Source organism: Sorex araneus, chromosome 6, assembly GCF_027595985.1.
Source record: "Sorex araneus isolate mSorAra2 chromosome 6, mSorAra2.pri, whole genome shotgun sequence".
NCBI classification, from domain to species: Eukaryota; Metazoa; Chordata; class Mammalia; order Eulipotyphla; family Soricidae; genus Sorex; species Sorex araneus.
In genome coordinates this window covers 87101610-87245788 of record NC_073307.1, presented here as the reverse complement: position 1 = coordinate 87245788, position 144179 = coordinate 87101610, and the positions used below count along the sequence as shown (strand labels likewise).

General features: G+C 47.4%; 1 protein-coding gene across 1 annotated transcript; it reads right to left on the bottom strand.

Annotated features, from left to right (window-relative positions):
- Positions 1–29459: 29459 nt before the first annotated feature.
- NTF3 (neurotrophin 3) lies at positions 29460–105660 on the bottom strand. The gene is made up of 2 exons (XM_055142822.1): positions 105547–105660; positions 29460–30557 (listed from the first exon to the last, which is right to left on the bottom strand). Exons 1-2 carry the CDS (start codon positions 105562–105564, stop codon positions 29655–29657), a joined length of 921 nt encoding a protein of 306 aa, XP_054998797.1. The 5' UTR covers positions 105565–105660; the 3' UTR covers positions 29460–29654.
- Between the last annotated feature and the right edge of the window lie 38519 nt (positions 105661–144179).

The following is a 144179-nucleotide window of genomic DNA, read 5'->3' as shown; positions in this document are numbered from 1 at the left end:
AGTGTTCTCAGGTAGTAAAACAGGGTTCACATCCAATTCTTTCTGACACCAGAGTTCTGTCTGCTCCTCTGTGCAATGTGGTCTTCAGAGATCAAATCAAGGACTTGCTAACAGTGAGAGGTTTCAGAGAGGCAGAAAAACCTCAGAGTTTTTCAGAGAGGCAGAAAAACCTCAAAGACCTCAGAGTTTTCTCCTCGTGACTGGGAAGTATAGTCCCTACCAGGATGAGGTTGCCCTGGGCTAGCCCTCTTGCAAACTCCAGAGTGGCTGTGCCCACCTTCCCTTGGGGACTCCCCAAGCCATGGTGTACAGTCACGATATAGATGAAGCTGCTATGCAGGATGGATTTATCTACTCCAAGTCATCCTCTGGTTGAATGACTCCCAGCAGCTGTCAGCCTCAAGTCTCTAGGTGTCTGCCCCTCGGCCTGTGCCAATTGCGGAGATTTAAGGGCGATGACATGGAGCACACACAGACAACTGTCTATTTTCACTTGAGCAGAAGGCTTTAGGACAGTGGTGGTGTTCTAAATCCCCAGACACCCATATGTACAGCACCTGCTCCTAGTCAGAAGAAAGCCCCAACCTGAAGCAGATGAAGAGAACATAGCAAGGACCTGGGATTGGGGAGGGCGGGGGTCATCTCTGGGACAAAGTCAAGGCTACAAAGTGCAAGTGTCCCTCAAAAATGAGGGGGGCACACAGTGACTTTTTTCTGGTCACCATTCTTGGATGGAATCTGCCTCTGTGAGTTGACCCGGTTTGTCAAGACAGCAAAGCTGAAGGTGACTTAGCTTTTCTGGGCCTCAGTTTCCTCACCAGTAAAATGGAAATAATTATAGTCCTTCCTACGTTGGAAGAGGAGTTGGCTTGATGTGAAGAAGGAAAAAAGTCATTTAATTTAGTTACTTCATTAACTGTGCATTTGTTTTTTTTTTTTTTTGGGGGGGGGACGCACCAGCTGTACCCATGCTTATTCCTAGCTCTACACTCAGGGATCATGCCTGGTATTGCTGAGGGAATCATTTGTGGTGCTGGGACTGAGCTCGTCTATCTGCATGCAAGGCAAGTGCCTTACCTATTGTGTTATCACTCCGGCTCCAATTTATTTATTTTATTTGGGATCTGGGGCCCCTCTTGACTATGCTCAGGGATTGCTTGTAGCTCTCTGCTCAGGGATCACTCCTGGTTGTGCTTGGGGACGTGGGGGGACCATATATGGTACTGGGGACCAAATCTAGTCAGTCAAAAGCAAGGAAAGCACCTTACCAGCTGTTCCATCTTCCTGATCCTAATCCCTTTAAAAAGCAGAGAAGGAAGGGGATTTAAGTCACGTTACTGATTTCCAGAGTCATATTTGAATTGTGTTTATTTGCACAAAGTGTCGCATTTAGATATCGTAGGGGAGTGCTGTGACACGCAGATGTTCACTCTACACATGCTTGTGAAAGGTCCAGAACATCCAAGTGCTGTTCAAAGAGCTCAATAGACATGGTAGCGTCCAGTCTGAAGAGACCTCTGCTCTGAGGCAGCTCAGGCTGAGCAATAAGTGGACGGGTTCACCAGATATGGCTAAATGCATACAGGTAGTGAAGAAGAGGATGAAAGGATCAAGAGTGAAGGATGTACTCATCTTAGAGGAATCTAAAACAACAGAATGGGAGACTAACACCCAACAATAGTATCAATAAGTACCAGGAGATTTGCTCCATGACTTGGAAGCCGGCCTCATACGCTGGGGGAAAAGGCAGCTCAGATAGAGAAGGGAACACCAACTAAAGTGTGGTGGAAGATCCGCTCGGGATGGGAGAGGCGGGTTGAAAGCAGACTATAGATTGAACACGACAGCCACCCAATTCCTCCATTGCAAACTGCAACACCCAAAAGGAGAGAGAGAACAAAAGGGAATGCCCTGTCAGAGGGGCGGGGTGGGGTTGGGGGGACAGAATGGGGGGGTCGGAGGGATCCTGGGACCATCGTGGAGAATGGGCACTGGTGGAGGGATGGGTACTCAAGTATTGTATGACTGTAACACAAGCACAAAACTCTGTAACTGTACCCTCACGGTGACTCATTAATTAAAAGAAAAAAGAACTCTCTTTTAATAATCAAACCTCAAAAATATGCTTGTTTTTAGTAAATTTGATTAGTTACCCAAGAATTATAAACATATGATAAGGGGTTTCAAATAATTTAATTTTTAAATCAATTGAAAATAAAGCATGATTTTATTGAGGTCTTTAAGTTGTAATCAGTCCCATTGTATCAGAAGCTTTGGACAAGATCTATCCAGTGCCTATCTAAATAAATTAACCTTCAAGTAAAAAAAAAAGAGTGAAGGATTTTGTGGAGGAGATCAGGGCTAGTGCTGTGGTGATGATTTTAGCTCTGATAGTAAAAAAAAAATCTTTCAGAAGAAGGAGGATTTGTGGAGAGCTCAACTATTATGTAGAGTATTATTTATATAATACTGCAGAAGCAGGTTCAGAGCAGATGCATAGAGAGTTTTACAGGCAGAGAAAACAGGAAGGGCAAAGGCCCAGAAGGAGAGAGGCTTGGAAAATCTGACGCTAAAGCAATAGCTCTCAAGTGACCAGAGAAGTTGGAGCTTGCGGGTGTGAGAGGCACAGGGAGCAGTCAGGTTCAGGTCCTGGGATCTCATAGGTTCTGATATGAAGTTTGGATTTTCTTGCAAGTGTGATGAGTGACTTGAGTGTGATTAGAGAATTTGAAACACTGAGATGAGCAGGATCTGTCTCCCGTCTGAACACTTCCTTCTGCCTGCTGCCATTGGGGGGAAAAAATTGTATGGGGGAAGGATGGTGGAAGTAGATGTGCTGGAAGACTTTTTTGCGAATATCCAAATGAGAGGTGTACGTGGCTACTGTAAAGGTTAGTAGTGAGTGGAGGGGATGCGGTGGGGAGAATTGTTTGGATTCTGTACATACCTACCACAAGGATGCAGATATGGATTTAAAATATGAATCGATTTTAGGGGTTGAAGAGATAGTACAGCAGGTAGGGTGTTAGTCTTGCATTCGACCAAGTGAGGTTTGTTCCTCAGCATCCGATATGGACTCCTGAGCTTGCCGGGAGTGACTCCTGAGCACAGAGCCACAGCCAGGAGTAAGCCCTGAGTGCTACCGGCTGTGGCCCCCAAACAAAAATAAACAAACAAAAAATTTTATAGGTAAATATGGACAGTTTTGTTTTTAACGAATGCCCCTATAAATTAGAGCTGAATGATAGGTCCATGGAAATTCATCTGAGATGAGGGGAGATGGGTTTGGGAGAGGACTGGCAATACAGCGTTAGCCTTGGACTATGAATTGCATTTGCAAAGGGAAAATTAAAGTAAATCTAGATTGATAAAAGCTTGTGAGGCCCTGAAGTGGGAAATCACACCCTCAAGCCATCCCCAGTGCCATCTTGCCGCACACAGCAGTAAAGAGTCTCGGTGGGCACCACAATACCGGAGAGTTCCCCAGCCCCATGCCGGGCCGATATCACCAGGGCACCCCAGATGGAGCAGGTGCAGTCTCCCTGCCTTCTCCAGATGGAAACCGGGTGACCATGAGCTTCTACAAGCATGGCTCCGGTATGTGGGTATTAGGACTAATTCCCCGAAGCTCAATGGAAAATAAATGATCTAGCGTTTTACCCTGGGAGGCAGGTTTGAATGGTGGTGGGGATATCCGAGCAAATATAATACCCAAAACTAGAGAGAGAGAGAGAGAGAGAGAGAGAGAGAGAGAGAGAGAGAGAGAGTGTATCTGAGAAATTGTCTGCCATAGAGGTAGGGTAAGGACTGGGATGGAAGTGGGGGGGAGGTATAATGGGAATATTGGTGTGGAAAGTTTGCACTGGTGGAGGGATGGGTGATTGTTCGTTGTATGGCTGAACATCAAACATGAAAGCTTTGTAACTGTATCTCACAGTGGCTCAATTAAAAATTTAAAAGAACACTTATGAGGAATCAAAAATAACTGCGGTGATCTTTCTAGAGGCTGACAGTTCATTAATCTGCTTTATTGTTAGTTTTAGAAGTGATAACTAACTCTGTACCTCAACCTTGGCGTTCGCTCGCAATGGTTTCCACACCTTGGAATCACGAATTGGAAAGCTCCTTGAAGTTCTGAGCTCTGCCTTATTGATCTTTGTCGAGCTTAGCCGAGCTCCTACCTGCATGAGACTACTAACACACATTAATTGGATAGGGGAGAGAAATGGAGCACTTACATAAGAAAACAAGGTCAGTCTTCAGGAAAAGGTGGGTGTGGGTGTATGGGGGCTCCTGCTTTCAATTCCTGTGTCAGTGACCTCTTGGAGTCCTTTCCTGGAGCACCTGCCCAGACCTACACCTCTCTCCCAGAGGTCATTTTCAGACATAACTGATCACTCTTGCCTCCAATTCCCACTTCACCTAAGCACTCAGGCCCTGAGATCGAGGTGGGCTGTTTACCCACAAGCTGTGTCTAATCAGTGTAACTTTCCAAACTCCCCTGTCAGAAGCAGCCTCAGCATCAGCCTTATGCCCCTCAGTTCTTAAGACACCCTGAAAAATGAAATAACATCCTGTAGGCGGTTTTTCCATCTGCTTTAATATCTAGGATTAAACTTGCAGGAAGGAAGCTGTATTGTCAAGAAGTAGATTAAGGACTGGAGCAATACTACAGGAGTCGTAAACACCAGTTCCACCTCTGGCACCCGATGTGGTCCCCAAGCACCTCCCGGAGTGTTACCTAAGCACAGAGCCAGGAGTAGTCGCTGAGCGTCATTGGGCATGGCCCCCAAACCAAACCAAACCCCAAAAAAGATTAGTCGGTGTGAGACAGAAATGGCCGACTACATGCACATATGCTAAGGGGCACATAATCAGGAAGAACTGGGGTGCTATGGGGGTTAACCAGGATACACCATCAATTGGTTATTGCTGTGAAACAAATGAATCTAAATCATTTTTTACTATCGTTCCCAGTCTGTGGGTCAGATATGCATCTCTGCTGATAGAAGCCAGATAGGCTGATATTTTTGGGATGGTTTTAGAGGTCATCATTGGACACATTCACGTGTCTGGTTCTTAGTTGTCTGTGGGCTATTCTTGAGAGGGCTTGGCTGGACTGTTGGCATGGTTCTCTAAAAGGCTAGCCTAAAGCAACTGCCATACTAGTTTCAAGAACCCAATAAGAATAAATAAGGTGCCAAGGATGTGATTTAGTTGTATAAATTGAATGAGAAAAATGAGGAGGAGGAGGAGGAAGAGGAAAAAGAAAGAAGAAGAAAGAATAAGAGGAAGAAGAAGAAGATGATGATGATGAAGAAGAAGAAGAAGGAGGAGGAGGAGGAGGAGAGGAGGAGGAGGAAGAGGAGGAGGAGGAAGAAGAGGAGGAGGAGATGAAGAAGAAGAAAAGAAGAAGAAGAAGAAGAAGAAGAAGAAGAAGAAGAAGAAGAAGAAGAAGAAGAAGAAGAAGAAGAAGAAGAAGAAGAAGAAGAAGAAGAAGAAGAAGAAGAAGAAGAAGAAGAAGAAGAAGAAGAAGAAGAAGAAGAAGAAGAAGAAGAAGAAGAAGAAGAAGAAGAAGAAGAAGAAGAAGAGAGAGGAGGAGGAGCAGGAGGAGGGGAAGACAGGGAAGAGGGGAGGGGGAATGGGGAGGAGGAGAAATCAAGAAGTCAATCTTTACTGCTGAGGACAAAATACCTGAGCACACTGTAACCAAGAGGACAAAAGTGAAGAAGTCATACAGTGACATAGCAATAGGAGAGAAATAGGCAGGGAGCGATTAGAATAAAAGAGAACAGCCCCAGAGAAAAGTTCATGAGAAGGCACCAAGGATGAACCCAGGCAGGGTATGAACCCAAGATAATTTTTTTCAAACAAGCACTGTAGCACTGTCGCTGTAGCATTGTCATCCCATTGCTCATTGATTTGCTCGAGCAGGCACCAGTAACGTCTCCATTGTGAGACTTGTTGCTATTGTTTTTGGCATATCAAATATGCCACGGGGAGCTTAATTCTTTCAAATATTCTGCTGCTCCCAAGCCTACTTATCTTGCTATATTTTATGACAGAAACCCAGCACACAGTGCTCGGCCATCCCTCTAATAAAAAATAATACAAAGAAAGGTTTTCCTCCTTTCTTAAGCACCGGAGTTAAGAAGATACCATACTCCAGCTTCCCGACCTTTCCTTCCTTTTCTCAAATAAAGTTTTTACTAAATTAGGCCATCTCGTCTGCCGTCATCCTCTTTGTTCAATCTTGACTGCTGAAGACAAAATACCTGAGCACCCTCTAACAGGGGTAGGAGGAGAAGGAGAAGAAAGAGGAAGAAAGTGGAGGATAAGGCAGAGGAGAGAAAGAAGGATGAAGAAGATGCAGGTGAAAAGGAGGCAATAGTACGAGATCTCTTGAATCTTGTGTTCTTTTGGATAGAAAGCAGCTTCAGAACCAAGTGAAACGGAAGGAGTGTTGTGTGGGGGCGGGGGACGGGTGGGGAGGGCGGGCTAGATTCCACTTCCTGAGGAGAGGAAGGTAAACTCACATTCTGAGAACTTGAAAGGGGGATAGATGGAGAACTGGCACCATTTTTTCAGGGGGCAACCCTGCTTCTCTTCTCTAGTCAAATAGGGTTCTGATGTTGCAACCTGAGTATGGAAACAACAGCTCAGGGGATAGGGAAGCAGAGGGGTGCCTGGACCCCTAGGAAGCGGCCTTCTCCATCCTGTAGTGCCCAGGATGCTGGGTGCTGAGATTCTCTGTTTGTGGATATTTAACTGAGTGCCAACATCAGAAGCTCACCTTAGAGCTCAGCCAGCAGTAAGCGACTCTTCCTTCTCCAAGCCACTGAGGCCCAGAGAAAGGAAGTGAGTTCATCAAGATCATCCAATGACAGTTGGCTGCAGGAGATCCTAATCTGAAGGGCTGGACATGTTTTCTCTCCGATTCTTCAACTCTAAAATGGCAACTCTTCATGAAGCTGCAGGAAAGCATGTTAGAAATGCAAAGCGGGGATTTCAGGACTGGAAAGAGTTGGGCTGTGATTGACATGAGGGATTAAAATGGGCTTCAGAGACGGTGGGAACCTTTGCCATCTCAGTGTCTCCAGGCTGCCTGGCAGGTACCTAATAAAATCTGACCTCAAGAAGTATTTTAACGAGCAGATAATACCAGAAGGGGAAAAAAAGCATGTTTTTCCTATTTTATTTCAGGTCCCTTTTCTTAACCATCCGGCTCACTGTTTTTTTTTAAATTAATTTATTTTTTAATTAGTGAATCACTGCGAGGGTACAGTTACAGATTTATACATTTTCATGCTTGGGTTTCCCTCATACAATGTTCAAGAACCCATTCCTTTACCAGTGCCCATTCTCCACCACAAATAAACCCAGCATCCCTCCCACCCCCCAATCCGATCTCCCCCCACCCCACCCTGCCTCTGTGGCATCATATTCCCTTTTGTTCTCTCTCTCCAATTGGGTGTTGTGGTTTGCAATGAGGGTATTGAGTGGCCATCGTGTTAAGTCTCTAGTCTACTTTCAGCATGCATCACCCCTCCCCCGCGTGGCCTCCAACCACATTTTACTTGGTGTTCCCTTCTCTCTCTGAGCTGCCTTTTCCCCAGAATGTGAGGCCAGCTTCCAAGCCATGGAGTCAACCTCCTGGTACTTATTTCTACTATTTTGGGGTGTTAGTCTCCTACTCTGTTATTTTATATTCCACAGATGAGTGCAATCTTTCTATGTCTGTCTCTCTCTTTCTTACTCATTTCACTTAGCATGATACTTTCCATGTTGATCCACTTATACGCAAAGTCCATGACTTCATTTTTTCTAACAGCTGCATAGTCTTCCATTGCATAGATGTACCAAAGTTTCTTTAACCAGTCATCTGTTCTAGGGCACTCCAACCACCCAGCTCACTGTCATGTCGTCTTTCTCTTCATCAAAGAAAATGCACAGGACAGTTCTTAACTCTAGGCATTATAATGAGATATGCTAATTGCATGTCTACTAAGGTGCTGGAACCCTTAGCAATGACCATCATTATGTGGCAAAGGAAGAATGCAGCCCCAGCTCTCAGGCGCTGGTCTTGTAAGCAGAAACTGTCACCCATTAAGCATGGACAGTAGATGGGGAGGCCAGCCAAGGTAGGATTGAAGCTGGTCTGATGAATAACGTTACCTTGGGTGTAGAGATTGCTTCTGGGGGTAGGAGTCCCTTTAAGAAGGGGAATCTAAAAGACAACAAGGGGGCTGGAGCGATAGCACAGCGGGTAGGGCGTCTGCTTTGCACGCGGCCAACCCCGGTTCGATTCCCAGCGTCCCATATGGTCCCCTGAGCACCACCAGGGGTGATTCCTGAGTGCAGAGCCAGGAGTAACCTCTGTGCATTGCTGGGTGTGACCCAAAAAGCAAAATAAATAAATAAATAAATAAATAAATAAATAAATAAATAAATAATAAAAAATAAATAAATAAAAGACAACAAGAGGAAGACCAAGTGGAAGTGGCCAGAGGAGAGAGCCACCTGGGTGTAGGCAGACCCTCGAGCACCATTCCTTGAGCAAATCCAGAGGTGAATTCTTATCTGCTGGCTGACCTGTTACCTCCAACAAGGAACAGGTTCTAATCTCCAATGAGGGAATTTTTCAAAGTGTCCTCCCTGGACCTGGAGAGATAGCACTGCGGGGAATGCGGTTGCCTTGTATGTGGCCTACCTGGGTTCGATTCCCAGCATCCCATAGGGTCCCCTGAGCACCGCCAGGAGTCATTCCTGAGTGCATGAGCCAGGAGTAACCCCTGTGCATCGCCAGGTGTGACCCCCCACCAAACCAAAAAAGAAAAAAAAGTGTATTCCCCACCCCCACCCCTTTAAAATTTGACTGACAGAACCAACTCAGAACCCATTGGCGCTGTTAAAGGGGGTATAAATACACTTGGGTCCTGGTGATTTGGACGAGCATTTGTGGAGCCAGCGCCCTGGGGTGTGAGGAAAGAAGGATTTGAGCCCTGGAACCGCATCCAATTTCCCTCCCCCCCCCTAAACGCCAGGAACAAGATCTCAGCTACTCCCCAAACCCAGCCCTCTCCCCACTTTCCCGCACCGTCCCTGCTGCCTGGAATTCTCTGGCAGAACAGCTGGACCCGGGGCTCAGTTTTCAATGAAACAATAAAATTCTCCTGCGTGTCCCTAAAAGGATGGCATTTATGGCTGGGCTGGGTCAGCTTCCCTGCACAGAAACCCCCTCCCCGATTCCCAGGCTCACAGCCCAGACGCCCACATGTCACCCAGCCTGTTGGTAAAGCTCTGGGAACACCCCCCCCCCCCACCCTCGCCCGCCTCTGGGAGCTTCCCGGGAACTGACTCAGAGCACATTGGTGGAGAAAAGGGACACACATGGGTACCCACAAAAGACCTTCACCAAGGAAGAACTAGGTGTGCCTGGACCAGCCCAGGGATGCTGGGCACCATCCGCGCTGTCCCACGCTCCAGGTTGCCCTGGGGAGACACAACAGGAAAATCTCTCTCTGAGAGGAAAGAGGGTGAAAGATGTGGCCACATGCTGTCAACACCTCCACCCCCTGCCTCGGCCCCAGACTTACCCAAATTTCCCTTCTGCTTGGCACGCATGTTTGGACATTGTGCACCCAGCCTGCCTTCCCAGAGGAGCCAGACTGGCACTTTCACGCCCGGAGGACAACCCGCTTCCCTGTGGGAGCACTGCGTGCCAGCCTCCTGCATCCCGTCCGTGGATGGTCTCCTGCATAGGGTGTGCAGATCTTGGGCTTATTTCATTGACATTTATGCTTCTTGCTTTATAAAGACAAAGATTTGGGCAACAGAAGTGGGTATCAGAAACAAAGAGAGGTGTGTCCTGGGGCACTCGAGGGAAAAGCATAGAAGTCATGATAGGAAATGACCAAATCAATGTGATGGCCTATGTTCCTTAGGACACCAGATGCTGCCCCGCCCATCTCTATCCTGAATGCTCTTTCCGTGGTCGTGAACCTCTTTACTGAATCACCTCCCGTCTGAGTCATTGCTCATAGCTCAGCAGAATATGCGGATCCAGCTCTGTTCACTTGCGTTCACTGCATTCCACATCCCATCTGAATTCTGGGTGCTCTTTACTTTGTTCTGCTTTCCCTCTCTGCCGTTCTACCCCCCTTCTCGAGTCCTGACCCCCAGGAAGCACTTATGACCAGCCTTCCTTACACTGTCCTGGTCTTTTTAATTGGCCTTTTTCATTGTCTTTCCAATACTAGGCTATTAGAGAAGTATCCCAAGGCATGGGAACCTAGCCTGGTGGTAGAGCATGTGTCAGGTGTTTGCCTTGCATGCAGCGGACCCAGGTTCGATTCCTCTGTTCCTCTTGGAGAACTGGCAAGCTACTGAGAGTCCTTGCAAGCTCCCCATGGTGTATTTGATATGCCAAAAACAGTAACAACAAGTCTCACAATGGAGACATTACTGGTGCCCGCTCAAGCAAATCGATGGACAACAGGGTGACAGTGGGACAGTGCTACAGTGTGAGAATCTGGGTTTTATCTCCAACACTGAGAAAAGAAAAAAAGAACCAAAACCGAAAATCAATTGTAACCTAAATGCCTAAGCTACCTAGAAACCCATTTTGTTTTCTGAATGTTGCTATTTCATTATTATTAACAAATGTATGTGTGAAGGAAATAACTTAGAAAATATATTTAAGCTCTGGGTAGTCTGTTGTGTGGAATAACTGTGTGGAAAAAAATGATGAGGTATAATTATACTTTGCACTTCCTTTCAGATCCATGGGAAACTATATCTCTATACTTCTATGTAAACTATGATTATGCTTTGGAATATTGAATTTTGGTGCACAATTTCAGAAACAGATGATTTATGAGAGTATGGGAGTTTTAAACAAGCTAAATTCAGAGTTAGAGCAAATACAAACTATAGGCCCCCAATACCAGCCTGACATTTTCACTGAGGTAACTTGATTTATATTACAATACTGTTAACTTTTGCGAATGCATCAATACCACACCTGTCACCATGGTCTCCTATTGTCCCCCTCTCTACATCAACAGGTAAATTCAGTTTTGTAGACCAACTCTCAAACCCTGTTGCCTTTGGCAATTTTTTGCTCCCTTACTATCTTTTTTCCCCTTCCTCCCTTTCTTCTTCCCTTCCTACCTTTTTATTCCCTTCCTCCCTTTTTCCTTCCTCTCTTTCTTTCTCCCTTTACACCTCTCTCTTCCTTTCTCCCTTTACTCCTCTCTCTCCCTCCCTCCCTCCCTTTCGTCCTTCCTTCCCTTCGTTCCTCCATCCCTCCCTCTTTCCTTCCTTCCTTCCTTCCTTCCTTCCTTCCTTCCTTCCTTCCTTCCTTCCTTCCTTCCTTCCTTCCTTCCTTCCTTCCTTCCTTCTTTCCTTTGTAAAACCATACTATTAAGGTTTTTTTCACTCAGAAAATTCTTATTTATTTACATTTAATTTTCAAGTGTCTGAGCTCTTTTATTTCCGTTGGTAATTAATTTCCACTTTCAAAGCATCATAGTATGAGAGGATAGTTGATATGATTTATATCTTCTTGATTTTATATAGATATCTTTTGCAACCCAGTATTTGGTCTATCTTGAAGAATGTCCTCTGAAAAACAATGTATCATTGATCTTTGGGGGGGCGGGGTGAAGAGCCCTATGTATGTCTGCTAGGCCCATCTCCTCTGTTTCTTCCTTTAAAGCCAATATTTCTGTGTTGAGTTTTTGCCTAATTGGTTTATACAGGAGAGTTAAAATCTCCTACTATGATTGTGTTGTTGCTGCCAGTATCCATCTTGATGTCTACTAGTAGTTTTTAAATATTTTGTTGGTCCATTATTAGGTGCATATATCTTTAGAAGTGTGAATTCTTAGTGTACTGATCCCTTGATCCTTAAGAAATGCTAATTCTTGTAATTTTTATTTCACTTGAAGTCTATGTTGTCTGATATAAATATGGCCACCCCAGCCTTTTTAAGGACATTGTTTGCCTGTAGGATGGTTTTCCAACCATTGACTTTGAGCCACAGCCCATACTCTTAGCCACAAGAGCCACAAAGGATACAGTCAGCTGGGGGTCAAGGGGGACCCCTCATCCTCACCCACCTCGAATAACTATCTTATACGGGGGCTATTTGGATATTCTAAAAAAAATGGGTAATACAGAACAAATCTTTTCAGACTGTACTGCTGAAAAAACAAACTGAAAAACCTTATATGCCAAACCAGAGCAAATCTCATTTGGGTCGACCAGATGACTCAAGTAGATAAGGCCCTTGAAGCCAATTCATTTGAGGTTCAGAAAATCGTTTCAATTTTCTCTACACACAAATATGGAACATGGGCATCATTTTATTTTAACCTCACAAAATCTTGAGAACTCTGGGACAGAAGAACAGCACTGTTGGTGGGGACAGGAAGTGGGCAGAGCAGAAAAAAATGAGTATGTTAGGTTTTCTGGGTCCCTGACTAAGGCTGGTTGACCAGAAGGTGAATTAAGCCTGGATGAAAAATAATTTATTATAGGGAGGATCCATTTTCAAAAGACACAATGGGTAGACCCTTAGAGTTCTATTGAGTCCAATTAACGAAGAATGAGTTTGACCAGAGAGACAATGCAGCAGGTAGGGCCCTTGCTCTGCATGCAGCAGACCTGGGTTTGATCCCCAGGGTCCCATATGGTCCCCCAAGCACTACCAGTAGTGATTCCTGAGTAAAAATTCAGGAGCAACCCATGAACATCGCTAGGTGTGTCCCCAAAACAAATAAACAAAAAAAGAATGAATTTTTTGTTCACATTGTAAAAATATTTTATAGCTTTTACTGATGTAAACTGCTCCCATTGACGGAGATAGCTTAATGGCACCAGGGGATATTAACGACGGACAGGTTAATGAGTGTTGGCAATTCAAAGAGCACTTAATATTAATCATTGCATTGAAAAGAAAGGGGGAGGAAGACATCCTGCTATTTTAAAGCCGATGCATAAAAGTACCTCAAAAAGTTTTCCCCCAATTTGTTAACACATCTGAAAACATACAAATCAATACCAAGTATCAATAAACCTAAATAAACTTTTCTGAAATATTTGGTCAATCATATAGCAAAGAAGCAAAAAATCTTTCCTATTCTCTAAAGGAAGGGAATGTAGAAAATTGTTGTCAAATTTGAGGAATGTGCAGATAAGATATATGGGAAATAATAAAAAAAAGAGTGTGATATGCCAGCCAGTGAATGGAACTGTCAGCATTAGGTTATAGTTCCATAATTTCTGATTTTTTACAGTTAGCTTTTAACACTTCTACATTGCCATGATTTATTTTCTTATTTTTTTAGATTAAAATGGGTTTTTTAAAGTGAAAATCACGATGTATTTGCTTATTTAGTTACAGTAAATTAAAAAGGAGACATTCTGCCTGAGCATATTTTAAAAAATAATGGAATATTCTACTTTAATTGCTGAGCCTTAAAAGTTTTGAGGTTTTATGCTTTTACATAAATATTTATAAGACAGATTAAATAATTTCTTGCCTTACTCCGTAGAACAGGAAATACAAAAAAAATGCTTATTCATTCAGTAAATATATATTAAATTCTGTCTTATTTATATCAACTGCACCGGACCAGCCTGCGTTCTTATAGTCCCCAACTCTGATCCCATCCTGAGGGATCGTAGCCACACTTACCCAAGATGTAAAGAGTAGCACACGACGCCAGTCTGGAACATGGCCTGTGGACTCCGGTGATGTTAGGGTGGACTCCAAGACCCACTGTGAGGGACCTGACCTCAGATTCAAGTCATACTGACCTGAGCCGGTTTGATATGGGACAGAAGGAAGCATGGGCAAAAAGAGGTAGAAAAATGGGATTGCTGAAAATGGGATTGCTCCAGAACTGAGACCCAGGATGGGCGCTGAAAGTTCAACAGAGATGATCCTTCCACCGGTCCTGAGAACCAGCCTGGGAGGATGAGAGGGATGGGTGAGATCCAGATGTCAGGTGAGCACTGACAGGTCCCTACCACACACACCTTCTCTAATTCCTGCCCAGGACGTCTCTCCTTTGACATGACTTTGTGCCTGTCCATTCTCCAAAACCAAGCTCCTCCTGGGAGCTACAGAGGGCGTCCACCTGCTGGCCACATCTATTCCTTCTCTTTCAGCTCTACATGGACCACAACAGGAATCCGTGGAAAGAAAGCTGGTGCTTGGGACCTTCAGGACAGATGAAACATCTGCATCCCTTGTGAGCCATCTCACCGCGCTCCTTGGCTCCCGAGGACTCAGGCTTCCCTTTCTCTGCAGAACTGTGTCTTTGTGGCCTCACCACTTTTTCTCTCTTAAAGTTCTCACACTACAAATCAGCTTGCTGGTGTGAAGCAAGCGCCCTGTGCTGTGATGGCAAGCTGTCGTGAAAGCTGTTGATCACAGTGTAGTCCAGCTACGTGTGTCTTTCTTTCCAGGAGGGGGGCTGTGATTTGCTTCCCAAGTTGGGAAGCGAGTGTGGAGAGAGAAGGGTGCTGAAGACCCCCAGCTGGAGTCTCGTGGCGAGGAGTTTAGGATTCACATCTATAACTTTTTTTTTCTTCAGGCCACACCTACCAGATCTCTGGGCTTACTCTTGGCTCTGTGCTAAATGTTGCTCTGTGTTAAACATTGAACCGTCATTCTTGGCAATGCTCAGGGAAACATATGTGGTGTCAGGGATTGAACCCAGGTTGGCTATGTGCATGGCAAGTGCCCTTCCAGCTATTGGCCTAACACTTATAGCTCTTGAAGGGCATACTGAGTGGTTCGTTTTTTTTTTACTGTCTATCCTGCATCTTTTATTCCTTTTACCCTCCTGATGGAGCCAATCACATCCCAAAGGAGAGCAATTCACGGGGTCTTGCCCAGGCTCTGGCACGGAGAGGCCCTCTGGGAGTCTGGCATGGTGAAGTTTGAGTCCAAGTCGCAGGAAAGTCAGATACAACAAGGAAAACTTTATCCATCAGGAATCTTCTATGTACCTGGAACCCTGGGAATTTTGGCAAAGACACTGAAAAGTTTCCAGATTTGGCCTAAAACTTAGAAGTCGCAATTCCTGGAAGAACTGACTTGGTTTATGACTTTGCTTATAAACAAAGTCATGGTTTATAACATGAGGAATTTGAACAAGAAAAAGGGACCCGGTTCTAGAACCAAGAGTGACCATGACTAGAATGTGGGCGTGGCCGCGGTAGGGGAAGCTGGCCAACCGGACTGCCTCCGGGAGGGAGCTAGTGTTGCTGAGAGTTTCCTGGATGCCAAGCGTGGACCAAATATTGTGTCTCTTCCTTCCATCCTGTGGGCATCCTTATGAGGTAGGACAGGGGATTCAGTCAGGTTTCAGTCAGTGAGGTGCATTAGGTAAGCAATGGCTGCTCCCGTTAGAAAGGACTGCTGTTTTTCACTCTTCCCTGGGAGTACCCAGAAATCCCTTATTCTCTACACTTGAAGGAGGCCCATCACAGGTCCCCAGGACCCTGATCCAGGCTCCAGTTCTCAGCTGACCTGTGCTGTTTGGCTTAAGCCTTCATACAACCACCCACACCCACCCTCCTCACCACCAGCAGACAGTAAACTAGAGACCGAATGGAATTTAGGAACCTAAGCCCCCTTGGCATGTCTGTCAGGATGGGAGTTCAAGACTCTTGTCTCCTGAATTTGGGTCACTACAACCCTAACCAGGAGCAGTACTTGTCCATATTGGTGATGTTGCACCATGGGGCAGGGGATGCTGAAACAATCCAGGAAACAGTTTTGTCCAGTGCAATCAGGAGTGAGTCCCTTTGGTTTGCTCAAGAACATCGATGTCCAAGGAGAAGGAGGTTGCTGAGCGATTTTGCATGTTGGGGCGGGGGGAGTAGGTCAAATTAGTTTGGGACCCTCTGCAAGTGTGATGGGTGTAAAGGAAACAGACGGAAGATTACAGGTGGAACTCTCAGGATGTCTGCAGTCCCCAGAAGAAGCAGAGGTGCCTTTCTGCTTGACTTGAATGGGGCATCGAAAGCCCTCTCTAACCACTGAGCCCTCTGCTTTTGGTCGGAAAGTTGCCTGTGTAAGTGGTGTGGGATAGGAGCGGGGATCTGGACTGAAAAAAGTCTGGCTCTTTTGTCAGCTCTGCCCCACCTGTTGGTTACAAGATTTTGGCTGAGTTGGCTAAAGTATCTTGGTCTACCAGTCTTCAGAGGTTGGGATGGAAGAGGTTCCAGCAGCTTTTTGGAGCTTCCCAGGGACAACCCCGCTGGCCCACATCTCACCCCATCACCCCTTCCAGCTAGATGGGGTCAATTCCCAGGATCCTTTACAATCGAACTAGGATGTTTGGTTTGTTTATTTTTGGCCACATCCAGAAGTGCTCAGGGCTTACTTCTGGCCCTGCACTCAGGAGTTACTCCTGGTGGGCTCAGGGGACCCTAAGGGGCTGGAGATTGAATCTGGAGCAGCTGCGTTCAAGGCAAGTGCCTTACCTGCTGTATTATGGCGTTGGCCCCAGGACATTGTTTAATGCTCAATTCACATAAAGGGCTATGTATTACATGTAACTCGGCCATAAAATTTCACTGTGACAAAGGCCCCAAAGTAATTTTCCTTGAAGCATGCCTGAGATTAAAAAACAAAACAAAACAAAACAGTTCTCTTGGGGTTCTGGAGCCAGAAATGAAGCTCTGGGTTGGACAAATTTCTACCTTTTGTTTTGTTTTGTTTATTTGGATTTTTTAAAAATTTATTCTTTTATTGAATCACCATGTGGAAAGTTACAAAGCTTTCAGGTTTAAGTCCCAGTTATACAATGCTCGAACACCCATCCCTTCACCAGTGCACATATTCCACCATCAAGGATCACAGTATACCTCACCCCAACCCCCCACCTCCCCAGCCCCTCACCCCGCCTGTGTAGCTGATAAAGCACAGGGATCCAGAGAAATGGCTGGCCCCTGCCCAAGCTCCATCCCAGGCCTTTTGGCATCTAGAGAGGATGTAAGGGGAGGCCCTCCCTGGCAACAGAGTGAAGCTACTCTGGAACCAGGCAACGGGGCTGAGTTTCTCAGCAAGGAAGCAGGTGTGGCAGGGCCAGGGGACCTTCCTGGGAGAAGCAAAGAGTCTACAATTCTCTCATCTTCTGCAGAAAAAGGGGTGCTTGAGGTTTTTGTGATCACAAGCTTACTTGGAGCTGAGGAATGGGAAGATGCTTGAAGAGAACCTCTTTGTATTCCCATTGCCAAAGCTTAGCTTTTGATGTTAGGATAAAGATTCTCCACGTGAGTTAGGACCGTCTGCTTCATAGAGCAAATTAAAGTGTGTTTGACCTTCCTTAGACAGGACTTGGGTCTAAGAGCAGCCAGAACTTCAATCATAAAAATAAGAACTTGGAATATTCCCATCACCTTGCCTCTTACTGCCCCCTTCTCGATCTCTGTCCTTTTGCTGTTTTATAATTAACCTAATTGCTGAAGCAATAGCACAGCGGTAGGGTGTTCACCTTGCACGTGGGAGACCCGGGTTCGATTCCTCTGGCCCTCTCGGAGAGCCTGGCAAGCTACCGAGAGTATCTCGCCCCCACAGCAGAGCCTGGCAAGCTCCCCGTGGTGTATTCGATATGCCAAAAACAGAAAAAAACAAGTCTCACAATGGAGACGTTACTGGTGCCCGCTCGAGCAAATCGATGAGCAATGGGATGACAGTGATGACAGTTAACCACTACCTGAAGTTAATTTATACTCATACTTTCTATCTTTCTCTCTCTCTTTTTCTAAAAGGGGGCAGGATTTGAGACCACATCCAATGGTGCTCAGAATTCATTCTTGATTCTATACTCAAGGACCCCTATGTGGTGCTCAGGATCAAACTAGCATTTGCCATATGTAAGGCAAATGCCTTCATCCCTGTGCTATCTTTCTGGCCCTATCACATATATTCTAGTTTCTAAATTTCTTTTCTCATCACACCCTCTGGATGGTAGCACTGTAGTACTGTCAACCCATTGTTTATCGATTTTGCTCGAGTGGACACCAGTAATGTCTCCATTGTGAAACTTGTTGTTACTGTTTTTGGCATATTGCATATACCAGGGCTAGCTTGCCAGGCTATGCTCTGGCGAGATACTCTCAGTAGCTTGCCGGGCTCTCCGAGATGGGTGGAAGAATCAAACCCGGGTCAGCTGCATGCAAAGCAAATGCCCTACCCACTGCGCTATCACTCCAGGTAAGTTTCATTAAGGTATGAGCCTCAGAGATTGGCTCGTACTAGGAGGAGAATAGCTCTAGGTCAAGAGGGATTCTCTGCGAAAGTTGGCTGAATAAATGTCTGCTTGAATGAAGAAGTGACTATTCCATCAACGATGCAGTTTTTCATATAAGAAATATCAGAAGTCTGAACTTGACACTGGTTCATGACCATGTCCTTTGTATTTGAAAGTTGTTGCTTCTGATATGAGATCTTGTCCCACACTTCACTGGAGAATAAAAGTCTCAGATCTTTGGACTAAAAAGGACATCATGATTGTTGTTGAGCTTTTGGCCTCCATGACGTAGTCTCTTATTTCATACCAAATGTCTAACTAATGAAAGAGCAATAGAACCTTGCACAGAGATCCATTCTCCCTGAGGCCGATCAACTCCCTCTTCCCATGGTGTGGTCCCAACTGATTAAGGGGAGTCATTCATTCAGTTGTACAAGTGTTGATTCATGATCTACTGGCAGTTTAGTGGCCAGCCTTTAGCACAGGGCTCTGATTAAAAGCAGCATCAATGCCTATAGAGAGTATTGACAAATGAGATGGCATATCAAATGAGTAATTACGCAAATAACTATACAGCTGTAATTTCACTTGTGGTCTATGACATGAAATGTAACGCTCACTGCTTTGCAAGTATAAAATGGTGGTGAAGGTGTCAGGAAAGGTTGTCCCCAAGGAAAAGGAATTCGTATGTGAAGCTCAGATCTGAGATCAGAGCCAGACAAAGGATGCTAGAACAAGCATGGGGCCGTTTCCTTGGTTGACCATGAAGCATGCAAGGAAACAAACTAACAACTGACAAAGGTCCTAGCCTAGAAAACACGACCACAATCTGCCCTTTCTAACCAGAATCTTTTGAAGTTTTTTTTGTCTATTTGTTTGTTTATTTATTTGGGCACTACACCTGGTGATGCTTAGGGCTTACTCCTGGCTCTGTACTAAATAATTGCTCTGGTGTTGCTTGAGGAACATTATGGGATCAAACCTGGGTTGGCTGCATACAAAGCAAGCACCCTACCTGCTATACTATTGCTCTAACCCCGGGATCTTTAGTTTTCAGCTTTGAGAAGTCTGATTTATTTCCTTTAAAATGTAAGTCAAGGGACCAGAAAGATAGTCTAGAGGCTAAGGGATGTTTACCTGACATTTGGTAGACTCTAGTTCTCTCCCAAGCACATATATTGTTCTCCAAACATCGTCAGGCGTCACTCCAGAGGATGGAGCCAGGACTAGTTCCTGTACCACCAGAGGTGACCCAACCCTCTCCCCTCTCCCCCCAATAAATGAAATGTAAACAAAACGTCTCTGATCCCCCCATTCACCGAAGGGTGCACCTCCCTGGATGACACTAGTGTGAAGATGCAGATGCACCAAATTTCAGATTCTCCCTTTTCTTCTCCTCAGTCAGCATTGAGCACTATTCTGGGTAGTCTTTTAGGATGAGACCAAGGAAGCCTTCTGAGTTCCCTTGAGGCAATTCTGCATTCTGATTGGTTGATGAGTTCTAAACTCCTTTTGACTTCCATTGAGCTCTGACTAGATGTACATATCTCTGGAAAGGCTTTTCCGGCCTGGGATATTTGCAGTAGGTAAATCAGAGCTGGTTTTCTACAATTAATTCTTTAGTTGGTATCTCTGCTTTGATCTATGGCCACCAAACACATGGCATTCTTTTTTTTTTTTTTTTTTTGCTTTTTTGGGTCACACCCGGCGATGCACAGGAGTACTCCTGGCTCTGCACTCAGGAATTACCCCTGGCCGTGCTCAGGGGACCATATGGGATGCTGGGAATCGAACCTGGGTCGGCTGCATGCAAAGCAAGTGCTCTACCCGCTGTGCTATTGCTCCAGCCCCAACACATGTCATTCTTGCCTTCACACCCACTCATCTTGCCATCTTCTTGAGTTTGACTTAGACTTAATAGGCCTCGGGAACATCACAGTCAGCTTTCTCAGTGTCTTCCTCTGTCACCTTTCTCCACATTTCATTGGTTACCATCTGTTTTGAGGATATCTCAAAACATCATATGATCCCATGTGATGTTTCTCGCGACTTTCCTGGCCTTCTTACTCCATATTCTTCCATGTGCTGTCTGCTCTACCCAATGAAGACCTGTCTCCAGTTCGCCCACCGCCAGCAAAGTCATCTTTTAAAATAAATAATTGATGGGGCCAGAGCGATAGCACAGCGGGTAGGGCATTTGCCTTGCACGCAGCCGACCTGGGTTCGATTCCCAGCATCCCATATGGTCCCCCAAGCACTGCCAGGAGTAATTCCTGAGAGCAAAACCAGGAGTAACTCCTGAGCATCGCTGGGTGTGACCCAAAAAGCAAATAATAATAATAATAATAAAATAAAAATAAATAAATAGTTGGGAGAAAGGAAATACCTGTGACTCCTCACTATTCCATCATCTAGTGACTTTCCAACTGTGGACTAGCACCCTTAAGGAATTTGTTAGACCTCACGAGCCAGAGGCCCTAGGGATGTGTTCCAGCAATCTACTTAATCCACCCCTCGGAGTGATCCTGAAACTAAAAGCCGAGGCACCAAAGTCATCAAATTTAAATGTCAAGATTGTTTCCCATGTGACCTTGAACTATTTGGTTCCCACTTCTCTCTCCAGTTTCCTACCATAACAATATTCTTATTCCAACAACCCTTTCCACTTTTTCTTTATCTGTATCAGATCCCCCTTCAACATTCTGCACTTAGATTGTCTGTTTTTTGTTGTTGTTATTGTTTGCTTGTTTTTCTTTTGACTTTTTGGGTCTCATCTGGAAATGCTCAGGGGTGACTCCTGCTCTGAACTCAGGAATTACTCCAGGCGGTGCTCGGGGTATGGGATGCCAGGGACTGAACCCGGGTCAGCTGTGTACAAGGCAAATTCTCTCCTCACTGGACTATGGCCCCTGCTCCTGCACTTGGATAGTCTTGTCTTCTGCCTGGAATATTCTTCCTGGCATTCACCCACCCCTGCCCTGCAAAACTCTTATTCGTCCTTTAGAACCAGAGGAAGTAATCCCTGATGACAGTTCTAAGCTGCATGTAGTTGGTCATGGTCTAGGTTGCTACAGCTCTCTTGCTGACCATCTAGTTATATCCAGTTTAGCTGATGATTTGCCCTCAACATTAGGGGGTTTCTATCTGTCAACTAGAACTTTTAGATATTTTATTAATATTTAAAAATTTTTATTAAAGCACTATGGTTTACAAAGTTATTCATAGTTTTAGACATACAATATTCCAGCACTGGTCACACAACCAGTGTCAGTGTCATCTTCCTTCCACCAATATTCCCAAGTTTCCTTCCTTACAGCCTCATCCCCAGCCTGTCATCTTGATAGACACCAGTTTGGTTGTTAAGGTTTGGGTCTCATGATTTCAGTCCTGTTGACTCTGCGGTTTGGATATTTAGCTCTGACATTCTTTAGTACCACTGATGTATCTGAATCCCTTTGCTTCCGGATCCCCCACTGCTTTTCATCTGTATCTTCACCTCTCCCCTGCCCTTTATATCTTTCCTTCTCCTCCCTGTACTCTGGAACCCAGAGTTAACTCAGCATTGCCTCCTTGAACCATTTCATTCCCTCATCCAGTTATTCTAAACACCACATATAAGTGATTTCATCCTGTGTTTATCCTTCTTCTGGCTTACTTCATTTAACATTCTTCCAATTCCACCCATGTTGCAGTGAATTGCATGGTTTCATCATTCCTTACAGCTATGTAATACTTCAGCTATGTGTATATAAAACTACATCTTCACGAACCGCCTGTCTGTCGCTGGACACCTAGGTTGATTCCAAATCTTTGCTACTGTGTGGTAAGTAGAACTTTTGAAATAGAGCACACTTCTTGTGAAGAGTTACTGGGAAAAGACGCAAAAATTATCAACACTGCTCTGAACTGTTATACTTTCTAATTCCATTTTTGCTACTGTTACTTTTACTTCAGAAAGGATGTCTTCTCTCATACTGAGTCTAGTTGAGCAGGGTCCCTGACATCTGGAAGGTTTTCCACAATATTTTTTAGCGATGAAAGGAATAGAAATAGATTCGTGCCTGATAAGGAAAGATTAAAAGTTCTGACAAATTCTGAGAAGTTATGACATTTCCAGCTTCTATCTCTTTGCAGATGTCCCAACACGTTATGATAGCAGCGCTGACTTTGGAAGTTAGCTACATCCACCTTGGCCCAGAAACAGTGAGAGTTAAATTGTTGGCAGGGGGAAGGAAGTTTGAGGTAGGGGACGCAATCCTCTTACCCAGCCTACTGAAAACTGCTCAGGTCTTCCCGAGTTGGGAACCCTTCCATCTTTTCTTGTGTGTCTCTGGCCCTCACGCTCTCCTGCATCTTGTTTCCATCCCATGATCAGAACCCTCTGAAGCACACTGCATCTTCTCTGTGACGGTTCAAAGAGCACAAAGCTTCCGAACCACAGGCCTTCAGGAATGCACAACGAGCACCTTCCCTTACCTGCAATACTGTACAACCTTCCACAAGTGACTTACCATCTCCCAATCAGTGTCTTCAGCTGCACCAAAGAGTTACAACTGGGTAGAGACGGTGTCTCCCAGGGACAAAACACTGTGGATGTAAGAACCATTATTTTACTATTAAAATACATTTCTTGGCCTAATCTTAATTTTCATTCCCTCGCCTCAGCACCAGCTTTCCACACTTCATACCAAACGAGAGGGCTCTCTGCTCCAACACCTTCTCTTTCTGCTGATGGAATTGGTCTGGTCCCTTTTCTGTCTGTAAATCCTCAACCCCGAGCAGCTTGTTTTCTGGTTCTAAGAATATTCATTTCCCATATGCTTCCCAGCTGGCTACCCGAGTAGGTCTCTTAAAGGTTAAATTCATATTCCAGAGCGTTATTTGTTAAGCATTACCTTTCCTGGGGAAAAAAAAGCAATATATCAATGACTAGGATATCAAAGCATCTATACACACGCACATGCCCACATGTGCATGTATGAACACATGCATGAACTCCCCCCTCCTCCCTTCCACCTCAGTGCATCTCCATTGTGAAAGGCCTTCTGACTCCTTAGGCTGTGTTTCATCACTTCCCAATAAACTTAGGATTTCTTGTTGCCGGGATGCCTGTCATTTAACGGGTGATGTCACTCCTGAGCTCTGCGACAATTCAGCTTAGTCAGCTGCATCCGTGGTAGCCAGCCTTTTGAAAAGGCTTTTCTAATCTCTGGAACATCTTCTTGCTACTCCCCATGCTGGGCCCCACCCAGGGACACCCTTACTTTCTCTCCCCCCGACCCACTTTTCCATGCATGATAACCAAATACAGGTCAAGGATGGAAGGAACTAGACCAAAAGTCTTTTGATTCCTTTTGACCTGCTTTATGGTCCTACTCTTCCAAGGGGACCCAAGTTGGTCCACTTGAATGAAAATGTCCATGAATTGTAATCAACACAGAACACTTGCTGGGCTCACCTTTGAAAAAGTTTTCTAGGCCAAGGTCATTTGGTCGTTTGAGAAAGTGATGGAAAGAGCTGGGGGTATCCTTAAGATGGGTGGGCTTTGAGGAAGATTCCAACTGAGATAATCCATATGCCGTGGCAGTGGCTCCTAGGCTTGAAGCTAGGTTTTCTGCTGCCTTCAGGGCACTTCATTGAGACCAAGTCAAGCTGGAGCTCAGAAGGACAATGTCAGGCCTGGTGTGGCCTTTCACCCACCCTCAGAGCTTGACACCTGGGGGAATGCATCTTTCTGGTGTAGCTGGACAAACCTTTAAGTACCCAGGAATAGACTGCGAAGATTTCATTTCACATGGACAAAGGGGATAAAATGAATGCAAGTGGTTTTGTGGTTTCTGCACACCTCACTGAAGAGTTTTTATCTAATGAAGTTAAGTGTGTGCACACACACACACTCGAACATCACACAATACACACACAGACACATATGGGAAAAGGAAGGAGAGAGAAAGAAAGGGTGAGAGAGAAGAGAGGGAGAAGAGAAGGGGAGACAGTGAAAGAAAAGAAGAAGAGGGAGACAGAAAGAGATAGGAATAGAGAAAGAGAGGGTACAAGAGCAAGGCTGTATCACAGATTTGCAAAGGAACAACACCCTGGTGGTCTCTTAGATAGCCACATGGGTTTCGCAGCAGTTATGTTTGAAGGGTTAGAAATACTTTCTTGGGGAATCAGCAGAGGAGGATTAAAGATCCATCAGAAAGAGCTGGACCGGGTATTTGGTGAGCAGGCCTTGCAGATGGGAACTAGGAAAACCCCACCTCCTACCGAGATGATTGATCCACTTTAATTGGGACCCATTCTCCTCTTTGGAGCTTGGAATTTCCACAGCTATTCCAGAATGAGGGCTTCTGCAAATCCCCCTAAAGCTAATTATCATCATATCATTGTCACCATCATCATCATCATCATCATTATAATCACCACACCCAAGGAGGCTTCTCTGTGCCAGGAACTGGCTGGTTTAATTACATTCTAAGACAGCCTGTGAAGGAGACACAGCCCTCCTTTGACAGTCAAGGAAACGCTCAGAAAGGTTAAGGTCAAAGAATTGATGTCTTCACTCTTCACTGCCTGTGCATATGCCTCAGAGAATTAAGAGACGGAGACCTTAAAAAATGCCAGTAGAGTTTCTCACAGTAGCATCCATTGAGGAAAAGAGGCTCCTTAATCCTGGGCACTGCCTTTCCCAGTGATCCTGAAAGTTCCCAGTAATGATCCAGGATTATCTTTTTATGGTCCCCAAAGCTGGGTCAAAATCTGGTTTCTCCTATCCAGTCAAAGTTTTGACCTGCAACATAAACTTCGTTGAATAAAACTCCAACAAGAAACAAAGGAATTTTCTAGAAGGTCAATACCAGCCCTCCAAGGCTCTCCTGTTTACATTTTGCTTCTCACTAAATGTGTGCTTTGGATGAAACAGGCCCCCTAGAAGCTTCAGGAAGGTTTGTGCCTTGGGCACATCATCCTGATTCATTGACTCAACCATCATTCAGATACCTTCATTGGACAATACTTTCTGAAACAGAGCCTGGTTGCTCTCCATGGCCGGTCCCCCAGCCTGGGAGAGGTAGAGACAGCAGAAGGACTGAAGCCCAGAATTCGGGCAGAGCAGTTTACATCTCATGCCCACGGTCATGTTTTCCTGCAGCTGGCCTGACCCCAACAGCACACTTCTCTCATTTTCTGAAAGCATGTCAACTTTCACTCAAGGCTGGGTCCACACCTGACCCAGCTGTCTAGGGACTGGACCGTCCCAGGACTAGAGAATGGGGTCTCCCAAATTTATCTCCCTCAGTATCCAGATCTTCCAGACAGGCCCTCCATCCTTTGGAATAGAAGATTCAGAAGGGAAACCTAAAAATGACTGGGTGTAAAATACTAAACACGCCTGTGCACTCGTGGGCTCTCCGAGCGGCTCTGTCTCACTGCCCATGTTCAATGCTCTGGAACCACTGTGTGTAGCTGTTGGTCAAGGGCAGGTGATGGAAGGAAGAAGGCCAAACTGGTTGCTTGATCAGTTTATTTCATTCTCTCTCTCTGCTTCTCTCCCAGTTCTGGATCTCTCTCTGGATCTCCCCCCGGATCCAGCCCCACAACCCATTCTTACAGCCTAGTTAAATCCTCCCAGCATGAGGGGGTTGGGGCATACACATAGGTGTGGTCACAGTCAATAGGGGTAAGGTTCCTTTCCCTCAGGGGATGCTTCTCCTAGGACTGATTCTATTTCAGCAGGAGGATCCACCAAAGGGCGGAGTCCCATGAGTGTTTCAAGCATTCATAATATTAATCATTTTGTATGGACACAATAAGAAATGCATTAAAGCTTATAGAATTGCTCTCCTGGGGCCATCTCGATCTCAGACTACAGTGCTCAGGTCATATTAGTCTTTCCTATCCCTAGCAGGGTCCTAGTATCATCATTACTTTTGGATCATGACAGCATTTGTCCATGATCAAGCTCTTAACTTATAGCTAAGAATTAGGCACTTTGGCCAGGCCCATCTCGATGCCAGGATAGCACATAACTCACTGCTTGCCCTGGATCCGTCCCGTCCCTCACTGAGACCCTACTTTTGGGGTGCTAGGAACTGAGGGCAACTGAGGCTTAAGTGGAGAAAGCAGATGCCCGGGGATGAATAATATTCTAAGCCAATTAAGTCCCAAGTTACAAAAGCATAATATTGTCTTCTTGTGTCTATACAAAAAGGACATTGCTTTAAAGTAAATTATTCAAAAGGCAGAAGGAGAGGACAAAAGCAATGTTAACTTCTAAGTTCAGTGTCCTAGGAAGGTCTGACCTTACAAATTAGCAGAGTCAGATTAGGGGGAAAAGCTGATTAACTGTTTTGGGGAAGAGAGCATAGAGAAGTAGTTACAGCTAAACAAAGAGATGGGAGTGACTCAGGAACACCTTGATGGGTGTGACTGGGGTAAGCCTAAACTCTGGTATAAACTGAGATAAGCTCCTTTTGGCAAGAGGGGAAAGGACAAAGCAATGTCATCCTACAACTGGGTAAGGTCGAGTCCTGAGAATTCCCCCACCCCAATTAGCCTATCAGTCTGATTATTGTGCTCTGGTTGATGGCTCCCAGAAGTGATACCACCAAAGGCTTCCAGGCAGAAGGCTTGCTTTACATATATATATATATCGCTTTTTGGGTCACACCTGGCATTGCACAGGGGTTTCTCACGGCTCGTGCACTCAGGAATTACTCCTGGCAGGACTGGGGGACCATACGGAATACTGGGAATCAAATCCGGTCAGCCTCGTGCAAGGCAAATGCCCTACCCACTGTGCTATCGCTCCACTGTCACTGTCACCACTGTCACTGCCATCCCATTGCTCATTGATTTGCTCGAGCGGGCACCAGTAATGTCTCCACAGTGAGACTTTCTGTTACTGTTTCTGTCATATCGAATACTCCACGGGTAACTTGCCAGGCTCTGCTGTGCAGGCAAGATAGTCTCAGTAGCTTGCCGGGCTCTCCGAGAGGGGCAGAGGAATCGAACCCTACCTGCTGTGCTATCTCTCCAGCCCCTAGATTTTTTTTTAGGTCATAACATTGATTCTGAAATGCAAGGCTGCCCTGCACATAAGGAAAGGGAGGAGGTCCTGAGAGAAGCCAGACTGTCCTCATTCAGAGAGGGATTTGTCTTCACCCTTCATCGTGGCTACTCGCAGACCATGGTAGGAAGGCAGCTAAGAGTTACCCAGAGGAATGACAAGGAGCAGTGGGTTGTCTGTGTTTGCAAGTGTTCAGCGTGGAGCGGGCACGGGGCCACATAAATTCCTCCTTTGCTGCCCTCTCAGCACTGTTGAGTGTGGTTCTGAACTGAAGTGGCTGCCATTTGAGGAGCTTGTTTCTAGGGGTTCACGTGATAAACAGTAAGTGTTGGAGAGCACTTGACTGCTACAGAGAGACCACACACAGGCCCTGAAGACAGGGCAAGCCAGGGAAGGTCCAGGACAGGGTTTGGGGGTACATGGGCAGCTTCGTAGGTTCCTGGTGCTTCAGACCAGAGACAGACAATTCCAGTCCTTAAGTTCCAACCCTATGATGAAGCGGGCTGAATGTAGACTAGAGACTGAACACAATGGCCACTCAGCACCTTTATTGCAAACCACAACACCTAATTAGAGAGAGAGAACAAAGGGGAATACCCTGCCACAGTGGCGGGGGTGGGGGTGGGGGAGATGGGATTGGGGGGTGGGAGGGATGTTGGGTTTATTTGTGGTGGAGAATGGGCACTGGTGAAGGGATGGGTTTTCGAACTTTCTATGAGGGAAACATGAGCACAAAAATGTATAAATCTGTAACTGTACCCTCACTGTGACCCACTAATAAATAAATTAAAAATAAATAAATAAATAAATAAAATTTTAAAAAAAGTTCCAGCCCTATGCGAGTACACTGCTTCCTGGTGGGCAAAGTAAATCAACAGCCCCCACTGAGGTCGCCTTCTCATGACCTCCTTGGGCCTGTTTCTGCAGGACAGATGTGTGCGTGTGCGTGTGTGTGTGTGTGTGTGTGTGTGTGTGTGTGTGTGTTGCGGGGTGGGGGGAATGGGGGCTCTGGGAAAATTTGCCTCCAACTAGCCTTTCTCTCAAAGTGACACCCAACTAAGAACCAGGGAGGGGCACAACAGTCAAGGAAGGTGAGGAAAGGTATGGGTAAGGAACCCTCATTCCTGAATGCCTTATGCTGTTAGAAATTCTACAGAGGATGTTAGGTTGAGACCGACGCCCCCCCCCCACCAAAAAAAAAAGAAAGATCAGGCGACAGTCAAGCAAGCCCACGCGACTTCCTGACTCTCAGAAGCCTACAGTCTGAGAACCGACCAAACCTCAGCTCAAGTCTCCCGGCAAGGAGCCGAAATCTGAACCTGGGTCTGACTCCAAAGTGTGGCCACTCTAATTCCTTAGGCAGCCCTGAGTCCTAGGGGGGACCACCCAGTGTGGGGAAGAAGGCATGCCCCAGGAGATTTTCTATGGGTAAATTCCTTCCCCGTATTGAATTATTCACCATTCATTTCAGTCTGATTCTGGGTGGACCATACAATAATCCTGTTACAAGCAGTTAAAAAGGTTTCCTACAGCCTAAAAGGATGAAAACCATTCACCAAAGACCCAAACAAAAACCAAAGCCAAAAAACAAAAATAAAACCCCCAAACCCACAAAGATAATCCAACCCTTCAACCAGCCCAACCAATCCCCCCCGCCCCACCCCACCAAACCAACAAATGTGCTGAAAAGAAACTTCCAACAGTCAAATTGCCAGGTTTGTTGTTATTGTTCCAAGACTGAGGGTAGCACAGGAGACGGTCGTAATTCTAATCGGTACATGGGGCAGCAGAGATAGATGGGAGCGATGCTTGAAGGTGGACTTGTCCGTCTCTACACAGCTCCAAACTACCTAGTGTTTGGGGTCAATGGAAGTAAACGGAGTTCTTTTAATGAATGAATCAGGCATGGGGCAAACCAGCAGTGGAAGCATCGCCGTGTCTATAACACAACTCTGGTATCATCTGACTCGGACGCCATCGACTCCCAACGGGCAAGTCTCAGCTTTGCCAATTCTGCAACGCAAACCAACGAACACACAAACAAACCCCCCTCCCCCCGGTGTGCGTCCACTGCGTGTTGTACAATCAGTTCAACAGATGGCAGAGGCCTGAGGGACGGCAAGCACACGGATTTTATTGAGGGGAAAAAAAGCTTATATACTGTGGGGGGTGGGGTGGGGATTGCTGAAGTTTAATAAATAAAGGTCAACTTATAATATATAAAAACAATATAAACATTTGTATGCTACATGCATATCATATAATTTAAAGTAATAATTTATATACGGGGGGAAACGAGAGAGGCGGGTTCATGTTCTGCCCACTTTCCGCGACAAGGCACACACACAGGACGTGTCAATCCGTATCCACCGCCAGCCCACCAGTTTGTTGTTCTCCGACGTCAGTGCGCGCACGTACGTCTGCGACGTCTTGCACTGCGAGTTCCAGTGTTTGTCGTCGATGCCCCGGCAGCCGTTTTTCACGGGCCTGGCCTCTTTGCAGCGCGTCTCGTAAAAGTATTGTTTCACGGGGGAGTTGCCGGTTTTGATCTCCCCCAGCACCGTGACCTGGTGTCCCCGGATATCGATCGCCGATGACTTATCGGTCACCCAGAGGCTCTCGCTGTCGCACACGGAGTACTCCCCGCGGTGGCTCTTGTGCTCCGCGTAGCGCTTCCTCCGGGAGGAGGAGGATGAAGATGATGCTGATGCTGATGATGACGAGGATGAGGATGAGGATGAGGAGGATGAAGAGGAGGAGGAGGAGGACGAGGACGAGGACGTCCGGTTGGCCCCCGCAGGGTTGCCCACGTAATCCTCCATGAGGTACAGGGGAGGGGGCTCCAGGGGGGTGCTGTCGCTCAGCAGCACGCGGGGCGAGTTGTAGCGTCTCTGTTGCCGTAGCAACTCGGTGTCCATGGCCACCACGGGCTGGAACTCGGCCTTGGCGGGCTCCCCCTGCTCCGTCTCTCGTGGCCTCCGCGCCGGGGCCTCGGCCTTGGCCAGGGGGCTCTGGTAGCCTTCCTGGACGCCCACCATCTGCTTGGAGAGCTTGTTCTTCAAGATATCGGCCTGGATCAGCTTGATGATGAGGGAGCTGAGCGAGTCTTCCGGCAGACTCCTTGGATCCATGTTGTTACCTTGGATGCCCCGGAGATAAGCGAGGAATATCACATAAAACAAGATGGACATCACCTTGTTCACCTGTAAGAGCTGCAAAGGAAACACAGGTGTGAGTGGGGTGGGTCAGCGGCAACCGAGTGAGTCCATGTCCTTGGGGAACTGGAGGGGGACATGATTCTACTGCCTTCATAGGAGTCTACAAATCGAGAGAAGTCACCCAACTGTTTTCCTATGTATCCCCCTGGGGTGCCCGGTTCTACCAGTCAGACCCCCTCGTCTCCTGCCGTGGGCCCCCTTGACACCTGTGGCCGCCTTGAAATAAAGCAGGGGTTCACAGAAAAGGTGCCATGTTGAGAAACGGTGCTCCACAGCCCGACTCCTGAATCTATAGACCTGGATGGATCAAAATCCGGCCTGGGTAAAAAGCTTCTGACCAGAACATTAACGGGACATCAACTGCATCTTGAATCGGAGGCGTGTCTGTAACACGCACCCAGGTTGCGTGTCTTGAGCAAAACGAGTGGGTGGCTCATGGAAACGTTTAAGAAGCCCTGCCAGACTTCCTCTGCTAAACTGCCAAGTGCCTTCCTCTCAACCATCATCCTTCTAGCATTATGGCTGGAAAAAAAAAAGAAAAAAGCTGTGCATGCGTGTGTGTGTGTGTGTGTGTGTGTTGTTGTTGTTGTTGTTGTTGTTGAGGGACAGGAGAAAACTACTCAGCTTCTTTACTTGTGCTGCACTTGGCTGTGCCCGGTGGGGGGGCTGTCAGTGCTGGGTATAAAACGCGGGGTCTCATGTGCCACACCAGGTGCTCTGCCACTCAAGCCCCATCCGTACTTTAAAGTAAACCCATAAGCCAGACAGTATTCGAGGCAAACAGCAGTATGGAAAGGCGGGGTACCTTCCCAGACCCACTGCAGCATGGGCCTGACTGATACCAAGAGTTTCCTTAAAAAAAAAAAAAAAAGATTGAATCACGGTGAGACAGACCCTTACAGAGCTGTTCATGATTAGGTTTCGGTCATACAGTGTTTCAACACCCCGTCCTCCACCAGTGCACGGTTCCCAGCACCAGTGTCCCCAGGTTCCCTCCATCACCCCCCCACCCCCCCACCCCTCTATAGCAGGCGTTTTTATTCTGTCTGTCTGTCTGTCTGTCTGTCTGTCTCTCCTCTCCCCCTTTTGGGCATCCAAGTTTCCGTTAGCCTCCTAGTATTGGTGGGCCAGGTCCTGTCTCCTCTTTCAAAGTCCCCTGAGCAGACCCTGCTGCACTTGCACAAACACTCTGAACCTCCCAACCGACTTCCTCTCATGAGCAGCCATGGACTCAAAAAACAGCCCTGCACGGGACTGGAGCGATAGCACAGCGGGGAGGGCGTTTGCCTTGCATGCGGCCCACCCGGGTTCGATTCCCAGCATCCCATAGGGTCCCCTGAACACCGCCAGGAGTCATTCCTGAGTGCATGAGCCAGGAGTAACCCCTGTGCATCACCGGATATGACCCCAAAATGAAAAACAACAACAACAACAACAACAACAAAAATCATCCCTTCATCCCTGCCACACCTTCTCACCCCCACCCCTTCCCACTGCAGCCAGTAGTGAGAAGCCAGGGGTGGGAGGGTGGGAGAGGGGTCCCCAAAGATGGGCCCCTCCCTGACCGGCCAGCTGTGGGGAGTCAGTCTCCTACCTTTGTCAATGCGCATGGAAGGCTCCCCACTCTGAGAGAGGGCTTGAGTTCAGGGCGCTGGGACAAGTTCTCCAGTGGACATGTCCACGAGTCCCCCAGGGACTCTCTCCTCAAGATGGCGGCCCTGCCGCGCATGCATGCAGAGAAAGGAGTGGCCGTGGCCACCCGCTCAGAGGAATGGGCTGGCCTGGCCCCTAAGCAGCGAGACCGCTTTGTAGAATAATTTTCTCTCTCTCTCTCTCTCCTCTCTCTCAGGTTTCCATTACAAAATGGCTCTCTCAGGGGTTCTATTTCTAATTCAGTTATCTCTGGGTTTCGATGGCATGTTAACCCATCAACGCTCTCGTGCGGTTGCCATGGGAGAGCCTCGACATGGGGTTTGGGTTGAGTCCTTGTGGGATTAGACGGCTGATCTCGAGACACCTGTATGGCCAGTCCCCCGCTCACTCAGCAGAGCCCAGATTTTCCGAGGGCGGGTCCCTCCATCCTCTCCAGCTGGGGAGGGGTGGTGGAGGGGTGATCCCCACTGCTCGATGAGGCTGGCAGCGCCCGCCCTGTGGTTCCTGTCCTTTAATTACCTTTGCTGCTGCCTGGCGGGGTTCCCCAGGGGTAGGTCGCTTCCTCTTTAAAGCTCTGTCGAAGCGTGGAAAATAAAAGCCCTTCCCTTGGTTCACCTTAGATATTTTCAGAAAGACTTCGCTGACTCCAGGGGGAACGTAGACGGGAAATAAACAAAGGGAACACAAGAAATAGCAGAGCAGGCGAGCTGATGAGGAGCCTGGGTCCGAGGTGGCCCAGGCGAATGCACTTCCGGGCCCCACCAATGCTACCTATCAAATCTTGTTTCCTTGCGTCACCCACACCCTCTTCCCCCCCCGTGCAAAAGAAACATCACTGGTCCTTTGCTCCAATTTCCGTTTCCTGGCTCTTTTGCTGATAAGGGGACCCCACCTTTTCCCCATGGCAGCCACTCCCTGGACTCCTTCAAGGTCAGAGCCGAGAAGGGGTTGCAAACTTTCACATGCTCACTCCACAGGTTGCCCCAGGGATCCAGCTATGCTGGGAAAAGCAGGTTCCCATAGGAGAGCTAACTCCCCTCCCACCCTTCTTCTGCTGACATTCCTTTCACCTTGCAAGTCCAGTGAAATGCAACTTGAATGACACACCATGGCTATCCAAAGCCACAACGAAGGGGCTTGAAAGCAGAACTGGCAAAAGTCAAAGAAGGACAGGGCAGTGGGCAAAACTCCATGGCAGTGTAAGCGTGTTGGAAGCTCCAGCTTTCCTCACCAAATATATCTTCCAAGATAAAATGCTTAAGGAATTCAAGAGGGCAACCCCAGAGAAGTAAACCCTCAGTGTGGGGGGCCCCTCCTGAGCATGGCACCTGTGGGGTCACCCTGGTGGCGTGCCCACTGAACCTGTCCTGGCACTGAAGCTGCCCCAAGTTGGTGGGCAGGTGGGCAGGGCAAAGAGTCAGAGGGCAGAGGGCAGGATCAATGACTTCATCTGCCACCTGGCAGGGAGAGCCTGGGCAGGTTGGGAAATGGATGCCCTCAACCCCAGATAGCCTGGCCAGCCCAACCAAGGAGCAGGGGCTACCGCGGGACAGTAAAGTGACTGTGGGGCCATCAGAGAGGGTGACCAGTCCCTGAGTTTTCCGAGAGTTGCCAGAGGGGTAGAGAGAGATACTGTAGGGGTTAGTGGGCACGTCTCGTGTGTGTCACAGCCCGATTTGATCCCTGGCACTGCATGGTTCTGCTGGGTGTAGATGGCACCGCTAAGCCCAAGCAGTACTACATACCCGGGCACTCATGTTGAACTTGCTGGCTAGGTTGACTGACCATCCCCAAGAGTGGCCCAGGGAACCCCCTCAGCATGCTTGGAAGACCGTCCATTTTGCAAAATAAATAGATAAAGAAGGAGAGGCTGGAGCAATAGCACAGCGGGTAGGTGTTTGCCTTGCACGCGGCCAACCCGGGTTTGATTCCCAGCATCCCATAGGGTCCCCCGAGCACTGCCAGGACTAATTCCTTCATGCAGAGCCAGGAGTAACCCCTGTGCATCGTAACCAGGTGAGACCCAAGTGAGTCTCACCTGGAGTAACCAGGTGAGACCCAAAAAGGAAAAAAAAAAAAGAAAAGAAAGAGTTACCAAGGTCCATGATGATGATTAGATACTCTTATTACTGTTTACAAATTCTCCACAGACCGGTTGCTACCACCCCACCTGTACATACAGAAACTCAGCACAAAGAGATCTAGTCTGGGAAGGTACCTGGACAAACGACTCTCACATGTCATTCATGGATCGACCCTGTTTTTGTGCATCATCAAGTCCCAAAACATTGCCATGGCCCTTTAGAACAGTGTTGGGCACAAACTGTTACTGGATTATTTGCAAAGCTGCATGAAAACCCAGCAGTTTCACTGCGGACCTGACTTGGATAATCTGCTTTACAGCATTTTCGCAAAGAGCCAGCCCAGGCTAGTGGACACACAGCTGTTCAAAGCCGAGAGAGCCACTGATAGTCTCTTCATTCTTTCGAGGAGGAAACGGAGCCTAGAGTCCAGGTTCTTAGACAGCCGAGGGTTACACTGCAGACTTCAGAGTGAGAGACACTTGGCTGTAAAGCACAAGAAGAGGGCTTAGAGGACAGGGGGAGAGTGTGAGGGGTGAATGACAGGACCCATCTGAATGCTCTGAGTCTCACACCTGTCCACATAATCATAATTGAAAACGCTACCTGAACATGAATCATCTGTGACTGTGTAGAGGCTTCAGGCCAGCCCTCAAGGCATATATACAAAGGACCAGGGGATGGAGACCAGCCTCACATGCTGGGGAAAGGGCAGCTCAGACAGAGAAGGGAATACCAAGCAAAAATGTGGTGGGAGGACCCGTTCGGGAATGGGAGAGGCGTGCACGGAGCAGACTATAGACCTAACACATTGGCCACCCAAGACCTCCATTACTAACCACAATGCCCAAAGGGAGAGAGGGAACAGAGGGGAATGCTCTGCCAATAAGGCGGGGTGGGGAGGGGAATAGGGTGGGAGGGGGTGGGAGGGATGATGGGGTCAACAGTGGAGAACGGGCACTGGTGGAGGGGTAGATACTCAAGCTGTATATGACTGAAACACAAGCACGAGAATATATAAACCTGTATCTGTACCCCACGGTGATTCATTAATAAAAAAACAAAACAAACAAAAAAACCCAAAGTACCAGGGGACCAAGAAGACACTGGGGCGGGGGTTGTAAAGGGAACACCCTGGCTGGGCATATCAGTGAACCCATCTTGAGGCAGTGAGTTCCAGGCTCTTCTCTGATACTAAACCACGAATCCCCCACTTTTTGCAGAGGCAGTGAGTTAAGGTTGTTGGACTGCCTCTTCCTTGCCCATCTCTTCCATGCATGCCTACTGGGCGCCTAGCACAGGACTGAGCTTCTGTGTTGAATGACTGAACAAGAGCACCCACTCCTATCAATCCCTCTCCAAGACACTCTTCCCAGTCTGAGATGCAGTCTGGGCTTCTGCCAAGGCTGGTTTGGAAGCCAATCAACTCTGCCTTCTTTTCCCAAAGAAAATACAGGACCTGGCTCCAAAGCAGACCTCGGTCCCCAGGCTCTTCTTGGCTCTAATTGGAAAAAGACCTGTTAAAGACCTCCGTAAAACCCCCTTCCGACACTCTCCCCAGTGCCCGCTTGGGCAGCTCCAAGTTTTCCAAGATTCTGACCAACTTGCATTTGCTCTTTTCCTCACTTCAAAATGCTTTCCCACATATGGTGTTTTCTCAGTCCCTGGAGCAACATTCCTACAAGGTTTCACCATCCCTCAAAATACTAAAAAGAGAGCAATTTCTGAGTCCTCCTCTTTGGCTCTGTTTACAATCCACAGAGAGGGTTTCTGGGTATCCAAGCTGCAGCTGAAATGGATAAGGAAGCGTAGTGGAGGGGAAAACAGAAGTCAAGCCCCATGGCCACCTCAGCCTGCAGGGACAGGAGCTGAATCTGTCCAGTTTCGCTGGTTCCTCAGGCACAATCGCCCACCCTAGCTTGCACCTCAAGATCCCACTCCATGCACTTGCATGCATGCAGCGAACCTTTAGCCTGGTCAGCCACGTTAGGGTAGGTACCACCAAGAAGACACCTCCTTCACAAAAACAGGGGATGCTTCTCATCGTGCTGACATCGTCACCGAGGCAAGCTCTTGTCTTTCCCATTTCAAGTGCAGAAACAGGCATGAAGCATAGTTAGCCAAGAGCAGAGCCAGGAGTCACCCCGCCTGGCTCTGAATTTGATGCCCTTCATTAGTCCACTGTGCTGTGCTCTGTGTGTGTGTGTGTGTGTGTGTGTGTGTGTGTGTGTGTGTGTGTGTGTCTGCTCTCAAACATTCCAGAGAGTTTATTTCCAGCGGCAGCTCAAGTTCCAGCCTGGAGCCGGCACAGCTGCCCCCAGCAGGCTAAGCACCGCCCCAAGAAGCTTGGGCTCTAAGCTGTCTGTCCAGGGGCCTTGCTGTCCTCCTTTCTGTTTTGTCCCCGCAGAGTCTGAATGAAAACGTTCCTCAGGAAAGCAGTGAGCAGAATTCTGTTGACTCCTGGTCCCTCCTGGGTCTGATGCCTGCCAAGGTCAGCCCTGCGGCAGGTCACCTGTTCCTGTAGAGCCTGGTGTGGCCATAGACACAGCACTGACCAAGGCTTCTTCCACCCTGGGTTTGGCGTGGGTGCTGGAAAGCAGGGGTTACTGAGAAGGCAGCTTGGGCAAGAGCCCCTTAAGCCCAAGACAGATGTTCCCCTGTAGAAGTACCTTTCATCGTACCCAATTCTTTAATATTATTATTAGTTTTAAATGTTGAGTCACACTCAGCAGCTCTGAACTCAGGGATCACTCCTGGCAGGGCTTAGGGACCATCTAGGGCTGCCAGGGATTGAACCCAGGTCGGCTGCCTGCAAAGTAAGCAACCATAGTTCTGTGTCCTGCAGGTGCCAAGCTCTGAGTATGCAAATTCAGGAGCGTTCATGTTCGCCATAGCATATAGAGGAATAAAAGCTCTGACTGGGGTCACCGAGGACACTGTCCAGCTGTGTCCAGAAGGGCTGGATCCTTTGGAGAATTTCTGCAGCTTTGACAAGGTCTCTGACTAATTTGAAGGGCCGCAAAGACTACATCCTGCCAGATAACCCCGCTATCTTGTTCAGGGAGAGGCGGCAAAAGAAGAAGAAAAAGGAGGAGGAGGAGGGGGAAGAGGAAGGAGAGGAGGAGGTGGAGGAGGAGAAGGAAGAAAAAGTGGAGGAAGAAGAAGAAGAAGAAGAAGAAGAAGAAGAAGAAGAAGAAGAAGAAGAAGAAGAAGAAGAAGAAGAAGAAGAAGAAGAATTAGAAGAAGAAGAAGAAGAAGAAGAAGAAGAAGAAGAAGAAGAAGAAGAAGAAGAAGAAGAAGAGGAAGAGGAAGAATTAGAAGAAGAAGAAAAAGAAGGAAGAAAGAAGAAGGAAGAAAGAAGAAAGAAGAAAGAAGAAAGAAGACTGTGAAAGGAGAATGACAAAAAAAATCAAGAAAATGTGCTGGAAATGTCATTTAAAAAAATTTTTTTGGGTCACACCCAGCAATACTCATAGGTTACTCCCGGCTCTGCACTCAGGAGTTACTCCTGGCAGTGCTCGGGGGACCCTATGGGATGCTGGGAATTGAATTGGGTCGGCCACGTGCAAGGCAAATGCCCTACCTGCTGTACTATTGCTCCAGACCCCTGGAAATGTCATTCTAAGGCCATCTTAAAAGACTGGGGAAACTTGCTTCCCAGATCTTAAGTGCGGAATGAATTCAAATCTCTGGGTTCTCAGCCCAGGTCACTGCTCCCGGGAGGGATTTCAGCCTTCCTGTCAAGTACGGAAGCCTGGAGAGATCCTGGCAACATCTCTGCCGACAATCACTCTGGTTTTGATCCATTTCTTAAGGGTCTGGACGCAAAGGTAGGTAGGGAAAAGGGGCAGATCACAGATGCCACGCCCAAAGGCAGATGCGACAAACACCTGTGAGGACAGACCAATTTGGTCCCTGCATCCTTGGGGATTGGCGACCGGAAATAGCATGATGTGGTAGAAACTGGAAACAGGCAGGTGAACTCACTGGGGGCAGCGTGAATCCAAACCTTCCTCGGGAGGGGAAGGCTTGTCCAAGGAGGAAGGCGTGGAGAGACTTGAACTTGCCATGTGGAGTCCATGAGAAATGAGCTCGTCAGAAGGAGGCCTGGGGAGGTGCCACAGCACGGAGCTACCCTCCAGCACTATGCTCCTTTTCTGAAATGTATCCCCTTTACCCTGAGCATGCCTCTTGAGAGGGGGCATCTCTTACAATGTCAACTGAGGATACACAAGGCACACCCAAGAGAGGGCAAGGAATGGGTCAGGATCTGATGGGTGTGTCCTCCACCCCCAAAGAAACCACCTGTGGTTCACACATGAAAGGGTCTCCCCCTCTCCATGCTGTGTGGTGAGCATTCGAGTGATACCCTGTGACCCCTGGGTGGGTGTGTATGGACACTGAGTCAAAGCAGGCCTCCTCCTGCTGAATTCCTGTTATTCAAATAACCTAACTCAGGGTTCTAAAAACGGAATGTCACAGCCCACGTTTGGTCCAGGATTTGAACTAGGACAAGGTCTTCAATTTGGGGAACATTCTATTTGCCTTGTAGAAAGGTGTGTAATCAATAATGAAGGTGTTTTCTGCATGGAATCAGAGAGAAGAGAGAGAGAGAGAGAGGAAGAGACAGACACAGAGAGACAGAGGAGATAGAGGAGAGAGGAGAGACACAGAGGAGAGACAAACAGAGACAGAGACAAAGAAAGAGGGGAGAGAGGATAGAGAGGAGAGAAAGAGAAGTGGGGAGAGAAGAGAGGAGGGAGAGAGAGATGAGAGAGGGGAGGAGAGAGAAGAGGGGAGAGAGGAGAAAGAGGGAGAGAGGGAGGGAGGGAGGGAGAGATAGAGAGAGAGAGGAGAGAGAGAGACAGAAGAAAATCTGGGAGGTTGACACCCCACCTCCACTTCCGGGAAAAGCATTTCTGAACTAGCCAGGCCAGGAAATGAGCAGTAGAAAGACTTGGATGGGCAAGAGTCCTTCTCTTCTGCAGAAAGAAAACTCGATGCCTGGAGCTCCGAGCTGGGAGCGTGCAGCACACAGCTGTTGGGAAAGGAATTTGACGTTGTTCAAAGCCTACCGTCCTCTGGCCTCCAGGCAGCGAGAGAGAGACTGCATGGCACATGTCAAAACAAATGTGCACTAGCAGCCTCGGCAGGAAGGTAGCAGGGTTACTCCCCGGCCCCGGGAACCTTCTGTCTGGGTCCTGTCTTGACAGCGAGATCTTAAAGGAGCTTGGTATGCCGACACAAGCCACAGGAAACTCCAGTTCCTTTCATCTTGGGCAGACTACAAACTTATTTCATGGCCATCTCGTGTGGACAAGGAAGGATCTGCAAAGAACATGGGAGCCCGTCCAACTCCTAGTTCTTAGGGTACTTATCTCATGCAGGTGCTTTCCCTGGGTCTGGGTATCGTACTCAACCACTCCATAAAGTTGGATGGACGCCCTCCTGTGCATGCATGCTTGCGCACACACATGTCCCTCCAGGTGAGTTACAGTTACAGTGGGTTATCATCAGGCTATCTGCAGTGGTTACTCTCAGGCTATGAGCATGCATTCCATTTGCATCTTCTGAGACTTCTGCTTGGGTTTCATTTCTGCACACGAAGTAACTCCACTACCCAGTGGGAACCACACACCAGGGTGGCTTGCTTCAGTGACACAGAAAATTGGGATTATAGCTGGGGTGAGCCTCTGTTGTTGGTGTTGTTGTTGTTTTAATAGTTTAGATAGTGAGGCTAGAGTCGTGTTTTATGTTTATGGTATTGTAAAAAGCAACTGGGGTTACACTCTTAAATTTTGTGCATGTCTGTGTAGTATGTGTGTGTGTGTGTGTGGCTATTTGGGAGGCCACCCCTAGCAGTTCTCAGGGCTTACTCCTGGGTCTAGGATCACTCCTGGCATGGCTCAGGGAGGCCATATGTGGTGCCAAGGACTGAACCTGGGTCGGCCAAGTGCAAGGCAAGCACCTTAAACCCTGTGCGCTCTCTTCAGCCCAGGCTGAGGTTATTAAATGCTTAAGCAGCTGAGAACAATGGAATGGCCCGATCCAATGACTTTTGCATTAGATTTATGCCTCATATTTGAGCGGGGCCCACGAGTCAGATATCAGTATTATTTGCAAGGTGTTATACAGCTACACATTAATGTTCTTACCAGGGTGGAGCTGTGGAGGAACTGATCTATAATACTTCACGATCACGATCACAATCACAAAATCCTGTTGATCGTCGATTTCTTGAGCGGTCTCAGTAACCTCTACATTCGTCCTATCTCTGAGATTTTAGAAGCCTCTCTCTTCTCGGCCTTCCCAACGATGCCGCACTGGAGGCTCATTCAGGGTCAGGGGAACAAGATCCAGCTTGTTACTGGCTTTGGCATATGGATACACCATGGGAAGCTTGCAAGGCTGTCCCATGTGGGCAGGAAACTCTCAGTAGCTTGCTAGTTTCTCCCAGAGGGAAAGGTAGGCCATAAGGTATCACACGGCCTATAAGTATTATGGCCTATAATACTTATAAGGAAAAATTATGTTCACAATGATGATAACATTGAGGAGAAGGAGAAGGAGGAAGTCAAGAATGAGTCAGGGGGCAGAGAGAGCAGTTAGGGGGGTAAGGCTTGCATGAGGCTAATGCCAATTCAATGTCCAGTGACCAGGAGTCACTCCTGAGAACAGAGCTAGGAATAGTTTCTGTACACCAGTGAGTCTGACAGCCCCTAGCCCCCACCCCCTGCTTTTCCATTCTCCCCAAAGAAAATAATATAAATTAATAATAATAATAATAGTAAAAAAATCTCAAATGGCAGAAGAAGGAAAGAAATCCCCTTCCTCTTGAGAGTTAGTAACTAATCAGGTAATAGTACAGTGGGCAGGGTGTTTGCCTTGCACGCAGCTGACCCGGGTTCAATTCCTGGTTTCCCATATGGCCCCCTGAGCCCGCCAGAGTGATAAGAGACAGAAGTAAGCCCTGAGCATCGCTGTGTGTGGCCACCCCCCTACTCCAAAAAAAAAAAAAAAAAACCAGAAGCGAAAAACAAACCTACAGAAATCCCAAAGCACAACCAACTTCCTTTCATACTCCGGGCACCTTGTCCAAACCGACACCACAACTGGGTTGGCAATGCCTAGGCCTTTCTCTCCACATCCGCCAAAACACCACGATCAGGACCAACCCAAACCAGACTGGTCTGGCTGGCCCCAAGAAGACTCGGCCACAGAACACGGGTTTGGAGATCCTTCTCCCGCCTGGCCGTCAGGGCTGTGTCAAATATAGCTTTCAGCTCCCCTAGGGCCTCCCCTGGGTCCCCCACCCCCCACTCCCCACACAGGAGAAAGTCACAGATGGACTCTCGGTGACCATCTCTGGTCAGACCTCCTGGCCAACCAGCTTCTGTTTCTGATGAGCTAGGGTGCATCCCTCTTCCATTCTGCGGAGGCTCACCTGGAACCCCCCCCTGCCCCACCCCCGGAGCAGGAGACCGAGGTGGGGAGCCATCTGGCTAGAACTTCCCCAGGGTCTGTTTGGGTCCACTTGTGTGGCCCCGCGGGGAGGTGCCACGGGAGGAAAATCCATCTCCCGCCAGGGTAGGAGTATGTGGAGGCTCTTGCTAAACATCGCGACTCCAATCCCCAACAGTCCCCGAGCTCTCTCAGGGCAGCTGGGCCAGCCGAAAGCCCAGCCCGGAGCCTGTCCTCTGAAAGCAATTTTGGCACCAGTTGCCCCCTGAACCCAAAGCCGCCTTTAATCACGGGCGCATCGTCGCCCTAATCGCCGCTAATCACCGCCCGCACGACTGCCTGAGCCGCGCCATATGCTGCGGACTTTGAGGGGCACTCTCTGTGGATTACCGCCGTGCATCCTCGCAGATACTGTGATTAACCCCACTTCGCAGCTGAGGAAACTGAGGCTCAGAGGGATTAAGTCATTTTGTTGGAGATCAGGGAACAAGAGAGACAGAGCCCGGGAGGAAGCCAACCCTTCCCGGCTCATTCCCGAGGGGTGCCCACGTGCCATCTCTCCACCTGCTCCCAGGAAATGGGGCATGTCCCCCCCTCATTCCTGCAGAGAAGAGAGAAGATTCATACAGGCAGCCCCGCCTGCAGGCACGAGTGAGCACTTGAGAACAAAACATCATCTCATTGAGCATCACTTTAAAATTGCATAATGAATTTCACTTAACAGGCATTCCATCCTTATTTGACAGTTAAAAGAATTAATATTCCTATGCACCTATTTAAATCAATGAGGATTTGCTATGTTGCTTATATAAGTCGGTGGGGCCCCATTCGTCTAAGAAACGCCCTCTTTCCATTTTAGAGGACTGCATCATGCACCCATCGGAGCTAATTTTACTACATAAATTTCAAACATTATGTTCGATTAAACTTGTATTAGGTCATTTTAAATGTATTATATAAACAAATTTGATAAATTTGGTTTCTTCTTACTAAAATGAAAAGGCATTAAGTTAAAAGCATGGAACATTAGAATTTATCAAATAAATGTGTTTATGGGGCTGGAGTGATAGCATAGCAGGTAGGGTATTTGCCTTGCACGCGGCCCACCCGGTTTCGATTCCCAATATCCCTATAGCTCCCTGAGCACTGCCAGGAGTAATTCCTGAGTGCATGAGCCAGGAGTGACCCTTGTGCAATGAACAAAAAAAAATGTGTTTATTATATCACCTATCTAAGTCTTTGTGCATTTTGTCATTTTTTAGTATAAGTACAGGAGACCAGCTCTCAGCTGGGAAATATCTGCTTTCCTTTTTGGAGGTTCATCCATAGGAACTAACATTATAGATTTGATTTATTACATCATTATTTATAAATTTACTATGTTTACAATAAAATTATAAAAATATAACTATATTTACTATAAATTATAACTAAATTTACTATATTTACTATAACTGTATTTACTATATTCGCTGACATCTTCATCTAATTTTAAAAATAAACATCCTTTATACATTTTATTGTGCTTGAATTGAATAAGCTGTTATTTTATTCATGTTAATTTTGATACATCACACTAATTATACCAATATATTGCCAACTCAATAAGTAATAGTTAATATATTACAAGTTAATTATAATATACTACAATATCAATATATTGATATATTGTTAATATTATATATTATTAATGGACAACATATTAGTATAATATATTATTAATATTAATATATTATTGCAGTGAGGACGGCCCAGAGAGGGAAGTCTGTCTCTGTGGTGGACTGCACTGTCTCATGCTTTGGCACTAACTGAACAACCTCCTTTATGAAAGTTTGCATTTCCCCAACTGTTATCATACCTTTTGTTTTCCTTAGATGAGGATCGAGGAAAGCATGAACTATTTTTTTGTCTGTTTAGTGGGGTTCAGAGCTTACTTCTGGCCCTGAGCTCAGGAATTACTCCTGGCAGAGTTCAAGGGAACAATAGGCTGTGCCAGGATTCAAATCCCGGTCGGCTGCATGTAAGGCAAGTGCCTTACCCACTGTTCTACCTTTCGGGCCCCAGACTGGAGGATTCTTTTAGGAACTCTCTGGATTTTCCAAGGAGAGTCAGGTGTCGGGGTTTCTGAGACCATCGTCTATCTGGGGGTCAACGAGAAACAGAAGAGCATGGACCCCCCAGACGTAGTTCCTGCTGACTCGTGAGTCACCCCCTGCTAGTGTGGAGGCACTGTTCTGGCAGAATCACTGCTCTCTTGGAGTTTCCCCGTCCCAGTGCTCTTCACAGCTGTGCCCCGCTACTGTCACTGTCCTCTCCAGTCCCACTCACTCAAAGCTCTGCCCTCCAACCAAATGCCAATCCTGGCCGTCGTGGCAAGAATGCTGTTGGTTCTGGAGCTTTCCCTGTGCCTCGACACGGAGACTGCAGGGGAGCGAGGGAATGCGAGAGACGGAGAGGCAAGGATGTGGAGAAACACAACACACTTTTCTGTACGGGGACTGAGCGTACCAAGGGCCCGGGCCTGTGACCTTGGAGAGAGACCATTAGAGGTGGGAGAGAAGACCCTCCAGAGTCACACGGGCCCCAGAAGAGCCAGAGTCACACTTAGGCTGTTGGTGGACACCACTGCTGGCCCCTGGCGCGTGCACCTCTACACTCCCTAGTACTGGCAGGACCCCAGCGCCCACAGGGATCCCCTCTAACCAGGGGGAGAAGATCTGTCCTCCAGATACAGGTCACCTGGTGGGGCAGTACGAGCTCTGGGCACTCGACCCTGAAGAAACTTCCGGTCAGGACACAGAGGACAGGACAGGTAGAGGGGCCAGGTGACCGAGTCCCAAAGCTGTCAAGGTGGGAAGGGGAGGGGTTTTCAACCAACAGGCCAGCAACACGCGTGTGCCTATGTGTCCATATGTATGTCTGTGTATCCATGTGCCCACATCAGTGTGTGTCTTTGTCTCTGTGTGCGAACGTATACCTGTGAGTTCATGTGTGTTAGTGTCAGTGAGTGGTGTGTCTGTCTGTGCTCAGGCCTGCGTGTCAGTGTGTGGTGTGACGATATGCCCTGACGCATGTATGATGTGTGCACAAGTCTGGCTGTGTGTGTGTGGTATGTCTGTGTGAGCGTGGCTGTGGTATATCCGTGCCCTTAGGTACATCTGGGTCACGGTGGGTGTGTGTCTGTGTGAGTTCATGTGTGTGCTTGGTTTTCGTGAGTGTGATTGTGTATCCTAGTGTCCATGCGGTGTTTGGGCACGTGATGTATATGAATACGTGTTTTGTGTGTGCATCTGGGTGTGTATGTGTGCTGAAATGGGAGAGTGTGTGTGCGTGCACGTGTGTGTATGTGCGTGTGTGTGTGTGTGTGTGTGTGTGTGTGTGCATGTGGTTACTTGGGGATTCTGGAAGGGGAAACTCCCGGTGGCTCACGGGGCCAGAGACCAGGGAAGTGCCTCTGGCTTCCCTGTTGCTCCCTGAATAAGCCTGTTACTTTGCTCCTTTTGGGGCATCACTGCACTCACCTAGAAAGCGGGGAAACAAGATTAAGTCATTCCACCACCGCTCCCATGCGTGCGCCTGCCTCCCCTCGTACCCCCTGGAACAGAGACGAGTGATGGCCGTGGGAGTCCCACTTTCCCGCCCCCTCTCCTCACGTCTCCAGCGCCCTTCCCGGGTGCCTGGGCAGAAGGGGAAGCGGGTATGGCCGGGCAGAGGAGCAGCGGGGGAGACAGCAAGAGAAATGCTGGGTCCAGTTTGCGTTTCTCATTATTCCTCCAGCCCTTCTCAAATTCCTTTTGTTTAGAAGCCTCCCTGAGTTTCTGGAGGCCTCCCCTCCCCCACCCCCTCCCGAAAGAGCTAGAGGAGCCCCTCCAGCCCGTAACCCTTCCCAATAACACATTCCATATGTCGGTCACTCAGCATAAAACGTCTGCACTCGCTTTGTGGGTCACCTCCGCTGCCTCCCCCACCCACAGCCTTCCCGGCACCTTGGGGACCTCCGTCCAAGAGCCCCAGCTTTGCAGCAGGTTCCTGTACCCTGCGCTTTCTCTCCCAGGTCCCTTCCCGTGGGGGGCGGCTTCCCACTCCATCGCTGCCTGCCCAGTGACCCCCGTGTGTGCTCGCCTTGCTCCAGCCGGCCCGCCGCCGCCCTCCCCGACAGCTGCAGGGACCCTCCATCCAGCAGTGGGGCTAATCGAGCCGTGCTCTGACTGAGCTGGCCGCGTTAGTCGCTTTGAGCACGCCTTTGCAGAAGGCAAAGCAGAATTTTATTGTCTTCCTTCCCCTCCCCAGCGCCCCCTCCCACCCGTGGCTACCCTGTGTGGTAAAGGCTGCAAAGATTTTTTTTTCCAACAGGACCCCCAATGCTTCTTGTGCTGATGGGAATAGAACCATTGCCCCTCCTCTCCTCACCCCTCACCCAAGTACCCCAAATCTCTCAGATGCATCTTTTTAGGAGATCTGGCTTCTCGCTGCCAGAAATGCTAGGGAGAGCTTCTAGCAAGTTCTGGGAGGGGATTCCCAAAGATGGGGGATAGTGGGCTTCTGCAGCTCATTGGAGAAGAAAGGGCTAAAGATGACCTGCAATGGGTCAAGGCTAGCCTGAGAACTGGTGTTTTTTTTCTTTTTTTTTTTTTTTGGCTTTTTGGGTCACACCCGGCGATGCTCAGGGGTTATTCCTGGCTCTGCACTCAGGAATTACTCCTGGCAGTGTTCTGAGGACCATATGGGATGCTGGGAATCGAACCCGGGTCGGCCGCATGCAAGGTAAACGCCCTCCCCGCTGTGCTATTGCTCCAGCCCCGAGAAATGTTTTATTTATTTATTTAATTTTTCTGGAAAGCATTGGTTGATCTCAATGCATCCTTTTCTCAAGATGCCCCTGAAGAGCAAGTAGAGGCCACCTGGGAACAGGTGGCCAGGCAGCCCCTGGACACAGCAAAGGCAAGCAGGAGCAGCAAGGGCCTGAGTGTCAACTCTATGGGTTCAGCACTCTCCACAAACAGACACAGCATCCAGGACAGGAAATATACCTGGGACACAGGGGAGCCATCCATTCTCACCCTCAACTAGAGGGTGGAAGCATGGGACCCTTACATAAGCCACAGGCAACAACTGAAAACAGACATTCCACTGTCTCTAGTGCTATGGAGGGAGATATATAGCACTGTTGTCCCATTGTTCATTGATTTGCTCGAGCGGGCACCAGTCACGTCTCCATGGTGAGACTTGTTGTGACTGTTTTTGGCATATCGAATACGCCACGGGGAGCTTGTCAGGCTCTGCCGTGTGGGCGGGATACTCTCGGTAGCTTGCCGGGCTCTTCTGAGAGGGACAAAGGAATCGAACCCAGGTTGGCCACGTGCAAGGCAAACGACCTACCTGCTATGCTATCACTGCAGACCTTGAAGGGAGATAGGAGTAGAAGTACAAGAGATGGGCTGGCAAGATAGCACAGGGATCAAGGCATTTGCTTTCCACTTGGTGGACCCTGGTTCCACTCCTGTTACTGTATTTGGTCCCCCAAGCACTATCAGGAGAGATCTCTGAGCACAGAGCCAGAAGTCATTGTGCATTGGCAGGTATTGTCCATCCCCATAAAAAAGAAATTCAAGAGAAAGGTACTGCTGCTTAAAAAGAGACATTGAGGAACAGAAGGATGGGTGGTGATGAGCTCAGGGTATGAGAGTCAGGACCAGCATATCTGAATCTATGACTTTTCTAAGGGGGGCACTTGTGAAAACTGCATGTAGAGGAGTCATTGCATGAGACTTGGGGGCTAGCCCATGAGAAAGGGGGGCACAGGAAGGAAATAAGATCAAAAGAAGGCCACGATCTGAACACGGCTGAGAACCACGGGTCTAGCAGGCTTTAGAAGTCACTCTAGGTTTAGAATTTCTGGTTACAGTTTTCCTAAAAGCTAACCTTGTCTGTTATAAAGTCCAAGAGGGTGGCAAACACAGGCTCATGATTACCCCAAAAGGAGACCCTTTGTTCATGAACTTTGAGAGAATCCCCCTAGTATCAAATACAGACTGCACTTAACTTTAGATTTACCCTATCTTCAGCGCACCAGTTTGTACAAAATGGGTTATTCCTTCCCCTGCTGTGACTAAGAGCATCCTGTTTAGAGAGATGGGTGGGTAGGACCAACCAAAGGTCCAAGGGCTACACTGACTTGTCTCTCAGTCTCCTTTCTTCCTCCTTCTTCTCCTCCTCTTCCTCCTCCTCCCCCCCCCAACTCCTCCCCGCCTCCCTTCTTCCAAGGTTGGCTCTAAGTTGTCTGAAGATGTATTGTGTTCTGGAGATCAAACAGTTGGTTAAACAAAAGGGTGCATTACAAACAATCTTACACAACAATACCTGCATTAAGAAAATGACAACAAGAATGAAGGAAAATATATCTGAGGATGGGTTTTTGCAGGATGCACGGGGCTAATGAGGCAACTGAACTCTTGTAATTGGAGGGTCTGACTTCAGAAAACCCAATTATGCCTGATGGGTTTGGCAAGGCACCCTGCAATTTGGTGCTAATGAATGGATTAACGGGGGGGGGGGGAAATGTGGGAGCCCGAGAATGTGCAGGAATGTGTCTTAACATTGGATTGGCCACAGAGTCGGGGGTGGGGGTAGGGGGGGTTGTGGCTGTAGGGACTTGACAAGGATCTGATGAACGGAAGTAGGAAAATGTGGGAGAGCTCATCCCGGGTGGTCACCTCTGGCCAAGAGATGAACTTTTCTGCCACTGGACCAGTCTACAAAGACTTCAGAGTCATTGATTTCCAGGGGATCTCCCTATTTTAAGTTTGCTTGAGGGAACGCTGTCAAGTACTTCCAGGCATGCGGTCTAAAGCACAAGGTGAACCGGAGTTCAGAGAAGGGATCACAAGAGAGCTACGATACGAAGTAGATGCTAATGTCCAGGTAAACCCGGGAGGTACAGAGAAGCCAGGAAGCTCAGTGGAAGTAACAAGTGGCTGAGTCCCAGGGTCCAGGGGAAGGGGCTGCTGCCAACTCACTGTGGTCAAACGGAAGGGTCTGGAAATGCACTGGCATTGATTCAGCACGTGGAAGTTTTGATCCTTGAACATGATATGCCTTAGTTCCCCTTGGTGATGTTAATAATGTAGCTGGCGAATGCCACACTAACACAATTTACAAAGCACCAACTCAGCCAAGAAAAGAAGCCATGACCTCCGTTTGTACCCGACTTCTCCTGCAAAGGTTGAGTGCAAAGCAGACATTTGTGAATTGAATAATATTTTAAAGATGCTAGGAAGGTTTGCAAATCAGAAGAAAAACTTTATTGTGAATTCCTATGGAAAGCAGTGGATGCCCACGCTCGCTTAAAAAAAGAAAATGACACACTGGACCAGTTTGAATGCAAATCAAAGTACACCTTTCAAGGCAGAGCACGTATGTTGTAAGCACATGGCAGACCCACAAGGTACCCACAATGTCTGGAGATTGATGTCTTTACCAAGACAATGAGACTCCTTTGCTGAGCTCTTCAAGAACTTAGGAGCCTGGTAAAGCATGTGGTTCCCAAACACCTCTTTGCTTTTTGGGTCACACCCGGCAATGCTCAGGGGTTACTCCTGGCTCTGCACTCAGGAATTACCCCTGGCGGTATCTCAGGGGATCATATGGGATGCTGGGAATCAAACCTGGGTTGGCCACGTGCAAGGCAAATGCCCTACACTCTGTGTTATCACTCAAGCTCCTCAAACACCTCTTCTTTCAGAAGCTAGACATCAAAATGAAGAGGCAGAGGGGATTCCTCTGCTGAGATTTCCCATTCATTTTCCCATTCCTGTGACCTAAACATCAACCTGAGTCCCCAGAATGAAAACGTTCAGATTTCTCCAAAGATCTCTGGAAGGATGGGAATGAACAGAAGGGAGGGCAAGAGAGAAAGTTCTCGGCACTTAGCGACAACTCAGGAAGAACTGTAGTAACAGAGGTATCTCACAATACATTTCCCTGTGCCAGGAACTGTGCTCAGAATTCAGCCACCTGAATCCAACTGAATACTGCCATAATATTGGAGGCAGCTCAGAGTGGCACTACCCCAGGCACTATAGATTACTGGAGCCTTGGGCTATACGGTAACCTATGGAAACTACCACCGCACGTGCCATCCCTTATTGACTCCGAATTCCTCCAGTGACACACACGTATAGATTCCTGGCTCTGTGACCCAAATCCTTCAATGGGTCTAAGGGCAGCCTTCAGGATGAGACAAGCTGACAATTCTGCTGCAAAGTTAGAAATATTCACTTTAGGAAGATAATGAGCATGCCATCATGCAGGTCCTATCTTGCAGCCCAAAGAATCTGCTTGGAAGGAGATGGCTCTAGGTTAGTGGACCCTGGAATGACAAAAGAAGAGAGTTGGGGATGTGAATAAAGAATCCAAGCTCATGGGAACATAACTTGCCTGGGAGCACATTTGGGCCACAGGGCACTTGGAGATTCGGCAGCAGAGCTGGGAATAAAATCTCTAGCACGTAATTCTGAAATACAGGGCATCAACCAAGGCTCCAGCGATGAGAGCCCACTCTAGGGGTGGGGAGAATGCAGATTCTGTGCTATTGTTTTCTCTTTTTTGTGGGGTTAAGGGGGGCTCACCTGGCAGTGCTCAGGATTTATACCTGGCAATACAGGTCTGCCAGGGTTTTCTGAGGAAGTCAAATGAATCTGTGATAGCATTTACCCTTTCTTTTTTTTGGTTTAAGAATGTGTTTTTCTAGGATGAGGGGGTGTGGACCAGTGGTAGAAGGAGAGTCTTGCATGTGAGAAATCCCAGGATTGGTCTCTGGTGTACACACACACACACACACACACACACACACACACACACACACACACACACACACACAGAGTTCCTCAAGAGCAGCGATCTTGGGCCAGAGAGATAGGTAGTACCTAGATAGGGTAAGGTTATTGCCTTACAAGGGCTGACCCTTTCAAGTTTGATCCCTGGAACCCCATATGGTCCCCCCCCTCCCCATCCCCAGGAATGAGCCCTGAGCACAGAGTTCAGGGATAAACCTTGAGCACAGTCAGGTGTGGCCCAAATGCAAACAAACAAAAAACAAAGATGAGAAGTCTTCAATCATGGGTTCACAAACCATTGCCTGTCAGCAGGTGTAGAGAGGTTGAAAACTATTGGTCTAACACCTGGTTATAATTCTGGTACATGGATATATATATATATATATATATATATATATATATATATATATATATACAGGACAGACACCTGCATGCAGGTGTAAAAGGTAAAAGAATGCTGTTCTTAGATACTTTTCCAGAGATACAATTTCTGAAGAACATTCTCAAACATTAAAAAATGCGCAAGAAATCTATCACGTTCTACAAGTATCATCGTGAAGTCTCTGTGACTGGAGTTTTAAAAACAGATGCTAAGGTTGTTTGCACATTACCTCATTGAGGTTGTTTAATAGATACTCTGTGATTCTCTCGCTTCACTTCATCTAATAAGCTAAGTTTTCTTCTATCATTAAAATTTGACCAAAACAGTATTTTGTTGGCTACCTAATATTCCATCTTAGGTTGGGTTGGAGCGATAGCACAGCAGGTAGGGCATTTGCCTTGCACGTGGCCGACCCAGGTTCAATTCCTCTGTCCCTCTCGGAGAGCCTGGCAAGCTACCAAGAGTATCCCACCTGAACGGCAGAGCCTGGCAAGCTGCCCGTGGCACATTCGATATGCCAAAACAGTAACAACAAATCTCACAACGGAGACATTACTGGTGCCCGCTCCAGCAAACTGATGAACAACAGAATGACAGCGCTACAGTGCTACATAAAGTGTCATCGCTTACAAGGTTCGACCCCCTTGGAGGAAATTTACTGTTTCCACTTCTCTACTCTTATAAATAAATGTGCAATAAATCTTCCTGCTCAGAGCTGACCATTGGCATAGTTACTGGTTGTTCCCACTGCTCCCCTCACCTCAACAGTATCCCCACCTCTGGCCAGCTCTGCCCTGCTTACCCTGGGCTCTGTTCACATCTCCGGCTGCCGTACAGTTGCAGCAAAGACATTGTTTAGTGCTCCTGTAAAGTTATGTTCTTTCAAGGCTGAGTTATTTGTGACTATTTCTCTCCTGTCAGGTCTTTCTCCCACCCTCATCTGTCCAAACTGTGCCTGTTTTATTTCCAGAGCCTCTGAGATCACAAAAAATTCTCATAGGCATTCATGCTCTAACACCCCTGCCCCCTGCCCGCACAGCTTTGTGAATGCATGCGACTGAAGTTCCCATAGCCTTGGCACCTTGCCCTCCTCAGCAACCCAGCACACCAGTGGGAGAACTTCAGGAGGTGCTGGACCCATATCACCTGAGTCCTGCCAACTTTCTGGGAATACCGAGTGCCCTTCCCTCTCCCGCTGACCTCAGCCCTGACTTTGTAATAGTCTACAGGAGCATGCTGGGATGATGGACCCTCCTTCCATGTCTATCCCCCAATGAATTTTATCAGCCTCCAGGCATAGGACGAGGCTGCCTTCCTGGATGACCTTACCCCAGGTCCTTGATTTAAGAACTAGACAGGTCTTGTGATGTCTCCTTCTTTAACCTCCAGCTCTTCATCTCCCCCCTTCTGTGACGGTACTCTGTTAAGGTTTTTCTACATCCATGGCTAGTATTCTCTCGTACTGTATCCCTTTCTGTTTCCCTAAATTGGTCTCTCTCTTTAGTGTCACCCCATGAATCCCCTTCCCCCTGTCTAGGGTCCCACACTTCCCCATACTCATACCAGCCCTGCTCTCAACCCTGTACCCCATGTCCCTAGATCTACCATTTACCTGCCAGCTCTACCTACGTATCTCAGGAGCATCTGAGGGAAAATGTTCAAAACGGAAGTCCCCGTCTTCCCTCTGTCCTCACCCCCCAACCCTGCTCCCCTACAGCCCCCTTGTTTACACTCAGAAGAGGGCACCATCATTCAACAGAGGAAACCCCAAGCCCGCTCTCCCCCCGCACCCAATCAAAATGTTCTTCAATTCCAGTTACAACTGCCTTTCCATATACCCCCTGGCCTCAGCTTCTATCTTCCACAGCTCTCCCTGGCTCTTTCGCCTGGAATACTGGTGTAACAGGTTCATTTTACTGAGTGGGGAGGTCTTACCTGACGTTCAGAGGTTACTACTGGCTCTGTGCTCAGAAGTCACATGCTGGCAGTGCTCCAGAGACTATGTACAGTGCTTGTTGGGGATTGAACTGGGTTTGGCAGCATGCACAGCAAGTTCTTTAACTCCTGTGCTCATTCTCCAGTGCCCCAGTCCCCATTTGTACCTGGTTAGCTCCTGTGTGTCTTCTGACCACACTCACTTGTCACCTCCTGTTAGGAGACATCTCCTTTGCACTTGTCACCTTCTCTGGAGGCTGTTCTTACACCTGACTGTCTCTTCCGTCCAACTGCAAACTCCCTTTGGGGCTCTGATGCCCTTAGCACCCACATTTCCTGGTTCATAGAAAGCCCTTAAGAAAGGGTCCTAGGGGCTGGAGCGATAGCACAGCAGGTAGGGCATTTGCCTTGCACACGGCTGACCCGGTTCGAATCCCAGCATCCCATATGGTCCCCTGAGCACTGCCAGGAGTAATTCCTGAGTGTAGAACTAGGAGTAACCCTTGTGCATCGCCGGGTGTGACCCAAAAAAAGCAAACAAGCAAAAAAGGGTCCTAGACACAACGACTGAATCCAAGGATGAGCTTTTAAGAAATGTGACCATAGGAGTTTGGATCCTGGTGATCACATAAAGCCAGCACAAAGCAACTTGAGCTGATGATTCAGGGCTGATCGTTCAGGGCTGCAGGCTGGAGCACTGTCCTGTCTACCAGGCACTCTTGGGTGCAACGTAAGATCACACAGTGCACGAGGCAGCTGATTCCCCATCCCCTCTTGTCCTCCTGCCACCAGCTGAGACAGAAAAGCTCCAAAATGCCGAAAGGCCACCTTGTCCCACACTGTTCCTGGGAAACAGTGACTTTCTTGCCAGGAAATCTGTGCTACCATAACAGGGATCCAGAAATCTGTCCCCAGTGAATCAATTCCAACCTCAGTGGAGAAGTCCTCCCCTCCCTCCGATGCCTTGTCATGTCATCTTCAGACTCTTTTCCATACCCTCCGCCTCGACCCCTTTCTTGTCTCCAAAGCCCACCTCCCTGAGAGCACAGCCATAAAAGCTGATGTCCAGAGCAAACGGTCAATACTGCTGGCCTCAGCCCTGGGTCTCACTTTGCCCTGCCACCTACTCCAAGTCTTCTCATTGTCAGATCAGTCACTTCCTGGTTTGGGCAGGAACCAAGTAGCAGTAGGATTTCACTATGCATTTATCATTTCATCAAACAATTGGACGCTAGTTTCCTCCACCTCACTAGTGCTACAAGGTGAAAGATAGGGAAAGGATATGACCTCCTGGAGCAAAGGTCATTCTCTAGGTGGGGACACACAGGGGAAAGGTGAATCCAGGTGGGTCGCTGTTGCCCAGACCCCCTGCTCCCTATGACAAGTCCATCGTGCAGTCCAGAAAAGGCAGAGGATCATTTTGTGCCTGATATGGACTGGAGTGATAGCACAGCGGGTAGGGGGTTTGCCTTGCTTGCAGCCAGCCCGGGTTCAATTCCTCCATCCCTCTCGGAGAGCCCGGCAAGCTACCGAGAGTATCCTGCCCGCACGGCAGAGCCTGGCAAGCTCCCCGTGGCATATTGGATATGCCAAAAACAGTAACAACAAGTCTCACAATGGAGACATTACTGGTGCCCACTCGAGCAAATCGATGAGCAACAGGACCACAGTGCTACAGTGCTATGGGCTTGAAGACAAGAGTCCGGGTAACTTCAAAGTAAACTACAGTGAGGAAGAATAAATGATTTAACATGTCGAGTGCAAGATCACATAAAAAGAGAGAGGAGAGGAGGCAGGTGATGTAGAAAATGAACTGCAAACTGCAACTTGTGTTGTCCAAAGGGAAGGGCAGGAGCTCCAGGCAGGTGCTAACAGTATGTCTGGCCTCTATGAATACCAGAGAGATGAACATTTTGAATTTCAAAATCACTGGCTTGGGGGTATCGGTAGTACAGCCGGTAGGGAGTTTGCCTGGCACGTGGCTGACCCAGGTTCTATCCCCAGCATTCCATATGGTGCCCCAAGCACTGCCAGGTGTATTTCCTGAGTGCAGAGCCAATTAAGAGTGGTCCTCAAAAACAAGCAAGCAAAAATTTAGGGGAGTCCCACTAAATCAAAGATACCGATAATTTGAAACAAATGGATGCCATGATACTAAAATGACTATAAATATACTAAATGATTAGAAACACATAATTTTATTTTGAAAGTAGGGGGGAAACCACTTCAATGCATAGTCTAGAAATCCAGGAGTAACCCCTGAGCGTTGCCGGGTATGACCCCAAAAAAGTAATAAATAAATAAATAAATAAAAATCAGAGGCCCTATTCACAGACAACTGCCTGCACCCTCACCTAAAAATCTGGGCAGGTGATTGTGAAAGACTTCCTCACAATCACCTGAAGCAATAGCACAGCGGGGAGGGCGTTTGCCCTGCATGAGGCCGACCCGAGTTCGATTCCCAGCATCCCATAGGGTCCCCTGAGCACCACCAGGAGTGGTTCCTGAGTGCAGAGCCAGGAATAACCCCTGTGCATCGCTGGGTGTGACCCAAAAAGCAAAAAAAAAAAAAAAAAAAAAAAAAAAAGACATCCTCATGTCGAAGGATGTACCATGCCGGAGTGAACATTTAGACTTTGTAGGTCAGTCTTCCAGCTCTCAGCTCTAGGTGGTTACATGGATGGGGAGGGGAGGGAGTAAGACCAGGGTAGCACAGAAAACCATCTCACAATCCCCATCACTCATCCCCAAGCACCAGGGATCTGATTTGTATTGTATATATAATTTTATTTCAAAAGTGGAAAAAAAAAACCAATGTATAGTCCAGAAATCACTCTGGGTGTGAGGGTGGAGGTCTGTGGCCATACCCAGCAGTTCAATCCACCGACAGACAGGACTAGGGCTGGCTCTGCATGGCCGGATGCATACAAGGCAAGTCCCTTAACACCTGCACCATCACTTCACGACCCTTTCCTCGAAGATCATTTCTATAGAATGGCAGAAGAGGAAAGAAACGCACATTCAGCAAGATTGGCTACCTTCAAAAACCACGCGCTTTGCCTAACTAATCAAGACAGGCTCTAGGCTGGCACCCAATTGTGTAGTTAGGTAGAGCCCTGCATCACAGCCTGTAGTTAGGTGAAGACACGTCATTTCCTTGAGACAAAACACTGAAGATGGTCCTTGAACCCCAGGAGCTTCCCCGCCCCCTATTCACTCACTCACCATAGAGCTGCCCCCCACTCCAAAGCTCTGGATACACTTTGCAGACCCTCCTTGTCTCAGCCACGTGGCCTTCCTAATAATCCTTCACCCCCTTCTTTATTTTGGGGGTGGGGAATAGCTGACTCCTAAGGTGTCAAGAAAATTCCTCAGAAGTCACTGAAAAAATATTTTCTCCCTGAAGTGTCTGGCTCTGGCCAGGAAGAGATGTGTCTGGGAAGAATTGTGCTTCAGATGGATAAAATTCCCCTCATCCATTCAACACAACTTGAATTGGGTGTACCGGCCCTCAGTCCCCTGTGTTGGAGCGATAGCACAGCGGGTAGGGTGTTTGCCTTGCACGCGGCCGACCCAGGTTTGATTCCTTCGTCCCTCTCAGAGATCCCGGCAAGCTACCGAAAGTATCTCACCCGCACGGCAGAGCCTGGCAAGCTACCCACGGTGTATTCGACATGCCAAAAAACAGTAACAACAAGTTTCACAGTAGAGACATTACTGGTGCCCACTAGAACCAATCGCTGAGCAACGGGATGACAGTGACAGTGACAGTGACAGCCCTTAGTCCCCAGTTCAGGTGGTAGGTATTATTGGTTCCACAGACTGGAAACATGGAGGGGCTTCCTGTTTTTGGGAAGAGAGAGTCCTGCTTCACTGGATCCTGGGGCATCCTCATGATCTGGCTGGCAGCATTCAGCAGGAGGCGAGTACACTGAGATTCTCCCACCCCGTGACATTTTCTGAGTTTGAACTCATCCTGTCTTCGATGGCCTCCATGAGTCAAAGCTTCCATATCTCAATTATTCCAGATAGGAAGAACTTAGATCAGAATGGGAATGAAGGTGAAAGCACCATGCGGGGTCAGGGAGAAGGGGACCACCCCCACCCTTCCCAGCTCCCCTGGTGGCAGAGGAGATTTGTGATTGGGGACCAAGAGCATCTGCTCTCTAGAGGGAGACTGTCCTTCATGAAATCACGAGGGCCCCTGGGATTCTCAAAACAACCCCCGCTTCGTGCCCCCATTTAGGTGATCTGCATGGAGATACTGATTTGGGAAAAGATGAAGAAGAATTACAGGCATGACGGGAAATGGATCTTTTTTCAATAGACATGCATCACATGTAATATATACACATATCTATGTATTTAAGTATGTATACATAAGACAGCTTGAGAGGTGGAGGACACAGCGTGAATTACACAAATCAAGGCAGAGTTGATATCACTGAACCAACTGTGATTATGTTGATTGAAACCAGATTTGAAGGACCAGGGGAATTTGTTTGGGAACAGAGAACAGGACCAAAATATTCCCTCAGAGAGGAAATCTCATCAGAGCAAAACCGTGTGGGTGGAGGGGCAAGAGCCATGGGGAGGTGGGGCCTGAGCAGGCACAGGGGCCCGAGGGCAGAGTTTGGGGAAGGAGAATGGGGAGAAAGCATCTCTCCACTTGCAAGACTGCAAGGACAGTAGATACAAGGGCCAGGGGGATTGCCCCATAGCTGGAAGACTGCTTCATGAGCGGAGGGAAGAAGGCAGATGGAATAGAGAAGGGATCACTAAGAAAATGATGGCTGGAGGAATCAGTTGGGATGGGAGATGTGTGCCAAAAGTAGATAATGGACCAAACATGATGACCTCTCGGTGTCTGTGTTGCAAGCCATAATGCCTAAAAGTAGAGAGAGAGTATGGGGAATACTGTCTGCCATGGAGGCAGGGGGAGGGTTGGAAAGGGGGCGTATACCGGGGATATTGGTGGTGGGGAATGTGCACTGGTGGAGGGATGAGTGTTTGATCATTGTGTGATTGTAACCCAAACATGAAAGCTTGTAACTATCTCACAGTGATTCAATAAAATTTAAAAAACAAAAAAGAAAGACTGCAGGAGCTCTCTAGCACAACCCGCCCAGCGGGAAGGATGGTGGAACCAAATGACCGAGGGGACACATTGGCAGAAAGGGGAAAAAATGAAAAGACAATGGGTCAGAATGGCTTGTTTTCTTTCTTTCTCTTTTGTGATGGTTGAAGGGGCTCGGGTCACACCCTGTGGTACTCAGGAGACCGTATGGGGTTACCTATGACAGACCCAAGGTCAGCCGCAAGCAAGGCAAGTGCCTTATCCGCTGAAATATCTTTCTGGTCTAGGACTGGCCTGTTTCTCTCTCTGCAACCCAGTGCTCGGGGAATCAATTAACCCTGATTTGGTAGCTGAGCAGTGACACAAACCTCCTCTCCGAACTGTCGGAATTCAGGGATGGACGTTCATCAAGCGCAGGTTTGAAAGGAGCAAGATTAATGGACAAGTCTAACCAGGTGCCTCGCAAGAAATCTTTTCAGAGACATCATGAGAGGCCGGGGGAAGGCAGAGGGGATGGGAGGATCTGGCAGCGGGCCAATCCCTTGGAGAAGAAAATGGCAAACCCCAAATTCCACTCTCCTCAGTGAGTCCCAGCCCCGCACAGCTGCAGGCGACACCGTCGGACCAAAGGGCAAGAACTCTCTGAGCCACACAAGGTCATACCGCCGGGGGTCTCCCCCCCAAGCCTGTGCTTTGAGAGGATGGCAGCAATGCAGAAACAGAGACTGCCAAGGAGCAGGATTTTGGGATTCAGAGGGACTGGGAGATACTCCAGTGGGTCACTTTTATTTTACAGTGGTCAACCAGAAGACAAGGTGAAACACCTAAGGTCCTAGGGCTGGTGAAGGATGCCACTAGCACTGGACTTGGTGATGCCGTTCAAACTGGGCTTGGTACCTTCCACTTAGTATCTGTTTCTGCCTTTTATGTTTCAATGTTGTGTTGGGGTTTTTTTTTGATTTTTTTGTTTTGTTTGGGGGCCACACCCAGCAGTGCCTTGGCTCTGCATATAAGGGTCACTCCTGGTGGTTCTCAGGGGACCCTATGGGATGCCGAGGATCGAACGTATGCAAGGCTGACTGTACTATCACTCCAGCCTCACTGTTTTTCTGTGTCCAACCCCAATGATGACAATAGTGTCATCAGACTCAACGGATCACATCATTCATGGGAGATACTTGAGCAATTATGGCTTAAGGACAGGTAAGTTGCATAAGAGACAAGTTACCCTACACAGATGTGGCCTTTTTTTCTGAGCATAAGGGCATCTACGTGTGGGACATCATTGATCGTTACAGCTCTCACTCCCATCCCTGATGTTACAGGAAGAAGACGTAAAAGTCGAATGAAGATCAGAGAATGGACATCTCAGGACCTACTCTGGCCAGTGTCCTTCCCTTATACCCCAAAGTGGGAGTTTGACAAATGCACATTCCTCAATGGCACGGAGGGAACCTTCTAAAGGGTGGTGGGCTTCTGTGATGTCCACTCCCACCTCCCCCTCCCTCATCTTTTCTAAGACGAAAACATCAAGGACAGTGAATTTGGCTCTGTAATCTCTCCAGGGAGCTCTCATTGAGGAAAATCCCAACAGACTGCATTTCTCGTCTGTTCGTTTTGAAGTGGAGGAATTTTCATGTTCAAGTTTGAACAGGAGATCTACCTAGGGGGATTATTTTTAAAAAAAAAGAGAGAGAGAGAAATAACATTTCAGTGAGTCGACTTTCTGGAGATATTTCTCTCCTCCCTTTGAGCAGATAGAAATTTCCTACTTCCCTTCTGATCCTTTTTTTTTCTGGGTCCCCTCAAAGAGGCATGAGTTCACACATATCACTTTTGGAATGAAATGAGGCCGAGAAATGTCTAGATCAAAAGGAGAATTTGTCATAAGATTATGCGGGAAGGAGAAATTGTTGTGAAAGACAGCCCCGGGGCTGGCTGTGCGTTCTCCAAACCGTCTCCCTACAGGCAGGGTTTAGAATAGTAGACACCCCTAGACAGGCTTCCCTGTTCCGTGTGGCCGCTGGGGACAGTACTGAGGCAGAATATGCAGAGCTGCACCCATTCAGATGCCTTCACTCTATGCAACAGCAAAACATACCTGGGCTTGTCTTGTGAGCACTACCACTTTATAAAAGCTATGGTGAGGCGAAAGAGCTCTCCATACAGATGCAAAAAGTTCTGTATAGGAGACAGAATAGAGACAGTCTCAAGATTGCATCTGGGGCCCGAAAGCCCCCTGCCCCCCAAAGATCCATCCCTACTCCTATTTATCTATTGTAGCTTCATTTGCTGCTTTGGAGAAGCTAAACCTTCTGTGGGCAAAGGGATCTCTGCCAGTCACAAGTAAGGAGGTCTCAGGAAATGCCTGTCCCCTTTCTGAGCCTTGCTCCATGGGAGCGGAGCAAAGAAGCTGCTAGGATAAATATTTGCTAAGCAGCCACTCCTAAAAGCTTAAAAGTCACTTTAGATAATCAGGGATGCTGGTGTGAGGTTAATGCCATACTTTGCTGGGGCTGCTACTGATATGTTTCCCAGAGTAGCTAAGTAGAACCATTGACTCGGGATGCAAGAGATTCAGGTCTAGATGCTGAGCAAAAGGAGTGATTGGGAAGTCAGAGAGACCATACTCAATAGGACTTCCCCGTTATGCACGAGCCAATCCCAGCACTTCTGTGCTCCTCCACTTCAATAACATCAAATCAGCATGGGACCTGAAGAGAGTGCAGGGGTGTAAAGGTGCTTCCCTTGCATGTAACTAGCCCCCTACCAAGCACTGTCAGGGGTCATTCTGCAGCACAGAGCCAGAAACAGCCCCTGAGCACAACAGAGTAAAGTCCCCAAACCTAAAACATCTAAAAACAGAACAAAGGATGCTGTAACTTCTCTCAGAGGTAGGGATGATCATGATTGCCTGCAGAAATGAGGCATTTTGTAGTACAGGGGTGGGGTGGTGTGTGTGTGTGTGTGTGTGTGTGTGTGTGTGTGTGTGTGTGTGTTTTGCCTAGGTCCAGATAAAGTACTCTATCAACACCGAGATTCCCTTCAGTAGGGGAACCCTCCCTTTAACCTTAACGTCTTCCCCTGACAAGTAGGAAGTGAGCCCGACCTTCTCTCTTGCTCCTCACATGAATTCAGGGCGCATTAAGTCGCATACACACACACCATCATAACATTGATACCCAACAGCACACATCTCAAAAACGGACCTTCTCAGCCGTAGAGGCATTCCAGATCCAAGACTTGTTCCTGCCTAAAGTCACCACGCCTTTGGGAACTGCCCACACAACTCTGGCCTCTTCCAACGCCCTTGTCCGTGATGGGAGAACAGGTGCCTCGTGTCCTTTACAGCTCGGAGCAGGATCAGTCCTGAACCCAGAGCAGGAATTGAGCCGGGATGCCTGCTCCTCTAGCTCGCTACTTCTGTGAGTCGCGACAAGATCTAGTCAGTCTCTTTGGGCCTCTGTCTCCACAGCTGGAACTAGGACAGAGTGACATGCAGTCTACATGGATAGACTGTGGGCTGTCCATGAATACGAAAGACAATGGGAAGAAGATGAGATGGATGGCATTATTTCCCAGGTCTAGGACTACCGCACCTAATGAACTCGGAGTCATAACCCTGCTCAGAAGCAGAAATCTTATCATTTTCTAGCTCAGCAATGCCCAAGCTTTCATTTTTTTGCAGACCAGCAGCAGCCTGCAGTTGGAAACCTTCTCTCTAGCTTATATTCCTCATCTCCATCCTCACCCCTGGGAAGATGTCCTTATCAAGCAAAAGGCAAGAGGCGGGGGGGGGGAGGGGGCAAAAGAATAGCAAAGAATAAGCAAAGAATACTTAATAAACTCAAATCAATGCAAGGACAGTCAAAACACGGTCCTCTTGGGTGGTGAAGAGCCAGAATCCTTCTTAAACCGGAGCGCCCTACATTTCACTCAGCATCTCAGTGATTTGGGGGGGGAGATGATTGAACATATTTTGCTATAATAAGCTCAATGGACTGACATCATTTAGGGCTGGGGCCCAGGAATTGGCATTTGAAACAAATTCTCCTCCGTGATCCTACTCACTCTCAGATTTGGGGACCACTGCTCCCTGGGTCTGCCTCCCTGTCACAGGAATCTCTGCCAGACACAATCCCAATGGACCATGTGCACAGGAACTGGTACAGAAGGGGAGTGCTGACCTAGCCTGAAATTCCCAATTTGGGGAGGGTCCTGTCACCAAAACGCTGTTGGGATTTTCCAGATAAGCAGGAACAATGGCACTGTCCAGCTGTGACAGAGCAGGACACAGAGAACCACCAGCTTAGACTAGGTCCCATACTCAACTTAGACTATGACCCCTGAAATTCCACTTTTGTGTGAAAATGGGTGGAAACTCCACTCTCAAAGAGATTTTATCCATAAAACAAGCAGTTAACAATGGATGCTCCCATCCTTTTCAAACAGGCTCACAAAAGCATGACATCAGATCTAGACAGAGCTCATCCAACTACTTCCTGACTTCACTGGGAGCAGAAATGGAGGCTGAGTGTCAAGGCATCCCAGCCAGAGAGTGGCCCTACAGCATGGTGCAAAAGGAGCAAGCCAGCTGGGGCAATACACAGATGTTTGCAGACCCCATACCCCAGCACTTGCAGTCTGCATACAAACTAGCCTTCTCTAAAATTCAACCACAGGCAAAGAAAGACCTTTCTTTCTTTCTTTCTTTCTTTCTTTCTTTCTTTCTTTCTTTCTTTCTTTCTTTCTTTCTTTCTTTCTTTCTTTCTTTCTTTCTTTCTTTCTTTCTTTCTTTCTTTCTTTCTTTCTTTCTTTCTTTCACACCTGGCGATGCACAGGGGTTACTCCTGGCTCATGCACTCAGAAATTACTCCTGGCAGTGCTCAGGGGACCCTATGGGATGCTGGGAATCGAATCCAGGTCGGCCGTGTGCAAAGCAAATGCCCTACCTGCTGGGCTATTGCTCCAGCCCCTGGAGAGACCTTTCTTAAGCCTGCCCTTTGCATAAGTTTTCCTAACAACTGACACTCCATGAGGGTTCTTTATCTCCGTATGTCACTCTGGTGACTCCCTGGTCTGCTGCATGTCCATCATCCCTGCTTACCACCTACAGCCCTACTCAAGACTGCCCACAAAGGCTACAATCCCCACCTCTTCCAGGAAGACTTTGGAGGTCTGTCTCCAAATTCCCAGCGTACTCTGATATTTGGAGGGGGGGGGGTGGATCAGGACACATACAACAATGCAGGGTACATACAGCAGTTCTCAGGAGCTATTACTGGATCTGTGCTTAAGTCAATCCTAGCAGTTGCTCAGGGGACCATATGTGGTTCCAAGGATTGAACCAGAGTAGACCGCTTGCAAAGCAAGTGTCCTGATGCCACTATCTCTCCAGCTCAATGATTATCTCTTTTGTACTGTGCTAGTTTGCCTGGTCTTTTTTGTGCATTTCTTTGCCCCTCGTGACTGGCTTTAAGCAAAGAGTAGGAAATATGTTTTTATACTTTCAGTATCTCTTAGATTATGTTGTATAAACTAAAGTGGCCCACAAATTAAATTAATGAAATTGAATCTTGATCTGATACAATTTTTCACTTCTTATCCCTTCTGTTCCAGAATTAAGAACAAAAATTCCCCTTAACTAACCCTTGGGGATGAAGGTTCCAAATTTGAATGGATAAAAGAAAATACAAGGCAAAGACCAAAGAAAATCTGAAGTCACACTGATGTAATCCGTGCAGCTTACCTGTCTGAGGATAGATCAATAAAATAGGAAGTGAAACCCACAACAACTATTTCATAAATAAGCACAAAACATTTTTTTTTCAAGAAAGGCATTTCATTGTAGACATCTATCCACTTGAAGCATTTGGAAATCACTGATGTCTTGAAAGGCATGGATGTATATTAGAAAAGGAAAGAATTGGGGGCCGAAGTGATAGTACCGTGGGTAGGGCATTTGCTTTGTATGTGGACCACTTTTGATTTGATCTCTGGCCTTTCATAGGGTCCCTCAAGCACTGAGTGGCTAAGGAATAGCTACTGAGTGCAGAGCCAAAAGTAATCCCTGAACATTTCTGGGTGTGGCCCCAAAACCAAAAAGAAGAGAGAGAAGAAAAGAAGAGAGAGAAGAAAAGAAAAGAGAAGGAAAGGAAAGAAAAAGGAAAAAAGAAAAGGAAAGAAGAGAAAAGAAAAGAGTTGGAACTGGGGAGATCATACAGTGGATAGGGTTGCATGTGGTAGCCTTGCATGTTGGGTAGGGTTGCATGTGGTAGCCTTGCATGTAGTAAGCTGGAGGCTGATCCCCAACAACCAATATGGTCCCCAGAGCCCTGGAAGGAATAATTCCTGGGTGCAGAGCCAGGAGTATCTCCTAAGCACCCAAGGTGTACCTCACGCCTCAAAAAAGAGAGAAAAGACTATTCCTACTAAATGTTTTTTTCTTGCCCTCCTCCTAAGCAGTTTTCAGGAGGCCTGGGGCCTCACTGGCAACTCTTGGTTGAGGTGGGTTGGCAGTTTAAAGGGATGGAGGATGCTGTTCAGGCCCTAACAGTGCCAGAGAGACGCAGGATTCCCTGGAGGTGCTGGAGACTTCCAGGGCTGCACTGGGCAATGCTCTGGGGACCAGGTAGTGCCAGAATAGAACATGGGCAGGACTCACGCTAGACACACACCCTAACTATTATTCTCTCTCCTGCATCCTCCTTCAGCAGAATATCTTGCTCGGGGAATGCTGATGCTCAGAAAACAGTGCTCTTCCAGAATGGAGAAGGATCCACTGGCTGAGACCATCCTGCAGGTCTCCCTGGAGATACCTTCCACAGCCCTCTCCAGACTTTGGCCTTTGGAATGAGATGAACTCATTCATGAGGGGAGGTCTGTCTGGTCCCCTCGAGGTGACACCATCACACACGGGGTCACTCTGCTAATCTCTTTACAAGGGTCGCCTCCAGGGCTTTGCTCAGTCACAGGGCAGGTGCTCTGAGAGCCAGGGAGGCAGACAGGGCCAGCAGGGCACCAGCTACACACACAGCAGGTCAGATCCTGTCACAGGAGCGTCAGCACCGCCCATCCTGGTCAACCACGGAGCTGGTGAAAGAGTAACTGGATGGGTCTTAAGATGAGTGTAGCTGATGTGTGGAATATAAAACAACAGAGTGGGAGACTAACACCCAAGAGTTGTAGAGATAAGGACCAGGAGGTCTGTGCCACAGCTTGGAAACGGGCCTCACATGCTGGGGAAAAAGACAGCTCAGATAGAGAAGGGAACACCAAGTAGAGATGTTGGGAGGACCCACTCGGGTTGGAAGATGCGAGCTGAAAGTAGACTATAGACCCAACATGAAGGCCTCTCAATACCTCTATTGCAAACTACAACACCCAAAAGGAGAGAGAACAAAAGGGAATGCCCTGCCGCAGAGGCGGGGTGAATTGGTGGGGGATGGGGTGGGGGGTGGGGAGAGGGATACTGGGAACATTGGTGGAAGTGAACGGGCACTGGTGGAGGGATGGGTAAATGATCACTGTGTGAGAGAAATGCAAACACAAAAGTTCATAAGTTTGTAACTATATCACAGTGATTCTCTAATAAAAAAAATTTTTTAAAAAAAGGTGAGTGACGCTGAAGTGAGATGGTGGAGAGGACCCAGCTGCAGTCCAGCTGCCTCTCGAGGACACTAAAGCAGCAGGGGAGAAGGAAATGCCACCTACTGTTGTACCCTGTTGGACACAGGGTGGCAGGGGGTGGAGGGTAATGTCTTGGTGCCACTTCACATTCACCATTTCCTATCATTTGTGAAGTGCTGACAAGGTGCCAGGCATGTGCTTGGCAGAATCATGTCGGTCTTTGGAGGGGTTGGAGACTGAATACTACCACACTTGCAGCACTCAGAGGTCATTCCTGGCTGTGCTCAGGGGTCACTGCTGGTGGGGCATGGGGGTCACAGGGTGCCAAGGATTGAACCAGGGAGGCCACATGCAAAGCAAATGCCGTAACCCGACATTGCTCTCGGGCCCAGAGCATAGGTATGTTACATGTTCTAGGTTCCCTTATTTCATCATTACTATAGACCTCTTTGGGTGCAGATTATTTGCTCGTGGGACAGGAAACAGAGGTCAGATAATTGCTACGTTTGATGAATGATTCATAAGCCAGAGGTCAATGATTAAGTTCAAATACTCAGGCTCTAAATCAGCATTCTTTCCACTGAAGTTTAGGTGGAAAATGGGTTTCGCTTTAATTTTCAAATCTGAATTCATTAGTCATGGCTACCTGGAGTTGTGTGTGCAGGACTCAACGCTCCTCGTGGAACTTAATAGGAATGAATTTGCGATTAGTCGTGTCTGGTACGGGCAAAGGGCTGACCGGAGAAGAACAACTAGGATTGACTAATAGCGTCTGCTGCAGGAAAAGGAGTAAGGGAAGGGAAAAACACGGTGGTTGACTAGTGATGTCTGTCATGGACAAACGCTTAGAAAGGTAGCACCACATGTGCTGCACTTACTTGCGATTTCTCTGCTAAAGCATACATCAGCAAAAGGACAGGCTATCCAGTTACTAACGTTTTACCACACATCTTATTCTTTGTCACGCCATTTAAAACTTTTCCCATGAGATGTGCTCCCCATTTGGGGGATCATTTATATCTTGACCAGAGATGTGTAATTCCTTTCTTACTTTGTGGGGTACCCTCAGCTCTCTCCCCTCTGAGGAAACCTGTGTTCTCTCCTGAACACATAAATATACCTTTCCTCATACTTCCCTAAAATAAACTAGTTTACTTTAAAAATAAATAAAAATAAAATAACATCATCCCATACATGTACTGATTTTTTTCTTTTCTAAAAAATGTTTTTCCAACACACACACACACATATATATATATTTACAGATATATATATGAACGTTCACAAGGCTCAACCATTAATAACATGTTAGTGATATCTTATAGAAGGTTTTAATGGCCCCTATCAAAATAAAACAATCTTCACACTCTTTCCTCTATGAATACTTTTTTTTAGCACTTTCGGGGTTTTTCATAACAAACAATACAAAATATATTATTTTGGTTCTGCTTTGGGATAGGGATTGGGGTTTGGGATAGAAACATCCGAAATATGGTGGTGGGAAGGTGTAATGGTGGTGGGATTGGTAGTTGAATATTAAATGTAATCAAATATTATGAACGACCTTATAAAATTTTAAAAAAAATTAAATAAACGAAGGTTTTTCAACATTTTCTTGATTTTGTTTTCCCAAGTTCTCCACATTTTTCTTCAAGGAGTTAGCCCAAGAAATAAATCTTGGATTGGCATGATTTACTAAGCTAGACTTTCCCTTTGATAGCTTTTATTTTTTTCCTTGTAGGCCTTCCCAATTTGACCTTCCTCATTATCCAGAATAGTCCTCTGGGGATGAAAAACATTGTCAAAACACAGAGGGCAGGTTGGATTGACCTTGGACAACTCTTCCTGAATGACCAATACTGATGTGGGACGGCCACAGATGGAGCACGGGGGAGTGCAGTTCGGTATGGTAGAGTGTGTGAAGAGACGGAGGGAGCACTAAGCTTGGGAGTCCACAAATCACGTTCAGACTCTAAGCAAAACAGTGCTGTCAACTGCAAGCAGGGAGTCTAGAAGAGCCAGGGGCAAGCTTATGACCCTTCAGCCAACAAGTGATTTATGACCTTCTGCAGCCAACCATTTAGAAAATAAATTTTCAAAAAAGGAGCGAGAGCGCGTCTCTTCTTCATTTTAACTCCATTGTCTTAATCATCGGTGTCATCTGGACAGGGTGCTGCAGGCCGGCTGACCACAGCTGAGAATCTGGAGAAACCTGATCCTACCCCGAGCCCCCTTTCAAGCGATTAAACTCCTATCAGACCAGGCCGGACTCCCTGAGAGCAAAGACGTCATCCTTGGAGCAGCAACCCTGGGAAAAGCTCATTGGGCAAATCAAGACCTTAAAAAATAATTACAGTTCACACATCCTGAAGCAATAACGACTTCAAAACTCCCTTCACGTGTGATTTATATAGAAACATATTTCCCCCTTGAACCTTCTCCCCTGTTCCCGTTCTGCTCACTCCACCCAAATCCAAGTGGTTAGAAAGTCAATATTCCTAGGTCCCACTAAATGTCCAGATGGAAAAATCCTGGACTGCATCAGGCGAGAGAGAGCTGCTAACACCACCTGCCATTAAAATTCTTACACACCCAATTGTGCATGAATGTGCATCGATGTGCGTGTTCTGCCAGCGGTTCAAAGGAAAAGGGGAAAAATTAATTAAACTTATAGCCCTCTGCCAAGGAATAAAATGCTCTCAGGAGCCTCATTTTGAGGCAAAGAAATATACTTCCACAAGGTTTCTGGTTCTGATCCAGTTGCTTATAGAAAGAAGCGAACACGGTGTTTAATCTGGAGCAAAGGTCCCGGTATTGACCCTCAACTCTGTTTTTGTTTTTTTTGCTGTCCCCAGGGAGGTACCCCAGGTCATAGAAGGAAAAGATCACCAAAGGGGACTCTGTTGTAGATCCAACCTGGGCAGAGAGAAGGTACATCGAACATGGGACATAGGGAAAGCCCTTGGGAGTTCTTCCTTGTGTTGATAAAAGAACAAAAGAGAAAGAGAGGGTCCCAAGAGATGCTGACAGGTGGGGATCAGGAAAAGGGGGAAAAGTAGGAGGAGAAGCTGACCTGTGAGGACAATTTTCAAATTGGAATCAGCATCTGGAAAGGCTAAGCCAATCCTTCCCCCCCCATCCTCCCCCGCCCCCCACCCCACCAACATGGGCGGTTTTACTCGAACCAAGCGGCTCCACAGAGCTTGCAGGCCTGCAGAGGAAAAGCAAGGACTTACGAGGCCAGAGACTCCAAAGACAGCGCAGCTGAGGCCAGGGGGCCCCCTCAAAGGCCCACCCCACAGATAAAATCTGTTCCACAACCTAAATCCCTTTGGGGGAGAAACCCCCAGTCAAGCCACTTGATCAACCAGGGCTGGGGGGGGCGCAGCGAGTGCGGGGGTCTGTCCTTGCTCACATTACAACTGCAGGTGTCAAGAAGTGGAAATGCAATTTCACAGCCCGGCACGGCTCCAAGACTGCTATTTCAACCTGAAGATAATTAGAAAACAAAAACACAGCCCCAACAGAGGGTGGGATCACTGACAAGTTCTCCAGGAAATAGCCTCTCGCTGGGCTGTCAGGGTGAGAGCCCGGGGGGTTGAGTGGCACTCTAGCTAGGGAATGGCAGGGACATCTTTGAGAGTGAAGGCAGGCTGGTCCTTCGTCGGGGGGGCCCTGGGGCAGTCGCCTGTTGTGGACCTCCCCCAGGTCTCTCTTTTCTATCTGGCCACCTCTGAGGAGCTTGAAGGAACCATCATGAGCAATCAAGGCAGAAGGAGGAGGGTCCATCTTCATCCTGCAAATTCTCATCATTCCATTTGAGAACCCAAAGAAGGAAACAAGAGCCAAGGGAGATAATAAAGGAGGTTGACAGGAGGTTGGCTCCATGGCTTGGAAGCTGGCCTCACACGCTGGGGGAAAGTCATCCCAGATGGAGAAGGGAGCACCAAGTAAAATGTGATTGGAAATGCCGAGAGGGGAGGGAGATGCACGCTGAAAGTAGACTAGAGACTGTACATGATGGCCACTCAATGCCCCTACTGCAAACCACGACACCCAAAAGGAGAGAGAGAGAGAGAGAGAGAGAGAACAAATTGGAATGCTCTGCCACAGAGGCAGAGTGGGGTGGGGGGGATGGGATAGGGGGTGGGAGGGATACTGGGTTCATAAGTGGTGGAGCATGGACACTGATGGAGGGATGGGCTCTCGAATATTGCATGAGGATAAAACAAGCACGAAAATGTGTGAATCTGTAACTGTACCCTCAGTGTGACTCACTAATTAAAAAATCAATAAATTATATAAAAAAAACACAGTAAGATCAAGTCTCACAATGGAGACGTTACTGGTGCCCGCTCGAGAAAATCGATGAACAACAGGATATGTCTGCCAAGGAGGCAAATTTGGGGCTATAAGGGAACCTGGTGGAGAGAGAGGGATGTCAGTGGTGGGGCTGGTGTTAGAACATTGTATGCCTGAAACAACTCTATTATGAACAACGTTCATGGTGTCTTAATAAAAAATTCAGAGATAAAAAATAAATAAAATAGGGGCCGGAGCGATAGCACAGCGGGTAGGGTGTTTGCCTTGCACGCGGCCGACACGGGTTCGATCCCCGGCATCCCATATGGTCCCCCAAGCACCGCCAGGAGCAATTCCTGAGTGCAGAGCCAGGAGTAACCCCTGAGCATCGCTGGGTGTGACCCAAAAAGCAAAAAAAAATAATAATAAAATAAATAAAAAATGAAATAAAATAAAATAAAGGAGGTTGAACCCGCATCCTGCCCAGGGGCCACCCCCAGTTTGATCCCTGGTCTTGCAGCTGGTCTCCCAAGCACTGCCCAGAGTGAACCCATGAGCACAGAGTCAGGAGTAAGTCCTGAAGACTGCCAGATGTGGCCCAAGTGCCGACAAACTCTTTAGGCACCAAAGGGGAATGCCAATTTGGGGGAGTGCCAATTGGGGGAGGAAGGAGAGCACCGCAGGGTGCTCCCGAGAGAGACAGTGAGGAAGCAGGGGCAATCAGCAGAGCTACCAACTTCACTCTGAGGTCAGAGCCTCAGCACCCACAGGGGAGGCGAACGGGATTTCCCATGGCGTGCCAAGAACCTGAGCAGAACAGAGAGCTCAGCTGGTAAACAGAGCAGAGGTTGGGGCCCGTGCTTGAGTATGAGCCCAAGGGCTGGGTCTGCATGTGAGGGTGGGTGGGCACACACGGGAGCCTGCCCACCTCCCCCTTCTATCTCGCTGGCCACCAGAAGGGCCAGTTCAGCGACTGCCACAGTCGTTCGGGGCTCATCTTAAGAGACCATCCAAGGGGCTTGGAGAGATAGCACAGCGGGTAGGGCGTTTGCCTTGCACACGGCCGACCCGGGTTCGAATCCCAGCATCCCATATGGTCCCCTGAGCACGGCCAGGGGTAATTCCTGAGTGCAGAGCCAGGAGTAACCCCTGTGCATTGCCAGGTGTGACCCTCCCCCCCAAAAAAAAAGAGACCATCCAAAAGGATTCAGCTTCTGGCAGGAAAGGATTAAATCTCTCTCAACTCTTCCACCTGGGCTGGGAGGCAGGGAGGCAGCGTTTGCCAAAGCGAGGGTTAGTCACCTGTTCTGGGAATTCGTAATGCCACCCCGAGGAAGTTTCTGCCTTAATCCCAGCCTGCCTCTTTGATCAAACTCCAAGTCTCTGCTAGACCAACAACTTTCGTTCGCCTCTCCATTCATCCGCACTTCTTTGCCGACTCTTTCTTAGAAACCCAGCAACTGGGTGGCAACAGTACCATGAAAGCAACGGGAATTCCTGCCTTTGAGTTCCTATGATCAAGTAAGCAAGGTGTGGAAGGAGGTGTTGAAGGAGGTGTTGAATGGGGAACGGGGTGTCAAGGAAAGAGCAGGGTGTTCTGGAAGCTGTTGACAGGAAACCATGGGATGAGACCGTGGCAAAGATACAACCTTCCAAAGCAGGTCATGCTCAAGATGACACCAGAAGGGTCATAAGAGTCAGACAACAAGGGGACAGACGGATGGTTCTAGAGAGTAGAGGCAAGCGTCCAGGGATGGAGAGGCTGAGACAGGAAAGAGGGTGTGTTGTGTACGTTGTGGAAGAGCAACAAAATGCAGATGAAGGAGAGATGAGGTAGAATAGAGAGGGGTGGGGAGGGGAAGAAAGGGAGAAGAGGAAAGGGGAGAGAGAGAGAGAATAAAGAGGAGAGGGGTCACACCCAGTCTAGAGAATTCTGGTAAGGACCCAAAAGCATCAGGAATCCATCCTAAAAGCCCAGCTAGCTTTTCCCCGACCAAACGTGGGGAAAGTCAAAAGATCTGATGTTTTGGGGGTGAAACTATGAGGACTTAGAACTGATGGGGAGTAAGAGAGAGGCATTTGAGGACAATCTGGCTTCTGACCTGAGCAATAAAGAGAAGGGGCTTTTATTACTCAGGCAGGGCACGGTGGGGAACAGCTCATGAAGGAAGCATTGGTTCGAGGCCCAGAGGGAGCCCAGGTTCGGCCCTGAAGGGCCCATGAGACTTTTGGAGAGCATATCTATAGGAGGACAGGAATTAGGAAGTCTGTGCTGAGAGGACATTCTAGAATGTTTGGGAATTGCAACCAGAGAGAGGAAAAGCTGGAATGCTTAGTGAGAGCAAGTCCAGTGCAAAGGTAGAGAGGGTCAGAAACTCTCATAGCCCACGCATGAACACGGGATGGATCAAGGGAAGAGTGGATTTCATGAAAAGCAAACAAACAAAAAACCATAGCAAAGGGCCTCAAAGTTCTCGCCAAGCGAGGTTGGTTCTCATGACTGACTTCAGTGATGGGGTAGCCACGGAACTCTGGGGTGACTCTGGTGCTGGAAGCAGAGGGCAGAGGGCTTGCTCGCTAAGCCACGGTGTGACTGGCGTCTCTAACAAAGAAGCCTGTTGGTGAAGGAGGAAAGGGCAAAGGTCAGTGCTGGGATGCAGCACCCCCAGATAAAAAGCTGGACACCAGGGATCTCTGGTGTCCTAGAACCCCCAACACTTGCGGGTGAGGGCATTCAAGGCTGGACTGCAGGAATCTCTAACTTCCAATCACATCCATCTAAATCCTAACACAGGCTGAACATAGAAAGCTCCTGCTCGCTCTGGTGATCGAATCACTTCCTAAACCTTCCTTCTGTGTTCCCCGCTCCATACCCAGGCAGCAACGTTGGCCAACTGACCAGTTTCTCCAGACTAAAGGAGCAAACCTGGGGGCACTGACTGTGTGTGGGATGGGAAGGTGCTTCCGTCCCTCCTCCACAACTACCTGTCAACTACCTATCATCCCAAACCCTCACACTCCCAGAACTGGGAAGTAGTCTTGAAGGACTACTCACAGAGCAGTCCTTCAAGACCAGTGAACTGAGAGACCTGATCACATGACTCCAGAGGGCTGGTGAGCTCTCTTCCAGGAAGCCTGGTAAAAATCTTGGCAAACATCATCACTCAGAAACGGAATCTGGTCCTCATCATCCCATCTGTGCTGAGCTGCTGAGAGGGAGCCCTACCCAGCTCTCCCCTGAGGCGTCCAGGCACCTCACTGACTGATGCCAGAGCTCCCAGCTGAGTCATCACTGTTAGGAGACGTGGAGGGGACTGTAGACCCCCAGAGGCTACAAGCAGGGACAGAAACAAAATCTGGACCACCCTGTCGCCATCCCCTGCCCCTCCCCAACTTCCCCTCCCCTGTGCTCTCTATGGGAAGTAGATCCGTGTAGCTGCTCCCAGGAGCAGAGGTCCGGATTAGAAGCCTTGGTGAGGTGCTACGTGGCACTGTAGGGCAAGGTAGGCAAGGCTTGGTCCACTTCAAAAGTGAGAAAAGAAAGCTGAAGCCGGTTGCAAAGTCCCAGATGCAGAGAATCCTTCCTAGGGTTTTCACTCATCCAATCCGCGCTCATCACCCTAAGGGCTGGTGCTGAGGATGCAATGGGCATTTGGAAATGGATGGAGATGTTCCTGGTTGTCACGATGACATACCGTGACTGGCGCATCTGGCCACCTCCCACTAGCACAGCCTCCTGCATCCTCAGAGTCACCCTTGCACACTGACCACCATGTCTGGGAGCCCTAGGGCGCAGCCCCTGACTGTGACGTCTAGGACGTGTGAAAGACATCCTGCAATGGAAGTACCCCCTCTTTACTCACTGCCCGCACCCCCTCCAGCATCAGTTTGGGCCGGACCAGCATTCACTTCAGCCCGCCAGAGAGTTTGAGAACCTGCGTGCTCATGATGGGCCTTCATTTCTGCTTCTTCTCCCTGCTTTTCCTTCACCTCTGCGTCCATCAAACTTAAAGAGACTTTAGTAAATACATGTGAAGCGTCAGATTTTTTCCGAACTATAGCTTTGGGCCAGCAGCCTGTTTCCCATTGGTTTCCTGCTGGGTGGATAAGCCATCCGCTTCTCAGGCTCATCTGTCTTCCTGGCCTCTGCCACCCGTATAGCACAGTGCAGACCTGGGTCTCACACTACCCGGGGGACGGTGTGTAACGGGGATGAATGATATTCGTAGGGCACCTTTGAATACGGTGGGGTTTGTGTGTGCCTGTGGCGCTTTGGCCTGGTTGGTGTGATGTAGATGAGAGGCAAACGGAGGGGTGGTCACAGGCTCATTTAACCCCTGTAGGTGCGCTACTTTTTGAAGTCAAGGCCGGAGCATGCCCGCTCCCCAACCCAACACCACACACACACACACACATACACACACACACACACACACACACACACACACACACACTCCACACCTGGGCTAGTGCATGGTGCTTAGTACAGGCAGTCAGGAACTGGGTTCTAGAAGCCTGGTCTCACCTCCCCGGGCTGACAGCGATTGAAGACAGATGTGTGCCGTTGTCAGAGAATAATGAGAGTCACGAAAAGGAGTAGCGAACTAACGTGTGGGCAGGGACGGGAGTCTGGAGGCGAAGGCTGCGAGTAGTTGGAGCAGCAGATGCTGGCAGGTAAGCCTGCTGGGAAGATACTTCCACGGGGGCCTGGGATGTGGGGCTTGGGGGGCACTGTGCTCTCTGCAGGCAGGGCAGAAGCCAAGTGTACCCATTGGTTCCCCCCCATTAAACGATAATAAAAATGTGGGGGGGTCTGTTTGTTTGTTTGCATTTTGGGTCGCAGTTGGTAATGCTCAGGGATTAGTTGTGGCTCTGCTCTCAGGAATTACTCCTGGTGGTACTCGGGGAACCATATAGGATGGTGGGGATTGAACCTGGGTCGGCCGTGTACAAGGCAAATGCCCTCCCCGCTGTGCTATTATTCCGCCCTGGAAGAATTCTGTTCTGGCCAGAAGTCACTATAAAGAAACCTCTTCACTTCTCAGACTCACCCATGGGGAAACTGAGGTCTGCAGAAGGTCAGGGCCATCGGCCAGCGGCCTACCTACAGGGCTGCGATAAGAACAACTCCACCAATCCTCACTCTGTGTCCACCCCCAAGCCCGTTTCCCACCAGCTGACCCTTCCCTCCGATGCTTTCTCTTCTTGGCTCTCAGAATCTTCCATGTTCCTGGCCAAGAAGATCAGGACACCCTCCTCCTTGGCGACCCCCATGACTTAGACAGACAGACAGACACAACCCCCGATGGTTTAACCCCGTTCACAGGGCTCTCAGGAGCTCTGGCTGCTCTTTGATGGCAGACACTGCACACCGATTACTGAATCTCAGTCAGTGCCCTTCCTTCCTTCCTTCCGGCCTTCAGTTCATCTGTCAACCACCCCCCATCCGAATCCACCTACACGCCCTCAAGAAAAAAAGGCAAGTTGAAGTTCTAACCCCCAGTACCTCAGAGGGGGGCCTTACTGGGAAAGACGGTCCCAACATAGGTCACTTAGTGAAAGATGCGGTCGTTGGGGTGGTGCTAATTGTCACGAGCTAAAAAAGGCGGATGACGTTGCTGTTCTGAAACATCAAGTAACCACGAGTCTCACAATGGAGATATTACTGGTGCCCACTAGAGCCAATCGATGAACAACGGGAGGACCGTGCTACAAAAATGGGGGAATCTGAACACAGACAAACATGCAGAGGGAAGATGATGTGGATGCACAGGGGGAGAACCCCGGTGTGAAGGAGGATGGAAGGATGGAAGGGTGTATCTCTGAGCCAGGGCTCACCCAAACTTAGAGGATGCTAAGAGAAAGGCCCTCAGAGCTTCTTTACCTGGAGTGGGGGGGGTGCCATCTTAGGGTTTGGGGACGTTCTTCTTTGAGGAGGGAGGAACACCTGGCTCTGCTCAGGGCTCTGTACTCAGATATCGGTCTTAATAGGCTTGGGTTGACCGTGTGCAAAGCTGGGTTGGTTGTGTTCCAGGCAAGTGCTCTACCTACTGTCCTACCTCTCTGGCCCTTGTGGGTACCATCTTGACTTCTGCAAAATGACTGATAACTCCTTCGTACTTGAATGTATTTCCACTGTAGGACTTGGTGGTAGGAACCCTATGGGAGCGCTTCCCCCTATCTCAGGGTCTTCTCTAACTATCTGTGTCACTCAGGGCCTCACGTTAATCGTCCACAACATTAAAAGTCTGACCCTTTGCTGGCATGGTCCAGAGCACAAGCTGTAGCATCACATACATCGTAGATTTAAAAAAAAAGGAACATCTGTTGGAATCTCAGGTTGCTGTGTGTCCCACCCTTTAGACTCTTGTCCGAGGTAGGCACTCCAGAGAGTCGTGGTGGTGGCCAGGGCACTTTGGGGAGCCACTGGACAGAGGGTTCCTATCTCTGGCCAGCGAGCAGATAGGGAAAAGAGCCATCCAAGCGAGAGCACTGAGGGGCACGAGGCCAGGCAAACGAGGGAGGAGGGAATTCTCCCAGGATCCGACACATCTGCTTAGGGGACCAAATCCAGCTTGGTGGAGATCAAAGAGATTTCTATGGCCCAGAGACAACAGTTTTATGGTGCAGTGCACAGTTAGAGCTGCCGGGGAAAGCTGCCGGCCAGACTGTGGTCTTCCGGAGTGGAATAAATAAATTGATAAGGCGGGAGAGAGTCCCAGAGGGTAGGAAAGAGATGCACGCACATGTGGGCAGATGGGGAAGCCGGAGAGAAGCATCGAGGGGGACAGGAAAAGGCAGACCGGGGGAGCGGGCTGGTGTGGAGAGGGGCCTGGGGCAGGGGGAGCATGTCACTGTGCTGGCTGCATTTTCCACAGACTAGGGAAGTCAAAACACGGAAATTGACACGATCCTCATCTGGTATCCATTGAGCCTTTCTAACATGTAGCTCAGAGGCGGCTGCCACTTATTAAATGCTTCCTGCACGCCTTGCGCTCTCCCCAGCACTGACAAGTCGGCCCTTATCCCATCCTCACGCAATTACACGGGGTAGTGAGGTGAAGATTCCCACTGTACAGAATGGGATGCCGAGGAAGAGATGTGGGGTGCAAGGAGTAGAGCCCACTCCTAAACCCCAGTTCTTTTCAGTAGCACCAGGGCACAGGACCATGAGCCAACAGGCAGGACGAGGGGTGATAAGAATAGAGAGATCTAAAAACTAGACCATGGGACGCATATGGCTGGAAGACCAAGCTAGCGGGAGAGGGGATGGTCTCTTTCATCATCCACATGGTTGGTCCTTGGGGGTCACCTTTGGGGTCTTTTGGTTGCCTAAGAGTCTCCATCAGGAAGGGACCACTAAGAAAATGACAGCTGGACGAATCAGTCAGGATGGGAGATGCGTGCCGAAAGTAGATAATGGAACAAACATGATGACCTCTCAGTGTCTGTGTTGCAAGCCATAATGCCCAAAAGTAGAGAGAGAGTATGGGTGATATTGTCTGCCATGGAGGCAGGGGGAGGGTGGGAAAGGGGGGGTATACCCGGGATATTGGTGGTGGGGAATATGCACTGGTGGAGGGACGGGTGTTTGATCATTGTGAGATTGTAAGGCAAACATGAAAGCTTGTAACTATCTCACGGTGATTCAATAAAATTAAAAAAAAAAGAAAGAAACTGGGCTAGAGCGATAGCACAGTGGGTAGGGCGTTTGCCTTGCATGCGGCCGACCCGGGTTTGATTCCCAGCACCCCATAGTGTCCCCCGAGCACTGCCAGGAGTAATTCCTGAGTGCATGAGCAAGGAGTAACCTCTGTGCATCACCAAGTGTGACCCCCCCCAAAAAAAAAGAACATTTTTTTTAAGTAAAAACTGAATCTCCATCAGCTCTGAGAAGCATTTCCTTTCCCAGAGATGCCAATGTCTTTAAGCCCAGAGAGGTCATGTTTAGAAATCCAGGCTAAAAAAAATAATGAATCAGAAAGACTGGGTGTGAAAAGGAAGGTCAACCATAGTCTAAAACAGGTGGGACGAGGCAAAGGCGCCACAGCATGAAATGGCTGATGTGGCAGGTGACAGGATGCTAGGCAGGTGTGTCCCCTGATGCACAGAGCACTGAGCTATGCAATATCGATGATGCAGTATTTAGGGGGAATTGGCAGCAGGAAGAAGCCCTGATTCAAACAAGAGAGACGGTCTCGCTTTCCAAGCCCACGTTCTCCCTTGGACACATATCTCACTTGCTCGTCTCCATGTTTCTCTGCTTGCTTGTTTCCACGTTGGAGGAGCCTGTGTTCTCTCGAACACGTACTTCTCTCTTTCTCTGCCTCACGTCTTTCTAATTAAATTTCAGTCAAAACTATCTTGCCTTGCCAGTTCGGCCTCTTCATTAAAATAAACAGAAAAAGAAATAAGGAAAGAAAAAGAAAACAAAAACACAGAGAAACAAAGCTGTCACACACAGAGGGAAAAAAAATTTCAGGGGAGTTCCAAGGCATCCCCCTTTCCTCCCTGGTTTCTTGGTCTTTCCTGAGATCAAGTGTGGTCTGTGAATAGTACTTGCAGTAAGTTGTTCTGAGAGCCCAAAGAGAGAGTTCAAAGGGCAGCGCACATTTCTTGCAAGAAGGACTGGGTCCCGATAGACCTGGGTTTGATACCTGGTACTCTGTGATCCTCTGAGCACAGAACAGGGGAGAGGAGCCCCTGAGCACCACTGGGTCTGAGCCAAAATGAAAAGAAAAGACAATAAATAGGATATTGGGGCTGGAGCAATAGCACAGCGGGGAGGGCGTTTGCCTTGCACTCGGCCGAACTGAGTTCGATTCCCAGCATCCCATAGGGTCCCCTGAGCACCGCCAGGAGTAATTCCTGAGTGCAAAGCCAGGAGTAACCCTTGTGCACTGCCAGGTGTGACCCAAAAAGCAAAAAAAAAAAAAACAATAGGATATTTTGAGAGAGATCTAATTCCACATCACTTTCACTGCAGTAGACAGCTCTACTTTTATCAGCAGCTATTGTTGTCTGTCTCTTATTGTTTCACAACTTGGTGGGCTTATGAAGTAACCCTGGCGGTAGGTATACACAGAGAGGAAACAACCACAGTATGTTATCTTAGGTTTCAATCATCGGCTGGGGTTGGCAGAATTTATCCCCCAGAGATAAATATGGAAGGACTACTCGCTAATAAATCATTGATGGGATTTCTGGAAATTGTTTCCTCCCTATTCCTGCTAACACGTCCCTGCTTCTCTAGATGAACATATATTAGAAACGAGCATGATTTCATAGGCAGAAAACAATGTTGAATGTTAGGACAACTTCTGGATGGAGCCCCTCAGACTTTCACTCTGTCTCATCCATTTTTCCACAAGTCAGGTGCAAAGAAGAGGGGGCCTTGAATAGCTCCAACCAGTAGCATCCTACTCCTGGGGTCCTAATCTTCATGTAGAAAAAGTAGAAAAGTGGAAACTCTTAAATTAAGACGACCTGGGTTTTCTTTTTTTGGTTTCTGTTTAGATAAAAGAACTAAAATAGGGGCTGGAGAATAGCACAGCGGGAAGGGCTTTTGCCTTGCACGTGGCCAACCCAGGTGTGATTCCCAGCATCCCATATGGTCCCCTGGGCACCGCCAGGAGTAATTCCTGAGTGCAGAGCCAGGAGTAACCCCTGTGCATCACCGGGTGTGACCCAAAAGGCAAAGAAAAAAAAGAACTAAAATATGTCCATTTCAAAGGAAATCAGCCAAGGACCATGTTCAGGGGCCCCAGCTGGGTGAGGAGAGCTGTCAGAGGGCCACTAGTGGTGTCTATAGTTATTATCAGGCTATTTAATTCTTGTAAGAGGGGTGAAAAGTACATGAAACAGGGGGGACAGGGAAGTACCGATCAATAAACAATGTGAAGGAGAGGGTTGGGAATCAGAAAAGAGTGATTCCAAGCTCTTGTCCCTACCTCATAGCCATTTAACCTTAGACACACGAGGCAGTCACTACACATAGCCTGGATATGAGCCTGGATAATTCGCCATCACTTAACAATAAGGATATGTTCTGAGAAATCAGAACCGAGAGATTTTTTCCATCATGTAAACATCATGGAGTGCATTATACCAACCTGGATGGTGTATCCTATGATGCACCCAGGCTATAGGATATAGATTTGTGTGCCTTGGACACCTTGATACGTCTCTGAACACAGTGTCAGTAAGAAATGACTGACTGGAATCATCCAGTAATAGAGCAGTGAAGCAAAGAGACCAAAAGTGTTGTTCCTCTGGAGCATACTTAGGACTGGGAGAAACAGATTAGCACACTGTAGCACTGCACTGTGGCACTCTCACCCCGTGGTTCGATTTGCTCGAGTGGGCACCAGTAACGTCTCCATTGTGAGACTTGTTGTTCCTGTTTGGGCATATCGAATACGTCACAGGGAGCTTGCCAGGCTCTGCCATGCGGGCGGGATACTCTCAATAGCTTGCTGGGCTCTCCGAGAGGGACGGAGGAATCAAACCCAGGTCGGCCGTGTGCAAGTCAAATGCCCTACCCGCTGTCTATCGCTCCAGTCCAGATTAACACACTAGGAAAAAAATAGAGATGCTTTCATAGATGATTTGAGGGAGACATATAGAAAAATCCATCCATGCAAAATGGAAGCAGGGATCTGAAAATTTTAATAATTCACAAAATAGCATACAAATCACTGACTCCAGGGCAATCAGTACTCACCATAAGTACTACTTTGAGGTTAAAAGAGACCCCTCTACTCTCCCTCTCGGAGTGACGGAACAGGGTAATTAGAAGAAACAGACGATAGAGGTAGTACAGGGCGTTAGGTTCTTCTTTGCATCAGGTCAACCCCAGCTCAATGCCCAGCACTGTATATGGTCCCTTGAGCTCTCCCCCCACCCCACCCAGCCGCCAGGACTGATCCCTGAGCATGGAGCCAGGTGTAAGTTCAGAGCATCCATGTATGTGGCCCCAACACACCCTGCAATCACTCAACCCAAAGTGAGGAGGAAAAGTGATGGAACCAACAGATGGGACAGGCCACTGAACCTCCTGAGCACACAAAGAGGAGCCCGCTGTTCTCTCTTCAAGGTTTCCCAACCCTAGAAGAAGCCAGAAATTCCTGATCACACCCCACTACCATTTAGTAAAGCTGCCTTCTGCCTCCTGGTTTCTCCTATTTGACATCTGGTCCTGTGTACCCCACACATCTCTGTCCTCTGTCCCTCCAGGGGTCCCTCCAAGGTCAGCTAAGAGCAAACGACTTTCCAAGAGGTCTAGGAAAATCAATCTGTTGTTGCTCTTTTAAATCCTTACAAATCAGGAGATTGATGAAAGCCACCCGTGGGACCAGCTCACAGACCCTCCCCCAGACTCGGCCCCAGGTGGGAGACGTTGACTTGCTTAATAGGAGGGGGTCACTCTGACCCAGGAAGTATTCCGGGGAAGAAAGAAAGACTCCCCTGCTAGGCATGTCTTGGGTCCCAGCCACCTGGGGAGGAGAGAGATCACCGGAGGCCAGTAAGCACTGGCTTGAGCACTGAGCGCCAGAGATGGGCTTCCACACGGCTGCGCCCGCCAACATGCAGTGCAAGAATGTTTTAAGTAACTAAACGCTGGGCTGACATCAGACAGATTCCCCTGGGGTTTCACAGACCAGTAGCTTGTGTGGGGCCAACCTCAGAGGGGCTAAATGATTTGTTTGTACTTGACGCCTGCGAGTTTGGTGAGCTGGTTGGTGCTTTTCATCTTCCCTGTAAAGACACACTGGCAGAGAGTGTTTTTAGAGCTAAGTGTTGGGAGGGTCTTTCTCCACTATGCCTGGGCCTGGGGTCATGGCAGTGAGTGCAAAATGCAGAGAGAGAGAGAAAAACAGACAGACAGACAGACAGACAGACAGAGACAGAGACAGACACATAATGACATAGAGAGACAGACAGACAGAAAGTCAGACAGACAGAAAGTCAGAGAGAGAGAGACACAGAGAGAGAGAGAGAGAGAGAGAGAGATGAGAGAGAGAGATGCAGGAAGGCTGAGCCTCAAACACTCCAAACTACAAACCTGCAAAGCAGAACCCCTGAAGAGGCAGAGTACGACAAGCAACAGGTGGAAAGACCCCAAGAGCAGTTTCCAGAAAGTTCAAATAGGAGGGAAATAATGCAAACTACAAACAGGAAGGGGACGAGAAGCCATGAGGGGCTACCATAGGCCCTTTCCCTCAAACCCAGGAACAATTCAGAGCAGCTGTTTCCCTTAGTGCTGTGAAGCAGAGACCTCTCCCCCCGCCCCCTCTCTGTCCCACCAATCTAGGTACGACGCTGAAAACCTCCTCGCTTTCTGCTTTCTCCCCCCTCTGTGCCTCTGTCTGTTCTACCCAGACTCACCCCCTGCAAGTCTCTCCAACTTCAGCCTTCTCTGGGAAACATTCCTATGGCCCTAATTATTGATAGCTCAAGTTTTATTTAGCAGGGGAAGTCAGATTGCCTTAGATGGACTATACGTTCCGGGAGGTAAGGAACCATGCATTTTTGTTTCCCCCAGTACAGAACCCAAGACTTTACCATATCAGGCATTGGTAGCTAGTTGTTCAAGGAGCAACTTTTTTTTTTTTTGGAACTAGAATTTATGCCCATTAGGTCACTGAGCAGAATCCAGGGTGCAGATAAGATAAATGAAGCATACTGAACATTCTCTCTCTTTCCTCCTCTCTGGCTCCTGGTAATGGTGTGCACAGTCCTCAGACATGGGAAGTAAACTTTTTTGGATGGGGTTTAGCCACCCAGTGAGAATGACAAGGTGCTTCCCCTGACACCTTTGATGGCTTCTTCTGCTATTGCAGATTGATTTTTGCTCTCATTCCCACTAGCAGGTTCCCTCCAGGCTTTCTTCCAGAACAGGTCTCTCCTATCCTGCTTTTTTTTGGGAGGGGTTCACACCTGGCGATGCACAGGGGTTACTCCTGGCTCTGCACTCAGGAATTCCTCCTGGTGGTGCTCAGGGAACCATATGGAATTCTGGGAATCGAACCTGGGTCAGCTGCCTACAAGGCAAACGCCCTCCCCGCTGTGCTATGGCTCCAGCCCTGGACTCCCCGATTCTGGCTTGGCATCACCTTCCTCATTACCAGCCCACCCTGATGCCTCCACTCACTGCTGTCCACTCTACGGGCACCTGGCTTGTTTGGGCGCCTCCCTGGTTTATCACCCACGAAGCAGGTAGAGAGACTCTCTACAAAGATTAACTAGGGGTGCTAATCCATGCTCTAGCCTCTTTGGGATCTTCCCACCCCATCTGGGGGACTTCCAGTATATTCAGAGGGAGGAGTCAGAAAGATGATCTGGCTTCCCAGTATGCAGTTCGACGTAACACAACCCAGCACACACACAAACTCCCATTAAAGGATCTGTGAAGGGCTGGAGCAATGGCACAGCAGGTAGAGCATTGACCTTGCACGCGACCAACCGGGGTTTGATTCCCAGCATCCTATATTGGCCCCCAAGCACCGTCAGGAGTAATTCCTGAGTTCAAGGCCAGGTGTAACCCCTGTGCACCGCTGGGTGTGATCCCCACAATAAAAATAAAGAAATAAAGGACCTGTGAGACACAGATACACACACAGACACACACACACACACACACACACACACACACAATCTAGTCCCTGTCTGTCATGTCACTTTTTTTTAATCATGGCATAGATATGCTGGAGGGAAATTTCATCTCTTAATATACTGGTTGGTTTCTCTCTTGAGGGACTGTCACCACCAAAATGTAAGCTCCATGAGAGAAGGGAGTTTGCACTGTGATACTTAGAGCCTCAAAAACAGTGCTTAACATATAGCAGGAACTCCCTTTCCAGATATTTCTAGAAAGAAGAACCTTTCTGGATCTTGGGCCAAGAATGATCTGAGAAGCAGAGTTCTCCCTACCGTCAACATTAACACCAAAGGAAATTCTTAGAGATCAGAAACTGAAAGCCAAGACTTTATAGCCCGGACAAGCAATCAATCTGCTTGCTTTATTAGCTTATCTAGCTAAAATTTCCCATGGGGGTGAAAGGCTTTTTAAATATAACTGCAAACCTTCCCGCAAAGATACATTCAACATAGATGCATCCGTTCTGAAAAGAGTTTTGCAGTGTTGGAGGTTGGCTGGGGTTCAGTTCCATGTAACTAACAGGTAATATGTTAAGACCTCTTGTTCTTGGTGGAGACCAAGTCCAATTAGATGGAACTCTCGATTCATGAAAATGCACAGAATCCCAGAGCAGTCCTACACACAAACCTAGACAATGGCAACACAGCAAGTCAATGGGCCAAACATAGGTTTGGGCTTTCAGAAAGATGCTACACTTTGGGGATCGCAAGAACAAAAGCAGGGTTGCTAGAAACTCCACGAAAGACAAAACTGACAGAGTGTGGACCAGCAGAGGGAGGCAGGAGCCACACAGGAGGAAACTGGAGTTTTTAGGAGTCTGGGAGGGGAGAGGCGCCTACCTTGCTTTATTTATTCAAGCAAGTAGGCAGGATGGGGTCTCCAGAAGCAAGAGAACTGCTGACTGTCTATCAAAACAAAACAACAGATAGTACAGGAAACAAGGAAGAAGGAAAAGCTAGGACAGGAGCTGGACAGCTTGTGCAGTTCAAGAGGGCTTATAGGAAAGACAACGGGGGCGGGGTGGGGTGAGTGGGCAGGAGACAGTAGAGTGGTCAGATACACCTAACATGTGTCCGACCTGGGCTCAAGTGTTGGCACCACTTAGCGTTGCTGGGATCAGCCTTGCAGGCTCCTGAGCATCCCCTACCTGGCGTGGCCCTGTGACACACAGCGGGATGTCCCAGGTAATCCCCATGGGCACGGAGAAGCTCTGCATCCTTGGATTCATGCCTGAGCTACTGGTGCAGTTGGGCAAGAGCCAGTGATGAGACCGTGAGCCTCCTGAACACTGCTTGAGACAGGCCAAAAATCAAATGCAAACAAAGACAATAGCATCTGCACCAACCGTGAGCGGCGGGCTCAGAGGTCTGCCCGGCTACTGAGTCTCCGTGTCCTCATCTGTGACACAGGTGAGGTCTGGGTCTGTCTGGCTCCGTTGTTATAGGAACTGCACTTGCACTCTGAAAGCACCCAGCCTCGTGGACTGCCCGATTTAGCTCACAACCTCCATGCAAATAGAGCAGGTCTCAAAGACGGAAAATCCTTAAAAACCAGCCCATTAGAAATCTCCTGCTGGATTAGAAGTAGGTTCTCTAATTTCCTGGGATTTAAAGATCTAAGTCTTTGCCACGGGAAGACTTTCTGGTTTAATCTTGCGTTTGGCTGGAAAAGTACAGGGAACTAAAAGGCGGAAAGCTCATGCCCACTGGAAATGTGTGAAGACGAGGATCAGAATTCTGGGGCCACCTGAATGTAAGAGGAAAGGTTCTGGGGGAAGCTAAAGACACACATTTGGTGGGGGCGGGGCTGGAGCCATAGCCCAGCGGGGAGGGCATTTGCCTTGCACGCGGCTCACCCGGATTCTATTCCCAGCATCCCATAGGGTCCCCCGAGCACCGCCAGGAGTAATTCCTGAGTGCCGATCCAGGAGTGAACCCTGAGCATCACCGGGTGTGACTCAAATAAACCAATAAATAATTAAGAAAGAAAGAAGGAAAAAGCAAAAGAACTAGGGTTAGAGTGATAGTACATCAGGCAGGGCCTATGTCTTGAATACAGTCAACCTAGGTTCAATTCCCCCAGCACCCCACGTAGTCCCCCGAGCCCCACCAGGAGCGATTCCTGAGGGCAGAGCCAGGAGTAAGTCCTGAGCACTGCTGGGTGTGGCCCCCAAACCAAATAACTATAAAGAACTAGAGGTTTGGAAGTACATGCATGTCTACTCATTTCCCAACTCGACGCATCTACATATGGCCTGATCATCTGTCACCCACATTGACCGGCACGGGGTTGACAGCTCCCTGCTCCTCCGCAGAGGCCTGCCCTCCGTGGGATTGCACACGTGGAGGCTCCATGCACAGCTCAGAAGGGTCCAGCACTTCCACTGCCCGATCCCAACGCACCTGAGGATCCCTGCAAGCCCATCGCTGCTCTCAGCTCTGCAGTGATTTACCGGTGGTTTAATGGATTCTTTGGGGGTTAAAGCTCAGGCCACAGGCTTGGGCTCCGACAACAGCTGTGCTTCTGTTGAAAGGCTGGGCCTCTGAAGTTATTTGTGTTGCACGGCCTGACCCTGCTCCCCGGTTCACAGCTAATGAACTAGCAGGGACCTCAGGTGGAGCCAATTCCAATCTCTTTGGAGCTCGGAGTGGGGGCCCTAGGACGGTTAGCTGGTAGACTCAGCATGAGAGGGGGTGGCTTACAGATGCAGCAAGAGCTGAGCCAGGTGAATCCACAGAGAACGGAATCCAGGCTCCTTGCTGGTTTCTCGGGATGCTTGGCTGGCTTTCCTGGCCTTTGGATTCCTCCAGATGACATTGTATATGCCCCCCTCTGGGTGCATTAATAATAATCACAATATTGCCAGAATAGCAACAAGTCAGATGTTCTGAAATGTAACCATATCCCAGTAATTATTGTAGCCGGAGCAACTGTGATTTAGCGCTCCCAGTCATGGGTGCCATGTTTTATTTTCCCAACCGTGGAAAGGCATCCTTTGACATTGAAGGAACGCATCCTTTAACGTTGAAGGAACTTAGAAGTGATGTCTAGATTTCACCATATTGGGATGGTGAGAAGAGTTGGAGGTGGGTTTTTAAGACAGGATGATGCCCTATTATAAATTACAATAACGTACAGCTATCAAAAACGGTTTGGAAAATTTCTACTAAGGAGTAGGCTCTGGCCTGAGTGATTTAAGTCTTTAACCAGTCACTCCATGTCACTGTCTACTTCAAGCTCTCACTTGACTGAAGCATCCTTAGAACTTCTAATGGATTCCTGTTTCAAGACGGCAGAGTGTACTATTCTCTTCCTCCTGTATCCAACCCATAGGTATTAATAGAAAGCACATTAAAAATAAACGTATAGGGGGGCTGGAGCAATAGCACAGCGGGTAGGGCATTTGCTTTGCTCACGGTTGACCCGGGTTTGATTCCCAGCATCCCATATAATCCCCTGAGCACCACCAGGAGTGATTTCTGAGTGCAGAGCCAGGAACAACCCCTGTGCATCGCCAGGTGTGACCTAAAAAGCAAAAAACCAAAAACAAACAAACAAAAAAACAGAAAAAGAAACGTATAGGGTGTAGGGGCTGGAGCGATAGCACAGCGGGTAGGGCGTTTGCCTTGCATGCGGCCCACCCAGATTCACTAAGGAGTAATTCCTGAGTGCATGAGCCAGGGGTAACTTCTGTGCATCACCAGGTGTGACCCAAAAAGCAAAATAAATAAATAAATAAATGTATAAACTTCCTAGGCCCGAAAACAAGAAGGAAACCTTCCATGGTGCAGAAATGCTAAGAAATTGCTGCCCTCCCAAAAGGCACACATTTCAAGAAGCCACGGACCCCTGGACACTTTAAGAAGCTGACATTAAGTATGGAAGCCACAGGAAAGCTTTGTGGGAGAATTGACCACCGAAGCCGCTGGCAGTAGAGTAACCAACCACCCCTCTGAGCATCTGAGCCAGCTCTTTGGAAGAACCCCTATTACCAGCAAAACTTAAACTCAAGGAAGTGATTAAACATGTTATCAGAGTAAGACTGTGGGTACTTATTAATCCTGAAGACTAAAGGCGCTACAGTGACAAAATCAGAGTAGGGTCATTTCAGATTTTTCACGATGGTGAGAAAATAAACCACAAAAGGGGGGGTGGGGCTCATCTCAATTGTAGCTATCCTCTATGAACCAGACCCACCATGGCACCAGCAGGGAAGAACAGATGTACTTGAGTGGAAATTTAACAAGAGCTGTTGGAGACACCTTAGGTGACCAACCCCATGGACGGGGTTGACAATTCATCTGAAAAAACGGACTTCCCTGGCCTAGACGTTTTCTGCCCCATGCATATCCGCTCTGGAAATTCTGCCCAGGGGTAGTCCTTCACGAACAGCAGTCTCCCCTGAACCTGAACCCCAACTGACATCATCAGGAAAGGTGAAGTAATTCATCTATAGAGCCTATTCATGACCCCTTACCCAGGTGCTGGAGGGTCTCAGGGGAACCATGTGGCTCTGGGGATCGAATCTGGGGCCTCTGCATGCCAGGTACATGACAATAGTCCTTTGAGCCATCTCCCTGGTACCTGCAGGGTCTCCTTGAGAAATATATTCCCTGTCTGACTTAGAGGAGAGCTACTTCCAAACAGAGCAGTGTGTCAGTAATCTATGACTCTACCAGTTCAACCATTACAGGTTTTTATAAAGTACTGTGCAGTTTTCAAAACGCTGAGCACAAACAGGTTATTATGTTAAGTAGGTAGGGTATGGACTGAAGCAATAGCATAGTGGGTAGGACATTTGTCTTGCACACGGCCAACCTGGGTTCAATTCCTGTGTCCCTCTTGAGAGCCCGGCAAGCTACTGAGAGTATCCTGCCCGAGCAGCAGAGCCTGGCAAGCTCCCCGTGGCATATTCAATAGGCAAAAAACAGTCACAACAAGTCTCACAATGGAGACGTTACTGGTGCCCTCTCAAATCAATGAACAATGGGACGACAGTACTAAGTACTATAGGTAGGGTTTACCATCCTAATGTATAGAAATGGGAGAAAAAGGTTCTAAGAGTTTACAATGATTAGTGACTGACAAAGTACAAATGGAACCTGTGCTTTTTCTTTTTTTTTTTTGTCACACCCGGCAATACACAGGGGTTACTCCTGGCTCTGCACTCAGGAATTACCTCTGGTGATGCTCAGGGGACCATATGGGACGCTGGGATTCGAACCTGGGTCGGCCGCGTGCAAGGCAAACGCCCTACCCGCTGTGCTATTCCTCCAGCCCCCTGGAACCTGTGCTTTTGCATGGATATTACATCATAGCAAAATTCTCTGCAATAAGGTTTAATTAAAATTTTTATTATTAATATTATCTGAGACCCACCTCGTGGTACTCAGGGATTACTCCTAGCTCTGTTCAAGGATTACTCCTGATGATGCTCAGGAGACCATATGGAGTAATGGGGATCAAACCTGAGCTTGCTGTGTGCAAGGCAAGTACCCTACCTGCTGTGCTATCTCTTCTACTCCATGTAATGAGGTGTTTATTCTCTGTCCAAGAACCATTTTCTATTTAAACTCTTGTGTATCATCCCATTTGAAAATTACTGCAGATCACTCTGAACTCCTCTTCTAAGCAGAGGATCTAATGTTCCTCAACTTTCTACTCGGTTTATGGTCCCTGATGCTCTAGACTTTGGAAAACAAAATGTCACCTCATGCCCAGAAATCAGTGCTTCTGCTCAGCTTTCTCCTCCCTGAGACATTGTTCCTTGACTGAAAAACAAAAAACAGGAAATTGCTGAAATGAATGATTGTGTGAGCTGAGGCTGCAGGTGGTATAGAAGTAGCTATTCATCTCCCAGAATGGACTTCAGCTCCATTCGACATGGAGAGCAAGCTTGGGAGTGTTATGGTTCCTCTGCTCTTTTTCTCTTTTTTTTTTTAGCTTTTTGGGTCACACCTGATGATGCTCAGGGTTTCCTCCTGGCCCTTCACTCAGGAATCACTCCTGGCGGTGCTTGGGGGACCCTATGGGATGCTGGGAATCGAACCTGGGTGCAAGGCAAACACCCTACCCGCTCGCTGCACTGTTGCTCCAGCCCTGGTTCCTCTACTTTTTGCAGAAACTGCCTGTCTGGGACACAGTTCCCCATGCAGAACCAGACCTGTCCCCACCTCACTGCCCACATACCCTTCCTCAACCTCTTACCTGTTCAGTATTGGCTCACCTTAGATTCCCTACACTACACTCAGGCCACTCGGCACTGCGGAGTCCCAACTCCCAAATACATCAGAAGTGCACACATAGCCATGGGTACTAGACTTCTAGTCCCCACATACTGGCCGTATAATACACAAGAGTAGGATCTTTTCGTAGAGGAAAAACTCAAGCGTTGCTATGATTCCATACTGTATGATTTACAATTCAGAAATGTACGGTTGGAGATGTGATTTTTTCAGACCTCAGTCCTTTTTGTCAGATCTTGATTTTATTTATTTATTTATTTATTTATTTATTTATTTATTTGCTTTTTGGGTCAGACCCAGTGATGCACAGGGGTTATTCCTGGCTTATACACTCAGGAATTACTCCTGGCCGTGGGATGCTGGGAGTAGTACCAGGGTCGGCCACATGCAAGACAAACGCCCTCCCCGCTGTGCTATCACTCCAGCCCCAGATCTTGATGTTTAGCTTCTTTCTCTGGCCCTCCACAACTCAGCTTTCCTGCAAACCTCAGACCTCCTAAAAGGAAAATGGAACACCACTTCCGCCATATGGAAGCCAGTCCATGAAAGTATGGCCCAGGCAGGGCCTTTGACACACACCCTCCCAAGACACATGCTGGGCTGGATTCCACAGAAACCAGGAGGATGAGCGGGAGCCCTAATCTCATCAGCGCCAGATTTCAACAAACCTGAGCCGGCTTCACACCAAGTGGAGCACTGCTGTATGCAACTGGATTGTTCCGAGAATACACACCAGTCACCTTCTGAAAGTCTTACGAAAACTGTAATCCAGCCTGGTATAACGCCTGCCTCTGAGGGTTGCTGAAAGAAGCAATGCATGACATGTATCAGAGTATGTGCACAGATCTAATGTCCCCTGATGTCTAATGTCCCCCAAACACGGGTTTATACTCCCTTTTCTCCCTTGCTCCTTCCAATCATCCTCAACACCCCCTCCACTAGATGCAGGTTAATGGTTCACTTCAGAATCTGCTGAGCATCTTGGATCTCTCGCCCTGGTTTCTAGTGTCTCATTAGGGCAAATGTCGAGTGGAGAAGAAATAGTAGAGCTCAGTCTAAATTAGCTGAGCATCCTTAAATAAAAGAGGAGGGACAAAAGCACAATGGGTAGGGCTCTTGCCTTGCATGTGGCCAACCCAGATTGGATCTTCCACACCCTAAATGCACCCCAAATCCTGCCAAGAATAAATCTGAGTGTAGAGTCAGGAGTAAGCCCTTGAACACTGCTGGGTGTTAACCCCCAAACCAATAAAAACAGTAATAATAACAGAGGTTTCTTTGAGCTAAAAGGGAGGATGGGGGCAGATGGTGTCCTTCAAAGTGCCAGAGGAGTAGGGATGGGACCCAGTGGGTTAATTCTGCTAGTGGATGGATGGTTCTCAATCATCTATAATTGTAAGTTATAGATGTTTCTGCCCCAGTCCAAGACTTGAACTGAAGTTGGTCCAAGTGAAAAGATCTAAAGTACCAGCTGAGATAAAAATAGCGACAACACGGCAGAGTTGGTTGAGCGAAGACCCTGAAGACATGACGAAAACTTCTTTTGGACTCCCTTGGGCTTCTCCCAAGTGGCAACTCCGTCCCAAGTGGCAGGACCACATGCTAACAATCTGGGACACTATCAAATATGACACATGCTCTCCTTCTTTTTGTTAAACAATATAGTCCTCCAGCTAACTCCATTGATTCATGAGAGGCAAAAGAAGTTCTGGAGAATTTGATCCCTGTCAGGAGACTCTGAAACACACACACACACACACACACACACACACACACACACACACACAAATCATCTGTTGGCGGTGATGTACAGGAATCTGGGACCTATCAGATGCTTCAGAAACCTCAGCCTCTGTCCACATTCCAGGGGTAGTCCATGGAAAGCAAGTGTCTTTAGGAGAAAGACGGGTCATGCCATTATCAGTTATAATTCTAGTCCTGGATCCCCCTGGCCAGATCCACTCTAATCAATATACTGCAGCCATCTGCCAGGCTGGGATTATCCACGGGACTCAATACTGGTCAGAATCCAGAGATCAGATCTGGTTTGACTCCCTCCCTACTCCCCAACCCTGACTCAGTCATTTGTTTGCAAATGTATTCACTCTTCCATCAGTGTAACTGGAAGTCATTCTTTCCTGGAAAGACCATTCAGCGAGTGTTCTCATCTATAATTTGGCCAAAGTGGTCCTGTATGACCAGCCTCAGGCTCCGCCCTGGTCTGGCCTGGCCCCACCTGGCCACTGCTGGTTCCATTCTACTCTTCATCTCCCCAGACACATTCTCCCACACTGCTCTCTGAAACCATCCTACCTAGATGTCTCTCAATTCTCTTAACCCATTACTATTTTTTTCTCAGCTTGAAGACTCTCTTCATCCTATTTCCATACCTGGAACTCTCTTCTTTCTTACCTCCCCCAACTTTTGCCCATGACTGCAAATCACATCAGAAAATTATACAGATATTTTCTGAAAGTTGATTGACTCTGCAGCTATTGCTAAAAATGCATTATCTCCCTCCACTCTGGTTGGTCTAGGGTGAATTTCTATCCCAGCCTCTACTTTCTCTCTCTTTGGACAATACCACAGTCGTAATATTGCCACAAGAAAACTCACAATAAACACCAAACATCCCTCTTCAACTTTTTTTGTCATTAATGGCTCCTTTCTCTACTGACTGTGAAAAAAGCCCCTAAAAATTTGAGAACCTTACTATGCATAGATAGTGGGTAACCATAGACAGTTGCCTCCAAAGAAGATGTAAACATGGGATCGGGGAAGGGAGAAGATACAGCTCCAATTCAACTAAGAGCCTAATGTAAAAGGAAATATTAGAGGCTTAGAGTAACAAGCTGAGGTCTCTTGTAACCCAACCCAACCCAACCCAACTTCAACTTGATTTCCTTGAACTTGCACTTGTAGCACTTGTCGTCCCGTTGTTCATCAACTTACTCAAGCGGGCACCAGTAATGTCTCTATTGTGAGACTTGTTGTTACTGTTTTTGGCATATTAAATACACCATGGGTAGCTTGCCAGGCTCTGCCTTGAGGGCGGGATACTCTCAGTAGCTTGCCGGGCTATCCAAGAGGGAAAGAGGAATCAAACCAAGGTCGGCCGCGTGCAAGGCAAAGGCCCTACCTGCTGTGCTATCACTCCAGCCCACAACTTGATTTCTTAAACTTGCTAATATAACCACAGTCTAAGATTCTCTCTATTTCTCTCTCTCACTCTCTCTCCCTGCCCCTCCTTCTTCTCTCTCTCTCTCTCTCTCTCTCTCTCTCTCTCTCTCTCTCTCTCTCTCTCTCTCTCTCTCTCTCTCTCCCTCATGCACATACACATACCCAAAAATCAGGCTGTGAAATAGGCTCACATTAGATATTCCCTTGGTGGTAATGTAAATGCTAAGAGAGAGAGAAAAAAAGAGAAAGTTGGAGTGTGTTATGAAAACCACTCTTCTCCCCATTTTTCATTCCAGACATGCAGTGTCTCATACACTTCAAAAACCAAACCAAGCCTCCATAAGAGCAATGGCAGAAAGAATCTTAATCCTGAAGAATTCTTAGACTTGAGCTGCGACCATTGCAAGTATAAAAGGAAGTTTGGGGGGCAAGCTCCTGTGATCCAAACCCTCTGACAATAAATTTCTAGCGGGATTAGATCCCTGTGCCATAGGGAGACCAGTAGCAACTGATTTGTGAGTTCCCCAACCCCCACACGTGTATCTGGACAGCATTTAAGAAGGTGTTCCTGGGGCTGGAGCAATAGCACAGCGGGGAGGGCATTTGCCTTGCACGTGGTCAACCTGGGTTCAATTCCCAGCATTCCATATGGTCTCCTGAGCACCGTCAGGAGTAATTTCTGAGTATAGAGCCAGGAGTAACCCCTGTGCATATCCAGGTGTGACCCAGTGACCAAAAAGCCAAAAAAAAAAGTATTCCTTGACAGTAGGGTACTGGTACCCCCATGTGACTAGGGTGACGTCAGGCCCATACCTTGAGATAACCTTCCCTGCGTAGGATCCAAGTGGGTTGGTTATCCTATTTCAACTTGTGACACAGAGCTCCTTGCCATGCTGGGACTCCGGAGCCACCTCCCCGCCTGTTTTAGGACAGAGTCAGGGACAGGAGGGTCTTTGGACTGACTACAGTCTGAGTCATAGGGTAGCAGTTGATGGGGCCATTCTAGATTTCGGGTCCCCAACCATAGCATTGTCCAGCTGTCCAGTGAGGTGCCCACTAAACCCCGGCGTGGCTAGAAATAGCCTGAGGTCACGCTACTTAGAGTTGATGTTTCTGAATTAGCCCAGCCTATGAGGACTCCTCCAGCCTCCCAACTTCCAAAGCCTTTGGGTTCCAGACATTCATCGGCAACTTCCCATACTGATATTCCTCTTCCTACGGCTTAGCTCTTTGCAACTCTAGCACACAAACCACACTGCAAGGCTTTACAAGATTGGGATTCCCACCCTACCTGGTGAGGAGGGTAGAATAACCTTCAGGCCAATGTGGAGCAGGTTGTCTTAGAATAACACTTGCGTTAACAGGCTAAGAAAAACATCTCACAGATGTGCTGTGTTTTTGAAGGCCCCCCACCCCCGTCCTCCAAAGAAATTCCAAAGAAATGACTAAATAAGGACCTGATGTTCTAATTCTCCTGCTCCTAGTATCTGGATCAATTAAAAACCGGATGTGGGAGGCAGGGAAAGCCCCCGCTGAGGTACTCTGCGCAGGAGGGACTCAGAGAACAGAAGTGGACAGTAGATGGCAGTCTGTCCCTGTGTCAGAAACGGTCACAGGACAATCCTCGGTGCAGGGAGGAGCAGCATGAGTGTCTGCCACTCCTCTCTTGGCCTCTCTGCGCGTGCCACCGGGAGCAGAAGGACTTCTGAAAAATACCCCCCTGAACATACGTGCCTCCTTCTTCATGCCCCAACACCTGCACAGCACTGACGGCCCATCCCCAGGGGCGCCCCTAGAAAAGCTAAGGGGATCCATCACAGTGGACTTGGGCAGCCACGTGTTTGGGATCAGGAAATCCAAGACCAGAAGATGGTCATTGTTCCGTAGAAGAAAAGACAGTTCATGGACACGTCCATCTGCTTTTGACGCAGTGGAATGACCATCATTGTTGACAGACACAAACACACTCTCACAAAAACGCAGCACTTCATGCTGTCCCTGTGTCCCCCTGAAACACAAAGATACCACCCATTGGCTGCTTTTACCATAGGCTCAGATGATCCATGTCAGACCCCCACGGCACTATCTCTGCACTTTCACCAACGTCAAGTGCAAGGCCTGATCTCTGACAGTCACCCACAGGTTGCTCTGAGTGAATAATCTTTAAACATGAGCTTTCCGAGCATCTAGAGTTGCATGGCTCTCATCCATGGGCAGTAACAGCCCATTGCAACGGCTGAGAGCCTGAGATGTGTAGAAGAATGAGCCTGGAGCATCAAGACCTTGCTCCCGTCTTGGAACAAGTCAACAGGAGAGAGTTGGTCCCTTGGTGAGATCTACCACAGTTCTGAAAGCTGGAAAAAGTGGCTCCCACGGAAGCCTCACCCTTCATTCATTCACCCACCACATTTGCGTGGCAGACATTGTTCAAGGTGTGAGGAGAAACAAAGATGGAAAGACCAGAGCCTCTCTTCCCAGAGCTCCTACTCTAGTGAGAATACAAAGAACATTTAGGTTGATAAGTGGTTTCGCCCAGAAAGACAGGGGAGAGCCCCAGACTTCTGTGGAGGGATGGCATGTGGGGAATACAGGGAGCAATCCAGAAAAGGTTAAGGAAACATGTGAAGAAAGGTTTTGGCATTTATAGTGAAGGTGGGATGGGGAAGTTCTAAACCCAACATATTCACAGAACATATTCCTCAAAGCTAATTCAAGTTCAAGAACAGAAGTCCATTTCTGCCTCTCATATTGCTTTTACAATAAGAAGACATTTTCCTGTATATTTAATCCTGTTTGATGGACTCACCCAGATTTTCTTCCAAATATGATGAGCAAAAATCACTTTAGGAATAATCTAATCCCATAGCCCTCAAATCACTTACTGAAGAGACGAGAAGAATGAGATCGAATACGGTATGACCAGTCCCCCAAATCACACAGGTAGTTTCTGGTAAAGTTAGAGATGGAGCCTGATCTGTGGTCACACGGTTTTTCTTTGCTTGCTGATTGAATTCAGCTACCCGCAGACTATCTTAACCCACACAAACCTCTCACCCCCACCCTACTCTGCTTCCTACTTCTAATCCTTACTCCATCACAAATCTGGCAAGCTGATTTCTTTGGCACTTTATAAACAGTTACTCACTCATATGTCCCATACTTTGTCAGGCATCACAAGCCTAATTGCCTCCTCCACCCCCCTCTCGTTTCTGTATGGAAGTCACGGTCAATAGCAGGGACCCCTGGAAATCCCAGACAGGGCTCAGAGTGAGACTTAGGGAATCACAGAAATATGGAGAAAAATATGAACTGTCCTAACTAACTGGTATGGCCCCCTTTAGCCTGGTGGTGAGGCTCAAGTCCTTTTCTGGATGAGGAAACTGAAATCCAGGGAGGGTAAGTGATTTGTTCAAAGTCATATTGCGAGGTTGAGCCCTCTGTGAGAAGGGCTTAACGGGCTGTTTGAAATAGAGAGCTGCGGGGTCAGGAGAGATGGTTCCTTCCCAATCATAAGACGCACTGACTAGCAATTGGGTGCCTTTCAGATCTGCATTTCCTCTTGAACGCAATGGAACCAGGAGCTATGCCCTACGGACTCGAGAGCAGGTCAGCTAGACACAGGATGAAAATAATCCCAGACTGAGAACGTGAAACGTATTCCCTCTGGGATAATTTGGAGCCAGTCAGGGAGGATATTTTTAAATATTGGGGGCTTAGACCTAGAAACAGAGGGAGCAGGACTGTCAAGTGCAAGGAATGAGCTATCCGTTAAGAGCAAAGAAAAAAAAAACAAAAATAACAGCACCATCATCTCTTTTAAAGAAGAAAAATAGACGGTGAGCAGTTATTTCAAACAAAGCCAATATATATTCTGACCATCTAGAAGCACATAGGCATGAATTAGTATCCTGCATCCACGTGTCACATTTCACAACCCTTTGAGTAACAGAACAAAATCGTTCTCATGCATTGTCTCAGAGATATGTATGTGGCATTGAGGGGTGGGGAGAGATATGTGCAGGGAGAAATAAAAACAAGAGCCTCTAGTGCTATGCTTAAGGAACCCTCTGGCATTTCTACTTCTGGTTTATAACCTTTGTTGTTTTTGGCATACCCAGAAGTGCTCAGGGGCTTTTTCAGGCCCTGCGCTCAGGGGTGAGTCCTGGTGACACTAAGGGGACATATGCAGTGCCTGAGATTCAAACCAGGGTCATGACCAACACAGGTGCATGCAAGGCAAGTGCCTTACCTCCTTTACTATCTCTCTGGCCCTGGTTACCCTATTCCTGACACTGCAACAGACTAGGGCTGGCACTAGAGGATTTTCTAACCACTCTGCCTTGATTAACCAGGGCCTAGGGAACCCAGCCTCCAACCTTTCAGCAAGAAATCCACCATCACTTTGGCCCCTGTCTAGGATGGGAGAACTCCCTGGACTATCAAGGAAAGGCACAGTCCACATTTGTGTTCTCACTTCAGATTCTCTTTCACTTTGATTCTGTGCAATCCTTATGGCAGGACTCAAGAATGCGGGGACCGACCACCTCTTCTGGGTGTGTGGATCAAAACCAGATGTCCAGTTCCAATCGTATAGAGTTTACAAGGAGGCAATTGTGGCTTAAATCAATACCCCCATTCTGGAAGGGCCGATTTCCCTTGTCAACAGAACGGGAAGCGAAGGGGGAGGGCTGGCCGAAGGGAGCTAAGACAGATCTGACACATGCTTGCCAGCAGGTGGTTAGGAAGCCTCAACATTTGTCTTGCACATGAAAAGGAACTTTCCAGCAGAGCAGGGAGCAGGCAGTGGGGTGGTAGAAGGCTGTCCAATGATTCCTCATCTGGATGACATCACAGAAGGCAGAAGAAAGAATATGACTGGCAGCTGGAGAAATGGAAATGGCCACGGGCCTCAGAATGGAAAGACAAGCACACAAACATTCAGTTGTGTGGCTGTGAGTGTAGTCCTTAACCTCAAGTAACCTCGCTCTCCCCATCTGCAAATGAGATTGTTTTGGGCATTGAGATAATGCCATGTGGTATTTGTAATAAGGCCTGACACCCAGCAAGTACTCAAATATTAACTATCATCATCATCATCCATCATTTTAAAGATGGGTACTTATCTTAATCAGAAACACTGACACTGAAAGGACTCACGTGGAAGCTGTGTGAGTAGGATCGGGTAGACCAGAAAGCCAAACCCAACCCCTTTCAGTTCTGCACACACCCGTGTCAGCTAAGCCAACTACCAGAGCATTCATGGCCCAAACAAAACACTACACTATGGCAAATTCTTTGCATGCCTCTCTGCCTTTGACTCAGACATTCCCCAAAGATAAAAAAAGGGAGCTCATTTAGGGTGTGCCAAGATGAACTTCAAATGAGGCATAAGAACGTTGACTGAGGAGAGGATAGGGCTAATGTAAAAACCTAGATGGTCTGTAGGAATGAGACTCAGAGATCTTCTAATCAAACCCTTAATTTACATATGCATAAATGAAGGTCAAGAGAATATCCAAAATCACACAAAAACAGGTAATTAGTGACAGAGCTCAGTCTTAAACTTCGTTTCCCACTTCCATGTGAGAAGGTTCTGTGCTGCTTGAGATAACCTTGGCTTGGAAGCTTTGGACATCGGAAAGATTGTTTACTCTTACAGCTCTGACTTTAAACGAGCAAGAACCTCAACTGTTTCAAAAGTTCATTCCTGCACAACTCCATTTAAAAAACTGGTAGCTCCACAAGTACATTCACTGGAGGTGCTACTGAAAAGTGAGCAATTACAACAGACCATACCAAATTTCACTCCTGCTAAACCATAGTAAAGTTACACTCAAAAGTTTGTACTGTGAGGACTCGAAGAGCCAGAGTCAGTCCCTGGTGCTTCCCAATTAACAATAGAGAGAAGGGCCCTGGCATGGATGAAGGTGCTAAATGACAATACGTTCTGCCCATACCAAGGTCGGTCCGTTTTCACAAAGTCCGTTGGGTTTTATAGTAGAATGCTTGATTATGGAACATAAACAAGAACAAAATTATGTATATTTTAAGGCTCTCGGGTCATCTGCATGTGCTTTTCACAGGTTCTAAAGTAAGTCCTCTGAAATACTCTTTTTTTGGTCTTGACTTAATAGAAACCTTTCCAGGCAAGGGTGTTTACCTCCTACTTCCTTAAAATTCACCATACCCTCATACAAATGACCTGAAGAAAGTTCATTCACAAACTTGTTCTCCAGCAAAGAGCGATACCATAGTACTGAAGCCAAAGCAGATGCCCTGCCATCCATCATCAAAGTGGTATGAAAAGTTCCTGCCATACAGATTCCCTCCTGGGCTCAGGTCCCCTCCCTCATTACACACACACACACACACACACACACACACACACACACACACATACACACTTGTGCCTTCTTGCTCCTGCACAGTCTTGTCCATGCACCATGTGCATCCACAGACTCATCGGATCAGTAACACCACGGGGTAAGAGCAGGGAGGTGGGGAAGAGCTTGAGAGGAGGAGGAGGAGGCTTCAGTTCCTCTCCGGGAGATGAGCCGGTGTTTCTCCAACCAACTCCATTTTCCATAAAACTCAAGCTAATACCCTCGCCAGGGTCATTAGTTCAACATCCCCAACCAGCCAGAAATTGCCTGCCTCATTAAAGAGTAAAACAGCAGCTGGTGAGGTCCTGCTATGGGGTGGTGGGTTTTACAGATCTTCTATGTCAGCCTGACTCCCCTCTGACTTCAGCCAACACGTGGATTTACGCTCCCCTCCAGTGGGGGGTGGGAGTGCTGGACCGGCTCCGGGAAAGGGTCTGGGGAAGCCTGCAGCAGAAGCTGCCTGCTCAATTAAGCATCCTGAATGGAGGGGAAGAGGCGAGGTCTGAGCATCCGATCCATCTGGGAGAGAAACTGCAGAGATGGGAAATGTTATGTAATTAAACTCCGCTGGCCTGTCCCGTCTGGGGAATGTGAGACCCATCAGCAGTGACCTCTTCCAATCAACTTAATTGGCCCAATCTCGCCAAGAAAAGCAAGAGAATTGGTTTAGTGCCTCATGGAAATAGCTTAGCTCCTGACTATTTATGGCCTGGCCACTGAACTCAAGGATGGGGAGTCTGACTCGGAGCCAGGAGTTGTCAGCGTGTGCTGACTTCTGGAAGGAGTCGGAGGCCTCCGTGGGTTTCCATGTCCCACTCTGTCTCCATTTGGGTCTCGGGAGAGAGGGCCAGAGCAACCTGCTGCACCGGATGTATAGCGTTTCCCAACCGCCAAGGCCAGGCCTTTCTCTTCCTCAGGCACATGCACCCAGAACTTAGGTTTGACAACTCGTGTGACTAGACTTTGCTCCTCTTTTGTTTCAGATGGTGGAGACAGAAGAGATGTCCGGGAAAAAGGCCCTTGGAGTCTAAAGTTAGAGAATAAGCAAATATCTGCCTCTGATCAAGAATAACACTGATGGGGGGCTGGAGCGATAGCACAGCGGGGAGGGCGTTTGCCTTGCATGCAGCTGACCCGGGTTCTATTCCCAGCATCCCACAGGGTCCCCTGAGCACTACCAGGGGTAATTCCTGAGTTCAGAGCCAGGAGTAACCCCTGTGCATTGCCAGGTGTGACCCAAAAAGCCAAAAAAAATAATAATACCACTGATGCTTGCGATGTCTTTGATTCTGAACAGCTCACAAGACCTACGGATACAGATTTCCATCAGCTAGAACAAACTTGGCTAGTTCCATTTGGGGGGGAAATAAACTGGATAACAAAAAGTTCTATTTGCTCATTGTGTGAGAAGTAAACAAACTGTGGGTATCAAGGGCATGAGTATTGTTATGACAATTATTACTACATTATCGTTTGTGTTTTGGGCCACATGCAGTGGTGCTCAGGGCTAAGTGTTGGCTCGCACTCAGGAATCACTCCTGGCAGGCTGAGGAGATCAGGTGTGGTGCCGGGGATCAAACCCAGGTTGGCCGTATTCAAGGTAAGCACATTACCAGCTCTACTATTGCTGTGGCCCCCTAAAAAAGATTATTTTTACCAACTTGGCACCATTCAGGGGAAGAGACATAAGTCCCATCATTTTGTGAGGGGTTGGATATGCCACGGGGCTCAGGGATACTCCCAGCTCTGTGCTCTAAGGACCATAAAGTACAGGGATTGAAACTGGATCAGCTGCATGCAAGGTAAGTGCCTTCACCCCTACACCATTTTTCTAGCACCCTTCATTACAAAGGTTCAGATGCCTGAATGCCATGAGGTTGACTTATGAGCTTAATTTCATACCCCTGACCACATCGAGTGTTTGGGGAAAGCAGAGTGAACTTTCCTCCTTAAGGGGTTCTTACAGGAACTGCCATTTGACAGAAAAAGATTCAGAAGATGAGCAAGGTTAGAGAACTTTTCCACACCACGCTGCTCCAAAATGGCAAATAGAATCAAGTTATTCCCTGGCAGGATTAAACTCTTCCAGGCCACTACACCACACTCAGAAATACAGACAGAGCCCAGAAAATAACAGAGACCCTCACACTAGAACAATTACTATGCCATACATTTAAAAAATGCCTCCAGTTAAACAAAAGCCCTGAAACAATTCTAACCTAATGAATACACCTTCCTACCACCGTGTATATGATGTTCCAGGAGCACCCTGCTTCTCTCCTGGGTCAGGTCACCTCACAGAATCTCTCTCACAATATCAACCCGGGGATAGCATCTTTCTCCTCCATCCTATATCTTTCTATTTAAGATGCACATTTGAGCATCAAGACACGGAGTTCCTACAAAAAGTAAAGAGCCAGCCTTCATGAGAGCCAGTAAACACTCACTTCCACCCTCCCTGCTGACTTTCTCCAGCTTATGGGTGTGTGTGTGTGTGCATGCACACCCACACACTCACATGCACACATATGTACCCACGGAGCATGCTTTATACTGAGAGCTTAGAAGACATCAATAATGAAGACTTCCAACCAGCATCTTGCCTGGCTGTTCTCCACCCTCCTCCACTCATCTAGTAAGGTGGCACAGTACACAATCAGAGACCCAGCCCCCAAGTAGACCTGCAGTTGGGTGTGGATACATAGCACACACAACACACATCCCCAGCTCCGCACTCAGACTCCCTCTGTGAACAGTAATACTTCCGGCTTCCTCCGACACACAATCCTCTGCATCATTCCCTATCTTTATGCCCCTCTCTACAAAACCACAGATATATTTCAAGTCGGCTTCCCTTTGGCCCCCAAGTGCCATAAACATCTCTAGAAACTGAATTATAGTTCTTGCAGAAAGCTCCACCAGCCTGGAGAGCCAGTCATCTCTCCTGGCAAAATCTGTAGCAGTGTCAGCTGAGCAGGGAGGGAAGGAATGTTTCCAGGGCCCTATGCCACCATGACCGGGTCCCCAAACGTGGTCTGAACATACAGTGGGCGTTCCAGACATCTGAACTGATCATCAATATGAATCGGTGACAGCGAATTCCTCCACTACCTAGGAAACTTTTTATAGGACAGAATACGAGATGTGCTGTAAGCATGCGAGCCCTATCCCTCCACTCAGTCCTCTGGGCATGTACCCCCTGATCCCCAGCCACTGCCAACACCCAAGGACGTTTCCCGCTAGAATGTTCATCCCTTGTTCTGGAACCTTCTCCAATTCCCTCCTCTCTGGGGTGGTAGGGAAGAGGAGCCCGGCAGCATCCTTCTCTGCAAATGCTTCTCTAATTCCTGCAGACCCCAAAGCCACCCCAAGTCAAATTTCCCAGCTCACACTCATAAAATTCACACTCTGCTCAGCAGATACCCCCCAACACACACACACACACACACATACACGCGTGCACACGCACACACACCCCACACACCCTGTTGATAATCCCAAGGCTGCTGCAACCCTCCCCACTATACCTTTTACTCCTCCCCCCCACGCCACCCTCCTACGCCCCACCCCCTCCTGGTGTCTGTGCAGGCATGCAGGAGCCATCTGTCTTGAACACACAGCCCCTCTCCTCCTGCCTCCCCGTCTCCGACACTGATCTGATCCCGGGCTGGCGCTGATTTCTCATTAGCTTCACCTCGGCTCCCACGAAACACAGATGCAGAAATCCACCTCTCCACCACACACACACACACACACACACACACACACACACACACACACACACACACACACACATCCTGGGGTGCACCTTCCCCCAGCCTCCCTATCCTTCCTGGACCAAAAGGAAAAGGGCCAGGATCTCACTCCACAGAGGGCCCCCCCCCCCCAGGAGCCAAGTTCTCCACATCCAGCTGCCATCCGTCCCCACACTCTCCCGGCAATCCCCAAAGAGTTTCTTGGGTCCTCTCACCCTCTCACCCTGTTTATCTGAGCGGGCTTTCTCTCCCTCTACTCAGGTTTGAGCCCCGGAGGCAGCATTTGGCAGAGGGAATTTTATCCTCTGAGTTCTACCTCTCAATTTTCTTTGTACAACATGTCAGAAAGGAATTGGGGGGTGGGGGGTGGGGGGTGGGGACTGAGTGAGTTGGAGAATCGCTGTGTGTGATGAAAAAGGAAGGGAACTCAAAAGTTCTCTGGATCTCTCCCAGCTTGACATTTAGGGTAAAGGATTGACATGTTTCTCTTTTGCTTTTTTTTTTTTTTTTGCTGGCTAAGGGAGGGTAGCCCTTGATTTTAAAAGCCGGTGGTCCCCAACCCCCAGCACATTCTGTCATTGGTTGAACCACAAACATCAGATTTTAATTCTGGGGAAATGCCCCCCCACTCCCGCGCGCACACCCTTCTTTGATGTCGCCCCCCCCCCCTTCTTGCACACATCTTAATAAGTCCACAGCGCGTGGGGATTCGAGCTCTTAGCTCGGCGTCCACCGCTCTGGTCCCGGAAGCTGCTTGCAGATTTGGAACCTACAACCCGAAGCCGGAACATCCAGATGTGGAGTCTGGTTCCTGGGTTGCTCCACCTGGAGCCCCCGCGCCCCCCTCACCCCAGCCCAGATCCGAAGAGTCAGCGGCAACCCCCACCCCCATCGGCGCCAGGGGGGAAACTCGGTTGGGGCATCTGAAGCGAAGATGAGGCAGGCAGCCCCAACTCCCAGCAGCAGCGGAAGCCTCTCCGCCCCGCGCACCCGAAAACTACACGCAGCGGCCCCTCCCCCATTCAGGCCCCTCCTTTCTCGAACCTTTAACTCCCAAGCGTCTCCCGCGTTTCTTGAGTTTTGAGGACAGTCCGGGGCAGGGGCGCACGTTAGTCCCTCGCGGAACTTTTCTCTGATCGAACGCCTACGAGTCCTCGGGGTGCCCCCCGCCTCCCCTCACCTCTGCCTCAAATTCCTAGAGCTGGCTCCAAGGAACCCGCGAGGAATTCCCCGGGGACGGCTCGCGCGCGCGCGGGGGTGCCCGCTACTTCTCCGTTGGGGTTCAGGCTGCGCGCCCAGCGCGCGGTGCTCCCCCCCCCCATCTGCTCAGAGACCTCGGGTGGGACGGCCACGGTGGGGGGGGGGTGGGCGCTGGCCTGGAGGAGCCACACCGGGTGCGGGGCGGTGGGCGAGGAATTAAAAATGAAATAAATAAGCTTCCAGCAAGTGGCTGGGTGATTGCAGAGCAGGTACGCTAGCAGGTTGGGGCGAGTAGACAGATCCCACCGTCCCTCCCTCCCTCGAGCGCGCCCCCCACCCACCCACCAACCGAGACTTTCCAAACTGGGAAACGACAGTCCAGGTCCTAGGCTCCGAGTCCCTTCCCCCAGCAGCCCCGTGCCCGGGACAGGCCCGAAAGAGGCGCGGGGAGAACGCGGCGGCGTGGGGAAACGGGGAACGGGGGCGGGGGGGGCGCAGGGAGCGTGTCTGGAAGCCCCGGGCGCACCCCGGCCTCTCCAGGGCCCGAGGTCTGTCTGGCAGCCGCTTTTGTTAACAGGATGCGCTGGGTAGCTTTCTCCCCGACGAGAAACACTGACGGACGGGCTTGCGGAGGGGTGGCGTGGGGGGAAGGGTGGCGGCTCTGCAGAATCCCTTTTCCTCCTGCCCTTCCGTCGTCCCCATTTCCCCTCGCCTCCGCCCCCCCCCACCCTCCGCCCCCCCCCCCCATTTCCAACCCAGGTCTCTTAGACCTGATCACTTTCCCAGATCCTGGGGCAGTTTGAGGGACGAGAGCAAGGAGGTGGGGAGGAACGTGTGGATGTGAGCGAGTGTGTGTTTGTGTGTGTGTGTGTGTGCGTGCGTGCTAGTGTGTGTGTGCTAGTGTGTGTGTGTGTGTGCATGTGCGCGCGCGCGCGTGTGCAGGGGGGTGTTGTGATCGCGCACCCGGCCTGGCCTGAGCCCGGCGCAAACTTCAGCGAAAGCACCAGCCCTTGGGTGTGTGTGTGGGGGGGGGGAGGTAAGGAAAGTGAGTGAGAGAGCGCGGCGCGAGGCGGGTGGGGGCAGGGTGCGGAGTTTGGGGGCGCTCCGGGCACCGGGTCCCTGCAAAGTCCACCCGCGCTGCCCTCTCCTCCTCCTCCTCCTGCGCCCCTGCAATCTGCCCACCCAACGTGCTCGCCTCCCCCTTACCGTGGCAGAAGTAACCATGGCATCCGTGTGAGCGGTTCCAGGGACGTCGACATGAAGAGAAAGGTGCACGCGAGCTCGGTCATTCAAAGTGGGCCCCCTCCACCCCACCCCACCCCGCAGCCGCCGCCGCCGCCACCACCGCGACACCCAGCCGGGGGGCTAAAATGGAGAAGGAGAGAGGCAAAGGGGGAGAAAGTCGCTGCGCCCGTGCGCCGAGCTGCCGGGCTGGGAGTGGAGCCTTCAACTCTGAGTCCCGTGAACATAATCTGCGCGGTTATAACCAGCCAACCCGGCCAGATGGCTCCGCGCTCAGCGCCTTAACCCCTTGCGCGCCGCGCGGTCCGCCCCCGCGCGGGCCCCGCGCCCCCGCAGCCCTGCGCCTCTCCCAGTCGCGCCCGGAGCCGGGGCTGCGGCGGGCGGGGACGGACCGGACTCGTGTCTCCGAGCCCCCATTTGGAAACCAGAAAATAAAATAAGACCAACCCAAGAGAACGTTCCAGATCAGTAGTCTCCTGCAGTCTCCACCGCCCCCCCCCACCTCCTTTAGATTTTTCTTTATAGAGCGAGCCAGGATGGGGGGGGGGGGGGGAAGGAATAAGAACAACAACGAAATATTTAACTTTTCACTCCGTTTTCTCTATTCCTGGCTGTCGCCTGTATGATTTGTCCTTTTTCTCGCAAAAAAACGACTAGGGCTCTGGGCTTTTCTTTGGATTTGGATTATCTCCTGACCCGTCTCCAGGACTTTTCTTTGCCCCCTTTCCTCCGGCGGGATTGGGTCTGATGTGTAAACTCCTCCTCCAAACCTTAGACCCTTCCAGCTCCGGATCTTTCCCCACCCCCTATCGAGCCCACCCGTCACTCCTTTCCCCCCAACCCGAGCACGCCCGAGGACAATCGCTCCCGAGCCAGCCCGCCGCTCCCTCTGCGGGACCAGAACCCAGGGCGCGAAGCGGGCCGGAGGAGAGGAGTGCAGAGGTACAGAGTGGAGGAGGGTCGGGGAAGCCACTGGGGGGGGGGGGGGGCGCTCTGTGTGTGTGTGTGTGTGTGTGTGTGTGTGTGTTGGGCGCGTGGCAAGCGGAGTTGAGACAGCCCCGACTCTCCCATTTCACCCAGCCACAAGCTTCTCCTTCTAAACTGGGAATCGGGCTTTGCCGCCACTCCTCCCCCCTCCCTCCCCACTCACCCCGCACCCCTGCCCAGCGCTGAGTCTGCACGCGGGACAGCGCGCGGGAACGCCAGAGCAGACAGACCCGGCCAGACAAACCAACCTCTTCGCAGGGCCGGGAACGTCCAACTCCCTTCTCAACCAGGTGGTTCATTCGAGCCAAAAGGGTGGAGGAGAAGTGGGGGGCGGGGAGGAGGGCCTGGGGTCAAACCCCTCTAATTTCGCGATCCTTTCAGCTGCCTGGGGAACCTCACTTGTTCCCCCCGTCTCCCTCTCCACGTTTTACTGCGTTTAGGTCACCTAGCCTTTGTCCACTCGCCGCGGAACAGAGTGGGGGCTGCGCGGAGTTGGGGGTAGGGGTGGGGGGAGTGGAGGTGGTGGCGAGGCGAACCCCAACTCCCCCAGCCTCCACCCTGTCTTCCCTGCAGTCCCAGCCACCTCCTCTCACCCCATCGCCCCTCCGCGCCGCCGCCGCCGCCGCCGCCGGGGCCTTTGAGCTCGCGCGGAGCTGGGGGAGCGGAGCCCTGATTGCGTCGCCACCCCACCCACCCCCACCCCCATCTCCCCAGCCCCTGCACATTCCAGGTGGCTCAGGGGCCCCGGGTCTGCCGGGGCGAGGGCCTTGGCCGCACAGACAGACGCCAACGGACTCTTTGCCTGGAGAATCCGCGGTCCCCGTCGGAGAGAAGCAACGGGCATCGCGCGCCCCACGAAGTGTGACACTGCCGGGACGGACAGGAGAAAGGATGGGACGGGGTGGGGTGGGGGAAAGCGGGTAGGCGTGAGAGGCGGGGGTGGGGGTAGGGGTGGGGGGCTGCGTACCAGACAGAGATTGTACCTGCCTCATCATTATCCTGGCTGTGGGCTGCCACATCGAATAAACCGCCCCTACGGAGGCCCAGGCGCGGCACCTCCTGCGCTCCCCGGAGAGATGGGGCGGGGGGTGGGGGGTCCTCCTTCAGTGCCTCCGCTCGCTCCCGAGAGTCCAGGTCCCGCTCCGGGCCCCCGAGCAGCAGGCTGCCTAGCGGTCCCCTCGGCCAGGCCACAGGGCACCGGGAAGGTTTGGATTGGGCGTGCTCGGGATTGGGAGTTCGGCTTTTCTCTCTCTCTCTCTCCCCGCCGGCCCGCCTCCCCGCCCTCCCCCTCTCCCACCACTTGCCTCCCTCCGCCGTCCAAGGAGGGATGAGGCCCCCGTCTCAGACTCCACTGGCCCCCCCCTCTCCGAGGGCGCTTTCCTGGAGCTTCGGGGTCCTCCCAGGAGCCCGAGGGTGGCAGGTTTCAAAGGCGCGGTGGGCTCGCTCGGCTGCAGCGAGGCAGAGGTTAAAAACATGTGCGAGGCCGCCGGCCTGCCTGCAGCAAGTCGGTCCCTGGCAATCTGGGAGGGAAGAGACGAAGGAAGGAAGGGGGCAAAGTGAAATCTGCAAAATCCGAAGGAAAAACAATAAAAGAAGAAGGAAGGGGAGTGACGGGGGGGGGGGGGGGGGGGGGGCAGGGGGGAGGCTTCAAACCGGGTGGGGCAGCTCTGCCAATGCCTCTTGACTCTTGACTGACCCTGGGGACTTTGCCCAGGACCTGGCAGAACCCAGCAGGGTGAGTTTTTGCAGGGTTTCCTAACTGGGGGGGCGGGGGGGTTGTCCTGAGCTGGTGGGTTAGTCCTTGCGTGCAATCAGCAAATCTTGTAATTCGAGCGGTAGCACCTTAATCTTGCCAAATATGTTCGGTGCCTTTGGGAGGGGGAGGAAGGGAGGGGCTGAGGGAAAACCCAAGGCAGGGTGAGGTGGCTAGGAGCTGAGGGTGACATTTGCCCTCTTCTCCTTTTTTCCCAACTGGAGAGCCACTGGACCTTTTTCCTTTATGGTAGCCACTTTCTCTGCAACCTGCAGCTTCCGGCACCATTGTCCTGCGGCTTTAAGAGTTCAAAAAAAAAAAAAACCACAACAACCCCACAATGTTCTCTCTTCTGCAAAGAACCCAGAGACACCCATCCCTGCTCTTCCCTTTACTTTCTGACCGTTGGAGTAGAAGGTGGCCAGGCAGGAAATAAACCAAGAATAGAACGGTGTATTTTTATAAGCTAGACTAAAGGGAATGTTTTATGGAACGCAGAATCACTCTGGGACAGTGGAACTTGGTGGGACTTCTAGCCTACACCCTTCTCTCTCAGTCCCCCAGCAATAGAGAGAAAACGGAGTGGTCTGCCCCGAAAGCCAGCCAAACAGAGAAGTCTGCTAAGAATCCATGCCCTGGATGGTGTTGGGGGTGGGGGGGGGGGCAGGGGCGGGGGGCTGCACGGAAGTTCTTCCCCCAGTGAGGTCTGTTGTGATTAGCCAGTCATCTCACCTCTTCGTGGATTCCGTGATCACGGCTTGGCGGTCCATCTGTTGATTGTATTTTTAGGCTACTGAACTTTTTCTTTCTCTCCCTGCTGCCTCTGCGTGTCGGGGCCCTGACTCCTAAGCAGCGAGAACTGGAATCCGCAGGAGAGTACGAAAGCCCCCTCTGAAACGCTCTCCCTGAAAAGCCCGTTTCTCGAGCTCTGCCTTCTGCCCACCTTATCTTTTGCAATAGCACCACTCTGTGGTTGAAATACCGAACAGGAGCGAAAGGGAAATGTCGGAAGGAAGAAGGCTCCCCCACCTTAGCAAAAAAACCATGTGGATCTCGGGGTCTGCAGGGGGGTGGGGGCGTGGGGTGGGAATTTGCGCCATCACTGGAGAGGATGGTGATGAAGGACCCAGGAAACGAGACCCCAGGGCCCGGCGGATTCTTAGGATTCTTCTCTCTGGGATGGCAGGTGGCAAAGACAAGTTTGGTTTCTGACCAGAGCCTCGTTAGCTGGGAATATTAATCTTCTCTCCTTTATTTTTTTCTTCCCCCCCCCCCAGGTCCTAAGAGATAGTGACACTCAACTCCCCATCCTGGCCGATGCTGAAACGATTTGCAAGTTGCACCTTCTTGCTCCTGGGGGACACTATGGAGAAGATTGGCAGAATAAGCTGCCCCTCATTGCCTCTGCCCTCCCCTCCCCTGCAGTTCCCACCCCACACTCACCCCGATGATGGGTGATGGATGCAGAAAGTGTGTGTGTTTCTGGAAACAGTTACAGTGAAGGCTAAGGTGGTTGCACAGGTGCTGGGAATCTAAGAATCCTGGGAGCTGTGTGCCCCCTGCACTTGAATGATTCCATGCTGCCCACACCAGGCTGCCTGAGTGCCAGCTATAGCAGGACTGGCAGTCAAGGGGACGCAGTGTCAGGCCAATTAGCATTTCCTCCTCCCCCCCCCCCAGGAGTTCTATCTGAAACTTTGATCTAATATTTTTTTTTCCAAAGTGGGTACAGTTGTTCCCAGAGAGTGCACCACTTGTCAGTGGATTGGGCCAGCCCAGGTCTGCCCTTGAGAAAGCACCAGTGTTGCTCTTAGCCCCAGAGTTCTCTCAACAAACAAGGGTGCTCTGGATCAAATTCTTTAAGCCTCTGTGAGTTGCCGCCCTGAGTTTCACAGTGGAGGCAAGCCCTGAATGTCACAGTGGAGGCAACTTCCCATGATCCCCTCCTGCTTCAGGGAAAGAAAAAATAATAATAATAATAAAGCAAGCCCCCCACTTCCAAATAAAGAGGAAAAGAAAAAATCAAGATCCTCACACTACCCCTCAAAAAAAAAAAAGTCCTTAGTAGGGGCTGGAGCGATAGCAGAGCGGGTAGGGCGTTTGCCTTGCACTCGGCCAACCCGGGTTCGATTCCCAGCATCTCATATGGTCCCCCGAGCACCACCAGGAGTAATTCCTGTGTGCATGAGCCAGGAGTAATCCCTGTGCATCGCTGGGTGTGACCCAAAAAGAAAATTAAAAAACTCCTTAGTATCAGATCAGAAACTCATTGAATAGATTTGAAAATCTTACAGTTCTTGGCTCCAAGCTGTTTTTTAACTTGAGTAGCTGTGTGACTTTGAACAGGTTTCTTCTCGGAAGTCCTTGTCAGAATCTCTGGCCTGGGAGTATGGAAACAATCTCATAGGTGCTATAGTGTTGATACAGCAATACAAGGACAGGAGGGAAAAAAGAAGATCACCCCAGAGGACAATTTCTGAGAATGGGCCTAGGTCAGGCAACCAGGATATCCAGAAGATTATCCTTTGAAACATCTGGCTTGTCCCCAGCCCCTTTCTCTTGCCATCTTGCATGTTGTAAGCCCAGAGCAGGCTACTCATTTATCCCTCTAGTAAACGCCATATAAAAAGAGGTTTTTTTATATAAGGGGGATTCCTGGGCTTTCTACTTCCTACTTCCTTTCCTGGGTTTCCTACTCCTACTTCCTAGGTGTTCCTACTTCCTACTCATGTCCCAGCTTCTATACCCTTCCTTTTCTCAAAGTTTCCACTGAATTGGACCTTTTTTTTTTCTCTCTGCTTTTACTTTTGCCTGAGTTCAAGAATATGAGGTCTATAAAAGTAGAACGAAGACCACCCTACCCAGTGGATTCATTTATTTAAAAATACTCAGGTAATGTCGGTTGTAGGCACCAATTTTCACTCTAAAGGTGCTTACCCTGAAAACCCTGCCTCCCCACCCTCTTTGGGAACCTTTAGAAAGAAGCGTGACTCGGGGCTGGAGCGATAGCACAGTGGGTAGGGCGTTTGCCTTGCACACGGTTGACCCGGGTTCGATTCCCAGCATCCCACAGGGTCCCCTGAGCACTGCCAGGAGTAATTCTTGAGTGCAGAGCCAGGAGTAACCCCTGTGCATTGCCAGGTGTGACCCAAAAAGAAAAAGAAAGAAGCGTGACTCTGGAATGCCCTGTTTGTTACTTGGAAGCTGTCTTTAAACATTTCTCTAATGTAACTTCACGGGTATATATTTTCCCCTTTGGAAGGCAGAAAGAAATTAGCAAGATGGAGTAGTAGACATCTTTAGGATTTATACAGCTTCCTAATGTGGAGCTCAAAGAACATGAAAGGCAGAGCTGAAGGATTTCAAAATCTCATCTTACTCCTGTGCCTTTAAGGCAAAACCACCTCATCATTTAAAAGGAAATTCCACCATATCCTTCACCTCTTAACAGATTGCGTGATGTATTATTGGTTTGTTGTTATTGCCAATTATGTTCTAGGGCTTACGTTGAACAATATAACGCATTACAGTGAGCAACAATGAATCAACTCATTTTGTGAAATAGCATACATATTCTTAATTATGTTCCAAGAAATTACCCATAATGATAGAGGGAAGATATGCGTCCCTACCACACAGGTGGATATAGAAATCATAATAAAGTCTCCTATTTCACCAGTCATGACATGAATTCCTAACCACCCTATAAATTAACTTTATGCTGCACCAAACTCCACTCATAAAAAAAAATGACATTAAGGTTTCCTAGGTAACTAATGCATTTCCAAAGGGACTAGGCCTCAGAGATAAAGAGGGCAGGGAAGAGGGAGGGGGTGGGGAAGTGAAAAAGAAAAAAAAAAACCTATATTAGGCTCAAGTGACAGGAACAAAATATCTCTTAGGGAAGAACACCGAAAGTAGTATTATCTGGATTTGACCAAGATGTGGCAGTGCCATTAATTTCATTTTGAAACAATAGACTTTGGACTTAAAGTACTTTCTCTCAGTACATGCACTGGCCTTTCAGATTTCTAATTCTACTCAGCGCCAGAATTAGTCCTTTGCACTTACTTGTAGGCAGGAGGAAGATAAAGGAGCCTTGGTAATGTAGCTCTGTAGCACTGTCGCCCCGTTGTTCATCGATTTGCTCCAGCAGGCACCAGTAATGTCTCCATTGTGAGGCTTGTTGTTACACGGGGAGCTTGCCAGGCTCTGCCATGTGGTACCTTGCCAGGCTCTCCCAGAGGGATGGAGGAATCGAACCCAGGTGGGCCGCATGCAAGGCAGACGCCCTACCCGCTATGCTATTGCTCCTGTCCCTTGGTAATGTATGCTGGGAAAACAGTGTAGGAATCCTGGACCAGTCCATAGGTGTGGAGGCCTTGGACACAAAGGATGCATCCAGAAACCATTGAGATGCAGAATTTCTCTGGCCCTAGAGGAGAGAATGCCTGAAGGAGAGGCTTTTCCTCTGGGACAAAGGCCACATGAAGAATAGCAAAAGAAGACCAGCAACTGCTCTAAGCTTGTGCCCCTGGAAACCAACCTAACAGTTTGGGAAAACTTACTGAGACAAGCTTGGGCAGGGGGAAGAGCTTGCACACTCTGTCCCCCGTGCCCCGCCCATGATGCCAAGGCTGCACCTTGCTAACACACATGCTGCTCTCATCTCCCCTCTTGAGATCTGTACATTGGGGTCTCTGCTCTGGAGAAGCCCCGTCTTCTCTCTTGAGCGTGTTTCTTAACCTATCTCTCTCCTTACCTGAATTTACTTCACTGATAAACTTCTTGTACTTCACCGTTTGTCTCCTTCTGAAATTCTTTTTTCTCTGTGAGGGAAAGGCCGTGAACACAAAAGGATGGGGCAAAGATTAAAAAAAGGAAGCCTCAGTTTACCCTTGCCAGGGCTGTCAGCCGTCCTGGTTTGGGCTGGCCCATGCTACATTTTTGAGTGGCTGCAAATTCCTGGGCTTTTTCTGATGAACAGGAAGTTAACAATTGCCCATCATCAAATTCTTCCCCAGGATCACGGGGTGGCTAAAATAATGGGAAATACCTAAGGCAAATGGTCAGACAAGGATCTGTTAGATCTTGGCATCCTCTGTGACACCTGCAAAGAGCAAAGTTTTCATTTAAAAGAGTACAGGAAAATCCTTATCTTTAACTTCCCTGCATTCTCTGTAACATGAAAACCCAGTTTTCCTATTAAAAAAGAAAAAGAAAATCCACAAAAAGAGCCAGAGGTAACAGTCCTATACTACTTTCTTCTCTATTTCCCAATATAAGTTCCTACTTTCTAACTTCGAGTCTGAACATCTTTTTTTTTCTTTTTGGGTCACACCTGGTGATGCTCACGGGTTACTCCTGGCTCTGCACTCAGGAATTACCCCTGGTGGTGCTCAGGGGACCATATGGGATGCTGGTAATCAAACCTGGGTCGGCCGCATGCAAGACAAACGTCCTACCTGCTGTGCTATCGCTCCAGCCCCTGAACATCTTTATTACTTAATATTTTCATTCTTGAAAGCATTCGAATCACGAACAAACTGCTCCAGCCTCACCTGCATCTAGATTAGCATCAATTTTCCTCTCCTGAACAGAACAATTCCTCTCCCTCAACCGCTTCCACAGCTTCCTGAGGAATGGGGTGGCGGGGCTCATCTCCCATGCCGTATAGAACAAGTAGACTTGGTCCGCAGCCTGACCGCTAGCCTCGTGGAGCTGGCAGGACACGAGTGTCCATGTCATGAGTGTCCATGTCATGCAGGGGCTCAATGCAAACTTTTGTCAATCCTAAATTTTCTAGTCACTTCTCTGAGGGACAGAGGTGGGAAAAAGTAAATGGGAGGTTTCCTTTTCAAAGCTGCCACCTCTCTCCTCCCTGCTTCACTCAGCCACCCCAGGAACGACCACCAGCAACAAACTCATCTGCTGAGCCCTGGCCACTCACCTTCCAGGTGATTTTCATGCCCTCCACTGCTGTATTTAGAGCCAATTGTTGAGATCACTGTAGCACTGTAGCACTGTCGTCCTGTTTCTCATCGATTTGCTCAAGTGGGCACCCGTAATGTCTCCATTGTGAGACTTGTTACTGTTTTTGGCATATCGAATATGCCACAGGTAGCTTGCCAGGCTTTGCCATGCGGGCAGGATGAGTTGCTTGCCGGGCTCTCCGAGAGGGATGGAGGAATTGAACCCGGGTTGGCCGAGTGCAAGGCAAATACCCTACCCGCAGTGCTATTGCTCCAGCCCGAATGTTGAGATAAAAGTGAAAAACAGAGTCGCTGTGGATGTTTTGAAATAAGCAGATGTCTTTGGTTTTATAAACTGGAAGAAGTTCAGTGAAGGTCTGTTCATCTGGTGCCTCATTGGGAACGCCAAGCTTTCCCAAGGATCTAAGGCTCACAGGTCAGAAATCCAGGGCTCCATCTCCTAATGATAAACCAGCTTATGACAACAGCCTATGATGAAATGCCATGTGGCTGCTCACCTCTTCATACTGCTCCTCCGAATTACAGGCCTGCAAATCTGGCAAGAGTCACTTTTTCCATCATCTTGTCCCCTAAACTTCCCTTCCCACTGACAGGACAGATGGAGAGTAGGCTGGTGGGTTGGGGTAAAGGCAATTTGTCCTATTATCCGTGTTTTCTTGGAAAGAGTCTTCTCTCCACTCCAGCCATCAAAAATAAAGTAAGGTGAGAGAAATAGTCCCTAAGTCTTTTGCTTTACACGCCTTAGGCACGGAGTTCTCGGAGGAAACTAAAGAGAGGTGTGGACAGTCCTTAGGGGGCCAAAGAGGACGGGATTCATGTGAAAATAATCTTACTTAACATTCCTACTCCCAACCTGCACATGTATTTGCAGCCAGACATACTCAAGAAACCAATATGCTCCTGGTTTACTCTATCAACTCACTGTTCTGCCTGCCCCTGTTCCCAGCTCGCTGTAGTGGACTGTCTTCAGGCCCCTGTTCAGGATGAAATAATGCTCCAAAAACAGAAAGTTCCTTCATCTGGGCTCTTCTAAAACCACCAATCCCCAGAATAAGGAGAAATGTCAACAGATAGAACGTCTTCACAGGTCAGTGTTGCCAACTTCATCAGGAGAATGGACAACATTCATTAAAGGCTTACTGAGTACCAGGTCCTATCAACACTGAGATTCCACGCCAAGTGCCATCATAAGTTGAGTATATGCAAAACTATAAGCCTATGTGTGTGTATAGATATTAAGATATATATGTGTATGCAGTATATGCATACATGCTTTGTAGGGTTTTTCTAGAGATTAAATTATATATGTGTAGACACTATTATTATTGTTTGTAGGTACTGCAACTGGCAGTGTTGGGGTGGAAGCTTGGTCTACTTCTATGAAAGTTCAGCTGAAGCTACCCAGTGGCCTTTACGTGGACACTTGGGAGGGTCACTAGGGCTATACATGTTGCTGGAGATCAAACTCAGGGTCTTTTCTTTTTTGGCTTTTTTGGGTCACACCAGCGATGCACAGGGAGTACCTGGCTCTGCACTCAGGAATTACTCCTGGCGGTGCTCGGGGCACCCTATGGGATGCTGGGAATCAAATCCAGGTCGAGTGCAAGGCAAATGCCCTCCCCGCTGTGCTATCGCTCCAGACCCCAAATTCAGGGTCTTTTCATGCTAAGTCTGTGCTTTATCACTTGAGCTATGTCCCTGGTCGGGGTAGGTACTATTATTACCGCTATTGAAAAACTGTCCGAGGAAACAGATCTAGGGGGAAACAAGCTTCGTGTCTGAGATTGCCCACATGAGGAAGATCTCCTGTCTCTAGTACAGAAAACATGAGGGTGTAACGATCAGAGTTGACTTCCCTGGGCTCCAGGTTGTCCCAGGTCAGTGAGAGAAGGCAGGGGGTGGGTCAGGGATGTGAGTGGAATAGGAACAGCTCCATCTGTGTGCCCTTTGGATGTCTTTCTGGGCAATAGAAAGGCAAATGTTGCTTGCACTGGAACTTTGAATTGGTCCATGGGAGGAAGATTAATTTCAGCACCCACCCATCTCCTTAGCTGGTTCTTCTGTCAGAAGCCAGCCTGTGTAACTACGGGACAACGTTGGGGAGAACAAGTCCCCCAGGAAGGAAGTACAGAGCTACTTTGTGCTAGATGATGGGGAAATTCTTCCAAGAGGGCTGACCACGGGTTTTGCTTCAAAGGTTTAAAGGTCTCCAATCAAAACTACTAGAGTTTACAAAAAATACACTCAGGAATGAATCTGCCACCCCTGAGCATCCATTATCCCAGAGGCACAGAAACCAATCTCGGAAGGCAGCAGCTGCTGGCAGATATGCTCCTGGACTGTGAACTAAGCTACGGCCCCGTGCAGCCCCGGGAGGGGAAGGCTTTCCGTCCCTCAGCTTTTTCCCCTTTGCGGCAATATGGCGACTGCCATTATTCAGAACCAATTGGACAGAGAGGTAGGAGCTTGCAGTGATGGGACACATGGGGAATCTTGCAATGGGTGGCGGGGGGGGGGGGGGGCCGCAGAACCGGCCCTGCCTCCTGCCCAAATGAGACCCCAAGCTGTCACCCACGAACAGCTCCACCACTTCTGAACAGCCATGATCCCAGAGGCACACAAACCAATCCAGAATGCAGCGGCTGCTGGCAGAAATACCTCTGGACTTAATACCAGAATCCCAAAACTGGGCGGCCGCTTTCTCGACCATGCAACATCATATGCTCTTTGTTATCAACAATAGAAAACATACGATCTAATGATGCCATTCAGACAGGCCTAACTATTGGGGGGAAAACTCCAAATAATGATAGAAAATAAGAATTTTCAACTCTGTCAAAAATTGAATGTAATCAAAGTAAGGAGAGAGTAGTGTGAAAATCATCTGCCACACAGGCAGAGGGGGAGTGGGGGGGTATGCTGGGGTTCTTGGTGGTGGAATATGTGCACTGGTAAAGGGACAGGTGTTTGATCATAGTATGACTGAGACTTGATCCTAAAAGCCCTGTAACTGTCATCATGGTGACTCGATTAAAAAAAAAATCATTAAAAAAATCGAGCAAATCAATGAACAATAGGACGACTGTGCTACAAAGGTAAAAATCACACAATGATCACAAGTTGTCTCTTATTTATTTTTCTGATACTTATATTTGTCATTTTATTAAGTTCTTTTGAATTGAGCAGTGTAAAAAGCCTAAGTGAACAGGTTGAAATTGAGATGGAAACTGGGGCTATCGGTGGAGGGAAAGCCAAACCAGAGATGTTGAACATTAAATACTCGAAACAACTAAATAAAGAACAACTTTGTCAATGACAATATTTTTAATAAAAATCCATTAAAAGAAAAAAAAATCGACTAGAGTTTGCAACATAAAAATAACTGTATCACCATCACTGTCATCCCATTGCTCATCAATTTGCTCGAGCAGGCACCAGTAACGTCTCCATTGTGAGATTTGTTGCTACTGTTTGGGCATATTGAATACGCCACGGGTAGCTTGCCAGGCTCTGCCACGTGGGCGAGATATTCTCGGTAGCTTGCCGGGCTCTCCGAGAGGGACGGAGAAATCGAACTTAGGTCGGCCACGTACAAGGTTAACGCCCTACCCACTGTGCTATCGCTCTAGCTGGCAACATCAAAATATGCAGAAGAAAAGGGGCTCAAATGGTAGAGGACATGCCTTGCATGAACAAGACTGACTTTGGTCCCTGGCATCATATAGCCCTGTGAGCACCAGTAGAAACAGCCCCAACTGGTAGGGCTGTATTCCTGTATTCCTATTCCTGGAACCATCCCAGTGAGTGGCCTTGGTTGTGCCAATGGGCCCTAGTACCACCTGACCGGAGCAATGAAACTTTCAGTTCCAGCATCCTGAGTTTTGCTGACGGTGGTATCTTATTTAAAAAAAAAAAATAAGAAGTGGTTGAAAAATTCTTTTTGGCTTTGAGTCCCCTGAGATTAATTTCAGGGGCTACTGCTGACTCTGTGCTGGCAGGGGTGGGGGTGTACTTCTGGTCATGCTTAGGGACAAGGTAGTTCCAGTGACCAAACCGGGGTCATCTGCGTACGAGGCAAATGCCTTAACTCATGTACTATCTCTCACACTCATAATTTCTCTCTCTCTCTCTCTCTCTTTTTTTTTTTTTTGGTTTTTGGACCACACCAAGTTGTGCTCAGGGTTCATTTCTGGTCCTGAGCTCATGTGTCACCTCTGGTGAGGCTCAGGGAACCATATGGGGTGCCAGGAATTGCATTCAGGTTGGTACCTAATAGGCCTCTTACATAAACCTGGGCAAGTCAGACCTTAAACAAAGGTTTTGTGAAAATATCTGTTAACGCTACTGTCAGAGAGCTAGTACAGGGGTAGAGGTACTTGCCTTGCCTGTAGTACCACATCACATATGGTCCCGTGAGCATCACCAGAGGCACTCCTGAGTCAAGAACAGCCCCTGAACATCACAGAATACGGCCTAGCACCCCCACACCTCAAATACATGCTACTAAAAGACTTAGGAAGAACTCTCAGACTCTGTGAACAAATGGGGGAGGTGTGAGGATATAGGTAGAGAAGGATGAGAATCAGGAAGGTCAGATAGGAGAGTAAATCTCAGACCATGTGATCTGGGACCATTGTATAGATAGATCATAGTTTCTTCTTCTATTCATCTATTACAGGGCATTTAGGTTTGTTCCAGACCTTGGCTATTGTACATTGCACTCCAATAAATCTAGAGTGCAAAGGTCTTCATGGATAATAGCACAGCGGGTAGGGCATTTGCCTTTCACGTGGCCCACCCAGGTTCGATTCCTCTGTCCCTCTCAGAGAGCCTGGCAAGCTACCGTGAGTATCCCGCCTGCATGGCAGAGCCTGGCAAGCTCCCTATGGCATATTCAATATGCCAAAAACAGTAACAACAAGTCTCACAATGGAGATATTACTGGTGCCCGCTCAAGCAAATATATGAACAACTGGATGACAATGCTACAGTGCATTCGAGAGGTATCACTGTATCACTGTCATCCCGTTGTTTGTCGATTTACTTGAGCAGGCACCAGTAACGTCTCTGTTCCTCCCAGCCCTGAGATTTTAGCAGTCTCTCCTTATTCGTCTTTCCCCAAAATTGGAGGCTCTTTCAGGGTCAGGGGAATGAGACCTATTGTTACTGTTTTTGGCATATTGAATACACCACGGGTAGCTTGCCAGGCTCTGCCTGTGCAGGTGGGATACTCTTGGTAGTTTGCCAGGCTCTGAGAGGTGTGTGTGTGTGTGTGTGTGTGTGTGTGTGTGTGTGTGTGTTATTTATATATATATATTACTGTCTATGATCTGTTGCCTACTGTCTGAACTCCATCAAATATGGTGTGATAATTATGGAAAATGGGTAGGAAGTGTCTTATAATGTGAAAGCCGCCTGGAACGTGGCAGCGGTTGGGTAGTGGAGGTCGGCTGCCAGGGTTGGGTCCCTTGGGGTGGGGAGGGTTCTTACCCGCCCCCCTCTGGGGTGCCCTGAGTGAAAACAGCCTGGTGCAGAGTCCTGGTGCATTCGAAAGGTAGTTGCCTAGAAAGTCTCTGGGTCATATGAAAGTTCTGTTCTTACTTTTTGAGAAGTTTTCATACTGTTTTCCACGGAGAACATTCCCACCAATAGTAGATGGGGATTCCTCTCTCACCACACCCCCACCAGTACTGATTGCTTTCAGTCATTTTGCTATGTGCCAATCTCACTGATGTGAGGTGATCTCCCGCTGCTGTTTTGTTTTGCGTTTCCCTGATGATAAGTGACAAAGAAAAAAACAAAACAAAACATAAAAAGCAAGTGTTGCTTCTCGACTCTCTAATTAGTAGTAAATCTGTAAATGCTCACTTGGAAACTATAGAATGCAATTTTCATAGAGTTATGTTTTTGCTACATATGCTTTATTCGAGTGCCATACTCGTGTGAGTGCTCCTTTCTAAAGGTTGCTCGGAGATCCGATTCAGCAGGCAACGTAGTGTTCAAACTCTGCCTGCGAATGAGCTTTAAAGTCTGGCCCTGATGCCAAGACCATCAGCGTGAGACATCAGACTTGTGTTCCACCATTCCAATAGGTCTAGCCTCTCTGCCTCCGAACGAGGAAAAGAGAATTTCATGTGTCTTTCTCTCACTGTCGAAACCTTCAACAGTGAGTGCAAAAGTTAGATATCAGTTCTTTCAGAGTAAATAGAAAGAATAAATTTGCAAACCATGACAATGATTAACTTTCCATCTGTATTACCCTCCCCCCAATTGACTGCATTTGACATCTTAAAAATAAAATAAGAAGAATATGCCCCAACAATGTTGATAATACTCAACTTTTATATGTGGAAAATAACCAAGCAAAACCTCTATTTTTTCAGTATTAGCATGTTAGCAAGGGGTCCGTTTAAGATGAGAATGCATTCATAATTGACAGAGGGCTCACAGTATGAATTACTGTCCATCCTCTATGTCTCCAATCAGAAAAGAGAAAACGGCTGTGTTAAAAATTAAAAAATGAATGATGTGGGGGCTGGAGTGATAGCACAGCGGGTAGGGTGTTTGCTTTGCACGCGGCCGACCTGGGTTCAAATCCCAGCATCCCATATGGTCCCCTGAGCACGGCCAGGGGTAATTCCTGAGTGCAGAGCCAGGAGTAACCCCTGTGCATTGCCAGGTGTGACCCAAAAAAAATGAATGATGTGGGTTTTTTCTGAGTTGTAAATAGCCTGGAGATTTCTCTAGTTCAATTCTGTTTTTTTTCTTTCTTTCTTTCTTTCTTTCTTTCTTTCTTTCTTTCTTTCTTTCTTTCTTTCTTTCTTTCTTTCTTTCTTTCTTTCTTTCTTTCTTTCTTTCTTTCTTTCTTTCTTTCTTTCTCTCTCTCTCCCTCTCTCTCTCCCTCCCTCCCTCCCTCTCTCTTCCTCCCTCCCTCCCTCCCTCTCTCTCTCTCTCTTTCTTTCTTTCTTTCTTTCTTTCTTTCTTTCTTTCTTTCTTTCTTTCTTTCTTTCTTTCTTTCTTTCTTTCTTTCTTTCTTTCTTTCTTTCTTTCTTTCTTTCTTTCTTCTCTCTCTCTTCCTTCCTTCCTTCCTTCCTTCCTTCCTTCCTTCCTTCCTTCCTTCCTTCCTTCTTTCTTTCTTTCTTTCTTTCTTTCTTTCTTTCTTTCTTTCTTTCTTTCTTTCTTTCTTTCTTTCTTTCTTTCTTTCTTTCTTTTTTTCCTTCCTTCCTTCTTTCTTTCTTTTTTTTTAACAAGGTAAGTTGTTAATATCTAGGATGATGATCCAGAATATCACAGGAGGTCATACAGGTAACAAAGATAACAAGAAGCATCAGTGAGAGTGTGGAACCCAAGCTTCAAATTCCCAGGATGCTCTGCTTCCCCTGCTCTGTCTATATAACTCACCGGGGGAGAGAGACATCCTTGTTTGCCTTCTGGAAATGTTACTCCGTTTTCCTATAATTCCTTTCCTATTTTTTCTCTTTGTCCTATTTGTTACTTAGTTCAACTTATTTTAATATTTCATTTCCTCTATTCTGTTCCCATTGTGAGCTACTGGCAGAACAAGAGAAAATTAACTTAACATGCAGAAGACATAGTTTCAGTGGGGACTGGAAAAGAGTTTTAAGAAGAGAGCAAAAGATAGCTTTAAAAATTAAGTGGGTCGACTTGGAAACTGGCCTCACATGCTGGGGGAATAGGCGATGGGATAGAGAAGGGACCGCTAAATAAATGATGCTTGGAGGGCTTGCTCGGGATGGGAGATACATGCTGAAAGTAGACTATGGACCAAACATGATAGCCACTTACTACGTGTACTGAAAACCATAACACCCAAAAAGAGAGAGAGGGAGTAAAAGGGAATGTGCCTGCAACAGAGACAGGGTTGGGGGAGGGATTCTGGGTACATTGGTGGTGGAGAATGGGCACTGGTGGAGGCATGGGTACTCAATCATTATATGGCTAAAACATAATCACAAAAGTTTTTAAGTCTGTAACTGTATTTCATTTTTGATAATCCTTAAAAAATAATTTAAAAAATTAAGTGGGTACATTCCTATGTTTGATGACACGTGTATTGTTTTCTGAATAAAGAGGATTAATTAAGTGAACTCTAATTTTCAATTATAACCTTTTTAATTTTTATGTTTTTTATTTTTGCAATTTTTATACATTTTATTTTCACAGCCACAGCCATGCTCAAGGCCACTCTCCACACATTTGAATGAGCCTCACGCATGAAGGGACTAGCAGAGGAACCCAGGCGTGTGGGACCCGGGGCTGAGATCTCCAACTGCTCTGATTGGGACTGAGCCTTCTCCATCCACACCCCCCATTTTCCAGTAGCTTGGAGCCACACTCACAAACTGCCCCCGGCGCTGTGTAACCCCACTAACAGCCAACATCCAGAGACTATGAGACCAAGCTCCTGCAACATCTAGTAGCCTTGTTCTCCCTCTTGGAGAACCTGACAAACTACCAAGAGCCTATTGCCCGCACGGGAGAGCCTTGCAAGCTCCCCACAGTGTATTCATATCCCAAATACAATAAAAGATATATACATACCTCTCAGAGAGCCCGGCAAGCTACTGAAAGTATCCCGCCTGCATGGCAGAGCCTGGCAAGCTACCTGTGGCATATTCAATATGCCAAAAACAGTAACGATAGGTCTCATTCCCCTGACCCTGAAAGAGCCTCCAATCGTTGGGAAAGACGAGTAAGGAGAGACTGCTAAAATCTCAGGGCTGAGTGTAATAGAGACATTATTATTACACTCATAGTAAATAATAATAGACGTTATTATTTACTCACCTGCTCAAGTAAATCAATGAACAATGGAATTACAGTGACAGTGATTATTTTCACAAAGTAGTTCACAATAGTTCATTACATATAATAATTCAAACACCCACCTAACCAGCAATCATCTTCTGACCACAATAAGAGGGAAGTGTGTGAATGTTGTTGATTTCATTCTGGGGCCTTTTAAGCCCATATATAAGAGAATACAAGCAAGTATGTCAAAGCCAAACACGTGTGTGCTGCTTTAGGTATGTCAGTTTGCTAGAGTGCAAGAGGTCTTCAGCAGCTGCGAGCTCCAGGAAATACTGCATCGTTCTCTTCCAGGAACTTTGCTTTATAGTCTCTGGAGCTTGGCTGTTGATGAGATTACATGGTGCTGGGGGCAGTTTGTGGGTGTGACTGCCAAGCTACTGGAAAACTGGGGATCTGAGTGGAGGAGGCCCAGTCCTGATCATAGCAGGTTTGGAGATCCCAGCCACGGGTCCCGCATACCTGGGTTCCTCTGCCAGTTCCTTCATGCGTGAGGCTCATCGGAGCGTGTTGAGAGTGGCCTTGATCATGGCTGTGGCTGGGTTCTGGAGGTTTTGGGCTGCTGGGGCTCTGCTTGGGGTGGGGAGGGAAACTCAACCTGCCTCCCTCCGAGGTGGGCCCAGTGAAGACAGCCTGGCGCAGGGGCAGGAGATTCTTGTTATAACCTTAAAATTCCCATCTGAAATTTATTTTTTGCCCTCATATTCTTATTTTTTTTAATCTCTTTTCCTTGTACCAAGATGACAAAAGAATTTGTCTATTAACAGACTGTTTCTTTAGTAGAATTATTTTTTTTTTTATCTTGCAATGCAGCTAACAATGAAACCAAAGGTGAACTTTTTGTACTATTTAGGTGCTACGGTACAGCAGGAAAGTTGTGTGCCTTGTATGCAGCCTACATGGATTCAATTCCAGGCACTCCATATGCTCCCCTGAGACCACCAGGAGTGATCCCTGAGCATAGAGCCAGGGGTAAACCCTGAATACACCTGGGTATGGCTCTAAAACAAAATAAAACATCTTTGCTTCTTATTCACCTCTTATCTCTTAGAAAAATAACTGACATCAATATTAATCACTAGCATTATAAATTTCAGGAGACTTAGGAGGATTCTATAAAAAGGAGTTGAAAAAGGCCCAGATATCTATCATGGTGTACGTGAAACATCACAGATCTGCAGGATTCTAAGTGGGAGAATAAAGATTGATGAGTGACGTTAACAAGGGTGAAGACTTTAAATGAGTGAACGGTGATGTTTTTGACCATATAAGCAATTGTTTTCATAGCAAGTGAGTTCTTTTCTATCATCAGACAGTAATAAGACTACACTAAAATAATGTTAGGGAGGGATTTCAGATTTGGAGCAGTGGTTGGACTGGTGAATACTCCCTCAAACTTGAGTTATTACATGTCAGTTATCACTTTAGCAAATATGAGTTATTCCAAGGTATAATGTTTCTAACACTGATAGATTAAGATTATTTTGGGTGGTATGTGGATAAGCATCTTAAACTAATAGTTATTGCATTTAATTTTTTTGAAATATGACTTCTATTTATGGTGACATAAAACTTCCTTTAAAAATGCATTTACTGAATACTGCAATGTCTGGCTCCAATTCTTCTACCAAAAATACCTAGAAAAGCTGGAGAACATTTTATAAAAAACCATCTGAATGTTTCACATGTGGTATAATATGGAGTAAGAATTTTGAGATAAATCTTTCTATAGAAAGCAATTATTTAAGTGACCAGAGAGTGAAAAAAAAATGTGGGGATTTAGGCTTAGCTTCATAAGTAGAGCTCATATTCTGAAGGAAGAGTAAGATGATATGAATTTGCTATTTTTTATTTAAATAATAGTTTAAGGGCATGCTATAGTTTGCATTATGAGTTAGTAAAAATTTTGTATAGTTATTGAGGGAAATATAGACAATGTCCATTCATAACTTGAAGTCTTAAAACCCCTCTATAAGAAAGTAGCAGACACATAACCATAATACAAGACAAAAATGAGCATATGGGATCCAGGTAGAGCTCAAAGAGCTAGAACCTCTCTTAATACCCTGACCAGACGCTTTGGACCAGATGCCCCAGTGAGTACCTCTAGGAGTGATCCCTATGAAACAAATAATAGTATGAAACCCTCTACGTCATTACTATTTGTTCAACCTGGTAAATTCAGACTATGCATTATTAGAGGCAAACAAAGTGTTTCTATCAAGATATACCATAGCCTAGGTCATAAAGCAATTTTTAATAACTTTAAATAAGAAACCACAGAGATGGAGAGATACCACAGTGGGCAAGGTATTGTCCTGCACGCATGCCCCAGGTGCAATCCCAGGCACCCCAAATGTCTTCCAATCCCCTCCAGAACTGATTTCTGAGTGCAGAGTTGGGCGTAAGTCCTGAGCACTGTCAAGTGTGCCCCCCCAAGTTTATTTATTTATTTATTTATAAGATCATAAATAAAACAATATCAGCTTCTGGTGAATGAAGTGAATGCTGAAGTATTTAAAGGATTCAGAATCCTTCATGGTATTTTGAAATGCATTAGAAAGAAAAAAGACTGGTGGTTAGACAAAGGGATAAGTATTTGGAGCAGTGTATGACAAGCCAATTAAAAAACATACAAATTATAGTCTGGTCTGAGAGTACATGGCTGTTCACTATAAAGTATTTCAGCGAGTTATTAATTTATGGCTGACAATTTTTATAATTAAATAAGAGAAAAGGGGAGACTATATGATTTGGTTTTGTTTTGGAGGGATTTTGGGGTCGTACTGGCGATGCTCAGGAGGCACTCTTGGCTCTGCACTCAGGAATTACTCCTGGTGATGCTCAGGGGACCACATGAAATTCAAGACAAATGCCTTACCTACTGTGCTACATATTTTGCGGAAATGATAAGTTTAAAGTGACTGAAAAGCTACTGTGGTAGTATGAGAGTAAAAGAACCCAAGAGAAAAAAAAAAGAAAACACAGATAATCAAAATTGATCTTTAACTTTATTTTCCTCTTAAGGCACAATCTGACTTCAAAACTACTGGCATGAAAAACTGTGGTGAATTTCCAGTTGTCTTCAGAGACTTCAGAGATAAATATCTTCAGAGACTTCAGATAGATTTCAAGTTCCACTAAGAAAGAAGTGCTTCTAATTTTGATTTCTTTTTGAAAGGCTGGTCCTTAAGACTAATGGGTAGAGGAGAGTGTGTGGGTACATAAAGTTAAAGGACTTTCACAGTAACAGAAACCAGGGTTGCAATGAACTCAGTCCAAAATAGGATTAGGATTCTTTAGCCTAATTCCCTGACGAAAACGAAGAAAAAGTCTTACTGGAAAAAGAGCACACAATGCTCCAGATTAGTTGTACAATATTCTACACACATACTTTTAAAACAGGTCCCAATAATCGAGAACCACAGATGAAAAGTCAAACAATTAAAAGAAAACAAGTATTTCCATCTATGAAATTTTTAGAGAAATTTTTAAAAAAAGGTTTAAACAATTTTAACAGGTTTAAAAGCAATTGACTATGCTGAAAAATAACCAAAATAAAATATCTTATAAGACAATATTAATATATTTTAAATAATCAAATATGAGTGCCGTGACTAAGATATTACAACAAAAAATTAGGAACAAATGCAATTGAAGAGAGGGTTAGAGGACCAGCAAAGAGGCTAGTAGTAAATGCCCAGGTGAAAGCCAGATGGAGGCTAAGGTATTTTTTTTGTATGTGGCCAGCCAGGAATGACCCAAACCTTCCTCCTCCCCAAAACATTCAGGTGGAGGCAGGAAGTAGAAAAATAGAAAAATATTCACAAAATATAAGAACACATGAAATAATAGAGCATATCTAGAACACATATAGATCATGTTTTATATGGGCAAGGAAATGGAGATTGGTACAAGAGCAATATTTGAAGGTAAAGACAAAATGTTTTTGAAACTTGATGGAAGATATCAACAAACATATCCAAAAAGTTTAATATGTCTAGAATGGGAAAACAGAAAAGAAAATCATACTTGGATATCACAAAAAAGTCTGCTGAAAATAAAAACAGAAAGAAAAAAAAGTACCAAAGGAAAAAATTGCACATTATCTGCCATGAGACTTATCAATAACTCTCAACAAAAACTATGGCAGTCAGAAGGCAAGAGAATATCAAAGGACATAATTATAAAAATAACTCAATCTTGAATTCTTTACCCAATAAAAGCACCCTTCACAACTGTGTAAAATAAAGTTATGTTCAAATGAAAAGAGGTGAAGTGATATGCATGATACCCTTTCAATAACAGTATTGCAAACATCAGGGCCTAAAAGGGAAAAAAGGGCAGGGGGAGAGAAAAGGAATGAGATGGAGAGAGAGAGAGAGAAAGAGAGAGAGAGAGAGAGAGAGGGAGGGAAGGAGGGAGGGTGGGGGGAGGGAGGGAGGGAAGAATTTATAATTGCCAGATTTATCCTCAAGAAGGTACCAAAGAAAATTATTTCTAATAAGGAATATAACATCAAACAAAATTTAGGTAAAATTTAGGTAATATAGAAATAAAAGTAGGGGCTGGAGCAATAGCACAGCGGGTTGGGCATTTGCTTTGCACACAGCCGACCCGGGTTCGATTCCCAGCATCCCATATGGTCCCCTGAGCACCGCCAGGAGTAATTCCTGAGTGCAGAGCCAGGAGTGGCCCCTGTGCATCGCCAGGTGTGACCCAAAAAATAAAATAAATAAATAAATTAATTAATTAATTAAATAAAAGTAATATAAATCTTCAGCAAGATTGACTATTGGGCAAGTTTGAATAAATACTAACAAGACAATACATCATAATTTTTTTTATGATTGCAATAGCGCAAAGATACTGAGTTTAAATAGGACAAAGGTCTTAGGGTTTTTGCATTCTTTAGGAAATTATACTGGTACTAATGAGTTCTAGATTTTAATAATTCAATGTTTCATGTTGTTGTCTCTATATTAGTCACAAAATAAATAGTAATAATAAAAGTATTATTGAAGATTCTAATGTATCAGTGAACTAAAAGTTTTAATTCCAAAGAAAGTCAGAAAAGAGAAGAAAACATGGCAAAGAAGAAATGGAATAATAGTAAAGTGAAAGAAATTAACCCCAAACATGGCAGTTATTTATGAAAAAATAGTTTTTTAAAACTCAAAAGTGACTGCTAAATTAGATTTTTAATAACTGCTATATGACAATTACATTAAAAATTTGAAAGCAAGAGGAATGTCAAATACATAACAAGTATTTTGATAAAAGGTACGCATATCCCATATGCATAGTATACATGTATATTTTAATTTTTTTAATTTTATTGAATCACCGTGAGATAGTTACAAGCTTTCATGTTTGGGTTACGATCTTACAATGATCAAACACCCATCCCTCCACCAGTGCACATTCCCCACCACCAATATCCTGGATATACCCCCGAGTTCCCACCCTCCCCCTGCCTCTGTGGCAGACAATATTCCCCATACTCTCTCTCTACTTTGGGGCATTACAGCTTGCAACACAGACACTGAGAGGTCATCATGTTTGGTCCATTATCTACTTTTGGCAATGCATGGTACATTTAATGCTGAAATAGACAAGTCTTTGCCTTAAGAATATGTGAAAGTCACTGTGGACCAAAAATTCGGTGCTGAAAGGTGGTAAAGTGATATGCATGATATTTTTTCAGTAAGAGTATTGCAAACTTCAGGGCCTAAAAGGGAAAAAAGGAGTGGGGGGGGCAGAAAGGGAGTGAGAGTGAGAGTAAGAGGGGTGGAGAGAGAGAGAGAGAGAGTAAGGGAGAGAGAGAGAGAGAGAGAGATGCAGGCTGGTTGGTGGAGGCCAGAGGGAAACTGGGGACATTGGTATCAGGAAATGCACACCGGTGAAGGCATGAAGGGATTGGTGTTACCAGCAGGGTAGGGATTGATATCTACAGAAATCTTTCAGATGTGAGATATAAATCAGCATAATAAGTGAATAACAAATGAATCAAAGCAGTAGATTGATCAACGTAACTTAGCTTACCTTGATGGGGTGGGGGGGCTTAAGGGGAACCCCTGAGGCAATGGTGGAGGGAACGAACACTTTGTGGGAAGCTGAGGGGTGGAATGTTGCATGCATGAATCCTCACCACTGATAGTATTGTAAGTTACAATGACGAAAGTTTTCAAGAAAGAATATGACAAGGATTTCCTAAACAGGATAATGTGCAAAGAATTAAATACAAAAATAAAATATAAGGGCTGAAAATTAATGTGCTGTTATTCATAAATAACATGTAAGTATACATTTTTAATTCCTGAGGACACAGGCGAGAGCTTAGCTAGTCAGCTAGGACTGAGACCAGTAGTTTTCAATCTTTCTACATCTGTGGACCTACACTTGCCTGTGAACTGCTGCTTAAAGACCACTAATCTACACTCTTATGTCTGGTATATATTATAAATGCTCAATTAATTTGGAAAGAGTAAGATGACCTAGGTGAGAGAGGCAGAACTACTTCACTCAATAGAATGTCTAAACATGAGTGCTTTAAACCTATTTTGCCAACCTGTATTCACAATGGGACTACAAATCGAAATCTGTAACACCAAACCACAAGGACTAAGCATAAAAGATAGACAATAGCACATGTTTAATGTGCTACCTAGATGCAGAGCAACGAGAACTGTCAGACACCTCTAGTATAACTGTGTGTAGATACAATCACTTTAGAAAATTATTAGTGTCTAATAGAGTTAAATATACAGGTGTTTTTTTTAATCCCGTACTTTCAAACATACTCAACAGAAATATGTTTTATTTGTATACCAGGAAAAGTTATAAATACTGTAGTAGCAATTTGTAGAAACAACAGAAATGCCCCCTGCCTGTAGAATGAACAGATCAACTGTAGTAAGTTCATACAATTTAAACTCTAATGTGAATGGGAGTTAATGAATTACTACTACATACAATGATCATAGAGGTGTCTATTGTTAGTGTATTGAACAACCAAAACAAATAAAACAGCAGGCATAGAAGATTGCATCCCATATCATTTCGATTTTAATACATTTCTAAAATGTGTTCATTACTTTTTATTCTTAATTTTTTTTGGGGGGTGTGAACTTGGTGGTGTTTAGGCATTACTACTGACCCTGTACTCAGGAATTACTCTTGAAGTTCTTTGGGAGCCCATCTGAGATGCAGGGGATGGAACCGGGTTAACTGCATGCAAGGCAAGCCCTATGCCTGCTGTTCTATTTCTCCAGCCCCTAACTTGTGATTTTTAAAGTTAGAATATTGACTACTATGGAGGGAAAAAAAGGAAAGAAAGAAACCTACATAGTACTGAGAAAGAGAGAAAATGAGAATTTCTGGAGTATTTTTATTACCTCCCTACCTGGATAAAAGTTACATGGGACTGTTTACTTTTCAGAAGTTTGCCAAATTGTGTATCGATGGGTACCTCTCTGCATGAACATTACACTTCAGAATTTTTGGGTTTTTGTTTGTTTGCTTGCTTGTTTGTGGGCCCCACCTGTAAATATTCAGGACTCTGCACTCAGGACGTATTCTTGGCAGTCTTTAGGGACACTGGGTGTTAGCCAGTGTTCAGGACTTACTCTCGGCAGTGTTCAAGGATGATATGGGATGTTGGGGATAAAATCCCAGTTGGTCACGTGCAAGGCAATCACCCTACCCACTGTATTATCTCATCAGCCTCTTCAGTTTTTTTTAAATGAAAACAAAACAGAAAAAGCACCCATATTTTAATTTGTAGAACAAATTAATCAATTTGAAGATGGCTTGTAATGCGTTTAGAGAGATGCACATATGGAGACATCATTATGTAATTTGCCAAGAACAGAAGTTTCAGAAATACTGAACTTGTGGCTACTTAAGTTCTGCATTTCTCATCTTCTCCAGCCTCCCTGTATCTATTTGGTGTCTAATGAGTCTGGGACATTGAGGCAACATCCTCCAGGTCCTGACTTTCTTTTCTTTATTGTTGGTTTGTTTTAGGGGGAGGGGATCTTAGATGTGGGCCCCACCAGGCAGTCCACAGGACCTATTCGTGACACTGTTCGGGAGTGAATATATTCATGCTTGAGGGACCAAATGCAGCTCCAAGGATCAAACCAGAAGCAGGAGCATGCAGTACGAGTACCTTACCTCCGGTACTATCTCTCAGGCTCCTGCGTCTATTTTCTGTCTTTGCTCCTCTGTCACATCACTCTTACCTGATTTATCTAATTCTCAAGGTAGTAAGTAGCAGGGTGAGTTTCAGACGATGTAACCTATCTCCAGTCTTAGAGCGAACTGTCATTGCATTCAACTTCCAATGAAATTCAGTAAATTTAACCGGCACCTCCATTCTGCTTCTATGAAATATTTTCAGCAGTCCTTCTTGTCTGACTTCCATCTTAAAATGGGCTAATATATGTGAGAAAACATTGAGGCATTAAAAAACATAAAGGAAAAGGAAAAAGAAAGAAATGTAGAACCAGACCACCTTGTTTTGAATTTCACTTTTTTATTTAAAAAAGCTGCCTCCCCCACTCTGCGCTTGGCTGTCTTCACCAGGGCCCCTCAGAGGGGACGTTGCCTTTCCCTCCCGCCCCAAGAAGAGCCTTGACAATTGAAGAGCTCCGGAACCCAGCCACAGCCATGCTCAAAGCCGCTCTCCACACGTTTGGAGGAGCCTTACACATGAAGGGACCAGCAGAGGAACCCAGGTGTGTGGGACCCGGGGCTGAGATCTCCAAGCCTGCTCAAATTGGGACTGAGCCTTCTCCATCCAGAAGCCCCATTTTCCAGTAGCTTGGCGGCCACACTGCTCCCCCCGCACCACGTAATCCCACCAGTGGCCAACATCCAGAGACTATAAGACCAAGCTCCTGGAAGCAACATCTAATAGCCTTGTTCTCCTTCCTGGAGAACCTGACAAACTACCAAGAGTCTATTGCCCACACAAGAGAGCCTTGCAAGCTCTCCATGGCATATTCATATCCTAAATACAGTAAAAGATATATATATATATATACTACTCAAAGAGCATGGCAAGCTACTGAGAGAATCCCGCCCGCACGGTAGAGCCTGGCAAGTTACCTGTGGTGTATTCAATATGCCAAAAACAGTAATGATAGGTTTCATTCCCTTGACCCTGAAAGAGCCTCCAATCGTTGGGAAAGACGAGTAAGGAGAGACTGCTAAAATCTCAGGGCTGAGTGTAATAGAGATGTTACTGGTGCCCGCTCGAGTAAATCAACGAACAACGTGATGACAGTGATATAGTGATATTTAAAAAATCATTTCTAGTTGGAGAACTTGAGCAAATCATTAACATGTAATTTCTTCTTTGAATCGTTGTTCTCTAATCTATAAAATGAACAGTTTTGATGTTTTAAGGGGATAATATGTGTGAGACCCTTGGTATGATGCTTTAAACATAGACTCTAGGAAACCACAGGCTGTATATGACATCCAGATCAATTGCTCTAGTAGGGCAATGGAGATGCATTTCATGCAAGGGGTACTGTTACTGATAACAGACCAGGCAGGTAGAGTTTTCATATGAGGAGAAAGACAAGTTATCTCTCCCGGATTCCTCCTGGAGTCTCCGAAGATTCTCCATAGATTCCTCTTGGAGTCTCCTAAGAGTGTTCATCTAATGCAGTTCTTGCAAACACATTGTCTCCAGAAGGCTTCTATTAAGTTTCCATGGCACTCACTTGTGCTCCTCGGCATACATCCGTGTAATCACATCCACCAAATCCCATAAGGAAGGTCTTTCTGTCGGAAAGAAGTTTCCCCATCAGGGGACTGCCAGGAATCCCTAGAAGGTATAAGTGAGCAGGAAAAAAAAATTGTCTCATGTTTCCAAATACAAATTCTAAATCCTTTAGCAATTCTCAATTTAAAAGAATCATAAGATCATTTTTCTCTATGTGTGTGAGATTCTGTTTCCATAGAAAGGATATGATAAGTGGGTGGATGAAGAAGGATGCATCAAGGAAGAGAGTGAGTGACATTGTACACTGACTGGTAAAAGGGAAGTCTGGAACCTAAGGAGGGTCCTAGACCCATTTGCTTAAACTGTACAATCATCTATCTATAAATTCTTAAGCATCTGAGCTTAGAATATAAGTGTTTCATACACTATTTAAGAACTCATGAGACCAGAATAAATCCACTGTCGTAGTAACAAATTATTACTGTGATAATAGACACAGTGCTTGAGCCAAACTACTGGGAGATAATTTGAAATACTTTCAGATCAAAATAACATTAAATTCATAATAATTAACTATAAAATTTTTTGGTACCCATGCATGTTAATGGGACAACGTCTTGGTAAATGAGCATTTATCATGCTGTCTGAGAACTGGAATAACTCATGTGTGACTCTTCCTCTGTGTCCCCTTAGTATATTGCTGTAAGGTAAATACTTTACTGTTATTTTAGTACACCCATATTTATCTTCCTGGTTCCCACCAGACAACAAGAGATCTCTCTGGATTATGTTGTTTTAATTTTAGAACCATTCATTCTTCTGTCAGATTGACCTATACTCCGTGCTTCCAAAAGCTGAGTGAAAGAATGAAAAGCTATTTTCAAAACCCAATTTTTTCAGGATGCCAGAACAGGACAATCTTCTGGCCTTGTTCCTGCATAAGACAAGTTCTATTACCAATAGTGAAGTCTCATCTTCTCTGGCAGTGGGAACTACCTCTACTCTCCCCATAGACAAAAGCTCTCCAATACTGTTATTAGAACCCGGCCTTGACATTTACAGATGGGTCCATCAGGCAGTTAGTTGAACTATATGACTATTTTCCAAAAATAACATATCAGGAAGAAGAATCCTTTCTCTTTTTTACCAAGTAATTTAATTATGTCTTTGTTCCTTTAGCATGAATTTAGCTCAAGTACAAGGAAAATCAAAGGCATTGCTTTTGCGAGCCTTTACGAAAAAGGAACCACGGACCGACCCCCATAAATCTGATCTCATTGACTTTTGGCTGTTATAATAAGGGCATTAATCAGGCCAAGGAGAATGTTCAAAGGGATAAAATATATGTTTTGCATGCCAAGAGGCTTGGGTTTGATCCCTGGCAGCCTATGGTTCAGTAAGTACTGCCGGGAGGGATCCCTGAACGTAGTTGGGTCTAACCCTCAAAACAAGAGTAAATTCACACACACACACACACACACACACCAAGCATTTCGAAGACAGGACAAGAAATCTGTCATCTGCAAGTCAGGAAGAAGAACTCAAAGGGAACCAACCCACCAACACCTGGAGCTTGGGATTTAGACCTATAGAGCTTGGAGAAATAAGTCACCCAGCCCATTGTTGGTTTGTTATTGCAGCTCTGGCAAATGAATATGCTTACAATGGGAAATTATTTATATTTTGAGGCCATCATACTTTTTTTACATAGAACCTATTGGATTGTAGAAGACCACCAATAAATAGAGTTGGAACGACAGAAGACATTCAAGAGCAATTGGATGTTCTTCAGAGGAAAGGACACATCCAAACATAGAGGAGATATGGGCAAATCCCAGGAGCTCAGAGGCCTGGAAAAAGGACTGGGATGCTGTTGCTTGTGTCCATATCCTCAGCCAGGCACATGCTCAGTTATCCTCTGAAAAAATTTCTTCTCTCCTTCAGACCTTCCCAACACTCCTGGATCTAGCAAGTGTCAAGATTCTCAGCCTGGTTCTCCTTTATGATAAGGCCATAAGGAGAATTCTCCTTTCCCTTTGGTACATCTACACAGTGGAATACTATGCAGCTGTTAGGAAAGATGAAGTCATGAAGTTTTTTATAAATGGATAGACAGGGAGAGTATCATGCTAAGTGAAATGAGTCAGAATGAGAGGGACAGACATAGAAGGACTGCACTCATTTGTGGAGTATAAAATAACATAACACGAGGCTGACACCCAAGGACAGTAGATTACAAAGGCTAGAAAGGCTGCTCCATAGCTGGAAGACTGCGTCATGAACAGAGAGAGAAGACAGCTGGAATAGAGAAGAGATCACTAAGAAAATGATCGCTGGAGGAACCAGTCAGGATGGAAGATGTGTGCCAAAAGTTGATAATGGACCAAACACGATAAACTCTCAGTATCTATATTGCAAACCATACTGCCCCAAAGTAGAGAGTATGGGGAATATTGTCTGCCATGGAGGCAGGGGGAGGGGGCGAAAGAGGGGTATAACGGGGTATACCAGGGTATACCGGGAATATTGGTGGCGGGGAATGTGCACTGATGGAGGGATGGATTTTTGATCATTATGTGATTGTAACCCAAACATGAAAGCTTGTAACTATCTTACAGTGATTCAATAAAATAAAATAAAATAATAAAAAAAGAATTCTCCTTTCCTTTCTTTTGTTATGGGGGTTGGAGAGGGCAGGGAGAGAAAGGAATGGCCACACCTGAGAGTGCTCAGGGCTTATTCCTGGCTCTAGACTCAGGGATCACTCCTGGGTCTTATGTGCTGTGTTGGGATCAAACCCGGGATGTCTGCATACAAGGAAGGTACCTTACCAGCTGTACTATCTCTCCAGCCCTCAAATTATTTTTTTATTGGTTTGGGGTGGGGGTGTGAGGGCACACCTAGTGTTACTCAGGGCTTACTCCTGGCTCTACACTCACACTCGGGGTCTTTTCTGGTGGTACTTGGGGGATGTTTTGGGTGCAAGGATTGAACCCAGGTCAGCTGTGTGCAAGGCAAGCACATGACTCTCTGTCCTATCTCTTCAACCCCAGCTGTCTCTCTCTCTCTTTCTCTCTCTCTCTCTTTTTGCAAGGCAAAATTTATTACTATAATGTCCAGTCCACATACTGCCTTCCACCTCTTGAAAGTAAGACATTCTTCTTTAGTGAAATAACATGCCAGCAATGAAGACAAATGGAGAGCTGTAAGAAAAGGAACTCTGGAGGCTGTGGATTGCTTTCTTTCTTTCCCATATAAATATAAGGGAATGTCCGAAAGCCTGATAGGGCTTTGGGGAAAGATCTCAGCCCCACTTACAGGGAAATGGCAAGAAGGCTTTTTATCCATGCCAACTACTACTTGAGGAAAAATTGATATTGGATCCAATTCAGACCCAGACTGACCTTTCCCCTCCCTCTCTCCCCCAGCTACAATTTTCCCAGATCACATGGTATGAGATTTACTCTCCTATCTCAACCTCCTGATTCTCATGCTTCTCTGCTTGGGTCCTCAGACCTCCCCCAGTCATTTGCAGCATCCTGAGAGCTCTTCCTATTTCTATCTTTTAGTAGCGTGTATTTGGGGGGTGCAGAGTGAAGGGTGTCGGACCACATTCAGTGGTACTTAGGGGATGTTCTTGACTCTGTGCTCAGGTGTGCCCCAGTGATGCTCACAGGACCATATGTGATGCTGAGGATGGTACTGGGATTTACTGCCGGCAAGGCAAGAGCCTCAAACCCTATACTAGCTCTCTGATAATAGAATTTTTAACAAGTTCACAAAAGTTTTGTTTAAAGTCTGACTTATGTCAGAGACCCATTAGGTGCTCTTTAATTTTTTAAACTTTAAAGATATTAACATATGGATGTGGGTAGCCAAAATTTTTTTAGGCTACAAGAATGGGTGATATTAAACCTCACTAGTTACCCCCCACCACACACGCACATGCAAACATAGACATATGTATACACAAACATTAATGCACACAAGCAATCCTTCATTTAACATTCTTTCCTTAGGTGACCACCTGGTTCAGTGGGTTTCAAACTTTCAAGGTGTCCTCATCCAACTTTGCCTGCAAGCAGGGTCTTATGCTCTGCAATGCTAATAAATTCTCAGAAATGCCCAGTTTTAAGTCTTGTCATATCAAATGCATCTACTACACACACACACACACACATACACACACACACATGCTCACACAATCAGGCTGAAGAAATGAGGCCTAGGGGAAAGAAGTTATTTTAAGTGAAAGAAACTTTCTTAGATCACACCACAAATGTTCCCTGAATTTTAAACGGACTGTATTTGATCCACTGGGGTCAGAGACAGCCTCCTGCAGAATTTGCACCTGGATAAGACTTTAGGGACAAACATAGATTCCAGTTCTTGATATAGTAATCGGACTCTTGATTATACTTTGGAAAGCATGTTCTCTTAGATCTATATGCAATTCTCTGGTTTAAATATGGCTTAATCTGAGCATTTCATGTTGAGTCAGTGACTCATTTCTTTTCTGGTTCTCAGTTTCTCCAGGTGCAATTCTGCAAGACTGTATCTCTACTTTTCCTTCCGGGTATGGAAACTAATGATCGATCACAGCTTTATAGAACCCTCCAGAGTTGAAGACAGCTGGTCATCTCAAGTAAATTGGACAGTGAAGCTGATTAATCAGGCAACATTAATTAATGAACTCGGAATGAATGGTTTATGGTGATTTACTCATTTGATGCATATTTATTTACTCACAAAGCAGCTTTGTTTTGATTTTTTTTTTCATGGTGACTTTCCTTGGAAGTAAAGAAAATTCAAAGCCGTTATTTCCAGAAGCTGTGCATCAGAGAAGAAAGAATGCTGCTTAGTCTCTCAACTTGAAGTCTCCTGGGTCTAAGAATTTCACAGGTCCTATAGCCTGGGCATTATTTACACTCATTCCTCCCCATCACTTTCTTGAATGGACTCAGAAAGTCCTGCTACTCTTCTACATGGCTAATGCAATGACATCTACTGTTCCTCCCAATTACATGTATTCCAGGAATGAGTTGCAGAATGTGCCTCCAAACGTTAGTAAATTTGGGAAGTTCGAAGAGAAGAGGTGAGGTCCCAAAAGGGATCTTCCTTACTCAGGCAACTTGAGAAAATTCAGCCTTCAGAATAAGGAAGACCTGACTTTTAAATTTTCTAGGGTGAGTAGATTTAAGACACTTCTTTTCATCTATGAAAGGGTGGGGAGGGGCAATTACTCGAGTCCAGAGTTGTGTGTGCATTGAATTACAAAAAGAAATTGCCAAAAAAAAACAAAACCAAAAAGAAATTGCCTTTGAAGAACTTACCAAAGAATAGGGGCCATTGCACATTTTTAATAAATATGAGTCTCTAGGGCTTCTGAGCTTCCAACCTGAGAATGGAATGAAACTATTGTCACCACCCCTTCTTTATAGCATGCCTGTTCCTCTCATTTGGGATGTTCTTCATTTCTCCATGTGGAACCAAAGCACAGTGAAGGCAGGTTGTGGGGATCCTCAATTGACACATTTGACACATCTCCTCAGTGGCTGTCATATAAGGACATCGTGAGGCATCAGATGTGCCGTTATATGCATGCATGTGCCTTTAGATGCATGCTCTTCATGGAGTAGTTTCTCAAATGTCATTGCCAGATAACTCTAGGAATTCAACGGGTCAGTGTCAACTGAATCTCTGGACATTTTTCAGATTTGCTTCTATGGCCATATAGAAGTAAAAATGTTAATAGTGATATTTGAAAAGTGGTCAAAGAACAAATGTACCTCCCTGGCATCAACTGGTCACAAAGCCCTTAGCTAAAAAGCATTTTCTACCAAGCAAAAGCTTAGGCCTGATTACAATATAATAGACCTGTTCCACTTCTTTTTCACGGCTTGAAGAAAGCTCTGGATCTCTGCGTGGCTCAGCCAAGAGCAACTACACTCACCCCAGTAATCCATCCCCCCAGTATCCAGCAATTTCCCAGGCTCTCTGGCGAGGGCCTGCTTGCTTTCCCCTAATTTAATCAGCCGTGCAAAGGAAACAGAGGTGTTGCACTTGGCTCTGGGGAATTTTCATCAAGCTGTGTTATTAGCAGGGAATACTACCTTCTGGAATCGTATCACGGACGGGCTCACGGAACAGCAAACCTAGAAGAGGCCTTGGAGACGATCCAGTTTAAACTCAGACTTTCAAGGGCAGGAAACGCAGGCTCAGAGAGGGAAAGTGCCTTCCTCGAAGTTACACAGATACTCGAGTTGGTGACAGATCTTGGGCCGCAGTCCAGATTTTAGTTCATGCTGCCGCCTTATCTTTATGCTTCTGGCTTAACCGTCCTGTGGTCTTTGGAATTGAATATGCTGAGGTTTGTATTCATCATTTATATTTTTTAACATTGGCGATTCTTTATATTACTCTTATTCCACCTACCACTGCCTGATGGTTGCGGACACTAAAAATTAGGGATGGCCCTGAAGGAAGGCAGTGTCTTCATTCACTGGCTTAAGACAACCATATGGGGGACAAGGAGCGGCTTCATTTGGTGCCAGACAGCTCATGGGCCTTCCTCTGCCTCAGTGTCTAAGCGAGCAGGAAGTCCCTTCTTTCGTGACCTCACTGTGGCTCTGTGACACCTCAGTGACATCTTTCCATAAGCAATGAATAAGGCACTTCAATCTGTTGCAGTTCTCTCTTTTGCTTTTTTACCTATTTTTCTGACATTGCTGTCCTTTCTTCTCCAGTGCATAGAATCATTAATTTTCAGAACATACTTCTGGATTATCCCTTCCTCCCTTCCTCCCTCCCTCCTGCCCTCCCTATCTCCCTCCCTTCCTCTCTCCCTACATTCCTTCCTCCCTCTCTCCCTCCATTCCTTCCTTCCTTCCTTCCTTCCTTCCTTCCTTCCTTCCTTCCTTCCTTCCTTCCTTCCTTCCTTCCTTCCTTCCTTCCTCCCTTCCTCCCTTCCTTCCTTCCTTCCTTCCTTCCTCCCTTCCTTCCTTCCTTCCTCCCTTCCTCCCTTCCTCCCTCCCTCCCTCCCTCCCTCCCTTCCTTCCTTCCTTCCTTCCTTCCTCCCTTCCTTCCTTCCTTCCTTCCTTCCTCCCTTCCTTCCTTCCTTCCTCCCTTCCTCCCTTCCTCCCTCCCTCCCTCCCTCCCTCCCTCCCTTCCTTCCTTCCTTCCTTCCTTCCTTCCTTCCTTCCTTCCTTCCTTCCTTCCTTCCTTCCTTCCTTCCTTCCTCCCTCCCTCCCTCCCTCCCTTCCTCCCTTCCTTCCTTCCTTCCTTCCTTCCTTCCTTCCTTCCTTCCTTCCTTCCTTCCTTCCTTCCTTCCTTCCCTTCCTTCCCTTTCTTTCCTTCCTTTTTTTTGATTTTTTGGGTGACACCTGGTGGTTCTCAGGGCTTACTCCTGGCTCTGTGCTCAAGGATTACACCGCCTGGATCATCACTTTCAACCCAGTCACTTTCCAGGATAAAGCTATCAGAGAGCAAAGCTTCTGGTCAAGGATGACTCCATGGTCAAGTGACTCCATATCAGAGCTGGGGCTGCTTCCAGTGCTTGTTCTCAGTCCAGGGACTGAGTTCATCCTATCACTTTATTCCTTCTATGCTGTTTCCCTCCCCAAGAACATCTCATTCCTCAGCTATTAGCCTGGAAAATGTGTTCCAGGAACTGTGTTACAAACTCACTATAGGCTGTGGTCCCGGGTGACCTCCTCTCTAAGAAAGAGCCCACGTAGCTGGGACAGTAGCAAGTGTGCAAAGCGGCTCTCAGTCATCGCACTAACCAATGAACACCTATTTCCCCTCCAACCTGAAGGATGTCCATGATAACCTGAGGCATCCGAGGTCTGAGGCCAAGGAGTGCGGTAACAAGCAGCATCATAACGCCTCACTCCAGCCTACTGTTACTTCCTAGGGTGCTCACCAATCTCTGAGGTTGGTGATAAAAAAAATCTTAAAAATATAGAAATATATGACAATAAATCAGACTGCCTTAGGCAAAGTTGTTTTGGGTTTTTTTTTTGCATTTTGGGTCACACCCGGCGTTGCACAGGGGTTACTCCTGGCTCATGCACTCAGGAATTGCTCCTGGCGGTGCTCAGGGGACCATATGGGATGCTGGGAATCGAACCCAGGTTGGCTGCATGCAAGGCAAACACCCTCCCCGCTGTGCTCTCATTCCAGCCCCAAAGATGAGTATTCATTAGTCTCCAAGATTGACCTCAACAAAATTGTTACTACCTTCCACATCCTCCACATTATATTCCTTGGAGGGGGTGGAGAGAGAAAGAGAGAGAGAGGAGAGAGGGAAAGAGAGAGATAAAGAGAGAAAGAGAGATAGAGAAATAGAGAGAGAGAAAGAGAGAGAGAGAGCGCTTAGTCCAGTATTCTTAGTTTTCTTCCAAGGATTCCCACTAAGAAGTTGGGGCGTTGGTTGTAACACAGCAGTCTGGAAATTCAGTTTCTTGAACTGACAGCAGCCCTTTCCTCTGTTTCACATCAGTCTGGAGATGAGACGTGTAGGCTGGCAGGGAAGTTGTACCCCTTGAGATCATCCGGAGGTTCATCTTGAAGCTCTTCTATTCCTTAGGTACTAAGCTGTGATAGAAAGAATTTGGACACTGATTTTTCCCCCCAGGGTATGAGAAGGAGAAATGAAGAAAACAAGGGTGAACGTTTATCTTTGGAAAGTGACGTGGAATTTTCACTTAATTTTACTGGCGAGAACTTAAGCCATGAAGCTTCATCTGTCTGCAAAATTCTGAGAAATAGAGTTTGTAATTGAGTGTGCACTCAGTTAATAGGTATGTGTGAGAAAGACACACACACACACACACACGTACACACACAGGTCTATTACTACCAGAAAGAAAGAAAAATATATATTAAAAGAGTTAGCGATCCTTACAATGTTGAAAATCCAAGCAGCTTTCTGAGCTTTTAAGAAGGCAAATAAGAATAGTTTCCCTTTCATCACTAAGAAAATGAAGGCTGGAGGGACCAGTCGGGATGGGAGATGCATGCCGAAAGTACATAGTGGAACAAACATGATGACCTCTCAGTGTCTGTGTTGCAAGCCATAGTGCCCCAAAGTAGAGAAAGAGTATGGGGAATATTGTCTGCCATGGAGGCAGGGGAGGGTGAGAAAGGGGGTTATACCCGGGCTATTGGTGGTGGGGAATGTGCCCTGGTGGAGGGATGGGTGTTTGATCATTGTGTGACTGTAACCCAGACATGAAAGATTGTAACTATCTCACTGTGATTCAATAAAATTTTAAAAAGAAAAGAATAGTTCCACTTTCTTGACTATATGTTGAAAGCCAATGAAAACTAAGTGACTGCTGTGTCTGATTTTATTTAGTTCTCAGAATGACCCTTAAACTGAGGTGCTATTGTTAGCACATTCAATAGAGGGAAAGTGAATCTGGGTGACAATTCGCATGTGAGAACCAAGCCTGGCATTCTAAATCGATCAGACACTAAAACCCACAAAGTGGGACTGGAGCGATAGCACAGCGGGGAGGGCATTTGCCTTGCACGTGGCCGACCCGGGTTCGAATCCCAGCATCCCATATGATCCCCAGAGCACCGCCAGGAATAATTCCTGAGTGCAGAGCCAGGAGTAACCCCTGCATCACCGGGTGTGACCCAAAAAGAAAAGAAAAGAAAACAAAACAAAGCAAAAAACCCACTATTTGGGACTGGAGCAATAGCACAGTGGGTAGGGTGTTTGTCTTGCATGCAATCGACTCGGGTTCAATTCCCAGCATCCCATATGGTCCCCTGAGCACCGCCAGGAGTAATTCCTGAGTGCAGAGCCAGGAGGAACCCCTGTGCATCACCGGGTGTGACCCAAAAAAAAAAAAAAAACCCAAAGCCCACAAAGTACGTTCTCATCTCTATTATCCTTACTCCTCACATTTGGATTCAAAACTGAGAACTCCTGTTTGACAGGCTGACCCAGGCAACCTAAAACCCCATTCAGTTGTTCAAGAGTTAATTACACTTAATGGGCGGGAGTTGCCAGGGCTGCTGTTGCACTGTCAAACCCTAATCCATCCCAGGCAGCGTTCACAGTTCATTTATTCCTTCATGAAGGGAAAAAAAAAATCCAGCATCCTGTCCATAGCATGTTCCCAGCAATCATTGTCTAGTCAAGCAATGCTGAGCAAATCAGGCATGAACTCTGCCCTCAAGTAACTAATAAATGAGAGAGGGAGGTGGGCATGGTCTTGTGTAGGATAACATAGCTTCAGGTAGTTTAGGTTTATTGGGTTACTCCCATTACAGTGCTCCCACTCCTCTGTGTTTATTTGTAGCTTCTTTCTTAGTGTTCTGTTGACTTGCAAATACTGTTTTTCTCTTCTCCTTGAGTCCTTTGCATAGTTTATTCAGAGCCATGTCCTTTTTGTATGGACACAGGAAGACTTAGCAAATGCTATGCTTTTATAACCTGGGAGTCATTTGACTCTACATGATATTTTCCTCCTGGGCATCTGTTCTCTTGACCTAAGCCTCAGCTCCCCTTACTTCCTTAGCAACCCCAAAAGCAGGGTCCCGAGGAGGGACGAGACGGACCCAGGGCAAGTGGTGAGTTGTGTGCTACCCTGGCATCGAGATGGGCCTGGCCAAAGTGCCTAATACTTAACTATAAGTTAAGAGCTTGATCATGGACAAATGCTGTCACGATCCAAACAGTGATAACTAGATTTGGACCCTGCTAGGGTTAGGAGTGATTAATCTGGCCTGAGTGCTGTGGTCTGAGTCTGTGGCAAGATGTTGCCAGGAGAGCTGCCTTGCAAGCCTCAATGTATCTCTTGCTATGTCCATACAAAAATAACTAGTATTAAGATGTTAATAAGTGTTTGGACTAAGGAAAGGAAAAAAACCTTGAGAGTCAGGAAGGGCTTTGGAATGCCCTGCCCTCAGAAAGGGCTTTCTTATGTTGATTTTGCTGCCTGGCTGGGTGTAGCCTAGAGGGCAAGGTGGGAGAGAGTAGGAGAGACTAGAGAAGCCAGAGAGGCTGGAGCAGATCGAGAGAGGACAGAGCTGGGAGTGCGGGAGATGAGAAAGATGGAAGACTGAATAAACGGTAACTAATCAGCAACCAGCATGGTCCTTGTTCTTCCTTCGCCTGTCCTTGACCACTGGCCGTCCCGATCCAGCCCATACACAGCGGTTCCAGAGCACCGAACGCGGGCGGTGAGACAGAGTCTCCCGGAGAGCCTGAGAGTGCGCGTGCCTGACAGCGTGCTTTAGTTTTTCACAGTCTTGCTTACAAGAACAACTAGAGAAT